This window comes from Pteronotus mesoamericanus, unplaced genomic scaffold, assembly GCF_021234165.1.
Source record: "Pteronotus mesoamericanus isolate MK-2021 breed Mesoamerican mustached bat unplaced genomic scaffold, CSHL_Meso_final contig_502, whole genome shotgun sequence".
Lineage (NCBI taxonomy): Eukaryota > Metazoa > Chordata > Mammalia > Chiroptera > Mormoopidae > Pteronotus > Pteronotus mesoamericanus.
This window is the reverse complement of record NW_026555187.1, coordinates 533,642-667,056: the sequence shown is the minus strand read 5'-3', so window position 1 is coordinate 667,056 and position 133,415 is coordinate 533,642. Positions and strand designations below refer to the sequence as shown.

At 49.2% G+C, this 133,415-nt stretch overlaps 6 protein-coding genes and 2 pseudogenes across 10 annotated transcripts; 1 reads left to right on the top strand and 7 right to left on the bottom strand.

Annotated features, from left to right (window-relative positions):
* Nucleotides 1-1,386: 1,386 nt before the first annotated feature.
* Nucleotides 1,387-7,120, bottom strand: HSH2D (hematopoietic SH2 domain containing). 2 transcript variants are annotated; one of them, XM_054578677.1, is made up of 5 exons: nt 6,996-7,120; nt 4,813-4,902; nt 3,673-3,838; nt 3,183-3,317; nt 1,387-1,959 (listed from the first exon to the last, which is right to left on the bottom strand). In XM_054578677.1, exons 1-5 carry the CDS (start codon nt 7,118-7,120, stop codon nt 1,387-1,389), a joined length of 1,089 nt encoding a protein of 362 aa, XP_054434652.1. The 2 variants fall into 2 exon arrangements, with proteins under 2 accessions (XP_054434652.1, XP_054434653.1); XM_054578678.1 differs by having other exon boundaries at nt 7,071-7,120.
* A 6,733-nt stretch (nt 7,121-13,853) lies between these two features.
* RAB8A (RAB8A, member RAS oncogene family) lies at nt 13,854-32,962 on the bottom strand. The gene is made up of 8 exons (XM_054578843.1): nt 32,799-32,962; nt 28,037-28,097; nt 26,077-26,137; nt 22,417-22,494; nt 20,870-20,959; nt 20,182-20,247; nt 18,650-18,700; nt 13,854-15,175 (listed from the first exon to the last, which is right to left on the bottom strand). The coding sequence occupies exons 1-8, from the start codon at nt 32,920-32,922 to the stop codon at nt 15,083-15,085; spliced, it is 624 nt and encodes a 207-aa protein (XP_054434818.1). The 5' UTR covers nt 32,923-32,962; the 3' UTR covers nt 13,854-15,082.
* Nucleotides 32,963-35,899: 2,937 nt separating this feature from the next.
* On the bottom strand, nt 35,900-57,506 carry TPM4 (tropomyosin 4). Of its 4 annotated transcripts, none has more exons than XM_054578839.1 (9): nt 57,339-57,506; nt 52,286-52,411; nt 47,841-47,974; nt 45,433-45,550; nt 44,796-44,866; nt 43,795-43,870; nt 41,663-41,725; nt 41,511-41,580; nt 35,900-37,198 (listed from the first exon to the last, which is right to left on the bottom strand). In XM_054578839.1, the coding sequence occupies exons 1-9, from the start codon at nt 57,450-57,452 to the stop codon at nt 37,116-37,118; spliced, it is 855 nt and encodes a 284-aa protein (XP_054434814.1). In that variant the 5' UTR covers nt 57,453-57,506; the 3' UTR covers nt 35,900-37,115. The 4 variants fall into 4 exon arrangements, with proteins under 4 accessions (XP_054434814.1, XP_054434815.1, XP_054434816.1 ...); XM_054578841.1 differs by lacking the exon at nt 35,900-37,198 and adding an exon at nt 40,392-40,505; XM_054578840.1 differs by lacking the exons at nt 52,286-52,411; nt 57,339-57,506 and adding an exon at nt 51,779-52,029 and having other exon boundaries at nt 35,904-37,198.
* Nucleotides 57,507-77,906: 20,400 nt separating this feature from the next.
* Nucleotides 77,907-79,027, bottom strand: LOC129074915 (olfactory receptor 2Z1-like; annotated as a pseudogene).
* An 18,277-nt stretch (nt 79,028-97,304) lies between these two features.
* On the top strand, nt 97,305-98,261 carry LOC129074809 (olfactory receptor 10H1-like). Its single transcript, XM_054578676.1, has one exon. The coding sequence runs from the start codon at nt 97,314-97,316 to the stop codon at nt 98,259-98,261; it is 948 nt and encodes a 315-aa protein (XP_054434651.1). The 5' UTR covers nt 97,305-97,313.
* Nucleotides 98,262-104,287: 6,026 nt separating this feature from the next.
* On the bottom strand, nt 104,288-105,235 carry LOC129074808 (olfactory receptor 10H1-like). The gene has a single exon (XM_054578674.1). The coding sequence runs from the start codon at nt 105,233-105,235 to the stop codon at nt 104,288-104,290; it is 948 nt and encodes a 315-aa protein (XP_054434649.1).
* A 6,163-nt stretch (nt 105,236-111,398) lies between these two features.
* Nucleotides 111,399-112,842, bottom strand: LOC129074807 (keratin, type II cytoskeletal 8-like; annotated as a pseudogene).
* A 5,304-nt stretch (nt 112,843-118,146) lies between these two features.
* Nucleotides 118,147-119,082, bottom strand: LOC129074806 (olfactory receptor 1361-like). Its single transcript, XM_054578673.1, has one exon. The coding sequence runs from the start codon at nt 119,080-119,082 to the stop codon at nt 118,147-118,149; it is 936 nt and encodes a 311-aa protein (XP_054434648.1).
* Between the last annotated feature and the right edge of the window lie 14,333 nt (nt 119,083-133,415).

Sequence of the window (133,415 nt, the reverse complement as noted above, 5' to 3'; positions counted from 1 at the left end):
CTGACCTCTAGGTCTCGCTGCACCGTGAGGGCTGGAAGTGCCTTGCTGTGTGCTTAGCTGAGCAGAGACGAGGTGGGCAGAGAGGCCCCTATGGCCCCACCCAGGGCCCCCCTGGAGCCGAACCCTATCCTAACTGCCTCAGTCCCCCTTTCCCTCAATGCCTGAATCCTCGAAGGGACTGACGGTTTAACTCCTCACTTACTTATTCGAGCTGCCAGGGGAGGCCTCTGAGGGCATGGCAGGAGCGTTGCTTACTGGGACAGGCACAGTACTTGGCAGTTCACGAAGCGCCTGCCCCTCCGCCATCGCGCTGCATGCCCGTGACACCCCAGCGGTGCTGGCCAAGGGCTAGTCGCACTTCATTCAGGGCGAACAGGGTGACTGGCCCGAGGCCACCCCTGCAGTCATCTGCAGAGGCAGACTTGACCCGAGGCCCAGCTCGCTCCAGATCCCAGGCCCCTACACTTTGTGGACTTGGGAGCCCTTCACCCACTCCACCTGTGGTCGCCCTGGGTGTCCCATCACGGCCCCAGTCAGTCCCGAGAGTAGTCATTTCGAAGGGGGCGACCGAGAACAGCTCCAAGGACCTTCTCAGACGCTCCCGCTGTGTAGCGTTTCTGGAGAGCCCACTCCCACGCTGCGCCCCCACCAAAAGCACCCACTGTGCACCAAAGCCCCAGCCTGTAAGCACATGCTACTGCCTCACCCTGAACAGGAGGGGATACTCTTCTCCCCATTTTCCAGGTGAGGAAACAGGCTCAGGGAGGTCCAGGGACTCACCAAAGGTAACACAGCCTTGCAACCCGCGCTCCCGGAGCCCACCCGAACCACAGCTCGGGGGCTGCCTCTCCCTTTTAAAGCAAAGGACAAAGTTGTTTCTCCTAAAGCTGACGTTGGTGTCCGGGGTGCTTCCTGAGCATTGAGCCCACCACAGGCCTCATCTCCTTCATTTGCATGAGAACCTGGGGGGCGTGGCTAGGACTTAGAGTTGGGGGTTGGGGTGGGGGAAAGGACTCCAAATCCTGTGACTTCCAATCCTGGCACTGCCGCTCACCTGTTGACTTTGGCCCTGCGTCGCCTCCTCTCTGAACCTCAGTTTCTTCCTGCAAACGCACAGAACGTGCCTACCTGATGGGCCTGCTCAGCAGCGTCAGAGAATGATGAACACTGAGGATCCGGTATGGGACTGGCACACAGTAGGTGACCCAGACCCTTGCTGTAACTGATTGTCAACCAGGTCACCTCATTGCTATTTGCAGGACCAGACCTAAGCAGCGTCTTTATTACATTTCTTGGGTTCTGGAGAGCTGGTGCGTAGAACGCAAGGGGTCCAGGTGTGAGCGGCCCCTGGCGGCAAGGGTCCCAGAGCCAAGGCGAGCCTCTTCCCTAGCAGTAGCCGGGGGCGAAGGGTGGCGGTGGGCGGTACTCCTCGGGGAGATGGTCCTCCTGGGGTCCGGCCAAGTCCCTCAGCTCCGATTTGGACGGCTGTGAGGACAGGGCCCTCACTATTTTTTGTTGCCAACCCCTGGTGCTTGGGGTCATATCGCTCCAGCTGGTTGACCTTGAGGCCCTCCTGGAGGACTTATCTTTGTCTCTTGGAGCCTGGGGCTGTGAGGGGCTGGTGAGTGACGGGGCCACAGAAGGGTCTCTGTAGGCGTTACTGTCCCAGACCGCAGCATCCGCCTCCGCCCCTGCGCTGTGAGTCATCTCCGCCTCCCGTCGCTTGGAGTCCAGGAACGATGACAAGCTCACCGCTGCCAGGTGGGATTTCAGCTGCTGCTGGACCCTCTTGCCTGTCTGAGGGAGGGTCTTAAGGTTCCCCCAGAGTTTCTGGCAGGCCTTCTCGAGAGGGGATCTTGGGGGGCAGAAGGAAGCAGCTTCCTCTGTCGGCGCTCTGTCCATCTCTGCCGACAGCTGCCTTTCCTCTCGCTGATGGAGCAGGACTGGCTTTCCGGAGACCTAAAACCAAGAGCAGGTGAGACCGGTGCCACCACACCTGCCAGGATCCGCGTCTGTCTCGGGGATTGGGGTCTGGGTTCCCCTGGATGCCCTGGGGCTGAGAAACAGCCCCACATGAGCCCCGGAACCTAACCTTGTGCCCATCCTTCCCGTTGCAGTAGACAGCTCCCCTCGCTTCCCCAGGGGTCGGCGCACCTTTTCTGTAAAGGATCAGGGAGCAAATATTGTCCCCTTTGCAGGCTGCACAGTCTGTCTCCTTACTCAGTTCCGCTGTTGTCAAGGGAGTGGTTCCAGTAAAACTTTGTGGACATGGAAACCTGAGTTTCATCTGATTTTCACAAGCCATGAAATAGTATTTTTCTCAGCCATTGAAAAAAGTAAATGCCATGCTTAGCTTGCAGGCCGCCCAGAAGCAGGCAATGAACCCGATGTGGCCCTCAGACCGTAGTTCACTGACCCCTGACCTGCCGTTGCTCAGGCCAAGTGTGCGGCCATTGTGGCAGATGCTGTCGATGGCCCACCATAGCCTCTTTGTCCCCAGCTCTACTCCCAAATGCAGGGATTCTGCCTGGGGGCCTTCTCTGGCCACTAGTGCCCGCTGTGTCCACATGGCACACCAGGAGCGCCAGAGAATCAAAATCTCCCAGGAACAGTGCGTGATCAATGACTAACGGAATTTGGAGGATAAATAAATACCCCAGCTCTCTCACCCCTAAGTGGTGATAACTGAGCAGGAAGGCAGACAGGAAACATGAAAACCCATAAAGAAACAAGACTTTTGAGGCGTCTCCTTGAAATTTCGAGGAGTGCTCAGTTGCAAATATATAGGATGATGTGATGGAGAAGGCGTTGGGTGAGGGGAGCACTTCAGGTCTGGAGATGGGAGGGAGACACCTGAAGAAGAACTGAGGGGAGGAGCCAGGCAGCAGGAATCTGGGGGCGGAGCTCACAGCGCAGCCTGTGCAAAGGCCCTGAGGTTAGCTTGATGTAGGATGGCGGGGGGGGGCTGAAGCTGGGCTGGTGATGGGCGGAAGGAGCAACTGAGGCCGCAGTCGGGATTTTAATCTTAGTGGGAAGTCACCAGAAGGTTTTAAACCTGGACCTGCAGGATCTAATCTTCATGCTAGAAAGTCTCCTCTGGCAGCTATTGGCCACCCCTGCTCTGGATGCCCCTCCACCCCCCGCCCCCGCCAAGTTGGAGGTGCCAGCTTTCTGTCACATACCTCCATGGGTGCAGCCACTGGATGGGAGGAAGGATTCTGATGGTCACTGGGGCCAGGGGAAGGGCTGGCATCTTCCTCAGCCAAAGCATTGTAGTAAAGGAAGAGATCCTCGTAATCCATGCTTGTTGGATCCTTCTGCAAGACAGAGGGGACCTGCAGCTCAGCCCCAAGGAAGGCCAGAATGGGGCTGAGGTCCCTGGACCCTGGTAGTTGGGGCTCAGGAGCTGCTCTCCCCACAAACCTCATAGTGACGCATGCCCCTCCCACGGCAGCTGCTGAGGCTTATCAGGAAACATGCTATTCCTTTGGATCAGCTAAAGTTACACCTGGCGCATGATCCCTTGTGCAAAATCAGTCTGGGGGGAAACTAGGACCAAAAGGAGTGTGGCCGTGGGGGGACGGGGACCATGAAAGGAAAGACTCACAAGAGGCTGATGGGGGCGTTGGCCCCTGGGAGAACAGCTATGCCCAACCGGATCCCAACCCTCACCTGCCCACAGGGCTGCTTCAGCAGCTCCCCATGTGGCCGGATCGGCTGCTGCTGGTGGAAGGTGACCAGGGCGTCCAGCGAGGCATGGGTCTTGTCCTCCCCAGGGATTAGAAAGCTCCCGTTGTCCAAGAGCTTCACCATAAAGTGGCGGTAGCAGCCTGGAGCTCTGTGGAGACACTGCTGGGGTTGAGGCCCCCCACTGCCTCATCCTGCCGCCCCGCCCCGCCCCTTAGCTGCCAGCACGGTGGCTGCAGCCCGACTGCCCAGGGTCCTGTGTGAGCTTCTCCATTCTCTAGCCACGTGACCCGTGGTAGGTGACTAGCAGCGCTGTGCCTCAGTTTCCCTATCTATACCATGGGGCTAGGAGTGTGAAACAAGCTACTGCAGGGAAAGCTTAGCTCGGCGCTTGGCCGGGGTAAATGGTCAACAGAAATGATAACGAAAATCGAGTCAGCCTTCGGCCCGGACCGGGAATCAAACCTCCAGCCAACTGAGCCACACCAGCCAGGGGAGTGCTTACGGTGTGTTTTCATCTTCCCATCCAGACAGCTAATTTTGGCATTTCTATGTTAGAGATGAGGACTTTGAGGGAGACACAGAAAGGCTGAGTAACTTGTCCAAGGTCATACAGTGTGTAAGGAGCAGAACCGAGCCTTGGGCCGTGCGACTCGGTCCCAAGGTTTTCCTACTGTGGGTAATTCTGTACTAAGCCATTGGATTTTTTTTTGGTATTCCTTTGGCCTGAATTCCTTTTGAAAAATAGTTTGTGCCACTGAATCCACTGGCTGGGATGCCTGATCAGGCTTTGAGGCCTCAAGTAGCTGGACTACTCTGGGCTGGAGTCCTGAGTGGAGTCAGTGTTGCCAAGCAGACGGTGGAAGGGAGGTGGATGGTTATGCAAAGGGCAGTAGTAGCCGCCCTGGGGCCCCCAGCAGCTCCTGTTCTCAGACACACAGTCCTAGTTACCACCAGACCCAAGCCTGCTGGTTACAGACAGACCTGCAGCTGCTCACCTTTCAGCCAGATCTGTCCAGAGCTTCATGCTGGTTCCTGAGACTTGTGGTATAAAACCCCCCCTGCCCCCTCCAAGGAAGCCTGGAGCCCTGCTGCCCCTGCCCTGTCCCCTGGCCCGAGCCTTACTTGTAGGAGAGCGTGTAGCCCACGTGACTGTGACTGACCCTGATGAGGAAGGATCCCAGTGGCTCTGACTCCAGCAAGCTCTCCGCGTCCCTGGAACGGCACACACAGGAAGGAGGCAGCTGAGGTCCAGCGCCCTGCGTGCTGCCCAGACCCCTGGTGCACCAGCCATCCCAGGACTGAACAAACAACCTGAAACTTTTTTTTTCCTTGGTTGTTTCAGAACTTGGGCTATTCATGGACAGGACATTCCCTCAGAGGTGCCAGAAGGCCCTGATGACTTTGACCCCAGGCTAGACCTCCCGTCTTCCACAGTCCCGGCCTGCCTTCCCAATGCCTGCGATCCCCCCAGGAAGGCACCTTTGGGTGGATCCAGGTATGACAGCTATCAAAGCAGGAGCTGTTCCCAGATGTGTTTGAGATCAAAACCCAAGTCTGCTGTTCATTCACTGCGTGCCCCTTGGTGAGGGGCAGTCTCTTTCTGACCTCAGCTTCCTGAAGGGGACAGAAAACCCTCACTCCCAGGGCCAATGTGAGGACAGACGAAATGCGTGCAATGTGAGAACTTCCACTTGGTACGTGCGTTCAAAATGTTCACTATTAGTACCGTTGACCCTGGAATAACACAGGTTGAACTGCTAAGTCCAAGTGGATTTTTTTCAGTAAATATACAAATCGGCCCTCTGTATAGTATTTTTGATCTGAAGCTGGGAATCCGTGGGTGTGGAGGGCCAACTCTAGGCATTGTCCTACACCACTTATAGAGGGGACTTGAGCATCTGCAGAGTTTGGCATCCATGGGGGGGTCCTGGAAACAATCCCCACAGATATTGTGGATTGACTGCAATTAAGCTTTCGAGAAGTTGTTATGTAAGGATTTAGAGTTGGCACCCTGAATTCCACATTGTTCAAGGGTCAACTATATTACTATCATTTACTATCATTATTACTACTATTTTCTGGGGTTCGCAGAGAGTAAGGTGACCTTCTATGGGGAGCCTTTGGACTCGTGTTTTCCAGCCACTGACCACCTGGGGGCTACTGAGCACTTAAAATGTGGCTGGTCTGAATCAAGACGTACTTTTAGCATACGATACACAGCACATTTTAAAGACTCAGTACACAGCATAGGAAATGCAGTCAACAGATTCCTAATAACTATGCACAGTGTCAGATGGACTAGTAGACTTAAGGAGTAATCCCTTTGTAAGTTATATAATTGTCTAATCACTATGTTGTGCATCTGAAACTAGTATAATATTGCATATCAACTGTAATTGAAAATTTTTTATTGTAAAAAATAAAAAAATAATTAAAAATAAAGACAGTACAAATAGAGGAATATATATACTGTCTGATGAATGATTTTTTTTTGTACTAATGACTTGTTGAAATGATAATATCATGAATACACTGGCTTAAATACTCCAATCTTTCAGTTATGGGGCGACGCCCCAACCAACTGAGCCATAGCAGCCAGGGAAAATAAAAGATGTGATTAAAATTAGTTCTACCTGTTTCTTTTTGCTTCTTTTAATATAGCTAGTAAAACGTTTTAAATTGCAATGTATGGCTCATATCATATTTTATTGGCACACCTAGGAACTCAGAAAGCATGTCCATTCTGCCTCTCTGTGGCTTTTGCAATGTTCTTTCAATTTCCTGAATACCAAGGGTGGCAATAACTGTTCTTTTCTCTATTTATTTAGAGCCACACCCTAGGGTGACTAAGTAGGTAAGTTTGTTCTTCTTGGAGCTCAGCCTGATATAGAAAGTGCGTATTAGCTATATGCCTGATGGACTGAGTGCAGCTGTTGGGGCGCTGCGTTAAGAAGGATTCTGAGGCTGTGTCCTGCCATCACTGGTTGGTGATGACTGGCCTGGGGAGGGGAGGGGAGGTCGCAGGGTGGGGGGGGGCTTTGCCAGGTCCCTGGCAGTTCTGGTCTGGTGGCCACTTGTACAGAGAAAACCATGGTCCAGAAAGGGAAAATAACTTGCCCAAGGGCACACGGCAAGTCCACAGAGGAGACAAGATTCAAGCCCAAAGCTCCAAAGCTCTTTTCATCCTCCTCTTAACTCACTTAGGTGAACTGAGCCCAGGGTTCCACAGTGAACACCTGCCCAGGGTGGGGGCAAACAAAGGAAGAGGGTGAAAGGCAGGGTGGAAGGTGTGGGTGTGTCCTCACTGTCTGGAGATGGCACCATGGAACCACGACGGGACTCCTTCTCGGGCCAGCTGGCCCACCTGTGTATGCACGAACCAGCCCATTCGCGGAGGCAGCGGCGGGGGCAGCTTTCTGGTCTCTGTCATGGCTTCCTTAGAGGGAAGGTGTCACCTGGGGGCAGGAAGGAGGAGAGAGAGTCAAGCCCGGTCCACCTCCCGTCTTCATCCAATTCTTGCAGCCATGGTGCCTCCTCTGTGAAGAAGCCCTCTAGGCTGGACAGAGCAACAGGCTTGAAACGGGCTTGTGTTTCCTGAGCACCTAGTATGTGCCAGCACTTTATGTACATTCACTTATCGGATCTTCGCATAAATCCTCCAAGGATAAGAAGAATAAAAGAATAAATGGAAATAATAAGAATAAAAAGGAAGTAACAATAATAAAAGAAGAGCCCTGACTGGTGTGGCTCAGTTGGTTGGGCATCATTCCGCAAAGCGAAAGGTCACTGGTTCGATTCCGGGTCAGGGCAGGTGCCTGGGTTGTGGGTTTGGTTTCTGGTCAGGGCCGTGGAAGAGGCAACCGCTCATTGTTTCTCTCTCGCATCGATGTTTCTCTCCCTCTCTTTCTCCCTCCCTCCTCCCCTCTCTAAAAATAAATAAATAAAATCTTTTAAAAAAAGAACAAAATCCTCAGATATTTTCTTTTCCTTTTATTCTTATTATTTCATTACTGCAAGTGTCGCAACGTTCTCTTCATAGATGTATGCATTTAAGTTTAAGAGCCGGATTGATAGTAACTACCTATGTCCCTGGAGGCACATGGGGACGGTGAAACGAGTGAGTGAATGAAATAGTGGGCGCTCGGTGGGCACCACAAAGGGCGGCCGCGGTGCATTAAACACCGCAGAGATGCGGCCCGGACGGCTGCTTCTGCCACCGGTGCCACCAGGCATGGTGGTCACGGAAAGCACACCCATAATGTGTCAGGTGCACAGTTTATTCACGCTCATTCTCAACCACTTTAAGCTCAGGTACCACTGGACTTTGTGAGTTAATGACACAGAGCTGGACAACAGAGAGAAAAAAAAACAGCACCAACTGGCAAAATGGTAATTTACGGAGTCAGTGTAATGCCCGCAAAAGGGTTGTGCGGGCTGGGTTGACCCCTCACACTCACCCTAATTCTGTCCCCAAACTGGCCCTGCCTTGCACACTGGCCAGGCCTAATTTTTCAGTATTGCAGGATTTCATTGTTACCAGGCTGTTTCCACAGACAGGAAACCGCTGACCGACCCAGCCAATATTGACTTTCTCCTACCAGAAGACAGATGGTAAGGACACCCCTCCAGGGAGCGGCCCAAAGAAATTCTGGGGCAAGTGAAATTAAATCTATTAAGAAATGTTTAGCCCTGGCTGGTGTGGCTCAGTTGTTTGGAGTGGCATCTCGGAAACTGAAATGTCACGGGTTCGAATCCCTGTTAGGGCACACACCCAGGTTGCATATTCGGTCCTGGATTGGGGCGCGTGCCAGAGGAAACTGATCAATGTTTCTCTCCCTCTCTCTCTCCCTATCTTCCCCCTCTCTGTAAAGTCAATAAGCATGTCTAAAAATGAAAAAAGAAAAAAGGAAGAAAAAAAAAGAAATGTTTAACAACGCAGAGTGACAAAGCTAGGAGCCTGGAATCAGAGCCTGGATTCAAACCCACTTAGCTGCTATGTGATCGTGGGCAAATCAGCTTAACCTCTCTGTGCCTGTTTTCAACTGCCATCTGGGGAGATGATGATGGTGTTTACCTGGCGTGGTGTAAGCCCTGACTGTGTGTGTGTTTTTTCTTTTCTGTAATGCAAGCGTCTGACTTAAGCTTTGATTGCTGGGGCATCCATTTCAAGGATGACAGTCTCCCATCAAGATTACCAGCCACACGACAAAAGAGCCAGGTGTCCTTCTCCCACTGAGGCTCCTTTGTCTCAGACATCTTGGTCGATTTCAATAATTACCGATTTGGGTTGCTTGCCCATGTGCACACTTGTTCTCTCTACCTTTGACCCTGGTCTCGTGTGTCGTCCCCAGTGTGTTGTGAACTTCCAGGTCCTTAACTAATAAATAAATCTTTTTTTTTTTTAAGTTTTCTGATGGTCATCGCTGAAGCGCATCTCAAAATCATAACAAGAACCACAAGGGCTGGTCCAGCCACAACACTGGTATTGATTGGTTGAGACCAGCACAAAACACGTGTGTGCATAATAAATATTCATGGGTCCAGTAGCGACCCAGCATGGGGGAATAGTTAACAGGCTTGTTCTTTCTTTTATCTGGGAGACCTCCTACTTATCCTACAAGACACAGTAAAAACACTCCCTCCTTCATGCTTTCCTGCCTCTTCCCCTAGACAAAACCCTGGTGTCCTTCTATGCCCCTTGCCTTCCCCTCAGTCCCTGCCTCTGGCCTCGCCTTGCCTCATGGAGCTGGAGTGTCTGTCTCTCCTCTGTCTCCCTCATAGTAGGGGCTCCCAGGGTCTGGGCCCAGGGCTAGTTTCTTTTGGATTTTTCTGGGTCCCCAGCATCACCTGGAGCTGGGTGGGCACAGAGGAGGGTACAGAGTGTGTGCTGATGATTAGATAGTTCAGTGATGGATGAAGTCATACTAAGTTTCAGGTTCCTGACTCCGGCATTGGGGCCTCTCCCACCTCCTAATCCCCCGTGCCAGCCCTAATAGCATCTTTGTTTTACCCCAAACTGATCAGGCTTTCTTTCCCCGCCACACCTTTGCCCAGGCGGTTCTTTGCCAGGAATGAATGCCCCTTCCCCAACCCCAGCTCCATTTTCCAGTGGTCGCCTCCAGGAAAGTCCTCACCCATCTCCAGTCCCCGCCAACCCCGCCCCTCCCTCTGGCCCACCTGGGCTGCATGCTCTCTCCTCTGGAGGCGCTCAGGGGCCCCAGCCTCACCCAGCATGGGGCAGGCATGGAGGTGCGCCTGTGGTTAAGGAGTCCCCATCCGAGGAACATACCTGGGAGGCCCCTGGGTGGCCGAGGCCCTCGTCTGGCTGTGCCGGTGCCCCCGCCTGCAGGAGCCTGGGTTTCGGTTCAGGACCAACACGTCAGCAAGGCTGGGCGGGGCCCCTGCCCGGGGTGGTTCCTGTTTCCTCAACCTGGTGAGCGGGACCAAGACAAACCCCCTTGCCCTCTGTCTGTGCTCCAACACAGCTGCCGGGCTGCAGGTGGAGGAGGGGTGCCCTTGTTCTACCCAGACCTGGGCAAGCTTTACTGAGCACCTGCTGTGTGCTAGACCCTCAGGGGACAGTGAGGAGGCCCCAAGAGAGGCCCAAGCCCCATCCTCCCTGTATCTGTAATCTAACAGGCAGTGAAGAAACCTAAGAAATTATTACTGTTGTTTCAAAGTAAACGGCAGGTCAGGAAACAGGTACAGAAGCTGCAAGAACCCCCAGAGGGAGCCTAACAAGTTTGGAGAAAGTGGCACCTGGGGGCAAGCTGGAGTCAGCTCCATCAGGTGGGGGTTGAAGAAAGAGGCCTTGGGTGGAGGGAAGCAGAGACCCAGGGCCGGAGGCAGGATGGAGCCTGCACAGGCCCGGCTGCACTGCGCACATGGGGCCACGTTATGAGTTCTGCTAAAAAAAAATTTTTAAATTATATTTTATGACTATTGGTGTCATTATTATATACTCGTTATAACTGTATTAATTTTTTTCTGATTTTGAAAAAACTAAACCATTTCCACGGCCCCTACACACATCGTGCGTGGGATCTGAGTGTGGGAAGCTGTGCCCAACGAATCAGCCAGCCCCAGATGTGTGCTGGCTGCCCCCCACTCCTCCTCCCAGGACACGGGCAAAACCACTTCCTCATCCTCTTTCAAGGGCCCAGATTCTCTTGGCTGAGCTGGAGGGGGCCTCCTGTGGGCCTATTGCCCTGACCCAGCTGGTGTAGAGCCTGATTGCAGGCTCAAGCTGGGTGCCCCACCACTTCCTGCTCCATAGCGGGCGGGGGATGCCCTGAGTCTGCAGGTCAACACCAAGCAAGAAACACAAGGAACTTGTTTCTCACTCACCCACTATGCGGCCTCGGGTGAGTTGCCCAACCTCTCTGGGCCTCAGTTTCCTCATCTCACACAATAGCAGTCCTCCTACGGTCACGTGATGGTAATAGTGACAGGAGAGACAAACTTGGGGTAGACAGCAGGGGACTCACTTAAGACTAATGATGTCAGGTCACCTCGCTGTGACTTATTCTGATGCCTTCGTGTCCAGCTGGGGGAGATGCGGGCTCGGGCTGCACACCTCCCAGGCTGGGCAGCGCTGGGCAGCTCACCTGCCTCTCTGGTCCTCCGCGTCCTCCGTAGCCCAAGAAGTCTGCACCTCGCCTCCAGGATGCGCCTCTGGGGAGGGGAGCAGAGGTGCCCGGCCAACCCTTGTCAGTTAGAAAGCCTGGCCATGGGCGTATTATTTGCATGGAGTTCAGCCTCCAGGAATAAGGGGCCTATCAGTCCACTCCTGGCTCAGCGCCCTGAGGCCCCACCACAGAGGGCTCCTCCCTGACTGCCCAGATCTGCTTGGCGGATGTGGTCTCTCACAAACTAACGGTCTCCCCTGAGAACGTCACTGTAGAAACCATTCCCCACCCCCACTCCTCTCGACAACAGCCCCAGAGAGAAGCTGATAATGGAGAGACGGTGCCTAGAGGAACTTCTGGAAGAGGACCAGCAGGGCGGTTGGGCGGGGCTGGGACTCCAAAGCCCCTCCCTCTCTGACACTGGAGCCTCAGCTGGTGATTGGGATTTCCACGGCCCCATGTGGGATGGATGGCCCTCGGGGTCAGTGACCACAGTGCCATTTTGCCATGGATGTCAGGGGTGGGGAAGTTGGGCTGGTGGAACCCCCATGCTGAGGGGAAGATGAGAGCTGTGAGAAGTGAGTCCTCATAGATGCTATGGTGATGAGGTGGGAGGAGATGGGGAAATGGGGGCTTCTCCACAGAGGCTGCCCTGCTTGGCTGTGACCTGATGCAGATTTTAGAGGACCACCAGACCAAGGGTGCAGCACATGCAAAGGCACTGGGGCAGCGATGAGCACGGGGTGTAACAGGAGTAAGGCAGTCAGGGGCTGGGGTGAGGTGAGCCGGGGAGAGTGGCAGAGAAAAGGGAAGCGGGCAGGGCCACAGCATGCGGGAGCCCGTGGCCCGTGGTGGGCGGTGAGTTGGGGGGGGTGACACCATTGGATTTCTTTTTTTAAAAACTGATTTTAGAGACAGAGAAACACCGACTTGTCGCACTTACTTATGCATTCATTGCTTGATTCTTGTACGTTCTCTGAGGGCGGATCAAACCCACAACCATGGCATATCAGGACAACACTCTACACCAACTCAGCGGACCAGCCAGGGCTGATTTCTATTTCTTGAGAATACTTAGAAAACAGACTAAAGGACAAAGGGAAGGCTGGGACAGAGGCCCAGAGTCTAATGGCTCCAAAGTGGAAGTGGGGGCGGTTACAGGGCACGATGGAGGATGGAGGCCGAAGTAAGTGTTCTTTCTTGGCTGTTACGTTTATGGTGATCAGACACGTGAACTGGAATAGAGAGCAGGCAGGCGAACACGGGGGTCTGGAGCTCAGGCGGGTTTGGGCTGATCTGTAGTGTAGAAGCCACGGGCAGGTCTGAAGACCTGCTGGCCAGGCTGGCCATTGGCCAGCACTCAGCAACTTGGCTGGTGAAGTTCCCTAGGCTGAAATAAGACCTTCCGTATGTGAGGAGTGGCTCGCAACTATGCCTAAATGTTCTGTACAAACGGGTGGTTTAGCGGAACACCTGCTTTCTTTCCAAGCTGCTGAAATTTTGGTACACGCCAGGCAGAGAGATGCCTACGTAACCAGCCCCAGTAAAACCCTGGGTGCTGGGCCCTGGCCGGGTAGCTCAATTGGTTAGTGTCGTCCTGATACACCAAGGCTGTGGGTTGATTGCTGGTCAGGGCACATACAAGAATCAACCAATGAATAAAGTGGAATAACAAATCAGTGTTTCTCTCGTCCCCTCCCTCTCTAAAATCAATAAAAAGAGAAGGGAAAAAGAAACCCCTAGGCAAACACGTCACGTTACTTGTCAAAGCTCGGTGGTGGCGGAATGAAGTGTGCCCCATGCGCCCAGGACTCCGGGCGGTTTCTGCCTGGTTTTCTCTGGACACGGCTCCACGCACTTCTTCCTGAGCCCACTTCCCTCCATGTCCCTCGGCTGTAATACGTCAGCTATGCGCTGAATTTCCGCGAACCAGAGCCGGGGGTGGCCTTAGAACCCTTACAAGTAGAAGAAACCAACTAGGGTGAGTCTGGAGAAGAGGCAGAAGACGGCCAGGCCATGTGCCACAAGCCAGAGGACGCAGGACCTCAGGGGTGGGGGAGGGCGGTGCTCCTGAGAGGTAAGGGGGGGTCTCAGGGCTGAATATGTAACGTGGCAAATGAATGCCAACAGAGACCGAGATGAGAGAATCTGGTGGCACCATGGGGTCTAATACTGACCAAGCGGGTTCAGCATGGGACGTGGTAAACCCAGATGGTGCTGAGAATAGGGCCCCTGTTTCCTTATGGGGTGGAGGCAGAGCCAGGTGGGGGTAGGAAGTTTAATTTTCCAAGTTGGTCTGTTGATAATGGTGTCATCCCCTCAGAGCCTGGGGTACGCAGAACCTCCACTTCGATCCTGTCCTGGGGCCTGGGCTGTTAGGCACCAGGCATTCTGTGACTTGCCTCCGCGTCTGTCTACCCGCAGGCTAACTGTGGATATAAAAACCTGTGAACTTGAAAATGAGCTTTAATTAACTGTTTTCCTTAAGTGCGTTTATTGATGTAAACAGAGCACGTTAAGAGATTCCAGGGAACAGCTGGTTCATCAGTTTTTAATTCAAAAAAGAAATTACGATGTCAATGGCTTAGGTGGACAGCAACTTGGGGTGGCGGGGGGGAAGGGTAAGAAAAAGAAATGTAAAGGCTCCCTAGTTGACATCCCTCGGACCTGGAGACCTGGTCTCTCTCAACTGCACCCTCTCTTTGGGAAGGCAGACCTGTCAAAACAGAACCACTGACACAGTTAAAAAAAACTAGCTCTGACAGCTCTGCGGTCAGCCTGTTGCCAGGAATGCGTCACGCTCTCAGCTACATCCAGCCACAGGTGCACACATGTCCCTGGTCACCTGGGTCTGCCACTGGAAATCAAAGGCGGAATCACTTCATGGCACTACGGATCTGGAAAAATAAAAATCTCAGCTAGAAAGGACATCTGATTTGGAGACCTTGGGAGGGGAAAGAGAAGTGGGGCTGTCAGGCTGGCACCCTAATTGTGGGTGAAGGGTGTGTAGCTGTGTCTTCAGGGGCACCCGTGGGATGCACGGCAGCCCCTCAGTGATCGGACAGGGACTGCCGAGAGGCCCGCTGCCGACGCCCGAGGCCTGGCGGGACCGCCGGCAGGGGCCGGCTGTGGGCAGGTCAGGTCCGCCACCCCTCCTTCCTTCTGTACGCTTTGCACAGGGTTTCCTTAATTTGTGCTTCCCTTTGGTTTGAGAGTCAAAAAGAGGGAGAGAGGAAAAGGAAACATAACAGTTTTTGTCACTTGTCCAAAACAGAGAAACGGTGAAAGTGGGCATCAGACATGTTGGCGGACGTTTCCCAGGCCTGGTGCAGGTCACCTCGCCGAGGGCGTGAGGTGCAGCACTCCTGGAACCATCCTGGCCTTTGGGGACCTCGCTTCTGCGCCGGGAGATGCAGACAGGCTGTGCGGTGGAATCTGAGCTGTGCCGCGGCCCCGAGGCGGAGGCCCGCCACGCTGGCCATCCTTGACGGCCGTGTCGTCTCCACTCTCCAGGTACACAATGCGTGGCCGGTTTGGCGGACGTCACAGGAAAAATAGCAAATTCTTAACTTATTTCATTTCCAAAGTTGAAAAAGATCAGACAGTTACTAAAATAAACAATTTCTCAATTGTGTTCTGGTGGCCCTGGGCCCGGTGGCCGCCACAGGGGCGTTGGAAGGGGAGGGCCCCAGCTGGGCGAGGGGCGCTCTCAGGACAGGCACAGTCAGCTCGGCTGAGCGGGGCTCAGAGTAAGGCGGCGTTCCTCACAGAAGAACACATCGGAAAAAGCTGGTCTTCTTCTGCTGGTCTGGTGTGATTTTGACTCCCTGGTTGCTCCCCTGGGGGCTGTTGCCTTCCTGAAGTCACAAGAGGTCTCATGAGGTAGTGGCTCAGCGTCAGCACTATGCCTCTAACCAACGAACCAGCCAACCATCCACCCACCTGCAAGTCGGCCTGTCTCCTCCCATCCATCCCCCATCCGTCACCTTCAACCAACCATCTATGAATCCACCCCCCTTCCCAGCACCCACATATCCATCTCGTGTCTTCCTTTCCCTTCAAACGAACCACCCACCTGTCTATTCCCTTCCTTCTATCCACCCATGCATTCGCTTCCTATCAACTCTACATCTGTCCATTCCCTTCCATCCATCTGTCCATCCAACCATCCCTTTCTGTCATCTGTCTATCCAACGGTTGCTTCCAAATGACAATTCATCTCTCACAAACCCAGGTATACTTTTTTTCCTTCTACCTACCACCCCTCTCAACCTATTCACCTTCCAATTGCTCACTCACGTACTCATCCTCCCCATGCCTTTCCACGTATTCACCTGCCTCCCTCTCTTCCTTCCTTCTCTCCACTCACCCACACTTCCCTCCCTTCTATCCCTACCAGTGAGGCAGCCAAGGGGCAGGAGACTCCGTCCCTTGGAATCTGGGGGCCCTGAATTCAAGGTCCCAATACCACTCACACCTCGATGGTCTCCGTGTCTCTGTGCTAAGGCTCTGGCTTACCACCCCCTCCCCTGGTCCACCTTCCACTCTGCTGTGGGCGATGCAAGTGGGAAACCCTGACTTTGTCCCCTCGAGCCTTACTGAATACACACCAGTGCCCCTGGTTTCAGAAAAACTGCCCCCAAACCCGTTGCCCAGCATTCAAAGCCTCTGCAATGCGACCCCTGGCAATCCTGGGACTGGAAATCCTGTCTTCTCCATGTCACCCCTTTTCCCCCAAAGGGGGAAACGTTCAGCCCCCCTTGGCCTATTTCCTTGTCATCTTTCAGCTCTTAGGCAAAAGCTGAAGTTACGTAACAGCAGCTCTTGAATGCCTATGCCGTGTCAGGCACTTCTGTGGGCACTGGGCACTCGGTGGCGAACAAGAGCCCCGCACCTTGGGAAGCTCACACCATATGGGGGAGACAGAAATTATGTGGGTAAACAAAAATGTTGACTTCCCACCATGGTGAGGAATGAGAGAAAGGGCAGGGCAAGGTGGGGGTGGGCTTTGCTGAAGATGTCAGAGACCTCATAGAGTGAGGAAGTGAGACATGGGAAGAGTCCACATGTGTGGTCAGCAAAGTAACAGCCCCCAAAGATGCCTGCACCCTAATCCCTGGAACCTGCGAGTATGGCACCTGATGTGGCAAGAGGGACTTTGCAGATGTAACTAAGGTGAGAGGGGGGAGAGCACGCTGGACCATCCAGGTGAGCCCCATCTAACCCCACGAATCCTCACACGCAGAGAAACCTCAGCTGTGGCCCAAGAAAGAGGTGAGAAGAGAGCAGGGTCAGAGAGATGCTGCGTGGCTGGCGCTGGAGACGGAGGAGGTGGCTCTAAGGCTTGGAATGCAGTGGCCCCTAGAAGGCAGTGGACAAGGAAAGGGCTTCTCCCCTGGAGCCCCCAGAAATGAAGCGAGCCCTGCTGACACTCTGCTCCGAGCCCACTGATACCCATTTCAGACTCCTGATCTCCAGGGCATGAAGGTAATGACGCATGTGATGTGAGCTGCGAAGTTCGTTATGGGAATTTGTTACAGCAGCCCTGGGAAACTAATGATGGGGGCGTACCCCGGGGGGAGGGAAGGAGAGCCCAAACAAACATGGGGTGCTCCAAGAACAAGGCCAGCATGGCTGGCACACAGGGGGCACCGGGGAAACGGGAGGGCGACAAGGTGCAGCGAGTGGCAGCAGCCAGAGCCCGAGGCCCGGTCTGGCCGTGTGTGGGGTCTGCTCTCAGTGCAGCGAGCAGCACAGGGGTGCGGAGGGGGAGAGCGCCCGAGGGCTGGGCATGGGGTGGGCACCGGCAGAGCCCGGCTGCCGTGACTCCTTCAGGAGGAAGACGTGGGTGGACAGGGCTGGCTGTATCAAGATAAAGATGAACTTGCAACTGGTAGATAAACAAGTCCTGGGGACTCTAATGAAGAACACTGTAATTAGAGTCAACAATATTATATTTTAAACTTCAGAGTTGCTAAGAAACTAGACCTTAATTGTTCTCAACACAAAAAGAAATAATAATTATGTGATGTGACAGAGGTGTAAACTAACACTACCATGATAATCAAATTGCAAAATATTAAAGTGTCAAGCTAACATCGTATACCTCAAACTTACACAACTTTGTATGCCAGACATAACAGATATAAAATGGCATGGAGCTGCAACACTTAATATAAACACAAAGGTGGCAGGAAATGGGCAGAAATTTAACTGGTGGTGATTTACAATTCCGTTAAGAAAAAGCAATCACAAGGATAATGGCTGTGTACCAGAGCTTCGAAATGTGCGCCCTACAGGGCGTGGCACATCCTGGAGGCAACCAAGAGGCCAGCGTCAGAAGCACGGGCAGCGTCACTGTCACACTTGGCCTCACTGCCGGTGGGCAAAAATGAGCCAGGAGGATCGTTAAGAATCAAAACTGTACCATTGTGCTCAAGAGAAAAGAAAATCACCGCTGTAAGAAAATTTCTGTAAGAAAAGTACATTGCTTTACGTGGGCTGTTTTCTGTTTTGGCCAAAGAGCTGCTATTAAATCCATCTTGTGCCTTATGACTCAATTCATGATATCTTAGAATTATGAAAATACATTCGTTTTAAGTCAGATATGACCTACTTGAATGGTATTTTGTGTTACAAGAGTATGTGTAGTCTCGTGTGCCGAGACCTGGATGAGCCACAAGTAGAGTGCCAGGGCGCATCACCTGACGGGGAGAGCGGCCACTGGACGAGGCTCGCAGGCAACACTCCCGAAGCACTGAGCACGGTGGCACTACACACGCCCGAAGTACAGTCGTGCTTTCAGACTCATCCAGGTCAGCACTAATTATGTTGACTGCTAAGGACTATGAAATGCTCATGGGGTAAGCAAAAAAGCCATAAATAAATGGAAGGGTGGATGGTAAGGATTCAGACAGGACCTCCTGAAGGTCTCGGAGCCCTGGGACCTACTAAAGGTTGTAGAACCATCACGACCTGAAGAATTTGGGGCTGGCGGGGGGATAAAGGCTATCAATCTACCAGACTTGTCAGGACGGAAAAGGCCTGCTAGCCGGTGCACTCAGCAGGCAGGGCCTTGTCTGCCTGGACACAGCCCGGAGCGGAGCAGCCCTGGGCCACAGGGGAAGAACAGAGTATGTGAGCACGTGCGGGAGCCGATGGCCCAACCCCGCCTGCTACCCCTGCCCCTACGCCCCTTCCTGGCCATGCCCTACTGGGTCCAGCTGGGCCCTGCAACGCTGGAGCTGCCCGGGGTTGAGCCGCACCGTGGGGGCTGAAAACGGCAGGCTCCAATAGGGAGCCATTCGGAGGTCAAAAGGACACGAACTCACCAATTTTTTGTCCATTTTTGCTTTGATGTCTCTGGCGAGAGTGAAGAATGCCTGAGGAATAAGCACGTTGTTAGTGCCCGTCGGCAGCAAGCAGCGGGGACTTGCTGGTTTCTGGGCACCACTGTGGAATGGCTGCGGTGGGACAGCGGGGAAGGTGTCTTACCTGTCCAGTCACATCTCCTACTGCCACCTGCCAAGCCCACCACCTCCCCCAAGCCAGCAACGCTGGGAGGTGGATCACCCTTAATTGGTCAGGGAGGAAACTGAGGCTTAGAGGACCAAGTGACTGGCCCCAGGGCATCCAGAGGGTAACAGACCAATCTGAGCGGATCCAGCAGGTTAACCTTCCGACTCCTGTGCTCTGCCTGCCTCCTTTGCCCCTTTTCTGATGGTCGGACAGAGCAGGAAGAAAGACAAGCAGCGCTTTGGCCAAACAAGCTTCCTTTGGGGTTCCTGTTGGACAGAGGCCTGGAAGGGCTGGGATGGGTGGAGGGGTTCCCAGGGATGGTGAAGGCTCGGGCTGGCCTGACCCCAGGCTGCTGCATCTGTCGCAGCCTCCTAACCCTTTCCCCCCTCCCTTGCCTGCTCTTCCGACAAATGCTCATATACCACACTCGAGCCCCTGGCCTTGTACAGGATGACCTGGCCTCAGCCCTTGCACTTGAGGGGCTCCTGGGTTGGTGGGGGGGAGGGCAGAGTCTCAGCAAACACCTATGTGACGTGGACGTTCAGTCGTGGAGGCGGGATAGGGGTGCTGGGGATCCAAAGTCGGGGGTGCAGGGGTCTGGGGATGGTGGAGGCTTCCCTGGGGAAGCATCACTTTGGCTAGGCCCTGATGGAAAAAGGGGTGCAAGGTATGGGACCATAACTGAAGGCCTGCAGTTGGCCTGGGGCGGACATGGAGCAGTGGGCGAGGCCTGATCTGCGGGCTGCACACATGGCCAAGGCCTGCAGGCCAGGCATAGGGAGGGGGCTGAGGCTGGGAGTGGTGGAGATGGCCCGTCTTCAGAAGACCACGGGCGATAGGATGAATGGGAAGGCAGGTCAGCTGCCAGGCTGGTGTTGTCTGTGGAGAGGAGAGGGTGGCTTGGGCCAAGGCTTGGCCAGGGCTCCCTACTCCATCTGGGCCTGTGACTAGGACCTGTCTGTGTGGGTGGTGTGGCCCAGAGCATTCACCCGAAACTGCGCCTGGGTACCAGCCAGCTGGGACTCTCTGAGCCTCAGTTTCACCATCTGCAAAGCCCTGTCTGCTTCCCAGGGCTCCCAAGGGCCAGTGAGATAATGTCCCAGGTGCCCAGCTGGGGCCTGCACCTGCTGACATCAGAACATGGTGGGAGGGGAAGGGGTAATACTCCAGGGCCAGCCGGGCATATCAAAGGGCCTGGCACATGGCCCTGTCCAGGAAGTGCCTCTTGGACAGATGGCCAACACGGCAGCCCGCAGCCTATGGCCAGACTCTGTGGTGGAGTCTCCCTGGAGGTTGTAGCCTGACCTCAGCCTCAAGGGGCTGGCGCTTTGGGCCTGGGACTCACGTTTTCCACGTTGATGTTGGCCTTCGCACTGGTCTCCATGAACTTGATTCCATAGTCCAGGGCCAGCTGTGAGGGAGACACACACACACACACACACACACACACACACACACACACAGGTCAGCTGCCAGGTGCCCCTGACCCCCAGGAAGCACTCTAAGGGGGGAAGAGCAACGGGGCGATGGGTTGGGGACTGTGGATGTGCTCCCTGGAGTCACCAGTGGATAGCAGGTGGGGACTGTCCCTGGCAGAGGGTAAGGGGAGCCTGGCTCAAACCAGAGCTCCGTCCTCCGCTCCCTGTGGCCTCAATAGGTTCCCATTATACACCATGCAGGGACATGCACAGCACAGTCTAGAAGCCCTCATGGCTCACAGTTGGTAGCCTGAAGCCTAGCTGGGCGTGTGCTTCCCACACTCTCTTCCCATGGCAAGTGCCCCAGTGGGGCGACCGACTTATCTTCTTTTGCCTGCCGAAGTCATGTGCCCTGGACCTCGCTCCCCCAATCTTAGACAAGCTAGCACAGTAGATTACCTTATGCTCGTCACTATTCTGAGGGGTTCAGGAAGAAATTGGGGAGCCTTGTGGAGCAAGAAGGGCTGGCCTCCATGCAGGAAATCCCAAAATCCCAAGGTCTCTCTGCCCTGAGGGGCCTGGCAGTGCCAGGCCCAAGCCGGCCACCATGCCCACCTTCTCTCCCCGTTCCTTGGACACTTGTCTCTTGTCGTTCACGTCGCACTTGTTCCCAAGTATCATCTTTTCAACATCTGCAGAGGCATGCTGGGGAAAAGACAGACAGAGGAGGCGAGGGGCACAGTTAGACTGGCCCACAGACCACCTTGAGGCCTGACCCCCAAAACAGAGTGCGGGGGGGTCAGAATGCTAGATGTGCTCTTATGCAGAGGACAAGCTGAAACTCAGAGAGGCTGATTGGCCTGTCCCGTGTTGCACGGCCAACGCCAGGGCCAAGGATCGGGTTCTGGCTTACTCTCTGACCAAGTGTATGCTTTCTGGCTGCCAAGGGTGGCTTCTCTATGGGCTGCACCCACCAGGCTCCTGGTGGCGTCTATGGAAGGCACCGCTGCTCACCTCCCTCTCCCTCCCAGGCTCCTCTGCCGGGAGCCCCAGCTGCTCTTCTAGGAGCCTCTGCCTTGTTCCAGCTCACTCTCTTTGGGCTCCGGACTGGGCCATGCCTGAGATGGTGGCAGCCCTGCGTGCTTTGCCATCATTTGGCATTCCCTTAACTCTGCCCTCACACCTGAAAACGGCACCTCTGTTCCATTTTCCGCCCCCCTCCTCAGTCCAGTGGCTCTGGTTCCCTGAAGGCCTGAGCACTGTACAGGACCTTCTTCTTGTTGCAGCTCAGACCTGATCTCATTCACATGCCCGGCGTGGCTCCCTGCCTAACTTCCTGCCAACTGGGAGGCCCTCTCGCCTGCTGGCCAGAATCAAAACTTCCACAAAGACCCCCATGAGCGCGGGCCGTTCTTCTCAGCCAGGCACAGCCTACTGATAGCAACTGCGAGTCAGCGGGGAGGCGGCCCAGTGCACCTGCCCATCACCCCAGGGCTGGCACTGAGTGACCTTCTGCTGTGGCTGCCCAGGAGGAGAAAGTCCTCGGGGCCACACCTCAGACCCACTCCCCGCCTGGTGAGTCATCAAAAGCTGCAAGCACCTTTGTCCAAGGCGGCTTTGGAGATAAGCTCTTTGGGGAGCAGGAAGGTGACGACACTGGCTTTGGGACGTGGAGTTGGGCTGGCCACCTTCCCCTCCCTTCATGGTCCAAGGTCTCCTTTCAAGCCAGCTGTGGTTCGAGAGCTGCTGACCTGAACACGGAGAGCTCACCCCAGCTCACACTCCACTCTGCTGTGACTCAAAGTACACCTGATATAGCGTCTCACCACACCCTCCACGGACAAGGGTAAGACCAATTCTAGAACCTTCCTTTTCTAGAAAGCACCAAATGCTCACTGTGACTAAGAGCCTGGGTATATCACTCCTCTCACGACGAGGCGCCATCAGACGGACAGCCCAGATGGGGAAATGGGCTCTCGAGACACTCTGTGACCAGGCCTAGGCCAGCGTGGTCTCCAGGGCCTGCTGCCTGGGCTATGGTTCCCTGTGGGTGTCTCTCTGCCTCAGTAGCCTCATCTGTAAGCCAGGAGGCTCCAGGGTGAGAACTGTGTGAGAGGATCAGTGGGCAGCTTCCATTTGTGGATAGGGCCCTCAAGCCTTACCTCCTCAATGTTCCGAATCCAGTTCCGGATGTTGTCAAAGGACTTCTCGTTGGTGATGTCATAGACCAGCATGATGCCCTGAGCAGGGGAGACAAGAGACATGCTCTGGACGAGCTGCAAGCCCTCTAAGGGGGAGGAGGGGCAGCAGGGACCTTGACATGACATCCCTCCTCACAACTCCCTCCTCTCTTCCTCTGTTAGGCTCCAGCACCAGCCTATCCCTGGTCTCCTGGACTCCAGTCTTGCCCTCTCAGCCACCCAGGTGACCCTTAACAGGGGTCACCTTAACCCCATAGACCAGACCCTACCATACCCATGCTCATGAACGACCTTGCTAACCCCTCACTGCAGGCAAGATAAGATGTCCTACAGCTCCCCACCCTACACAGTGTTCCACAGCTCTGGGCACACTGTGCCCGCCCCCCATGCCACCTTATGCTGTGCTTGTCTTCCTCCACATCCTCGCTCATCCGCCAGCCCTAGCCCGATTTGCCTCCCGGACTCAGGGAGTGCCGCCTTGTCTGGGTGCCCCAGCACTGCCCCGCATCTGGCTCCTCCTGCGGGCCAGGTGCTGCAGTGAAGGCTCCCTGAAGCCTCACAGGCCCGGGTCAGGTGGTCCCAACAGCCCCACTCTGCAGATGGGGAACCTCAGGCTGCGGGGTGATAGGGCTAGGTCCCTGTATCCGGTCCCACAAGAACGTAAAGGGTGCAACTGGGGTCTGAACCCTGGGTAGCCTGATCCTGACACTCTTGTGCCTTCTGACATCAGAGTGGGGGCCGGCTTCAAGCACGGGGCCGGCACCTCCGGGGCCCAGTGGTTCCACAGCCAATGCGTGCATGTCTGGGTAAGGGCCATGGGTCCTCAAAGAGCCGCAGAGACCCTGCCTCCACCTGGGCCCATGATCTCACCATCGCTGCCAGGGGCAAACATCCCCATTTGTTAGAGGGGGAACTTAGGTACAGAGAGAAATGACCTTTAAGATTCAAGCGGCTGATGATATCAGCTCCCATGAGGAACCTCGCCGGGTCCTCCTCAGGACCAAGCAACGCTTGGGGCCACCTGTGGTTGGTCCCCATGTTCCTCCAGAGATCTTGAGGGGTGCCCATGACACCCCCCCACCCCGCCCCCCGGCCGCTGTGCAGCTCAGCACCTGGCCTCTGGGACACACGGCTTCAGCGTTCCTGCCCAGGTCTGGCTTGCTCCACTCCCTCACACTACCCGCTCCCAGGGCCCAGTCCTGGGCCCAAAACCTCTGGTGTGGCCAAGACGTCATCTCTGAGGTCCCCTGAGTCTGCAGAGTAAGAACACGAGCCGAGTGCACTGGGCAGAGAACCTCGGGAGCAAGGGCGTGTGGCAGCACCAGAGACAGGGCAATTCCAAATCCCCACAGGGTCCTTAGGGACACGCACAGTGGCCTTACATCCCGCCACAGCCACAGCCCCTCAAAAACACCTTCTAGGGCCCTCATCCAGGGTCTCCTGGGGAACTGAACAGAGACCGCTGACGGGGAACCTCAGAGAAGGCTTCAGGGGACTTGCCGTCTGCTTCGCCCTGGCCAGCGCGCGCATGAGCAGAAGCCACTGGCGGGCAGGTCCGTGACTGAGCACAGTGCGGGTCTCGCCCAGCAGCTGCACTCTGGCCAACAGGGGCAAGAACGCCACAGGGCTGTGAGGCCTTTCCACCACTTTATCCAGGGACTGGCCCCCTGACGGCCTAGGATTCTCACTGCCGCCACTAAGTTGGCACATTGTGCTAAAATTCCAAGGTCCTGGATTTTTATCTCTAGGTCAGGGGTGGGTGGTGAAGAGAGCAGTGGAGAGAGCTCTCTCAGAAACCAGCAGGAGGACCTGGAAAACATGGTGTCACCCTATTCCAGGTCCTCCCTGAAACTCCGCTTGGAGCACCAGGTGACCATTTTCCTGGCCCCTCTCTGGTCACAGCTCCCCACAGCGGTTTGTAAGCTCAAAGTGGGACACCAGACATCCAATGCTTCCATTTTCGAGACCCCATGGTCTAGTACCACACAGACAGAGAGCGCGATGGGGCAGCAATGGTGGCAACGTTCTCTGCACTGTCCTAGGAGGTCGCTGCTGGCCACACACAGCTCTGGGGCACCTGAAATGGGGCCGGTGTGACTGTGGAGCTAAATTTCCTTTTTTAACAGGTCTAAATTCAAACAGCCACACATGGCTACTGGCTTCTGCATGGGTCAGTGCAGGTCTGGAGGACCACAAGTCACAAGTCTTAGTGCTGGACAGTCTTCTCACGGGTGGCTCAGTCCCTCCTGGGCAGGGGTGGGCTGCAGGTGTGGGTGCTGCACAGAGCCTGCTAGGACTGGCCCGGCCACGTGCTCTCCGCATGAACTTAAGCTGAACATGCTATGGCGCCAAGCCTCAGCCTTCCCATCTGTACAGTGGGGGTAACCATGGCACCAACACTCGAAGGAATCAGGGAATTATGACCGAGACCTTAGCCCAGTGCCGGGCACAGGGATGGGCTTTGTGAAGGGGGTGGGAGGGGGTACGCTTTCAGAGAAGGGCAGAGCCTACCTGAGGCCACACAGCAGAAGCTCCCCCAGGACCCCAGCGCATTAAGGCCCCCGCCTCACCAGAGTAAGGCAAGGTGAGGGGAAATGAGTAAACTAATTTTAATGAGGAACGCTAAGGTTGCAATCCCTGTGATTGAGTTTCTATTATGTTTCAGACACTGTGCGGGGCACTCTGTGAACACTGAATGCCTCCATTCATTTCCACAGCCCGCTGCATTCCCGAGCTCCCACCACATCCTCAGCCCAGTCCCAGGCGCAGGGCATTTGGCAGTGACGGAGACCCGGCCCTGCCCTCATGGAGCTTATGGCCAAATGGAGGACACAGGAGTCTATGCAGTTAAATGACGGGGCGCACCACGGAAAGGGCAGGGTGCAGTGGGATCTGAAAATGGGGAGATGGCCATCTATCCTCCCAGCTGCCTGGGACACAGCCTTGTTTCCGTTCCACTTTGCAAGTAAGGAGACGGAGCTCAGAGGGTGACCCAGGGCGCTGAGCCAGGTCCTGGGGGTCGGTCTATGTCTGTTTCCTCTGGCCCAAGGGTCCCACTTTGTACACACCTCACACATTCATGACCTGCGCAGGGCCCGCTTGGGCAGGACCCTGGCCCATTCCAAGTCCCCCTCTGCATGCAGCTCAAGCCTGGCCTAGAGAAGGCGCTCAGTAAAAATACTTGAGGGATGATGAACCAGCCTTCTGATCACATCACCCCACATCAGGCCCAGGCAATGTAACAGCCAACGGCCCAGAGCAAGTCAGCTTTTGGACCACCTTCAAGTTTCCGGTAGCAACTTCCATAGACTGATGCGGGCCAAGTGAACACTCCTAGGTGCTGGGGCGTGCCGTCTGATTTCACTGACCTCACCTGGAAGAACCGGCTTCCTGCCTCTTCCCTCATTCCCAAAGAACTAGGTTTCCTTACACCCTGCACTGTCTCTGAAGCAAGAAGGGGATATGTGTACACGGGGGAGGGGCACACAGCCGTTTCCTAAAACTAACCCAGGACCAAGGACCCCCAAGGAGCCAAAGCACAGGATTCCTCAGAAACGGCCAGATTTTGGTATCCAAGCAGTGACTTTCACTGACTCATAAACAGTAACCACCACTCCATACCATGGCGCCCCGGTAGTAGGCTGTTGTGATCGTCCGAAACCGTTCCTGGCCAGCTGTGTCCCTAAAGACAAAGAGAAGGGATATTAGTGGCGCTGTCACAGTGGGAATGAAAGGCATTTAGCAGGGATGGACGCCTGGCTTTCTCATGCGTCAAATGATTCACTGTCATGCTGCGGGCAGCACTCCCTACTCTCCCTGTTCTCACAGGGAAGGAAATTACGGCTTAGATGGGTTGGGAACCTGTTGCTGTCTCCAGCGGGGCGGCGGGGGGCGGGGTGGGGGCGGCGGGAAAGGATGGACACAGATGATGACAACTCAGCAGAGCCAACTCTTCTGCACCTCTGCTTCCTGATGATTCAACTCGGAGTTTCAGGGTCACAGACGAGCCGCGGTTGGACGTTATCACTTGTGAAAATCTGGGACCACAAATGTGAAAGGGGTTGGTCGTGTGGCACGGGAACCCAGCCACATGGGGGGCTGAGCTGCGAACCTCCACGGGAGCTCAGGAAGCACTCCCACACCACCTCGGTGGAGGCCAGGGAGAAAGTCCTCTCTTGTTGGTATGGAGGAGGTACCTGGGTAAGACAGGCCTGTGCCCAGCTTGGCTCCTGGCATGGAGGGCACTCAGTGCTAGGCTTAAAGGCGACTTAACGGATGGGTGGCAGAGCCAGAACAATGTCTTTTGTCTGTGGATGCAAGGCTCCTCCTGTGACTCTGCGCCCGCCGCCCCAGGAGGGCTCTGCAGGCCTAGACTCAGCCTCACATGGGGCCAAGCTGACTTTCTGACGCCAACAGCAGACGACATTTGTGGTGAATCATTTTGTTCTCAACCATGGCCCAGTCTAGCAGTTTTAAGAAAGTCACTAGTCCCACTGAGAATGCTAAGAGCAGAAGCAGGAAGATGGGAGGAAAGGAGAGCAAAACTCTGCCTGTTGGTGCAATGTCACTTTGGACTTGGGCACCAAGGCTGCTGGGAGCACAAGTTCTAAGGGGAGGAAACTTGCATGGCTTATAACCGACAAGGTGGCAAGAGCTGGCACACGATGGGCAAGGGTTTAGGACTCATCCTGGTTCTGCAATGAGACCCAGCGGTGAACACCGCTGACGTCGAGGGGGCTGTGAAGCAAGCTGGGGCGACGCTCGTGCTCTGAGGTTTGAGGATGAGGAAGATCAAGCTACAGCAGGCGGGGGGTAGCTCTGCAGCCCACCTCACGGCACCCCGTCCCACCCACAGGCACTCTCCTGGGCTGAACAAATGGTGCCGCCCTATTTAAAAAATGACTTCATTTTGCTCAGGGCTCGTGCTTCCCTGCCAATGACATGGCCGCATGGCAGGGTCCCCTACAGCTGACCCTCCGAGGTCAGCCCGAGCCCCCAGAGCTGCGGGCTGCAGACCCGCACCAGTGTCAGGGACTCACACTTCTCCAATTTTACGCGGCACCGAGGTCCGGTTCAGGTGAGTGGAAGGGAAACGAGTCTCACCACTGGGCGCAGCCTCAGCTTATTTTAGGCTCTGGGGTTTCAGATCTGCATGTTAGGAAGTGAGGTCTGGGCTGCCATGGGGGAGAAAAGAGGAAGTGACATAGGCCTTTCTCGAGCCGAGGGGCTCAGGAGGAAATGCTGGCCGGGGCACCTCACCCTCCTGGCAGCCTCCAGCGCCGCCAGGCACAGGGGCGCTCTCCACGCTCAAGGCGAGCAGCCCACTCTGAGACCCAGACCCACGCTGTGGCCACACTGAAATGCCAAGCCCACGGGCCTTGTGGCTACATCCCCAGGAGGTGCTGACACAGACTCTGGGCCCTAACAGCCAGCAGGGCACAGTTCATGAGGCTTCTGAGGAAAGTGTCTAGGCTGGGCACAGAGATGGAGGCTGTGGTCACAGGGGGTGGGAGGCGACACCAGGGGCTTCTGCTTGTAGCGTTCTCCAGGTGAAGGCACTGAAGACGGCAAGGGCTCTTACCATATCTGTAGTTTAATTCTCTTGCCATCGAGCTCTATGGTCCTAATTTTAAAGTCAATTCCTGAAAGAAAAAAGGAAAAAAGGCACATCACAGTCAGCCCATTCTCCAAGCTGCGTCTGAGGTGGGTACTGCCAACCTGTCAGGAATCAGCTGCCACGGCTAGCGCCGGGCACGGAAGATCACGAAATCCTCTCAACAAATCAGGAGGCACCTGGTGAACTTTCTCCTTGCAGGGAAGGGGAAGCAGAGGTTCAGAGGGTGGACAGGTGTTGCCCAGAGTGAATCTGGCAGCTGGCAGGGCTGGTGAGCAAAGCTAGTAGCTCAGATGCCAAAACCTCGCGTTCTTCCCTCCTCCAACAGGCAGGCTGAGGAGTGGGCCCAGCAGAGCCCTTGCAGGCCAGACACCCACACTTCCCGCCACGGCGCCCCGGCCCTTCAGGGACTCAGGGCAAGGGGCCCCAAGGTGCCACTGACATCAGTAGGCCTCAAGCTTTTGTGCATACGGTTCCTTCTCTGCAGTGATCCCCACCCTGCCTACCTCTCAGCCTGGCAAACTCTTCTCTCCTTTGAGAGCCCCTTTAAGGTCACCTCCCAAGAAGCCTTCCTGACCCTGCCCGCCTCTTCCCCACCTGTCCCTTTCCACAGGACCAGGGCGACCTCTCAGCCTCCTCGGCTGCTCTCCAGGCTCCCCCCGTTGCTCCCTCAGTCCCTTCCCCAGCTTCTGGAAACACAAACTCAACCGTATCACAAAGCGAACGCCTGCTCCAGACCCTCCAGTGGGCTTACCAGTGCATAAGTGGATAAACAAAATGTGGTCCCATCCACACAGTGGAAAATTACTCGGCCATGAAAAGGAATGAAGGACTGACAGAAGGGAGATTAGCAGTTGCCAGGGGCTGTGAGAGGAACGAGGAGATGGGCCCTGGGAGTTGGAGGGCAGGGTGTTGGTGTGACTAAGGGGTTGGGGTTTCTTTCTGGGATAATGAACTGTCCTAGAGTCAATGGTGCTGATGGTTGCACAACTCTGTAAGCAGAGTAAAAGCCACCAAACTGTACATTTTAAATGGGTGATTTGTATAGTTTATGAATTATATCTCAATAAAACTGTTACAAAACACCGCAACACCTTTCCAGCACTTCTCACCGTGCCCTCGGCACCAGAATAAAGTGAAAACAGTTCCCTGTCTAACCTGGTCCCCTCTCGGCACCCACAGCTCATGCCCCCTCTCCAGCCACATCTTGGCCACACTGCCCACGTGGCTGTTTCCTAACCATCCCAAGCACTCACGGGCCTCGGGCTTTTACACTTACTCTTCCCTCCCTTGGAATGGTCTTTCCTTCCATGCTCACCTGGCGTTCCCCCTCTCCCTTCTCAGATCCCCGTCAAGTCGCCTTCTCTGGGGAGCCTTCCTGACCCTCATTCTCTCTCCCCTACCTACTTTTTCTTCATCATGTACTTATCCCTGACACTGTGTGTTTGCTTATTTGCTCCATAAACATTAGGAGCAAAATCTGCCTTTTTGAATGGCCTGTGTGAAGGGAAACGGCCAAGCGCAGCCTCTGCCTCTGGCAGTGTGTTGTAAATCTCTGCCATGAGCCCTGGGGCTCAGGCCTACCTGACTTGAACCCTCAGAAGCCAGCAATGCTAATTCCATCCCTGCCTGCCTTAGGGTCTGTTCTGGGGACCACACAGAATATAAGCTTGCACTTGAATTGTGCCCACTGGACCATAAGCTCCAGGAAAGCAGACTCAAAATCTGTTTCCTATGGCTGTGAATCCAGGGGAAGTGTGGCAGGGGCTGAATAGGTACTTTCTAGAAGCCAACTGCCGAGCCCTGCACGCACACCTTGACTACAGGCCTGGCGACAGCTCTGCTTCCCTCAGATTTACCCGCGTCATCTCTCCAGCTGCCACACCGAGGCGGACACCTGGGATGCAGCAGGCGTCAGGGAAAGATGGCTCAATGAAAGAGTTAAGAGTAATGGCCCTGGCTGGTGTGGCTCAGTGGATTGAGCACCGGCCTGCGAGAGGCAACCACACACTGATGTTTCTCTCCCTCTCTCCCTCCCTTCCCCTCTCTTAAAAAATAAAATCCAAAAAAGAAAAAGAATGAAGAGTAATGGAACCTACGTGGTGCAGCACGGTTTACATAGCACCCTCCCTTATGCCACCCATCTCCCTGAGGAAGTGAATGAATGGGGTCCTGAGGAGGTGGGGGTGGGGGCTGAGCCAGGCCAGGGAGAACCAATTCCGGTAGCCACAGGGCTAAGTTCACACCACAATCGATGGAGCTACAAGAACAGGGTTTGGCAGAATGTAATCTAGGCTGAAAATGAACAGCCACTTAATCCCTGATCTATAAAGAAAACCCAGAGGTACACTCAGTGTCAATGGAGAATCCCTTTATACGTTAAGTCGCATCTCGAGACTAGGTGACCCAGTAACAACCCTTCCTACAACAGCCACTTCCCCATCACAGATGCATGAGGCCCTATGGAATCAAGAAGCACCACTCAGCCCTGGCTGGTGTGGCTCAGTGGATTGAGTGCCAGCCAGTGAACCAAAGGGTCACTGGTTCGATTCCCAGTCAGGGGACATGCCTATGTGGCAGGCAGGGTCTCCAGTTGGGGGCATGCAAGAGAATCGATGTTTCTCTCCCTCTCTTTCTCTTTCCCTTCCCCTCTAAAAATAAATAAGTAAAATCTTAAAAAAGAAGCACCACTCAATCGGCAGAGCCCCACATCACTCTGCCATATTCTCCTTCTGGGTTTTATTAACATACCAAATTTAATTAGGAAGCGCAAACTTTACAAGGCCTAAGAATTATGAGGCTGTAACTTCAAGGTCAGACTAAATTAAACTTTCCTGGAAAGCGAAAACAGAGTGGACGGGTAAGATCCTGGGTTCAAGCGCCACCTCTACCTTCCTAAGTAACCTTGACCAAGTCATGGCCTCTTCCATAAGTGGAGGACACCCCCTGAGAGCTCTGAAGTGCCAGCCTGGGTTTTGTGGTCAAGAATCAGAAACCAAACAAAAAACCCACCCCTGAATTGATCTTACTAGTGCTTGCACAGAACAGAAAGTTTCTGATACTGGGAAAGTGAGATCAGAGTTGAGTGACCCACTGCCTGCCTGTTAGGTGTTAACATCACTTCCTGATTGGTGGGAGCACAAGGGTTATCCCAAAGTTTGACCTTGGAGTTGGGAAGGGGAGGAAACAGAAACACCTGGGCCCTGGGGACAACTGCTTTTACTACTGTTCTGCTTCCCCTAGACCCCACCCCCGGCAGTGAAGACGACCTCCTACTCATTGTACAGTTCTGATCTTCAACCACTGAAGGCACAGAGCAAGGCAGAGAGCACCACCCCTAAACTGAAGAAACAGGCTCAGAAAGGTGAAGTGATTGTTCAAGAGTGAACAACAGCTGGACATCAAGCATGAACATTTCCTCTACTTGCCACCTGGCACCTAATTATTTTGTAAAGTGCAGCTCCTGAAGGAGAGCAATCAGCAGCCCACTGAGGGGTTCAGGTGATAACTTGATTGGATTCAAGTTACACAGGCCTAAGGCAGAGCCTGTCCCCTAGGTTTTCTCCATTCAGAAACCATTCCTGGGCTTGGCAACTGCTCTTCCATTTCCACACTGCAGGGCAAAGCTGCATAGATTGGTGTTATACCCAGGTCAAAACTTTTCATGTGGGCAACAGATTTTTCTGTGGCATGGGGAGAAGTGAGCTCCACTTTTGTGACTGTTGGAACTGAAAAGCAACAAGCCAATTCCTGTTCAGCTATAACGTGAGCTGGCCTTGCAGGAAACGCTGTCCTGCAAGTGACAACTGGTGTCCTGGGCTTAGCAATAGGGAAGTCTGGGCTGTCTGTAGCAGTGGCTGATTTTGGTTTCTCAGGGAAGCTTTTATCTAGCATCTCCTCGGGGATGACAGGTCCCAGGGAAGGCAGCTGTCACTTGCCATTGCTGTGACCAAGTGGGACAGAAGGCAGGGCAGGGAAAGGCTCTGGATTCCCTCTCACCATTCCTCCTGGAAGAAATTCACCCATGGGAGAGAAGAAGCTTAACTCCTGTATATTCCAGAGGAAAGAGCAGAAGAGATCTGGGTTAGAGTCCTGGCTCCAAGATGGATCAGCTGTGCCCATCTTGTGCTCCCACTCTCTCGGGTGGCTGAGCTTTGGGTTATGGGATCAGACACGTGGATTCAAATCCTGTCTCTGCCACCTGCAGACTATGACCTTGGTCAAGTCCCAAGCCTCCCTGAGCCTCAAATTCCTCATCTGCGAGATGGGCTCATAACAGACCTAACACAGAGGACTGGAAAGTGTGACAATGAACATATAGCGCCTGGCACACAGTAAATTCTTAATGTCAGACGTGACTAGCCAACTCCTCATGCCTCAGTTTCACTTCTGCAAGACAGAGATCCTGAAAGAACAGCTTCAAAAGCTGTTGTGAGCATCGAACGAGATGAGGGGCGCCAAGGCCCCAGCCCAGGACATACATTCCCTGAAGAGCGGTCTGAAAGTTGGCGCCTCAGTCTCTTCATCTGCAAAATGGGCATTTGGTTCCCCCACCATGGCCCATGAAGCCCCGAACGGCGGCCGAGGCCGCTGCTCTTCCCCACTCCAAACCTCTCGACCCTCTTAGATTCCTGGGTCCGTCCGGCCCGGCCGCTCCCGCAACCCCAGTCTCTCAAGGGCGCGCCCAGCCCAGCCTCCAGCGACCCCGGTCGCTCCCCAGCCCCGCTACCTATGGTGGAGATGAAAGTGGAGTTGAAGGCGTCCTCGGAGAAGCGGAACAGGACACAGGTCTTCCCCACCCCCGAGTCCCCGATCAGCAGCAGCTTGAACAGGTAATCGTAGGTCTTCGCCATATTACACTCTCTCCCCGACGGGAAGTGCGGCCAGTGCCTCGCCACTGGCCGCTGGCCCTGTCCATCAACGCCAAGTACGCTTCCCATTGGCTCCCAGCCCGCCGCGCGTCACCGCGACTGACGACCGCCCCCGCGCCCCGCCCGTCGCTGGGAGACGTGGGGAAGGGGCGAGCGGGGCGCGAAGCCGGAAGCGACCCGAGAGCGCCACTCATTGGCCGACGATCGGGACAGAGCGGGCTGCAATTGGCCAGCAGTGAGGAGTCGAGGGGCTTCAAATGATGACCAGAGCAAGGGGCGTGGCACCCCGTGTCCCCGCTTTCTTCCCCGGACTCTAGGGAGTCCCCGCCTCGCTCCCAGAGGGGAGGGGGCACGCTGGGAGCCTCGCCAACCGCTCCGCGCCCCCGTAGGTCGAGGGCGGTGCAATTTTGCGCACGCGCGACGGGGAAACCGTTAGACGCCAGCAGAGGGCGTAGGCGCGTGGGGCCTGTGGCTCCCGCCTTCTTGGTCTGCGCAGGCTCTGTAGGCGCCTAGGAGAGCGCGGGAAGGCGCCGTGGCTCGGGCAGTGCGGTTTGGAGGCGTGTGCGTCGGGACAGGAGAGTCTAAAGAGAGCTGGGGGCTCGTCACAGACGTAGCGAGGCCACCCCTGAGGCATTCTCCGGGATCTCGGCGCTGGTCGGACGACCTCCTTAAAGATCCCAGGCCTTTGCCGCCTGAGCGAACAGACACAATTCAGGACCGCCTCGGACCTTATAATATAGAGGTTTTCCAGGACACTGCCTCCAGTTTTTACCCTGGAGCTTCGCCCGCCCCAACCTAGTCAGCCGTCTGGGGCTCAAAACCTGCCCAATGGGTTAGGATAGTGAGAATTCCAGGTAGTATTTAGGAACGTTGGTTCTATGCCTTCCAGTGGTGGAAACAGTTATAAACCCCCCCCAAATGTTTAATTCCCCATCCTAACCCACTGAAGTAGGAACTACTGTTTAACAACCTTTTTATGGTGAGAAAACTGAGGCCAAAGGTGCTACGTGACTTTCCCAGGCCCCAAACTGGGCAAGTTGGGTTTTGAATTCAGACCTACAAACTTCTGAGGCCAAGGTCTTGATCACTAAGGTTTCCTGCTTCTCAGAGATGGACCAAATGTCCTGCTTGGCCTCACTGCTTCCTGTGTGAGGACGACCTTTCAGGCGATGGCCTTGGGCTCTCCTCCCCTGCACTTCAGCTCATCCTGTTAATCTTGTCTAGGAAAAGCTTCAACCAAAGCCATAGACCACATTGTAGGCTCCAGCCCCCCATGGTATTTGATGCTATTGACCACCTACTCCAGCAATTCTTTTTCTTGCCATTTTCCCCATTTTACATCCTGTTTCTTCATCTGCCACCTACACCTCTTCTCCGGGTGCTGCTTCCCAAATCCCCTTGCAGTCTTTAGGGTAGTTTCTACTTGTTCCCGAGACGTCCGTGTGTCTCATCGTTCTTACTCATTCATTTTCTGGGTGAGCTCACTCACCCCATGGCTGCTAGTACTGGTGATTCTCACCTCAAGACTCCATAGCCCAGTCATTTCTCCGTGTCCAACTGCTTTCTCAGCATCTGCCATTGGATTTGTCAAAGGTCCTTCCAATTCAGCATGTCCACAACTGACCTCATCACCTACTCACACTATCTTATCCTGAATTCCCTTCTGCCTGAAACCTAAATTGTCTTTAAGACTTTCCTTTCATCCCGCACACCCTGGCTCTCAGAGGTTCTAGGTAGCTCTTGAATCTTGCTCTGTTCCCACTGCCCTCAGATTGTCACACCTCCCATTGGTCTCCCCAGTCATCCTCTAATCCAGATTCGACCCTGCAGCGTACTCATTCTAAAACTTACCCAATATCCATCCACGGTTGGTGGGCAAGATCAAGTCCTCACAACCCGATCCTAACCCCACCCGGTGTTCCACTCACACTTCATGGGACTGGGAACTCCCCCAGAGCCGAGATGGGTGGGTTTAAGAAACATTGGACAATTGCGTGAAGTGCTCAAGCACAAGGATGACTAAAACAATATCCTGAGATTAGAACAGATCCCAAGGCAGTGGGACAAGGGAGACGGGACTTCAATCTAGTAGTGATAGGTATTTAGAGGAGGGGATTATATATTTTTGACACTCTCATCTACCATCTAACCAAGCTCAGTGTCAGCTAAATGTTGGACAGCAGGCAATGCTTTCAGTTGTACTTGATACATTGCTTGAAGAAACCAGGCAGTGCTTTCAGTTGTACAAGAAAACACTGCTTGCATACTGCATCCATGCTTTAAAGGTTTTCACTTCTTTTTGATTCCCTACCCCCTTTCCCCAAGTTCTGATCTTGAGGCAAATACCAAAGCCATTCAGGTAGGTCAACTGCAGTCACTTTGACACTTTCTTAAGTTCCCTGCCATCCAGTCAGCTAAATCTTAAGATTACATCCTTCGGATCACTTCTTTCTTCTTATTCCATGGCAAGCACTACAATTGAAACATCTTTCTAACTGGTCTTCCTGCCTCTAGTCTATCCCCTTTTCAGTCCTTTCTGGAAATGAACGCTACGTGGATTCGCCTCATGTCAGTGGCTCTCCACTCCTGACCAAATTTTAAGTTCAGGCTCTCAGCAAGGTGGACCCCGCCTACCCACCAGCTTCCCTTTCTTTCCTGTATATATGCAACATCCAGACAACCTTTCCCAGGCAGGCCTGCTCCTATCCCATCTCTTAAATCCTACTCACTCTTCACAGCCTGGCTCAGGAGGACTGAGGACAACACAGGACAGGAGCTTTTGAGTTACTGAAAGTGTTCACGCTCTAATAAAGGGATTATAATCCTTACATCATGAAGTTGTGGTATAAAGCCAATAAATAAAATTTGCTAAGTTCATAGCACAATGACCTCTCCATCCCCCTCACATTTGATGACCCAAAAGGCCTTCCTTACATCTCCCCACACATTCTTAAGTTCACACAAATTGTAGTTTATGTAAAAATTTATTTGACCAAAATGTAGAAAAAGTGATACTATTACATATGATACAGTCGCAAGAATCTAAATGAAAAGTGGGTTTTATTCAATTGCACAATTTGCTAGTGTATCTCCTGGGTAGTGTGATGCGCAATAAATAGGAGTGAGGGGCAGAGGAGTTGGGTAAGCTAGAAGCAGGGCGATTTTTAGTCAGAATTGTAAACTTGAGTTGCCCCCCACACTGCTGGGGAATATGGAATGTTTCAGCTGAGATGTTAACTGAAAAAGCAAAAATACAACAAAGCCAAACATGCAGCCCTGTCTATAAAATACTCCATATCCAGTTGAATCAGGAGTCTCCTGGTCTTTTATTAACTTGGTCCTGACTAAAGGCATTAAAGTCCTAGAGAAGTATATCTTTAAATTTACCACTCCCTAAAGTACAGAAGAGATGAAGTTGGGCCAGTTACTTATCTCTGCTGTGAGAGGCCCCTTCTGCCTAATATTTAATTAAAAAATGCACTTGCTCAATTATTGATGGCTAGCAGTCTTTTTTGACATGGCTTCCTGAACAGGACTGAATTCCACCATATTCATTCCTGCTGAGTGGATGGCCTCATAGCAGAGTAATTGTTATGGCTATTTCTCAAGCATTCTCATGCTGACTGTTCAGAGTTCTGCACGGAAGAGTGTGGAAAAGGAATGCTTAGGTTAATCTATCTCTGGCTTGTGGCTCCCCACAGCAGCCCAACCCCCCTATTTCTGCTCTAGATGGAAAACCTCCACCCATTTCAGTGCGATGGTCCCTGGCCTCCTGTCGTGTGTGCAATGGTGGCCCAGAGGTTCTGTTCTCCAACATTTTACACTGACCAGTGACTAGATGTTAGAATCTGTGCTTTTAAAATATGGGTTTGTCTAATCTCCCGGGAACCAAATGCCTTCAGTCTCAAAAGTCTAATGTTCAGTAAGAAATACCCTGCCCAGCTTAGAAATAAATGCAATTTAAGAATAAAAATAGAGCTGAAAAATCTGGTGCCATTTGGGAAGAAAAGGGAAGGGATTAGATTAAACTGGTGCTCAAAGCTTCTCTGATACAAAATATTTGGTCAGATATTCATAATTTGCGCAGATGCGGTAACAAAAGAAACTTCTTACAAGAGAAGAGAAAGACATGGAGGTCTGGAGCTTCTGTTGGAGCAAGACTCTTCTGGTTTTGGTTATATACAGTTAAGTTCATTTAGTGTCTGATCCAGTGTCTGATGTAAGCCCACGTTCTCTTCTTTGGCCTGGGCAAGTTTTTCTGGGGAGAAAAATAATTTAATAAGCATCTTTGTTAAAGGCAGGGGCGGGGGGAGAAGGTTTCTTAAAATCCATACACCAGAGCAGATGTCATAGCAGAGAAGGGACTGTGCCTTTTAATTTTAATAGAACACCATGGAATAACACTGCTGAAGTTCCAAATCTGGGAGTCAGGTCAGATTGCAGGATAAAATACGGGGTGTTCAGGTAAATCTTAATTTCGGGAAAACAAGTAAGTTTTTTAGTATACGTATATCCCAAATGTTGCATGAGATAAACTTTATGCCAAAAAATTATTCATTGCCTAACTGAAATTCAAACTTAACTGGGTGGTCTATATTTTAATCTACTGTATTTGGCAATCCTCAAGTCAGAACACTGGGATGCAAGCCCCAGCTGCACCAGTTACTCTTGCTAGGTCTCAGTCTCCCCATCCATCAAATGGGGATAACAACACCACTGCGAGTTACTATGAGAAATGAGAAGTGCTTCAGAACCTATGAAATGTTACACAGACATTAAGATTTTAGTCCTAGATATGGGTGACTTAATACACTTCTCCCGTAAAGGCCAGTTAATTAGTCCTTGAGCTTTTGGGAGAGAGATATAACCCTGTGACCCATCTTTCCTTTGGAGTCTCTGGGAATGGCTGTTGAACTTCCAGGCATTAATTGTGTTACCATATTTTGTGGCATATAATGTGCACCCACGTTTTTGGCCCAAACTTTCAGGAGAAAAAAATCTTTTAATTTTTTAATCCGTTTTTAATTTATTTATATTTAGATACCTGTTTTTTTGTAATATAAAGGAATTTTAGCATTCATTTTTTAACATTATGGTACAAGAAATTTTATGTAACAAATAATTACCAAACACAAGAACAAATACAAGGTATTTCAGGTACTACCCACTTATAAGGCACATCCTTATTTTCCCTCAAAAACTTGGGCAAAAAGCATGCATCATACACAGCAAAATACAGTATTGTGTCTCTGTGTCCACAGCAATGTAGTCAAACCCAGGGAAATGCAACGTGATTGAAATTTAAGCCAAGCTATGGGTATGTTATTAAGTGATTGAGCTGACGAAACACATTTTTCAAAAAAGGTAAGATGCCACTCAGAGCTATGCACGACCAAACACGAGGGAGAACTGGTTTGCCATGAGTGATGGCTGATAAGGGACTAGGCCAAGACTCATTAAAATACTGAAGGGAAGCAAAATGTCTCATAAAATGTGATAGGATCAGTGTGGAAATTTTCAGAAGAAAAAAAGTGCACAAGATGGCCGCCTTTCAAATACAACCCCAGAACTCTCATTCGAGGAGGCGCTTAAAGAAACAGCCACTCTGATCAGGGAGGATTCCCCGCAGAGAGGCAGCAGTGAGCCAGGCCTGTCCAGTCAGGAAGGACACTTGGGGATTGAAAGCCTACTGCTGTGTGAACCCACTTCTCCATGTTCTCACTTAATCCTCACAATAGCTAAGATACTCCCTTTATTTTGCAGAAAAGCGCAGTAGCGTGTTCAAGGCCACACAGATAATGTGGTAGAGCTAGACTCTAAACCCAGATACCCCAACGATAAATCCTGACCTCACCTCACCTTGTCACTGGATCCCTGGCATCTACTTTTGCTATTAGGCCTGAGATAAAGTAACTTTCCTTGAAAGTGTTACTGTAATTGCCCTTGAGAACCACGAAAGGCCCACAGGCTGTCAACAGGCAGTGGTCGGTCTCCACAGCCCAATCCCACCCATGAGGCTCCACTTGGGTGCTTGGCGAGGCAGAATGACTAGAGAAGCAGGGCTATGGCTGTTTCGAAGGGTGGAGGCTGGAAAGATCCCAGGAACAAATACACAGAGAGGGCGGAGAGAATACACCCGCCTCCACACAGGGGTGGATGTATGACAGGGCGCCACGGGAGTGGTTTGTGCCGGGGCTCCCGGCGGATGGCAGTTGGAAACAGGGAGATGCTGGGGATGGATGCGTATGGGTTGTTCATGGGAGATGTACTTTGGAGCAGTGACTATAAAGAAAAATCGGAACAGAGGTGCCAACATCAAACAGGATGAGGAATAGCAAACTATAGGGACCCAAAACTGAGGCTAATTGGAGATTTTCATGCCATTTTCAGGTTTGAGGGGCAGTCTGGAAGACACAGCTTAGATATCAATGTGTCAGAGTTACTGGGGCAGCAGGAGGTAGTGGTGGTGGAGGGGAGGGGAGGGCTGAACAGACTTCGAAATCTGGACTTTCTTGGAAAAATCTGTGAGTTTTCGGTCACTGTAAACATGACCTTTTAATACCCACAGGCTAACCAGTTCTTCTTCAACCAAAGCAAGGTTCCTGGTTCTAGTAACTCAAGTATGAGGGGAGGGAGATGTTAGCATCTCAGGTGACTTTGTCCGGAACTCAGGAAAGATCACCTGAGTTCCTTTTTCTGTCACGCCAGCAGCTTCCTCTCCCCTTCCCCAGTAATGGGATGCTCTTTCATTCCTTGTAGGGTAGTTTTCCAGGGCAAGGCGTAGAGGAGAGCCTCATGGGTGAACTTCCTCCCAGGACCAAGAGCTGGAGAGATGGCCCATGAGCCATGGACACATAGGGAAGCCCAGGCACCGCTCTCAGAGGGTAACAGAAACAAGCGCAAAATGGAATAGAGACCAAAATGTGTTGCCGCTGTTTGAATCCATACAGCCAACCCCATTCAAAGACAGCCTCTTTTCAAAGACAGAAGCCTGCTGGTTCCTGCAGGTCCTGCTGACTCTGTGAAGCTGCTTAAGAGGGTGGATGAATCTCCACTCTAAACAATTTCTGTTTAGGGAAAAACAGCTACTGGCACGCAGATACAGTTAGCTAACCCCACGTCTGCGAGCTCGTGCCAAACTGGCTTTTGTTTTCACGCCATCAGCAAAGAATCATGTGGGCACAATTTTCTTTCTGAAGTGAGCTCTTCATTTGAACTGCCCACTTTCTGTTGCAGCCACGGTCAAGGGCGTCACGGCAGCTACGGCTCAAAAGCGGCAAGTGGAGAAAATGAAAATAGGAGGGCATGCAGGTAAGGATCGCCTGTCTTTATTTCAGTCACAGACGCAGCAGAAGGCGGCTTGAGGGATCAAACCAGGAGGAGGAAATGGGGAGCTTCTAGAAGCTCATGGGAGCGCAGGCACCACAGTGAGAAGGCAGACGGCAGTGTGGCTAGGACAGGGGGCAGCCCCCCTGCTGCCTCTCAGAGAGAGGTCATGTCGTTGAGAGCATGGTCCAGCTCCTCGCTGATAGCCTTGTACTTGAGCTTCTGAGCGTACAGCTCGTCTAGAGGGTGGAGGTCCCCAGGGAGAGAGTTCAGAAGAGGTACAGGGGACAGAGCGCGAGGGTCGGAATGGTGTGCCACAGGTGAGCAATGAGAGGAAGGAAAAAGAGTGAGAAAACAAAGCATGAACTGAGAGGAAGTTGTGACGTATGGAAAACAAACAAGAAAGCAAAAGAGCGACAGAGGGACCTCTGAGTAGTTTGAGATTCTGCAGGGAATTAGAATGAACCATTGAAAAGAGAGGTGACCAGAAACTACAGAATTTCTCCTCACCCGTCTCCTACCTTGGGTGGTTCTGGACTTTCAACGATGTCACTCAGTTCAAAGGTCATACTTCGGAAGAGGAGCATTCGCTGTATATGGAAACCTCATTTCCCAAACCACACTCCTGACACACGGTATGAGAAATGAGCTTTGCATCCTTTCTGGGTGAAAGGCAGCTTGGGGATTCTGTCTGAACCCCAAGATCTGGACAGTCCTGAATTATCTCATGAAGAACAGAGTATTTTTTTAAATTGGAACTCTACAAGAAATTCTGGGATCTGTGGGCACCAGGCTTGCAGACTGGAGTCTTTATTTAGTCTCTACTTGTCTGTATTTCCGTTTTCTCACATAGTGATAAGCTCTGAGCTCTCTGGGAGAGAGAGCTTCTGCAAAAATGCAAGGCATCTAAAAAATGCAAGGCACCTCTCAGAAATGAGGAAATGGGAGAAAATTCTAAGGACTTCTTTTTTTTAAACATCGGCCATATTTGGGTCTTTGTACTCACATGTGGAGCTAATTACCAAGAGAGATTTTATTTCTTGAAAAATGGCAACCCACGCCTGAAGTTGATTTGCACTATAGATTCCAGTGCCCCAGACTTCCAGATGTGACATCGCTCTTCACTTTACTATCCTAAAGTGAACACGGCCCAGCTCAGCCCCTGCACAGACTTCCCCCAACTCTCTGTGGATGTGCCAGGGAGGGGGAGGCAGAGCAAATACAAGTAGGCGGTAATTTCATACCTTCCAGGTCATCAATTGTCTTTTCCAGTTTGGCAACTGTTCTCTCTGCAAATTCAGCACGGGTCTCGGCCTAAGGAAGAAGACCGGAGTTACTACGATGGCTTCAAGGCCAGCGCCGGGAGGAACTTGACCAGCTGGATGTGATCACTCACCTCTTTCAGTTTGTCAGACAGGAGTTTAATTTCTTCTTCATACTTATCCTCCTTTTCAGAATACTGTGGGAGAAACCAAAACACTGCTTTCAAAAGGAGAGTTAAAAAGGCATAAAAGCACACCAGTTCCCTACTCCTTGGGGTCAAATATGTGTTTTGCCTAAAACATGCCTAAGAAGCAGAGTAGAAGCAGACACCTTTCCAGACAGAAGAAATGTGTGCAAAACTCAGAGACCCTGTGGGAGACGGCTCAGGGACAGCACTGAGCTGACAGCTCGAGGTCAAGTGTGGCGAAGCTGGGGCGAAGGATCGGATGGAAACGCATGCTCTCACGGCCCTTCTTATCCGCATTTCCAACCTCATTTCCCACCAGCCTCCCCAAGGTGCGGTCTACTTCCTCAACAGATTTTGTGTGTTCTCTGGTCTCCCAGCTCTTTTCTACGATGGGGTCCCCAAGGATGGAATGTTCCTTTCCTCATTACCGTTTGTTAGAAATCACATGTCTTTCAAGACTCCACTCAGATTAATATTAGCTATTATTTATCAACTGCTTGCTATGTTGCTAGATATCCTCAATCCCATTTTACAGATGAGTAAAGAGGTAATTTGTCTAGGGTCACATAGCTAGCAAGTGACCAAGCCATGACTGGAACTTGACTCTGGAATTTGAGCTCCTGGCCATCAACATATTCTAAAGTCTTTTTTTTTTTTAATTTTTAAAAATTCTTGTTCAATTAAAGCTGTCCCCATTCCCCACCCCGCCCCCACTGCTCTCCCCTGGCCTGCCCACTGCCCCACACTCAATCCTCCCCACCGTTGTCCTTGTCCGTGGGTCCTTTATTCCTGTTCCCTCACTTGACCCTTCCCCTTCTTTCCCCTGGTATTGCCTTCCCCCCGGCGCCCCCGTCACTGTCAGCTTGTTATTTCCATGTCTCTGGTTCCATTTTGCTTGCTTGTTTGCTTTGGTTCCACTTATAGGTGAGATCATACAGTATTTATCTTTCACCTCCTGTCTACAGCCTTTTTAAAGGTCACTTCCTTGTGATACTTTTCCCAACTTTCCAAGGTCCCTCTGTTGAAGTCCCAAAGCACCTTGTTATCTTGTCAGTCTCTTAACTCGACTCTGAGCTGTCACAGAAGCAGAGGCCACACCGTCACTGTAACATCTATCCCTGTGGCTTCGGGCAGCATTTGGCATGTACACCTGGACTGTATTTATTCATCAAATATCCTGGTAGCAAATAAATGCCAAGCACAAGGCTAGGACTAATGATACAGCTCTAAAGAAGTCAGATACGGACCCTGTCTTTAAAGTTTACAACCTGGTAAGGAAGGCACGCAATTAATTGAGTAATCACGATAAATGAGATCAACCATTATGATAGGAAAAGACGTAGGTAGGGCCACCAAGCCAGGAAACACCTAACCTAGATAAGCGATCGGGGCAGGCTTCTCAGAAGAAGTGCTATTTAAGCAGAGGCCTGGAGGATGACTAGGAGGTTATCAAGCACAGAGAAAAGGAAAGGTCACCCCTGGTTGAATGGACAACAGGTTTAAAGAGCTGGAGGTGACGAGAGAACATGGGATGTTTGTGAAACGGAAGCTCAATGCTGCAGGAGGAGGGAGGGCGAGGAAGAGATGAGGATGCAGAATTCAGCGGGGTGAGCCGAGGGAGACTATACAGTGCAGGATGTGGTCCTATCCTGCAGTGGCCACTTGGATCCGGATACCGCTTCGACCTAAAAAGCCCAAGTGGCCTCTGATATCTGCTGCTCAGTCTTCAAGGAGGTATTTCTGGAAGAACCAAGGGATTCAAGTGGGGGCTCTATATTTATAGGATTATGCTCAGATCTCCCCATGAGGAGGCTGACCAGGCATTGATCTCACATCCTATCTCACATCCTATCTCCACCCCCTCAGAAGAAGAGAGAAGGTGCCAAGACCCCCAGAGGAGGGAAACGCAGTCACCAGATGCCTCTTTCTGTAGGGAAAACACCCCGCTGCTGGGGTCTAAAGCTGCCGCCAGCGAACGCAGATCAGATCCCTGACACCCTGGCATGCTCCCGGGGACCTCGGGGAAGAAAAGAAGCAAGTCCAGCCAATCACTCTCCTACTAAAAGCCAACCACCAACCTTTTCAGAGGCAGCCTCCAGCGACTTCAGGTTGTTAGTGACATTCTTGAGCTCTTCCTCCAGGTCGCCACATTTTCTGCGCAGATACAAGATGTTTGTGTCTTAATCTTCCCTTACAGCAGGCAATTCCCCTAAAAGCAGTTTTCCCAAGGAGGAATCCACACATGCCTGGAGCCTCCCCAAGGAATGCGGGGGAAAGGTTAATGGCCTTCCCTGAGCTGGAGCACTGTGTACTTATCGAAACCCTATCGTGCCCAGCGAAGGCGCGGCAGGCGGGCTGGGGAGTGTTGGGAAGGTCTGTGCAGCGCTCCTGGGCTCCTGCCAAGGCTGAGGCAACAGGGACTCGTGGAATCTATGATTGATGAGGCTGCCTCCGGAAGGTGTAAGAACAAGATGGAGAGCAGGAGGCTGGGGGACAGCACTTGGACAGCAATCAGAGTTTACACCGGACACTCCAGGAAGCAAGCCCAGAATGCATTTGTGAAACCAGACCCGCCTCAGTGCTGCGGGATGCTCTGTGGAGCCGGAGGGCCCAGGGGAGAGCATTTTTGGTTTTTTGGAGCTTTCAGGATTCTGATCAAGCTTCTCACGCCCCCAACTCCGCCCGCCCCGGAATGTGTCATGGCCAAATAATGACTTCAGAAGCAAAGCATTTCAACGCTGAGGCGGGGCGGGGGCTGCCTTCTATAGGTCAGCTTTCTGTTAAGAAAGCACTACCCAGTGAGACACTCTCTCTGGGAGAATGAGATTTCTGGGCTTCTCTGCTACCAGCTGTCTCACTCCTATTTCCCAGTACCTTTGTGGGAAGAGCCAAGACGTGGGCAGCAAGGACGAATGGTTGCCACCTCTCTTTGTCAGCCACAGAAGAGGAAGGACTGAGCAATGAGCCCCAGGTGCCCATCCACTTGAGCGGAGGCTCTGGTTGGTGTTAGCCAACTCCCTCTGGCTCAGGCCCAAAAGCTGAGCTGGCCCCTCTCCCCCAGCCCTGCCCTGCCACTCACAGTTCCGACACCTCCGCACGCTCCTCTGCCCTCTCCAGCTCGCCCTCCAGGATGACCAGCTTACGAGCTACCTGCAGAGACAGAAAAGATGGTAGGAAACTGACCCCAACCGCCACACTAGTAGGATGCCTCCCAGTGCACACGGCGAGGCCACGTCCAGACGATCTGCCACTATGGGGCTCTCTGCTGTTGCTTTAACTCAGTCCTGGGGGCCATCAACATTCTCTCCCTTGGGTCCCAGGAGAGAGGCGGATGGGAGGGGAAGGAAGAGCGGAGACCATGGAGGCAAGGAGAAGGGGGACTGAGCTTCTACTGTCTGAAGACCCACAGCTGGGGACCACGATCCCCAATTTTAGCCAAACTGTGCTCAAATAGCTAGCCAGCTGCAGGACAAAAAGTGACCTGGCCAGCTGGTCTCCCTACCAAGTCAGACAAGTGTCACAGAATTCCCTAGGACTTCTTGGCATCATGGAAGATGCAGTTCCCAGCCAAGTGTGTCTCTGGAAAAACAGATGTGGATACAGATGGACAGCTGACCTACCCAAGAGCTTCCTCTGGGTGGCCCCAGGGCCTCCCTATCACACGTCCATTTCCTCCCCACTTCCTGCCACCGCCGCCATCTGCCAGCCCCACGCACCTCCTCGTATTTGCGGTCGGCCTCCTCGGCGATGTGCTTGGCCTCCTTGAGCTGCAGCTCCTGGATCTCCATCTTCTCCTCGTCTTTCATGGCCCGGTTTTCTATCACCTTCATTCCTCTGCAAGGAGCAACCTGGTCATTGCTGCCGCACGTGGCGCCCCCTCATCGGGCCCCTCCCCGCGCCCCCTCATCTAAGTGCTTCTCAGACACCGGCCAAGACCTGGGCTCCAAAGAGGAAATCGTGGAGCTGCTCACACGCACTTTTTACTGTTACTGAACGCCGGGCACTGTTCTAAGTGCCTTAAACGTTAAAACCGCCCCATGAGGTAGTAGGCACGTTGTCCCCATTTCACAGAGGAAGAAACCAAGGCACAGAGAGGCTCAGTGACTTGCTTGAGGTTATATAGTAGTTAAGTGCAGAGCTGAGACCCCAACCTGGTGGTCTGACTCCAGAGCCTGTGTTCCCATTTTAAATCATCTCCACCTGGTAACAGGGTGCACTTCTACTCCAGCCGTTACTACAATGTGATTAGAGGCCTGGGCCAGCTTGGTCAAAGACGAATTCCGCAGCAGTGCGACAAGCGGTGTGCGTGTGTCATGGAGGATTTCCAGAAGAGAGACCGAGGGGAAAGGTATTCTTCAGTGAGGGCGCTGTACAAGAAAGCCCCAGAAAAACGACACGACACAGCAGAAGGTCAGGGAGGCCAGACTGCAGGTGGGGCACTTGAATGACTCGCCAAGGGTTTTATGCTGAGGGGACAGGAAACTGCCCAAAGTTCAAAAACAGGAGTGAGTGGAAATGAGAACAGTGAACGGATTGCAGTGGGAAGCCCAGGGAAGAGCTGATACCAACAAGGCGAGAGAGGAAGACAGCGGATCCCTCCTGGGCACTGCTGGAAGCCTCCCGTGACTCAAGTGGCTGACCATGAAATGAGCGCCCTCTGGCCTGCGCTGCTGGGACTGATCCAGGGAGGATCCGCGCCTCCCAAGAGGCTGCCCCAGGGCAGCATCGCAATTGTCGCGCCCACCGAGAGCAGGGGAGCACACACTTCTGCTGTCCAATAAACGCTTCCACTTGGGCTGCCACTAGCATTCTCTGCTGACTGTCACGGCACCCTGCACACTTGTACGAGGCCTCAAGATGAGAGGGGAGCAAGCTGGAGAGCCGCTGCGGTCCTGGGGAGATGGAATGATCCGCCCGCGGCCAAACAGCAAGTGCCGGCAGGACCTGAACCGAGATTCTCCAGCTCCTGAGTACAGAATTCCTTTTGCCAAAAACATCAGTCTCCAACAACGCCTGTCACCAAAGGCTTCTGGTGACGTGATCCAAGTGACGGGCAATTCCAGGCTTGCTGGCTTTGCCCTGGGGACATCTTGAAAAGGAGACATCCAGCCAGGCTGATCTGAGAGGGCACACGCAGCTGACCCAGGCCCCAGGCGCAGCCACGAGCACCCTGGGATGGGATCCTCACATTTCCCACAGCTGCCCCCTCCCTCCAAGTGGCTGAAGCAGAGCCTGCCCTGGGGCTTGAACCCTCGGCGTGGGCTGTTGCACCGCATGGGCAGACATTTCCTGCTTGGGCAACTCCCAGAGTGGATCTCCAAGATCCTAGTTGGCTCCCTGGCCCCCCCACCCCCATGGTTGGCTTTTAATCTCCGTTTTTGGTCACCTCAGCACAATCAGGAATGACCCCTTTGGAAGAGTTCATCCCGGAAAACCACGGCGGATGGGTTAAGCGAGAATTCTGGTGGAATTGTGTGCCGGGCGCACACCAGCCTTCAACTTGGCCCACACCGTCGCCACCCAGGGAACCCATTTACAGCATGCGAGGGTGGCTGCTTCTGTGAATCACACAATCTGCGAGCACTGCGCCAGAAAACTGTCGCGCCCCAGAAGACGGAGCACCCAGGAAGCCCAAATGCAGGGCTCATGCCACGAGGGTGAGAAGCATCGTCAGTTGCAAGTTTGTGCGTGTCCCCGACGTGCCGTTGTAGCCACCCAGTAGCCAAAGCCTGCCCAACAGCATTGTTCACAATCACCTATGCATGGGCCATTCCAAGTTTTTACCTGCCTCCTTCTCACGTCACCCTGGCAACTGATGTCTTGAAAACAGAGGAGATGCAGTGGCCCTCAGCCTCTGCACACTGATCCCTACGGCAGTCATACTTGCAGTTCTAGCTGCCCATCTTTTTTTCTCCCTTCCTCTGCTGGTGAGTTCTCTGTCACCATCCCGATGACAAACACCTCTATATACTGCGTGACGGTTTTCAAGGCGCGGTCACACACTGTACGTATCTATGTTTGTTCATGTCATGTGATTGCATGCACTCGCACCCCTGTTCTGTGAGGTCAGCCACCCATGTCCTGGGAGCCACCACCAGCGCCACGGGGTTCAAAGCATCCTTACCTCTCGCTCTCATCGGCAGCCTTTTCTGCTTCCTCCAGCTTCTGCAGGGCTGTGGCCAGTCGCTCTTGAGCCCTGTCCAACTCCTCCTCAACCAGCTGGATGCGTCGATTGAGAGCTGCCACATCCCCTTCAGCCTGGGGAGGTCAGAGGTGCAGCCAGGTTAGGAGGCAACAGGCCAGCGGGAGGAAGTCGCCACCCACACAGTGCTTTCCCTCAGCTAACGCCATTCCCCTCGCCAGAGCCCACCCAGGAATCCAGGCACTAAGGAACCCACACTCTTTTCTGGAGGTGAATTTTCTGTATGCCCTTTCCTGAAAACAGCAGGGAACACCCGCCACTCAGCGATGAAGGTGCGTGCCCCGTACAGGATGGGTGGTCAAATCAACACGGGAGAGAAACAAGTATGCCGCGTGCTGCGGGAGGACAGTGCTAGCCTCTCTGTGCGTGGGCGTCCTAGAGAAGAAGGCCACCGGCTCACCCTTGCACATAAGCAGGTCTGTTGCCAGTCACCTCATTGGCAAGATAAGGCAAGAGTACGGAGCCCTTAGTGAAATCCTGGCCATACGCTCGGGGGAGGACGGCAGCCCGGATGGAGCACCGCCCTTAAGTCGATCTGGCCAAGAGATGATGGGACAAAACATAGACCAAAGGCAAGAAACCTTGCTGACACACATGGAAGAGATGCCTGAACAGCGTTACAGGCTTTTCCAGGTGTTTTCCCCACAAGGAAGGAAAGGTGGTGGGGTGTGCCTAAAAGCAAGCGCTTCAGGATCAGAATGTCTTGGCCTGCTTTGCCAGCGTGCAGCCATGTGGCGTTAGGCTGGTTGCTCCATGGCTCTGAGCCTCCCTACCCTATTCCTTCCTGCCTTTGTCTGTCACACTGCTGTGAGGACTGTCACTGAGGGGCGAGGCACTGTACCGGGCATGTGGTGAGTCCCACTAAAGGGCACCTCTGGCAGCCATGATTTCACCTCATTCAATCCTCATGTAATTCACCCGTTTTACAGACGGGAAAACAGAGAGGCCCAGTGAGGTGAAGTCCTGCTGTTCAGTGTCACAAAATTGGTAAGGCATGGCCCCTTGTGCACCAGTTCGGGGCTCCGCCTTTGCTCGACCTGCACCCCGAACCTCCAAGTCCCACGGGGGCTTCGAGGCGAGCCACACCCTGGAAGGGGCGTCGGCAGTGGGTGAAAACGGGGCTCGCCCGAGAGGAGACGTGAAGGCCCAGGCAAAGCCACGCTGGCGTCGTGATACCAAGAAAAATAAGCCTCTGGATTGGGGTAGGCTATAAAAGTGAGTGGGAAACCGCTCCCTCCCCCGCTCCTTTAAACACTGAAAACATGGAGTGATACAGAGGCCGAGGCCGCTGCAGAACAGAAAACCAGGCAGCTCTTCTCAGCTCCAGGCTCCAGCAGCGAGGCAGGTGTTTCTGACGGCGGCCGCCTCCGGGACACCAGTGTGGGGAATCCACCAAAAACCAGTGAGGAGCTCTGTTAAGAAAGGTCTCCCACTCCTTCTAAGGAGTGCCTTTCATTCTTTTTAAATTATGTGAATCTTAACTCCTTCAGCAACTGGGGCAGGAATTGAATCCCGCCCCCTGCTATGTTTTTTTAGTACATTCATAAAATTGTGCAACCAACATGATTATCTAATTCCAGAACATTTTAGTCACTCCACCAAGAAATCCTATACCCATTGGCCATCAAGGAATTGATTTTTAAGATCAGACAGAGGTGTTGGACTTAGAAGTTGTCTTTGAAAAAAGAACTGAGTGGCTCCTTATGCCAGGGACTCTGAATCCTGAAAACCACGCTCTGGGCACGTTTTCAACTATCTGGAATCGAAGGAGTTGTGAGATGCATTCATCTATATGGACACACACATATATATGTATTTTTGAAAAACTGCTAGTCACTGCTAGTCATCTGGGGCTCCACCCCTTCCTGCAATCAAAGCTTCTACACTCTACAAAGGATTTCCCTTATAAGGTAAAAGAGGCTTGCTAGATACATGTGGCCAAGGAACAGGAAGATGTCGGTTAATCACACAAAAATCTAAATGAAACCAGCTGTTGGAGGCAGCCCCAGAAGTCTGCCACACGCCGGCTCTTGGCTTTATCTACAGGCGACTGCGAAAGGGCTTTTTCCCTGCTCCAGGCCCCATTCCTTTGCCCAGGAACCTTCAAGCTTTTCCCCCCCTGACCAAGAGCAGCACGCTTTGAAAAGCGAATGTTTTAAAGATATCTGCTACTTTCCAAAAACATCTTTCTTCCCAAGTGGACTGTCCCACTCCTGTCTTGGCTTGCGGCGGAGGGCCATTTTTAAGCAAAAGTAATTGTCCTCCAGTGAGATGACTTGGGATGAGATCAGAGGGAGGATTACGCCGGTTCCGTGTGCGAAAGAGGCCAAACCAGCTACTGTCGGGAGCCTTCCAGGATTAAAGGCTGCGACTCAGGCCAACCCGAAGCAGTAGGGGGCTCCTACCCAGGGCGATTCCACCTGGCCGGCATCTTCTCCGCTTCTAGGGTCCCGCCCTGAGTCCCAACATTCCAGCTTTCAGGGTCCCTCGGCTTCCACCCCCTCCCTCAACTTTTTTGCCTTTGAGTCTTTACACGACCAGGTGTCCTGTCCCGGAAAATTCTAATTTATTCTCTAAGACTCTGCTCAACCTCCATTTTGAAGCTCCACTGGATGGCTTCCTCCCTGCCACATGCCCAGAAGAGACCCCAAAATGCAAATCAGCCTTGTGTGTCTATCCTCCTTACCCCCATTAGGTGGTGAGCTCTTTTGGGGATAGAGGAAGGGGAGGGGGGGAAAAAACTCCCAGGAATCGTGCACCTACTATGTGCCAGATGCATGCAGGGTGGGTTTATTCCGGGGACCCTCCTAACTACCCTAGGGAGTCGCCATTACCATCACCCCTACTTTACAGATGGGGAGATTCTCTTCTAGGGGTTGTAAGTACCCAGTGGTTAGAGATGGAATAAGAATCCACATCTCTCCCCAGCCCCAGGGTTGCCACCATATATATGTCACATCCCGAGGGGCAGTCAGGGGATGGATACTGGGCGGCAAGGCCCTCTCCTCATTCAGCCCCATTATCTGCCTCGGGCCTTGCGACACGCAGCAGAGGTACAGAGATGGATCGCGGGTCTAGGGCCCCGTGCTAACATTCCAAGGGACTTCTGGAAAAGGCGGGGCCCCTCCCGCGGCCCTGGTACCCGCAGGGACCAGCTGGGCAACGAAAGGCCGACGGCTCAGGGCTGAACTTCCGCCCCTTGCGGGGAGCAGACACGTCGCTGCCGCGCCCCTGGGAACAGCTGGGAAAGTTCAGCGGGAGCCAGGAAGCCTCAGAAGAGGCGAGAAAGTGCGACCTAACCTCCCCCACCCCAGTCCAAGTCGGCCGGTCCAGCCTCAGACAATGGAAGCTCGTTTCCACTCTCACTTCCCGCTCCTAGGTGCAGCCGCGGGTTCCCCCACCCTCCGGACCCGGCGCCAGCTCGAGTCGGAGGGCTGCGTGGTGCCCCCACCCCACTCCGGGATCGCACAAGCACTAGGCCCCATCCCCCCATTTCCCGCTCGGCCGGCCCCTCCCGACCCGGCTGCGCGCTCCCTCCCCAGTCCCAGGCCCGGGGAGGAGGAGGGCGGCGGAGGAAGGGGTCCCAGCAGCCAGCCCCGAGCCGGGGTAAGAGGCGGGGGCGTTCGCGGGTCCGCGATCGGCAGCAGCCGGGCTCGAGGGCGCGAAGGCGGGCAAATCGAGGGTGGGGGAGGTGGACAGCCGCGGTGGTGGTGAGCCGGCGGGCGGGAGCGCGGGAAGCGGGAGGCGCCGGCAGAAGGGAAGAAAGGAGGGCGCGCGGGGCGAGCTGGGGCGCGCGGGGCCGGGGAGGACGCTGTGCTCGGGCGCGCGGCGCCGGAGCGGGGCCCGGGATGGGCTCTCACTTTCTCGCGCCGCTCGCGCTCGCCGTCCAGTTCCCGCTGCAGGCCCTGCGCGCGGTCCTCCGCCTCGTCCGCCTGCTGCTGCAGCGCCTGGATCTTGCGTTTCACCGCCTCCAGGGAGTTGAGGCCGGCCATGGCGCGGAGGCGCGGGGGCGCACGCAGCGGGCGCTCGGTTTGGCTGGACTCGGCTTCGGCGAAAGCTGCAGCAGCCGCGCCCCAGCCCCCGAGCCTTTGCTTGCGCGGGTGCCGCCCCCGCCCCTCCCCGCCCCTGGCCCGGCCGCCGTCGGGGCGATGAGGTCACCCGGCCCAGCCGCCGACGTCAGCACCGCTGGGGGAGGGCCTGACGTCGGCACCGCTGGCCGCAGCTGTTGGAAAGTGCCCCTTTTCGGGACTTATTTGGAGAAAGCACAGGGAGGCACCGCCTCCTCTTCCTCCTCCTCCTCTTCCTCCCCCCCTGCCCGAGGCTCCTGCCCGGCCCTGCCGCGGGCGGCCGCATTCCTGCGCACGTACGTCCGAGGCCTTCTTCTCCGTCAGCTCCAGCTTCTCTTGTGTGTCCTTCAGGTTCTCTGAGTATTTGTCCAGTTCGTCCTCCGTCCCCTTCAATTTCTTCTGGAGATGCGTCAGCTCGTCCTCCAGCTGGGGACAGAGGGGGTAACGTGTCAGTCTGGGGGCCACGTCCCGTGGCAGGGGCTTCCCCCACATTCACAAGAGTCCTCTGTCTCTCTGGGCCTGTTTCTTCATCTGTAAAACAGGGGATAACAATACTATGCACCACTCAATAAATGCTGCCTGTGAATATGATTTTCACATCTTTCCTTGTCCTGGGACCAGATGGGCTTCTCTTTTTGAGGGGCCCTCAGTATCCTTGGGGAATCCAGTACAGCTTTGGGGAAACTGACGCTTCTCCCAGATTCACACATTCAGTTTTGCATCTCAGTTTTAAGGGTGCAGCCTCCTGGTGATCTGGGTTCAACTGAAAGGGGGTCTCATACTTCAGGCCTGAACGGTCCCTATCTCTAGCTAATGCCCCTCTAGTTCTGCAGCCTCCCCCTGCCCCAGCCAGAGAACCTTTCTAGGTGTATGTCCTCCCCCTGCCTAGAACCTGTCATGGCTCCCCTTTACCCAAAAGAGCGGTTCTCACACTGTGTCACAAAAATACCCTGTAAAGGTTGAAGGGCTGAGACCACTCCTGGACTTTGGGGGCTTGAATAGGAGACAGCTACCTTGAAAGACCACTTACTTCTGAAGCTCAGTTTAAATCTTTTAAATTCTTGGGTATCTGGCTTGTGTTCAGTTTAATAACAATGTCCCCCACAGTTCCCAAATTTTGAGTCACCTTTGTTTATCCTGAGGGTCTCGGCCCCCTCCCTACACCCCAGTTTGAGAAGCTCAGGCCTATGGGACACAAACCACACAGTCCACCTCTCCATCCCTGTCGCCCCTCAGCCTCAGTCAGTGGGCAGCTCGGGAAAACTCCAATAACCCCAGGTTGCCTTTCCCCCGTCCTAATTCTGGGCTGGGTGGTTAGTCCAGCTCATGCTTTGATTGGACTTACGCCTTCTTCGGTAGTTGGACCCCTGATCCTGTCCTTGCTCCCAGGCTGCCCCCACGGCCACCCCACCCCCTTCCTCCTCCCGCTGCCTCTTCACAGCAGGAAGCCCACAGCATCAGAGTAACTTTCCCCAGGTCAAGCGGCACAGGAACTGAACCCACTTCTAAACAGGCCCTCGTGCTGGGCCTGCCTTCCTGCATCGCTCTCTGACTTCCTTCTCTTCCTTCCTGAAGAGGGTATGTTATAAAAGATGCTGTGCCTGCAGCTTTTAGACCAAGCTGGGAATCTGATCCGGGTTACGTGGTCATCCTCAAGACGTGCAAAGTGTGGGAATGTGTGTGCGCGTGGCGGGGTCAGATTCTTAAAAGGGCTCCTGTCCCAAGGTGATATCACCTAGCCTCCCATCCTGAGGCCTCTGGGTGTTGGATGCTGAGCTGGGGAATGGGGAGGGGGTTGAAGGGTCAGAGGGGTGGGGAGGCGGGCAGCAGCTCAGGCCTAAATCAAGGTCTATGGGCCTGACCTTGACCTCTAGGCCAGGAGCCCAGAAACCTGAGTCTACGCGTCAGCTGTAGGATCCTTGTCCTCTTTTCTAACCTCGGTTTCCTCTTTTGTAAAATGGAAGCCTTGACATGGTGGTACCTGAGTGCCTCAGAGAGCTACAAAGATGATTGGGGTTCTGAAGACCTTTTCCAGAAAAGTCTGGACAGTGGGTGGGGACTGGGATACAGTGGGCAGGAGGCTATGATGCATTAGGGATGTGCAAGGCCTGTTACTGGAGGCTCATATTATAGAGAGGTAAACTGAGGAAGTTTACCAAATGAGGAAGGAACTTGCTCCAGGTCATACAGATAGGGGATTTGAACCCTGGTCAGACTGACTCCAGGCTGGTTTGCTTGACCACTAGGCTATACTGTGCCCACTGCCCAGCACACCCTCCTCCTGCTGACTTCCCACACCCAGTGCCAAAGCTCCCTTTCCTGGGGGGTTTGTCCTGCTATTCTGGGCAGAGCCCTTGTCATCCCATTGGACCCTCCAGTCCCTGTCCCTCTGTGGCCCAGCCCTATCCTGGAGGCAGGGGGCATCCCTCTGTGTTTGGCTCCATCTCTTCCAGCCTGGGGCTCCTTGAGAGCCAGGCCTGGGACCGGGTCACTCTGGGCCTCTGTATGACCCAGCACGGGGCTGGGCACTCACCATGGAATCCTGGAGGAAGTTCTCAGAATGAAGCAATGACACAACCCCAAGCCCTTTTGTGGTTGGAGCCGGTATAAAAAATAAATAAGACTGACACTAAGCAGTTCCTTTCACTCAGAATTCCACACTCAAGGCAGGCAGACAGCCTCGCTGGGTGGGCAGAGCCTTGCCTTGGCTCTGGGAGGTCTCGGGCAGGTCACTTCCTTCTCTGGGCCTCTGTTTACCTGCCTGTGAAACAGCTGGGAGGGTCTTCAGGCAGGGCTGAGTCAGGATGTGGGGTCAAAGGCCAGCTGTGGCGGATGTTACTGCCCTGGGAGAGGAGCGGGCAGGAAGCAGGTGGGCTGGGCCTCTTGGTCCCATTCCCACATTCAACAGACAGGTGGGGGTGGGGGGTAAGGGGGCTTGGAATCGGGACTTTGCTGCAGGGACCCTGAGGGTCAGGCTGGTCCTGAGACCCACACTCTGGCTTCCTCTGAAGCGTAAGGCACTCTGGGTAAGTTGAATCCCTTGTCACATCCTGCCTCCGTTCCAAGGAAGGACTGCCATTGGCCCTGTGGGGCTCTCGCTTTTGGTTTGGACCTCTGGGGCCTTGGGTTTTATGCCCGGCCATTGAAAGCATCATTTGCCCCCATTTTTTAGGTGAGAACACTGAGGGCTCAGAGGAGAGCAGCAATGTGCCCTGAGTCACAAAGCTAGATGATCCAGCCTGGATTTGAGCACAAGGAGGCTTTGGGGATGGGGGTGTGGGGAGAGAGAATGAGAGTAGAATGAAAATGCAGCTAGAGGCCAGAGAACCTGTCCTTGCCCCCTTGGCCACAAGCTTCCTGGAGGCTTTGAGGAGCATTTCCTTTTGAACTTGAGTTTGCCTTGGCAAAGTATACTGTATCAGTCACTCACACCTTAGTGAAAATTAGAATCATCAAGTTGCTTTTGTTTGCTAAGCTGCCCTTGGTGAGGGCTGAATGATGGATGGAAGCGGGCAGCTCAGGGCCAGCACAGGATGGGCGTCTGTTTGTTAGGGAGGGGCACAGGGAGGGAGGAGGGACATTTGTGATGGGGAGGGCTGAGGTGGAGCAGACCAGTGTAGCTGTGTCACAGCCGCAGGATAAGGGTAGAGGGAGGAGCCCAAAGGGGAAGTAGGGAAGAGCAGGAAACAACCCTGCTTTTATCAAACACTTACTTTGTGCCAGGTGCCATGACAAGGGATCTACCTGCATAGTCACCACAAAGGAGGTACAACTGTCTCTACCCCATTTCACACAGGAAGCCACCAAGGCACAGAGAGAGGTAAAGACGTTTGCTCCAGGGTGCTCAGTGACCAAGCTGCGAACAGAGCCAGTCTGAGCTCAGCCTGTGCTTTTACCTGCCAAGCTGGCCTGGCTTCTGGGCTGGGGCAGGGCTGGGTAGTTGGTATCACTGTCCTGGGCAGCTTCTGGGGCTTATTGGAGACCCTGCCACTCCTGAGAGCTTGGCGATTGACTCTGGGATGTCAATGAGCCCTGTTGGGGGCAGGGCACTACGGAAGGGGCATGGCCCCCCTTCACTCCTCCCACTGGCTGCTCTGGCCACCTAGACCCTGACCACGACCACGACTGACTGACTTCAGCTCTGCCCCAATCCATGGCCTTGGGACTGCCCAGCCCAGACCTCTGCCATTGCCCCTCCTGTAAGGGTGCCTGATGTACCCTTATTGCCAGAGCCTCCTGGGATTCTTGTCCCCACAGCTCTGGGTCCAGGGCCCCCGTCTGCCGCAGACAGCCCTGCCTTGCCCTGCTGAGTTCGCACCAGGGCCAGCGAGGGCACCCCAGAGAAGCAGGGTCTCAACGGGATTCTCAAAGCTCCACTCACCCCGGATCCACACCTCCCCAACCACGGATGGGGAAATTGACCTCTGGGGACTTGGGTTCCATGCCCGGCCGTTAGGAGGCATCCCTTGCCTCCCCAGCTGCCCGTGCGGCCAGCCACAGCCAGCCCCGCCTCACACCCGCTCCTGGCCACCCTTCCTGGGCGGTCACCAAAATGGGCCCACAGGTTCACAGTCACACAGGCACAGGGTACCCTCCCCCCACCCCCGCAAGCTTTGCACTGCCGCCCTCACCTCCACAGGCGCACACATCCAACAGAAAGAGTAACTCCCGCCAAGCACACACGGGCCAAGCCCAACGCAGTCCCCTGGACACACTCACCCTGGCCTTCTCGCACATTCCATTAGTCATGCCAACTTTTGCGCACACACACACACGCACACACGCACACAGGCAGCCTCTCCCCCCGCACACGCAACCCCACACGGGCTGACAAACACACCCGCACTCCTTCACACCCGCTTTCCGACAGCCACATGCCCATACCTCTCTCTGCACGTTCTCATCTTCACAGCGATCACATTCCTCCACACTCCAGCCAAAACACGCACACACGACATGTAAACACATGGAAATGTTTGAACACACTCAAATACACTCACACACAATGTCCTACAACCACCCCATCCAGTACACATACACCCCCACGGACACAGTCACCCCAACACACCTACACACGCCCTCAACGTTTGCACACACGCACATCCCTTCTTACTTGGTTCCCACTGGTCCCGTTGGGTGTGTCCAGTCACCCCTCTCTCTCCCAGCCCAGGGACCCACCCCCTCCCAGGGAGGACAATGACAGCCTTACTCTTTCTTGGCTGGAGCATCACCACCTGTCCCCTTCCTAACCTCCTGGTACCAAGGTTTCGGAGAACCCAACCCTCAGCCCCAAGCTCCACCGGCTCAGAGAGGGCGCCGGGCAGCCTGGCGCCGCCCCGCAGCCGCCCCTCACCTGCTTGCACTTCTCCTCAGCAGCTTTCTTATCTGACTCGGCCTGCTCGGCTCGGTCAATGGCATTTTCCTTGTCCAGTTTGAGCATTTGCATCTTCTTCTTAATGGCCTCCATGGCTGGGTGGGAGAGGCGCGGTGGCGGGGTCTGTGTCGGGGTCTGAGGCTGGGGCCGAGTGAACAGCAGGGTGGAGTGGAGGCCCTTATAGCCTCCCCAGGGTGTGCCGCCCTGTTTGGGCGCGTCTTGGAGGAGGCCCAAACCCAGGCTGGCCGGGCCAGCCACCACTTGCTCTCTCAGGAGGACTTGGCCAGCTCACCAGCCGCCCGCAGCCCATACCTTATTTGGGCCTAGGATTTTCTCAAAGGAAAAAAAAAAAAAAGGCCCGACCTGTTTCCATTTTTAACCTGGTGACACAGGTCCCTTGTGAGCATGGGGGCACAATGCTGGCCCAGGAGGGTCCCAAGGGGCCTGCTGGTTGGCCTCAATTTCCCCATCTGTGGTTGGGAGGCTGAAGAGGGCTTGTGGGTGGGCGCAGAGTGGACTGGGGAGGCTCCTGCCCTCCCTTCTGCTCCCCTCTGGGGGCTGCGTCCAGGGATTGGGGTCCCCGCCATCCCGCCTCCTGCTGCTGCCCCAGGGTCCTCCCTGGGTCACTCCCCCCTCTCTCTGGAGGGTCTTGGTCTCACCATCTTCTCCCTCCATCTCTGTCTCTATCTCTCTTTTTGTCGCTTGCCTTTCTCCGTGTCTCTGTGTCTGTCTCCATTTCCTTCCCTCTGTGTCCCTCTTTCTTTGTCTCTCTGATTCTCTCTGTATCTCCTTGTCTCTCTCCCTCTATCTCTTCAGGTTCTTCTCTCCCCTGCTCTCTCTTCCTGCCTCCTCTGTGTGTCTCTCTCTGTCACCGCCCCTGCCCCCAGTGGATCCGGCCCTCCCGGGGGAGATTGGCCCAGGCTCTTTCTCGCAGAAGCTCTCAGAGGTCAGGCAGGCCCTGACCAGACCCTGATGCCCTCCTCCCAGCTCAGGATCCGCTGTGGCTCTGCAGCACCTGCAGGATCAGGGGGCCTTGGCCCCTCGGCCTCTCACTCAGGACTCCTGCCCAACCCCCACCCCTACCAACCCCCAACTGCCCCCCCCCCCAGATCAGAGCTCCCAGGGAGGGCTGCCATCTCCTACTTACAGGCCTTGGCACCTGAGGTCCCCTCTGCCCATTGTGCCTTCCTTCGCTCCTGCAGCAACTGGGGCAGGATTCGCTGCCTTTAGAAAGATTTGTGTGCTCATTCATTCGCTTGACAAACATAGAGAGCCTCTCACAGGTTGAGCCCCAGCAGCCCATGGTCAGAATGTGGGAGCTATTACTCCCATTGTTATTTGATCATCACTTTCAGGCTGAGCTGCTTTGGAGCAAGCCTGTGCCTTGGCCTTGCCTGTGGGCCCCTGAGTCCCCGACACCCAGAAGATCAGAAAATCCTTGTTAATTAAAATGAATAATCCCCTCTGTACACTCACACACTCTCTCTCACACACACAGTTCTTTAACTAGGAAATTTATGTTCATCCTTCAAAACCCAGATCATATGGCTCCTCCTCCAGGAAGCCTTCCTGTACAGAGCCCTGAACTCCCAGCCCAGCATCAAGACTTCTGTGTGGGATGGAGGCTTCTGTGTTTCCTGCCCAAGGCCGCAGAGGGAGTGGGATAAAGAGAGAGACTGACAGCAGCCAGCAGCACTGGGGCGCTCGGGGGTTGGGCCACGGTCCAGGGTTCTCAGCACCCTTTGCCCCATCCTAATTCCTTCATTGCCCCTTAAGTTAGTGTCCTTCTCTTTGTCATGGTTAGATCTCCTCCACCCAAAGGTACTGAGGACAAAATGGTAGCAAACAGAACGTTCTGGAACCTCTTTCATGCTCTGAGGACCTTGATTTCTCCCCATGTTGGAGAGCCAAGGAGGCCCAGCCCAGACCCTTCCCCAAGCCTGTTCTCCAACCCGCTCCCCACCTCCTGGCTGCGCAGAGTCCAGAGGCAAACCATGGAATACTGCTCCCTGAGTGCCCACCGTGTGCCGAGCGCGGTGCTCAGCAACTGACCCGCAGCATCTCACTTCAGTCTCCCTGAACCCTGTGGTGGGGGGCTGTTTTTATTCTCATTTTATAGAACAGGAAGCTGAGGTCCAGAGTGAGCCACCTAGGGTCACCCGGCTTGGGAGCGGCAGACCTGGAAGCTGCCCCAGCTGATTCTAGAGCAGAGCTGGAGAGAGGTCCTAACCGCTCCCCCCACCCCCACACACACAGCATTCCTGACTGTCTCAAGCTGAGTCATCAGAGGCCAGCTCCCTCCGCCCCTGCTGCACCTGGGAGACCCTGAGACTGGCCTCAGCGCAGGTGGGGTGGCTAATTCCAGGCCTGATACCACAGCTCGAAAAGGGATCGCTCCCCCAGGAGATGCCCGCTTGCTCCGTGGCCTTGTAGGGCAGGCTGTCGTCCTTGGACTGGCCTCTTGCTCAGGGAGCTCCCGGAGGTGGAATCTGATTCCTGGGAGGGGAGAGGGCGACTAGGAATGGCCTTAGAGCCCGGCCGTGCCACCCCACTCTCGCCCTGCAGTCTTGGGACTGGAGTTACGTCCTCTCCGTGTACCTGCCTCATGGACGCTCCAGGAGCCCTGGCCAGGCCTGAAGGGTCATCTGGGGTTCCAGGCCCCTGGGGGCCCTGGCCCAGCTGTCCAGGCTGAGTGGCCTGGGGCACCAGGCAGGTGGAGGCTGCTGTTTATAGCTTGGAAGGAGTAAGCTCCCCTCTTGCGCTATAACTCTCCAACTGGGAGCTTCTGGGGACTTGAGGTGGGGGGCAGAACTCCCCGTTTCCATCCTGGCCACCTCACAGCTAGGAGACTCGGGTCATTTTCTGAGTATCTACTACATGCTAGGTGCCGGGCGGGCTCTGAAGACACAAGGGTGGACATGACTCGGGCCCAGCAGACAACTGGGGGCTCCATTAGGGTAGGTAGGGCAAACTGCCGTCTGAGGTTGGGCTCCCTCAGAGGCAGACCCTGAGACAGGAATTCGGGGGCAAGAAATTTGGGAGGTAGCCAAGGAGACCCGGGTAGGGGGTGGGAGGTGAGACAGAAAGGAAGGCTCCTGAAACTGCAGTCATGATGCCGGTTGTTCCCACTCTCAACAACTAGGGCGCTGTTCCGCCAGGGCCTCTCGGGGGCAGCAGAGAGCACCCTCTTCTGAATCGTCAGAGCTGAGGGGTGTGGGAGCTGGAGTATTTATCCACCAATCCCCATCCTCGTTCCTTAAAGCCTGCTCCCTGGTTGGGTGGTGGGGGAGGGGGCTGTTGCTGATTTGCCGACCTGTCTGCACCGGCCACACCAGCTTCAGCAGATGGAGAAGGACCGCCATCCCACAACATGAAGTTGCTGGAACAGGAAGTTGCTGGAAGAAGGAATCCCTGGGTTGGAGTGGGGTGGGGTGGGGAACACTGTCGAATAAAAAGGTTAGTGGAATATCTAACCCAGAGACCTGATGAGCCTTGGGTGGATGTCAGGGAAGGCTTCCCGGAGGAGGCAGCAATTGAGAGGCGATCTGAAGGAGGACTGAAGGGTGATGGGGGTGGTGGAGATGGGTGTAACATATTTGAAGACCGCAGGTTGGGAGGGGCTGAGTGTACCCTTGGTGAGGGGACAAGGATCAGAAGGCAGAGGAGAGAGCTGCCCCTCCACCCCCTACGCCACGTCTCTCCTGGAGTTTGGGGCACGCAGAGAGCCGGTGGGGCCAGAGTGAATTCACAGAGTACTGCGGGGAAGGAGCAAAGAAATTATCAGCTTGCACCCTATGGAGTCTTGCTCATTGAATAATGATACGACGATGATAATCAAAATGACCCAGAGTGTGTGCTGAGCAGGTCACGGGGGCAGGCGGGGGTGGGGGGATGGGAGGGTTCCCTCTCCCTTCACTCAGACCCTTGTGCAGTTAAGTACTTGGAGGTCCCCAGCAGGGAAGTGGCTCGCTAAGCTCACAAAGCCGGCGTACGGCAAAGGCAGGACTTGAACCTGAGTCCATTTCAGGTTCCCTGCGACCTGAAACCACCACCACTCCAGCCCTGCAGCCCCATTTATGAAGTCAGTGTGGGAAGGAGGGAACAAAGCATCCTGGTGCGCTCCCCAGATTCTCTGACAGATTCCAAGGGAACTGTGTGGGTTACACAGCTTGCCCACAAATGTGGAAAAACAGGCGTGACCACAAGCTTGGCAGCATCGTCATGATAATTAATAGTCATTACAGTGAACACCGACATGACCCTCAATCTGCCTGTGCTGTCCTGAGTGCCTTGCATATATCAGTTCATATATTAATTTTCACAATAACCCTATGAGATAGGGGCTATTACTATTCTCATTTCACAGGAGAAGCTGGAGCAGAGAGGTCAAGTAACTTGCTCAAGATCACACGGTTATAACGTGGCAGAACCAGGACTTGAACCCAGGCTATCCGACTCTACAGTCTACACAGTAAACCACTACACCATACCCTGAACAGGCTCATGTGCTCGACTTCCAGCCGCTGCCCATTGGATGCCACTGTCAGGAGACAATTCTCCTTGAGCTGCTGGTATTTTCATATAACTCACAAGCAGAGGTGTGGACAGCTTTTTGCGCTGGCTATGTTTTCAAGAATGTTTGACTAGCAAACAGCTTTGGAAGGGAGAGAGAGTTCCTTCCTGTGGGGCAGAGGGCAGATTTGTTTGCTGGCCATATGACAAGAAGGCAAGCCTCCTCTGAGGTAAAGGAAGAGTGGGCCTGTTTGCAGTCTACTTGAAGAGACTGGGGTTTCTAAGCTCGGAGTTCCTCAGCTGTGATACAAATTCAGTGTCCATCCAGGGCCAAGCTGCGTTGGCCTGCATCCTCCCCGTGGGACTTGGGAGGAATGGACAAACCCAGAGTTCGTGCTGCCCACTGCGCTGTGCATAATTAAATCGTTTGTCTTTGATTCTGGAGTCTTGTCTCTTCTGCCAGCATCAGTGAAACCATGGCAGGGTAACTTATTAGCTTGAAAGCAGGGAAAGCACTCCCAGACGCTTTACAGTTCTTGGTGCCTCTTTGCTCTCTCTGTGATGCCACCTGTCACCAAGGTATGTCTCGGGATTCTGTTTAGGTCCCACCTTGGCTGCTGCCCCCCCGACCTGCTGTAGGTTGGGATGGTTAAGATGGCAATGCAGCTTGAAGAGCATATCATAGTTAGAAGGAATTGCTCTGGAAACCAGAGACATTGAGATTCAAGCCCCACTTTGGCGTAAGGTCCAGGTTGAGCTCCCTATAACAAAAGACCCAAAATGCAAAGGCTCAAAAGTCATATAATTTTGCAAAGTGAACTCATTATTTCTTTAGCAATATAGTTCCTTTGAAAAGCTTAGTAGGCATCTGGTGTAGGTACTTTTAGTTAGTTTCATTGTTAGGAACCATATCCAATTTTTTAAAAAAGATTTTATTTATTTTTAGAGAGAGAGAGAGAGAGAGAGACGGAGAGAAACATCAATGCGTGAGAGAGATGTTGATCTGTTGCCTATTGCATACACCCCAACTGGAGACCTGGCCTGCAATCCAGGCACAAGCCCTGGTGGGAATCAAACCAGCCACCTTCCAATTCACAGGCCGGCACTCAATCTGCTGAGCCACACCAGCCAGGGCAAATGTTCTTCTCTAGCCAGAGTTCTTGTGTTTATTTAATTTGCTGCATTTGCTTCCTTAATTTACCTCCATCTTTGCCACTCCTAGGTAATGAGCACCTGAAGCAATAGCCTTGAGCGAGAGGCAAGATCCCTATTTATACTGTTTTGGGAAACAGGAAGCTGTTGGCTCTTCCAGGCTCGTGATGTTTCTGACTCTGAAAAGTGGCCAGTTCTTGTCCAAGATCACCCCATTCTCACAATTCCTTGCAGCAAGCAGCAAGGAGGAGCCAGACTCGCAGTGACATTCTAGCTCTTTCCAATCACTTCCAGAAGCACAGGCTCCATAGACACATGATCTGCCTCTCAGGTTATCACAGGTGATGGTATCACCAAATGCCATTCTTTGGCATAACAAGGGGCACTGGCTTTCCAGCCTCCAATATTTGTGTCCTGCCATCAGGCCACTCAGCTGATGCAGTTAATTTTTCATTTTTGCGATGGCAGCACCCACTTCTGGTTCCAATCTCTGTAGTAGGATAAATAGCTTGCTTGCTGTATTGGTTTCCTAGGGCTTCTGTAACAAACCAACTAGGTGGCTTAAATGATGGCAGTTTATTTTCTCACAGTCCTGGAGACCAGAAGTCTGAAATCAAGGTGTCTGCAGGTTGGCTCCTGTTGAGACAGATCCTGTTTGTTTCCTGCTGTACCTTCAGCCCTTAAAAGAGTGCCTAAAATGTAATAAATGTACAGTAAGTGGCTGTTGGAGGGATGGAGTCATAAGCAAATGAACTAAGAACGATATGCAGGGAATATCTAAGATTGAGACCGGGCAGGGAAATTCAGGACAGATGGGCACTCTGTGTGGACTGACACAGATATCTCAATGCTGTGATCAATAAATAAAAACTGGCTTCCTGCTGACAAGGGCCCCCAAGGTGCCCTTCGTGTCACTATTGCGTCGGCTGTGGGTGAAAGGGTCAGGCATGGGAGCAACCACAGTGTAGATCACTGCAGCAGCCTTGTGGGAGGACATGGGGCTGAAATACACCCCAATGAGCGCCCCATAGGACAGTGACACCGCAGAGAGATGAGAGTCACAGGTGGAGGAAGCCTCTGCTTGCCGCTCGTCGATGGGGCCCTCAGGACAGTGGCAAAGGTGCTCGTGGAGGGGACCACGAGGCCCACCAAGCGGGTGACGATGGGCAGGGTGCCCACAGCATATCCTGCTACATCATGAGAAAGGTGCCGAGCAGGCCGGCTTCTTCAGAGCGCTGAGGTCACACAAGAAGTGGGAGAACTAACTGTGGGGGCAGAATGAGAGGTGGGTTAGTAATAGCATGTGGGTAACAGTATTGTCTGCATGCCAGGGAACATTTCTGAAGGCCGCAGTCCAGGACGCCCCCCCCAGGAGGCCACAGGGCTGCGCCGTTACAGATGGGGCATGGTACAGAGGGTAACAGACCGCGGCATAGCGGCCGGCTGTAGGACATGGCAGTCAGAAGGAAGCTGTCGATGCCAGCAAATCAGATGAAGAAGCACATTGGGGTCAGGCAACCAGAGTAAGGGATCCCTTTGTGCCCTGACACGTGATTGGCCATCATATTAGGGATGGTGGTGAGGGGAAGCGAGCATACACAAAGGCCAGGTTGGCCAGGAAGAAGTGCATAGGTGTGTGGGAAATGGCCAGGATCATGCGTAGGTTCCCCAGCCCAGTAGGAACAGCATGAAAAGCAGCTGCTGTTGCTCAGGGTCTTCTGAGAGGCCCAGGAGAAGGAAATCAGAGACCCCGGTGCAGTGTGCGCTTCCCACTGTCACCCTGGAGCAATCAGAGAGGAAACGGGGGAGCTGTCCGTGGTCCTGGCTAAGGTCAGCCCCCTCTTGTTAGTTCAGACATTTTTCAATTCTTCCCACACTCTCCTGCCACGGGACCCCCCACCCATCATTTCTGTCAGTGAACGCCCCACTCACGGCCCACAGCCCACCTGCAGGATGTCACCTGCAGCTTGGCACACAGCTCCCAGGTACACTGGTCATTTCTCACTGGCACAGCTTGTGTCCATGCCCCCAGGGGTTTACCTGGCCACAGGAGCAGGCTCAGCTCACACACGGGACAGCAAGAAAGTGCTGGGAGTTGACACCCTCAGGAATGGCCTTTGGACAGCGAGGAACAGGGCTTATTGGGTGACTCTCCTGGCCTCATCACTCCCGGGTGAGGCAGTTCTGGGCTGTGTTCTGCAATCGCTCAGAGATCCCTAGAAGCATTGCCCCTCTGCTGACCAGAGCAGGAACCTGCGTATTCTCACCTTTCTTTCCCAAAATGTTCATTAAGCCTCCTGGGATTATCACCTCCGTAAACTATTTGCATGCAAGTCCTTGACTCAGAACCTGCTTTGGGGAGAACCCAAACTAAGACACAGAATTCCAAAATTTCTTTCATCTGTGAAACAATCTCTTCTTTGTTCCAAACACCCCTCCAGTTACTGCCCGCTTGCTCTGCTCCATTGGACACTCCTCGAAACATTGCTTGTCCTTGCCTGTCAAGAGCAACCATGGCCTTCTATTGTTAATCCAAAGCCGGCATGCAGACAGTGTGCACCGGTACAATTGCTGCATTGCTAAAATCCAGAAATATTTGGCACCGGCTAGAAAATACCCTTATAGTCCTTCCAAAGAATAGTTAAATTAATAATAGAATTGTAATGTAATCTCAACATTTTAAGTTAACTGTTGTTGAATGTTGCAATAAGCTTTGATACATTGGGGACATCTGAGAAACATTTGCAAAACTTTTTGCCAACCCGCCTCTTGTCACTGTGAGCAGTGTGGACATGCGTGTATGAATTGCTCTGGCTTACAGGAGAGGTACCTGTTTGCCAGCATCCTCAAACTTCCAGCTTGGTTCTGGTTCTAAATAGTTCAGGTTCCCTTTGGTTTTTATTCTTTGGGCATGGCTATTTTTTGGTATGTAAGTTGCAAATGGGCAATGTTTTCAATTATAAAATCAAATGTTTATAATAAAACCCAGAATGCAAAGACAACAAAGCTCAGGTAAGCTTTTTAATGTTTGCATTAAATACCGTGAAGAGCTTTCTGCTGCATTTGTGGGAAAACAAAAAAGAAGTGATATTCACTGTGACTTGCAGCTGCGCCTCCAATGTCTGCAGAAGTCACAACAACCTGAAACGGTCTGGCCGCTGTGTAAGGCTCTGTAAAATGTAACAGCTCATTTATGTTGTGGAAATAAAAAAACAAAAATTTAAATATAAAAATATGGGTCGTTCAGGGTAAAAGGATATAGAGTGGTTGCAAATGCTGTTCATTAAAGTTGGAAAGGCTGATACTTAAGTATTTCATCTGAATAGCAGTCATGTTTTCTTCATTTTGGCTCAAATAGAGAAAATTTGTAATAGTCAATGAGGAAAAAGTGAAAAGGGCACCATTATTCAGTGTCACAACGCTAAAAGGCATTTGATTAATAAAAGGTTCTGGAAAAATGTGTTTTATGCCAAAGAATGTTGGAGCAGACAAAAAGCATTTAGAAAATACTATAAGACCTCTAAAACATTCTAATGTATGCTTTAAAGTAATTGAGACTTTTCAGATGTGAAATCATAGAACTTCAAAAATTGCAATATTGACACGGGCATGATGTTGCCATTCAGACCCACAGATCTGCTCATGGCAAAAGCTATTGACTGAAAAGATTACACAGATCTTGGGAAAACCATGTAAGTCAGTAAAAATTTCAACCAGGACCAAGGAAGCTTCAACAATGTCACTAAAATTGTTTCCATAATTTATTTAAAAAGTAAAATTCAAGGCTTCGAAGGCAGTTTAAGATTTGTGGTTAATCACATGAGGCTGTGGTTTACTTCAGAACAACATCGGAAATAAAATCTGGAAAGAGGAAAAAAATAGAATTAAGTTTATTGAATTTAAAACTTGATCAAATGACATCTGTGATGTTCTGGTGGTGGTTTAGAAATGTCAGTTCAGTGAAAAAAATATTTACATGAAGACTTTCTTGGATGTTGCACGAATATCATGTAGTTCTAAGTTTCAGGCAAAATTTACAAAACACTCTGATGTTTTAATTTGGTATCATTCAAATTTCTTTGTTAGGTTATCTCCAGATGATTAAAAAAGATGTAATTCAAATGAAACACTTTAAACATTTTCTCAAAACCTTATATGTGCCATTATGTGTCTAATAAACAGGATCTCAAAGAGATGCCTGCACCCCACATTCACCGCTCTGTCACCCCAATAGCCAGGACGCGGGGACAACCTGGGTGCCCGCTGGTGGAAGAATGGATCAAGAAGATGATTTATGCCATTAGAAAGAAGGGCATCCTGCCATTTGCAAAAACATGAATGGGACTTGAAGGCCTTATGCTAAGTGAGACAAGTCAGGCAGAGAAAGACAAATGGTATCACATATATGTAGAATATTTTTTTTAAAAAGCAGAAAAAAAACTTCCAAATCTTGCTAAGTCTAGTCCCTGCTCCTCTCCTCAGTCTCCACCCTCACATCACTGCCCCCAGCCACGCAGATCTCCTGGTCCAAGATTGGTCCTTCCTGTGGGCCTTCGCACCTGATGTTCCCTCTGCCTCTCACGCTCTTCCCTTAGGACTTCTCTTCAGCTTTCAAGACCCACCTCAAACCCTTCCCTCCCCTATAGCTCTGCCCCTATTGGCCACTCAATCCCCTGTCCTCCCAGGACTGTGCTGTCTGGACTTGGAGGGGAACCTGCCCGGGGGCCTGTCTGCCTGCTGCCCTGTGGCTCTCCTCTGCCCAGGAGTCTACACCCCCAGGCTCACCGTTTATGGAGCCTCTTTACTGATACACTCCCCAAGATGAGGGTAGGGAACCTGGCACGATGCCAGAGACAGGGTCCCTCCCCTGACCCAGCAATTCCACGGCAGAGGGCCTCTCCCGAAGGTGCACGTGCGAGGACGTTTGGAGAAGTGCCACGGTACGGGCGCACCCATCAAACGTCATCCTGGCACTCGTGGGCGTTTCCATAGTCAGAGAAATGGAGGATACATGGACCCGCTCACACCAGCCTGGCTGAATCTTAAAAGTGTTATGCTGGGCAGAGTGAAAACAACCATAGAAGACGGTGCACAGAATAATGGCACTTCCATACATTTTAAAAACATGCAATACAGTTTTGTATATTGTTTGTGGATACATCCCATGTAGAAAGGTAAACAGTGCGCATGGGAGTGATGAACACTTGATGTAGAGTGTTGGTTGTCCCAAGGAGAGGAAGGGAGCAGGGGAGAGGCCGAGGAATAGCAAGAGGGAGGAGAGAGACAGGAGGGGGAGGACAGGAGGTAGATGGAGACAGGAAAATGGCAGTGTGGGAGGAGGGAGATATGCGTGGGTGTTTCACTTCTTCAGCTGGGTGATGAATACAAGCTGTGCTCCAGCTTAATTATGTTCTATGCACGCGCCTGCGCACATACACCGCGATTCCCGCCTACCTTCAAGGAACTCCCTGGGAGAGGGCCAGATGGAGGAGCATGGAAGTGATGGCTCCCACACCTATTTTCCGGTGGAGGTCATTGTGTGCCTTGAGCTCTCATTCTGAAGGTCCAGCCATCCCTCCTGGGTGCCCTACCTTTGCTGAAATTTCCAAGCCCCCACAGACCCTGGGTCCAACCCATTTCAGCGTCCACCGCACTCCCGCCCTTCCAGTGTGCCCGAGCTCAGAGCCGGCCCTGCTGACTGCCCAGCCACGGGGGCCAGAGACCCGGGCGGCAGCCAGGTCTCCTGCCCCACTCGCTGCATCCTGACGGACAGTTTCCCCAGCATCTGTCTTCTTTCTGACCCCTTGTCTCTTTCCCAGGATTCCCATCTTGTCGCTCTTAGACTTCATACCTGTCCTGTCTCTAGTCTCTCTGACCCCAATTTGCTCTTTTAGTTCAGACTCCACGATGGCCACTGCCCAGGTGGTGAAATGACCTGCCTCCCCACGGCCTAAGATCCTGCACTGGCTCCCTATTGCCTCGCTACTAATAGTGAACATTTCTTACCTGCTTCCTGTGCACCTGCCACCATGACAAGGAGTTTGACATGCTTCATTACTCAACCGTCAAAGGCAAACACTCTTCTATTTATAGGATGAAGAGGAGAGAACAGTCAACTCCCAGTATCTCACTGTCTTTCTTATTCCAAAGATTTTAAAGCTCTTTGATGAAAGACCCAGAAGCTGGAACCTCCTAGCAGGGCTTACACAAACAGAGGTTTCCCGTTTTATTTTGTTTTCATTGTGCAAGTAAACTGAGGCCCAGAGAGGCAAAGCCACTTCCCTGTGGTCACACAGCAAGCCCCCAGCGTGCTGATGTTGTTCCCTGCCCCCCTCTGTCGCCGCTCGCCGGTGGGAGGCGCCCCTCTGGCTGTGGGGCTGTCTGGCAGGAAATGAGCTGGCTCCTGCTGGGGGAGCATGCGCCCAGTGCAACAGGAGGCAGGGCTGGGACCCTCAGCAGGGAGCCGAGGACCTGGCAGGGCCCAGTTTACCCTCCAACCTTGCAGCTCAGATTCCATCCCTCCTGTCCTGGCAGGGTGCCTGCTAATTGTCTACTCCACGCTCTGTCCTGTTGGGCCTGCATCTTTAGGGAGGAGGCGACCACAGCTTACTCTGGGCTCTTCCCTCTACTCCTGAGCCTGGGGTTGTGGGGGCTCCCCCGCGTGGGGCCTGAACCCAGAGGAATTCCCCAGCTCTGCTGGACCTGCAGGCCGCTGGCTGTGTCCATGGCTCCTCACTGCTGGAACTATAGCTTGCTAACATTCATTTTTTAAAAAATTGAGGTGAGATTCACACAACAGAAATGAACCATTTTCAAGTGAGCAATTCGGTGGCATTTAGTACATTTACAACGATGTGCGACCATGACCTCTATCTAGTTCCAAAACATTTTCATCACCCCAAAATAAAACTCCGTCCGCATTATCAGTCACTCCCCATTTCCCCTCTTCGCCCAACCCCTGGAAGATATCAGTCAGCTTTCTGGCCCTAGGGATTGGCCTGTTCTGGACATTTCGTGTAAATGGAGACATACACTGTGTGACCTTTTGTGTCTGGCTTCTTTCACTCCATGGAGTGTTTGCCAGGTTTACCACCCTGTGGCCTGTGCCAGAGCCTCACTCCTTGTCATGGCTGAGCGCTATTCCATCGCATGGGTGGGCCACATTTTATTTAGCCATTCACTCCTCAATGGACACCTGGGCTGTTTCCACCTTTGGGTGGTCGTGAATAGTGTTGCTATGAACATTGGCGTACGAGTTTCTGTTTGAGTCCCAGCTCTCAGTTCTTTTGGGGGCACCCCTAGCCGCAGAATGGCTGGGTCACGTAGCAGCCCAATGTTTAGCGTTTTGAGGAACTGCCAAACTGTTTCCCTTAGTTTGTAAACTGTGTATTCCCACAGAATGCACAGTGGCTGTACCACTTTACATTCCCACCAGCAATACGCAAGGGTTTCAATTTCTACACATCCTCATCAACACTTGTAATTGTTTATCTTCGAGTGTGAGGTGGTAGCTCAAAGTGTGTTTTTTTCATATTTAAAAATGTGTTAAAATACATATACCATGACATTGACCCTCTTAACCATTTCTAAGTGCACAGTTCAGTGGCATCGAGCACATTCACATTGTTGTGCGAACGTCACTGCCACCCGTCTGCAGAGCTGGCTGCACCTTGCAGAACTGGAACCCTGTCCCCATTAAACACTAATTCCCTGTTATCCCTCCCCGGTCCCTGGCAACCTCCATTTTACTCTCTGTCTTTATGACTTTGACAACTCTAAGTGCCTGATATAAGTGAAATCATATAGCGTTTGTCCTTTGTGTCTGGCCTATTTCACTCAGTGTAACGTCCTCGGAGTTCATGCACGTTGTAGCATGTGTCAGAATTTCCTTCCCTTTTAAGGTTGAATCATATCCATCATATGTGTACACTATGTTTTGCTTATTTATTCACAAGCACTTGGGTTGTTATTGTAAATTATGCTGTTATGAACATGGGTATACAAATATCTCTTCAAGATCCTGCTTTCAATTCTTTTGGGATCTATCCAGAAGTGAAATTGCTGGGTTATATGGTCATTCTACTTTTAATTTTTGTAGGAGCCTGAACACTATTTTCCACCATGGCTGTATCAATTTACGTTCCTACCGATAGTACACAAGCATTTCAATTTCTCCACATCCTCACTAACACTTGCTTTCTGATTCCCTATAGTAGCCAACCTGATGGATGTGAAATGTTATCTCGTGTTTTGATTTGCATTTCCCTGATGATTAATGATGTTGAGCATCATTTTCTGTTCCAAATATTTTGACCTGGCATATCTACTGGTAAAATGTATTTGAGCACATACTCCTGCTACACGTACATTTATTTTACAAGTAAACATTGAACTGTTGTTGTAACGGTGTGATAAATCGTTATAAAATGCCTCCCACATTGAAATTAAAAAGGGATGAAATGTGCTCTTGGAAATATACTACTAGGATGAAATAAACTCTTGGTGGTTTCAAACTACTCTAACAATAACACTAATACTTGGAGGTACCTTGGGGCAAATTTCCGGGTTAAGGGTCATGGACAAAAATGCTTATCACAAATAGGCTTTTGACAACTGAACAATGCTTGGTTAATTCTCATCACAGATCTTTCCTCTGTCATTGCTTTCTTTCCTCTTGATGCAGCTGGCAGAGTCCGTTTTAGAGGCAGAAGTGTCTACACCAGCACTCTCTCATTGGCATTTGTGGTCATCCTGTGGTTTTTTTTATGTCACAGGTTTATTTTTGATGATGGGTTGAGAAAAAAATGGATAATACAATCAGTAAATCCACTCATCGTGGCACATGGAAATTGTGTTATCCACATCGAAATAGGCTGAAAGCCAAAAAGGCAACCTAGTGAAATAGAAAAAGTTAGTAAAGTACACGTTACTATTTTATTACTTTTTAATTCATTTTTATTTTAAAAAACAATTAGTTTTGAAACAATTTTAGACCCACATAGACATTGCAAACATAGTACAGAGAGGCCCCATGAATCCTTCACTCAGCCTCCACCAATAAAAACATCTTACAATTACATAAAAGATATATAATTATATGTTACATAATATATCTATATAATTATATATTTTATGTTTATATATTATTATTATTATATATAATTATATATTTATAGTATAATTATTAAAAAACAGCACCTTGACCTTGGCATAATCCTATTAATGAAAAAACTTATTTGGGATTCACTGACTTTTACGTGTGCTCAACTGCTTTGAGATGCTCTATGAAATTGTGTCACTTGTATAGATCCATATAGTCATCACCACAATCAGGAAAGAGAACTGTTCCGTGACCCCGGAGGAACTCCCCTCCGCTGCCCCTTCAGAGTCACCCCTTCCCGAACCGTTGGCAACCTTAATCCGATCAGCATAACCGCCCTGGTCCTGTCATCTGGAGAACGTTCTGTAAATCATATCCCACGGTAGACTGCCTTTTGAGATCAGCTTCTTATACTCAGCACAGTACTCCTGAGAGCCATCCAGGTTGTCTGTGTCAGCAGTTCATTCCTTTCCACTGCTGAGTATTATTCCATTGTATGGATGAACTGCTGTTTGTTTGTTTGTTTATTTGTTTGTTTTCCAGACATTTTGTAGTGAAGGAATTTAGGTTGTCTCCAGGTTTTGGCTGGAAACATGTTTCCGTTCCCCAGGGTAAATACCCAGGAATGAGACTGCTGGTTTATAGGAAGTGTAAGTTTAACTTATAAAAAACTGTCAAACTGTATTCCAGAGTGACCATACAATTTTTTATCCCCACCACTAGCATATGAGACTCCTGCTTGCACTTGGTATTGCCAGAGTTTTAATTTTAGCCATTCTGATAAGTGTGTCATGAAATCAAATCATGGCTTTAATCTGCACTTCCTTAATGGCTAATGATGTCGAACATCTTTTCATTTGCCTCTTCATCATCTCTATGTCCTTTTTGGTGAGGTGTTCATATGTTCAAGTCTTTTCTCCGTTCTCTAATTATTATTACTTTAAAAGTCTTTGGAAGATGAACATGAACATGAAGGTAAGTTTTTCAGTTTTCTCCTTACATGAAGTGCCACTATGTGGTATAATTCCTCTGTGTGTGTGTGTGTGTGTGTGTGTGTGTGTGTAAACACTCTTCTCATTGCAGTCCGTGTGAATGGCGCCCCCCTGAGGTTAGTGCCATGCATTACTTCCTCCATGTTTTCCTAGCAGCCCTGTCTGATTTTCTCTGGAACAAGTTGCCTGCCCTGCCTGCCCTACTTCGACAATAGCTGATGCTGGTCCATCCTCTTGGTGTGGGATGTACTCTAACCTCACCTGCTTGGCACCAAGGTCATTTACAGCATGGCTTCAGTTGACCTTGCCAGTTGTCAGTCCCCTCTACAGTTAGTTCCCATATACTCGATCCTAAAATGGTTAGTTTCTATACCCTCTCTATCCTGAAATCATGCTTTCTCAAGCCCCAGGACCTTTGAATATGCAGTTCCTCTGCTAGCAGTGCTCTCATCCCTCCAGACTGGTGATTCCTCACACTCTGCTCTCCAGGCCAGGCCCAAGACTCTTCTTTTCTCCAAGACATTTTGTCCTTCTCTGCTCACACTCCCCAGGACTCGCGTTTTAGCCCATCCCTAAACATTTGGGCTAGTAGTATCTGTGCCCAGCTCTGTGCTTCCACTCCAGCTGGAACCTCTCCAGGGCAGAGTCTTGAACGGAGCTTTCTCTGCTTTCCCAGTACTACTCAGCATGGGGTTGGGCACAGCAGGCTGGCAGGAGGCTAGGCCCAGTTCTCAAAACAATAACCAGGAGTTTCCAAGAGCACCATGTGAGCCAGTATTCACATTTTTATAATGGGATCATATTAATTTTGAATTGGGTGGAAAGACTGTACAAGAACAGACCTACATGTTCATGAGCCTGTTCATTCACTCACTGATTTATTCATTCATCGTTATTGAGCATCTACTACGTGCCAAGCCCTGGGCAAGGTGAAGAAAGCATCTCGCCCCTCACCCAGCTCACACTTGAGTGGAGCAGACAAGCAGAAATCCATACGGGCACAACTCATAAATTTATGGTTATAATGTGACGTGGGCTCTGAAGCATGTGATGCTAAGAGAGAGGGTCACAGGGGCCCAATCTGTGGTCAGAGAAGGCTTCACTGAAGAGGCGACACTGAGATGGACATGAAAAATGAGAGGGAGTTTAGTTGGCCCAGGTAGGAAGGGCAGTGATTCAGGCCAAAGGCGAAGCACTTGTGCAGGCAGGAGGCCGGGCGGGGCAGCCCCCAGGCACCTGCTCCCTTGGGGGTCCAGCCGTGCCTCGTGGCAAACATTAGAAAGCACCAACACTTACATCTGTGTCTTCCACTGCTTAAAACAGTCAAAAGAATGCTTATATTTTTTCTTTTGGAATTACTTAGGTGCCATGAAAACCTCATTTACTTATTGTGCACCTCCAGGAATTCTTCCAGATGGTGAATGTCTAATGCACAGATAACTTTTCAACATAATGACATTTTGGGAAAATGTTAAAGCCAACAGTGAATGAAGTCGACATCATGTTAGCTTAAGAAGAAATTTCATTTGAAAGTTTTGTTTTTTTTTGTTTTTTTGAAGAGTGAAAGTTTTAATTTTGACTTAACAGACTTGTTTTTATATTTTCAGACCTCAGACTGTGGTTTTACATTTTTTTGTGTGTATGGTCTTGAACAATTTCAGAGACCGTTGGAAAACCTACCGGTGCGGCAATATACCGGCGTCCTGCAGAGTCCAACCTGAGAAACGCACCCTGCAAGGCTGTCGCTCAAAGCCAACTTGGGGCTGTGGAAAAATCAGCTTAAAGCCATCGATGGCCTCCCAACTCCCCCTCCTCTTCTCTGGCAGTAGTCCCCTCCCCAGGAAACCCAAACTCCGACTAGGAAGACATGGCCTCCTCCCCTGACACAACATCCCTGTCACACACTTCTCTGCCTTTGTACCCAAAGTTCTCTCTTCATTCTTTTATTTATTTTGCCATTACTCTTATTCTTTAGAGGAAGACTTTGAGGTACAGGGAAGTCCAATTGCTTAGGCCTTCTTGCTTCCAAAGGCCACGCCTATTAAACATTACAATATTGGAGCCAGTATGGCTTACATATATGAAGATTTTCTGGTCCCATTTATACAATAGGAAGACAGATTAGTCAGGACTCAGAGAGGCAAAGTCAAGTGTCCAAGGTTACACTGCTGGTTTGGTTGACTCCAGAACCCTTGCTCTTACCTTCTGCTTTCATGAGCTTACCTCTCTCCCCACTTATCTGGCCGGTGAGCTCTGATGATGGCACTAAGACCAAGGTGGCCTATATAGCTCTGCTTTCTGGATCTGGATATATCTGTTGAGTGGTGAACTGGGTTGCGTGGAGACTGGGGCTGAGGCTTTGAGTGATAGGAAGGGAGGTCTGCAGTCTGTCAGGAATGAACTTGAATGCTCATATGCCAATCCCTGCGCCCTGGGCTGAGCCCTGAGTGCCTTGTTAGAGATCCAGAGGCCAAATAATTGTCTGCCCTAGATGGAACCACTGCTCGATGTGACCTCTTGAGGAAAGCAAGCAGCACTCATCAGTTCTTTCTTTTTCCTTTTCCTCCACTGTCTCCTGATCCCAGGGTGGTGAGAGATGTGGATCTCTTAGGCACTTATCATGGGGAGAGATTTCCTCAAGAGCCCTAGAAAAGGCAGCATTCCCCGTGGCAAAATACACCTCTGGAGAATCTTGGGACTCTACTTGATTTTGAAATGCTAGCACCCCCTAGTTATCGGTTTGGAATATATTCAGGGAACAGTTAGGGATTAATGTGAAGGGAATTGAGGAATGATTTCATCTACAACATTTATATATATAGATCTTCTTGATGAATTGACATTTTTATCATTATGAAATATTCTTGTTTATCTCTGATAATTACCCTTACTTTCGAGTGTGCTGTCTGATATTAATACAATAGTTCCCTTTATCCACAGTTTCCCTTTCTGTTCTAGTCGCCCTTTGGCAACTGCAGTCCAAAAATATTAAATGGAAATTGCAGAAATAAACAATTCCTGTGTTTTAAATTATGCACCATTCTGAGTAGCAATGGTGATGGAATCTTGCACCATTCTGCTCCATCCCTCTCAGAATGTGAAGCATTCCTTGTCCAACATATCTACACTGTGTATGCTACACACTAACTTTTTTTATTTCTTATTTTAATCCTCACCTGAGGACATTCTTATTGATTTTTATAGAAGGAGAAGGGATAGAGAGAGAGAAACATCCATCGGTTGCCCCTTTTGCACACATCCCAACTGGGGACCCAACCAGCAACCTAGGCGTGTGCCCTGGCCAAGAATCAAACCCACGACCTTTCAGTTTACAGGATGATGCTCCAACCAACTGAGCTACATAAGCCAGGGCATACCAGCTTTCTTATGATTAGTGTTTTCATGATTTGCTCTCCATATTTTTACAAGAAATCCATAGTCAAGGAAATTTGAATGTCCCATAAACATATGAAAAGATGTGTGTCCTCACTAAAAATCAGGGATATTGAAAGTAATACAACCAAGATGTATAATTTTCCTCCAGGAAACTGGCAAAAATGTGAAGTTTTATCATTCAAAATGTTGGTGACATACCTGAAGAAGTGAACACTTATCCATGCGTGGTGATCTTTGAAGGGTAATTTGGGACTATCTATTAAAACTAAAAATGTGTACCCTTTAAGATGAAGCAGTTCATCTTTTAGAGATCTCAACAGTGCATGAGAAGGAAGGAGAAGAGGGGCAAAGAGGTGAGTAACCCAGTCCTTCTGACAGGTCCGTGGTGCAGCTGAAGGAAGAGAGGAGCGGGAACCAGGCTCTTCATTTTCCCCACTGAACATGGCTCAAAGTCTTTTACTCTTTCTGCAATGTTCGTGAAATGTCTAAAAAATAAAACCAGCTGGCTCTGGCTGGTGTGGCTCAGTTGGCTAGTGCATCATCTCATACCAAAAGGTTTTGGGTTTGATTCCTGGTCAGGACACATACCTAGGTTGCAGGATCGGTCTCCCATCTGGGCGTATGTAATCCCTGGTCCAGGTTAAATGAGAGGCAATCAATCGATATTTCTCTCTATCACTGCTGTTTCTCTCATCCTTCCTCTCTCTCTAAAAGCAATTAAAAAAGGTCTTTGGGTGAAGGTTAAAAAAATGCTTTGGATGAACTGAGCCTTTGTATGCATAGAAATGGCTGTGATTCTTAATCCAAAGATACAATTGATAAGTATCTCTGCAAAGATAAAGGACAGGGATATATCATTCCCCTGGAAATCATTAACTGAGTAATCTTAACTCTTGTTCCTATTGAGGATAGCAGCAGAAGTTTATAAATGGCAACATCTAATCATACATCACCCTGACATCCATTCAAGAATAAGATTTACCATCTTACACCTCTGCTCTGCGGTAACTGAGAGAACAAAAGTAACACATGCTTGGGCTGTCTAATCAGGGTCATCTTGGGTAACAGTCTCCTACTCCTGTAAAACCTAAATGTGACTCAGACAAGGACACTGCTAAGAACCAACACAGGCAGGGACTGTCTGAGCATCACTGCCAGAGCACCGGCCCCTGAATCCCCCTTCTTGCTTGGATCTTAAGGATTGGATTGCAAACCTTTCACCCACTGTGCAGAAATGTATAAGAATGAGTGTGAGGCCAGACACAACTAGGTGGTCAAAATATCCATGAGCTGGGGTCCATCTCTGATGTTTGATTGTCCTTCTTATAGTAAAAATTTCCTTCTACTTAAGAATAAATAACCCAGCCCCTCCTCTTCTCTAAGGGATTGAGATCACTATGTTTGTTTCTTACAAATCCACAGAGAAAAGGTGAGTCTCAGAGGAGGAAGGTAGCTGACCGCAGAATGCCTTTCACCACATGGACTGCCAATGAAAGAAAGGCCTTAGTGTAAAGGAGGCCCCCCTGGGCAATTCAGCACCCGCCCTAAGGTCTTCTCTTTGATCTGAAACCAGTTCTGCCAAGGACCCTGACCAAAGCCACTCGAACTTCTTGGTTCCTCAGGCTATAGATGAGGGGGTTGAGTGTGGGTGTGACAAGACTGTAGAAGAGGGAGACCATGTTGTCCTGCTGTGGGCTGTGGTATGTTCCTGGCACCATGTACATGAACACAGCTGCCCCATAAAAAAGCCCCACCACAGTGATGTGCGAGGAGCAGGTGGTGAAGGCCTTGCGTCGGGCCTCAGCTGAGCGCATGTGGAGAACGGCTCCCAGCACCTTGCTATAAGAGGTGGCGATGAGGGACAAAGGCAGCAGCAAGATCAGCACCCCCGAGATGGACAGCGCCAACTCGTAGGCAGAGGTGTCTGCGCAGGAGAGCTTCAGCAGAGCGGGCAGCTCGCAGAAGAAGTGGTCCACAGCACGGGAGGCACAGTAGGGGAAGTGCAGGGTGATGGAGGTCTGGATGGAGGCCACAAGCACACCTGACAGCCAGGAGGTACCTACCATGAGCAGGCACACCTGGCGTCTCATGAGCACAGGATAATGCAGGGGGTGGCACACGGCCACATAACGGTCGTAAGACATAAGGGACAGCAGGACGCCCTCAGAGACACCCAGCAGCATCAGGAAGAACATCTGAGATGCACAACCCCCAAAGGAGATGGAACTCTCTCCCTGGAGGAAGTCCGCCGCCATCTTGGGGATGGTGACGAGTGGGAAGCCAACATCCAACAGGGAGAGTTGGCTGAGCAGAAAGTACATGGGTGTGTGGAGCCGAGAGTTTGTCTGGATCAGGAAGAGCAGGATGGCATTGCCCAGAAGGCCCATGGTGAACATGGCGACCACGAGGGAGAACAGGGCCAGGTGTGGCCCTGAGTGGCTGAAGAGCCCCATGAGAGTGAAGTCTGAGGTCATTGATCGATTTGATTCCTTCATCCTCTGGGAGGCATCGTGCATCTGCAGAAAGAACTGAATATTGGGCAAGGAGTCTCGGGGGAGGGGGGTAGTTTCGCCTTACATGCTAACTGCAGTTGTTTGACAGTGGCTGCTGGAGTCTCCTGAGAAGGATGATGAGTACATTCATTCTCAGCAGGAAAAAAATACCATGACTGATTAATTATTCCCAATATAGTCAGGGATGGAAAACAGCAAAATTATGCCCTGTTCTTGCCTTTTTTTTTTTTTTTTTTTTTGCAAAACTCTTGCCATCACCCTCCAGGCAAGTACTATTCATTAGAACTTGCAGTTAAACTGCATGTTCCCAAGCTACAGAGTGTAAATCAGTCCCAGTGGAATATTGGAATATGCCTCATTCCACATACCCTGGGGACAAAGCAGAGGTAGGATTCTGATTAGACTAGACTATGAAGTAGGGAGACATTGTCAAATGATAAGGGGTGATGAAGATGGATCAAATATTAAAACCATGAGGAAATTCTCATTTCCAAGTTCACTGGGAGTGTCAATGTCTGGAAAGAGTTATAGGTGGGATAATATTTAGAATGTGGACCCAAGGCATTTATACCGTAAGGTGACATATGGGTGACAGAGTTTGGAACCAAAAGGTCTGAAGTGGTGGGTGACAAGTTGTCCAGAATATCAGACATCATTTTGAGGCTTAATCTCATAGGGTAGGAGTGGAGAATATTATGCTTGTGTATTAAGTACTCAATAAAAATCTGCTGACTGAATGCAGTGGACAAAGAAGATGAAAGATTAGGAGGGACTGCCTCCACCTAACCAAGAATACTTAAATGTGACCTTATTACCTTCAACATCACCTTGCAGATAGCCCTGGAATATTATTCACATACATCATCTTCAACACTGATAATATCGGGCCCAAGTGTTGTCTGCTGTCATCATCAATGGAGAAGAACAGAGATGTGTATAGATAAGTATAGAGAAGCCAATATTTTAAGACGAGGAGGATTCAACCTTGCATAAGACCTTGTAGAGGTCTGCTTGACCAGATGTCCAAAGGAGGTGGGCTGCTTAGAGACCAGGGAGGGTCATTGTTGGGTAGGTGTCTGCTCAATACCTGCCCTGGATGGTGTGGCTTAGTTTATTGGCGCATCATCCCATAACCAAAGTGTTGCCGGTTTGATCCCTGTCCAGGCTTGTATAATTCCAGGTCCAGGCGCATACAGGAGGCAACTAATCACACATCTCTCTTGCACTGATGTTTCTCTTTCCCTTTTTTACTTTCTAAAAACAATGAAAAAATGTCCTCGGGTAAGGTTAAAAAAAAGAAAAAGACCCTCTGGTGCCCAAATCATTGATTTTACTTACCTTGGATATCTTTCATCTTTTCTGACTTGGTTTCTTCTAATCATGAAACTTGGTCACGGGCCTTTCCCTTGCCTAACTGCTGACTGTCCCCTTCGCTCCGTCTCTACCTCTCTGTTTCACCGATATTGATGCCACACTAAAGCTAACGTGTGAGCCCTTCTTAAATCACTGCCCATTCTAATTTTTGATCCCACAAAGGCCCTTTATTATCCTGTCCCCAACCACTCATTCATTCACTCAATGAAAATTAATTCAGCTCCTCCTCAGGACCAATCACGGAAGGAGCCATAAGTTACACAGGGGTGGGAAAGATGGAAGAAAGCCCCTGCTCTCATGAGAGACACAAGAAACAAAGAAACGAGTAAGTCATATACTCCTTAAATAGAAAGAAATATAAAAAATACAAGCAGAGTGATCTTTAAAGAACTTACTAGAGAAAATATCTTTGGATGATGTGGTTGAGGGCGGCTGCTCTGGACAGGAGAAAGCTGCCCTCAAAATCTAACTGTTATAAGGAGGGAGAAGATCCTTTCTACCCCTTTCTACCTGTGGGTGGAAACCAGACAGGCCACTTATGGTTGAATGGAGAGCTTTATGAGGTAGTGTCTGTCTTATTCAATCTGTGACGTATGAACTGGAGATACAAAGACCTCTTAGCACTGCCCTCAAAGAACTTAGAATTTGACAGGAGGTGTAAGTAAGTAAGCAAGCCACTTGAGAACAGCACAAAAACCAATCCAACAAAGACATACATATTATGCTGGGGTTTCCAGGGGTCTCATGCTCAACTCTGCCTGGAGGGTGTCAGAAAATGCTTTGTAGAAGGGGGGACTTTTGTGGTGAGTTTTGAAAATCAGGTAGGGTTATTTTCTAGGCAGATAGAGAAAGGAAGGTCATTCCAAGGAGAAGGAATGTGGTGTGTGTGGATTGTATGGCATATCATTAAGAGAATATGCTCTAGGTTTTAGAGTAAGATTTGAATGCCAATTTAACTTCGTTGTAGCTTTGTGACTTTGTGACCTTTAGCAAGTTATGTATTTAACCTTTCTGTCTATGAGGATGAATGAGACCTTCTTCCTAGCATATAATTGTATGGAGGAAGAAGTCCATAGAAGCAAAAGTGCCCCTGACCCATTCAAGAACCTCTGCAACTCTGCCTTTCCCTCTCTTGACTAGTTGGTAATCAAATGTGTGACCTGAGAGACCATTTCACACAGCACTTTTCCTTTTATTGTCTATTCCACCTTCACTCCCAGCCACATAGCAGGCACTCCATAAGCATTTTCTGAATGAATAATATCTGAATGAATAAAATACTGGCTTCTCTATACTTATCTATACACATCTCTGTTCTTCTCCATTGATGATGACAGCAGACAACACTTGGGCCCAGATATTATCAGCGTTGAAGATGATGTATGTGAATAATATTCCAGGGCTATCTGCAAGATGATGTTGAAGGTAATAAGGTCACATGTGCAGGCACACCGAGCACATAGCAGGCACTCCATAAGCATTTTCTGAATGAATAAAATCTATGAGAAAAATACTTAGCATGATGACATGTCTAAGGTGATAAAGGGATTGACTGACAGAGCTGGGAGCTGCACCCATTCTGACCAGTTCCAAGTCACGTGTTCTCCCTCCTCTGATGGTCCCACGGAGGCTTAGTGCTTTCTGCTCTGGCCCTCCAAGCTCACTCTGAGCTGCTTCAGGGTGGCAGTGTTTTAGACCATCCCTGGAAGGCAGCTGAAGGCATCTCTGGGCTGCGCCAGGGAGCATGTCCTAAGTCCAGTCTCTCAGCAATGATCAAGTGCTATGGGTCTGCCCAGCTCGGCAGCTTCTAGGCAAGTTCAAGTCTGGTTTTTCACACAGATGACCTCCCCTGGCATGCTCAGGTTCATGGCAGTGCTGATGGGCTGAGATAAAACAAATGCTCAGATGCCCACCTGCAAGCTGGGTAAGATTAAGAACAATGTACAACTGTTCTCCCTCCAGATGCCTGCATATAGTCAAACTCAGTGTATTTATGAAAATGAATTTGAAAACCATCAGTTCCTGGGGCTTCTTAGCCACCAATATCTCCCCTCTAATCACACCCAGAACCCAGACAGCCTCACAAGCAGAGAGGGTCCCGACTCTCACCTCCATTTGGCGGTGTCTGGGAGAACCAGCCCCCAGCACCTGCACACACCTCAGTTCTTGTCCTGGGACATCTTCTTGGTAAAGCCTGCCTGAAAACCAGCACCTTCAGAGAATGAATCTTGCCTTGGTCTATGGGGTGAATGACAAAATTGCCTGAGGATAGAGGCCCTGGGGGGCAGTGTTGCATCAGAAAGCTCCTTTTTATCCCCTCCCCTTTATTTTTTGTCAGACAGAAAATGAACAACCATGGGAGCTAGGACCCTTGAGATTGGAATTATCCCGGGAGATACAGTTTTCAACTCTCAGTTCCAGGAAAGTGGGAACCATTGTGGTAGATAATTGAACTTTCCAGAGAATCTAAATTCAAACAATTGTGTCAGGTAATTCGAAAGTCCTTCTTTCACCCTGGCAGAGTGGGTCAGCTGGTTGGAGCTTCGTCCTGTACACCAAAAGGTTGTGGGTGTGATCCCCATTCTGGGCACATCTGGGAGGAAACCAATGGATGTTTCTCTCTCACATCAATGTTTCCATGTTTCTCTCTCTCTCCCCCCACCAACTTCCCCTCTCTCTAAAATCAATGAATATATCCTCAGGTGAGGATTTTTTAAAAAACTTTTTATCCTCCTGTGGGGAAAGGGGATGTGTTTTTTTTTAGCATGGACACACATGCATACACAAACACACACACACACACACACACACACACAAAATAATATTACTGATCTTCAGAGAATCTCTTCTGAATGAAAAATAGCCAAAAATAGCCCAGCTTCCTTAGCCTACCTATTTGCAGTCATTGCCTTCTCAAGCCCATATTCTCTGAGGGTGTTCACAGAACTCACTGTGCAAGAGAAACCAGTAAAGCACTGAAGGCATTGGTGCCCACGAGGACCTTGACAAGGTCACTGAAGGGTCTCAGTGTGTCTCTAGATGGCATATCATCAAACAAAATGGCGGGGGAGAAAGCCCAGGCCCCTGGCACTGAAGGGTGCCAGCCACAGCCCTGCCCAACATGATTTTCTGCCCCAGGTTGTGGACACACACCTACCCCCTAGACTGCTTCCAGCACACATGGTGCATCTAGGCACTGATCAGCTCAGCCTTTGATTTGTAAGAAAAAGTATCCCGATAAAACAGGATGCCTGTATATGTAAGGGTCAATATTACCCGTGGCTTCAGGCATCTGCTGGGGTTCTTGGAACATATCCCCCCTGGATAAGGGGGAGTGGTTGTATTTGTTTTTATGGTTCCATGAATCTGCCCACGCCTCATGGGCCAGAACACCAAGTCAGGGAAAGAGACAAAGAAAGTTGCCCATCTAGAGATTTTGGTCCCTGTGTTGAACAAGGAAGAAAGAGAGATGTAGGAAGTTTGAAAGGGGAAGTTTTCTTTCCAGGGCCGAGGGAGAATAACTGTGCTCAGTGAAGGCAGCTCAGAGCTGAGCTAGCTGCTGCCTGGTCTGAAAGCAGGTCCGTGGCTGGAGGACTGCGCAGAAGGTCAAGGTCCTCGGGCCCAAACCGGCACCCAGACTGCAGGAAGCAGGTGAGACAAGGGGTTAGGCAAGGAGGACTTTTAATACACCTCACAGGCTGGAGTCTGGCCTGATGCTCTGACCACAGGAGTAGGGGGATCTGCTCCTCCAACCCCACTAGCTTCCATGTCCAACAACAAAGAAACCTCACTAAGCTTGTACAGTATATTTAAATTCTGAACATAAATCATGTTTCAACCTAGAATCCCACTGGAGTCCAGTTGTGGTCGATGGTTCTCTCCTGTAATCTGTCAAGGAGAGATCCAGCATCAGACAATCGAACTCTGTGGGAAACTGAATTTAATCTAACCTTACTGAGGAATGTTGCAAGATGTGACTACATGCACTGCCAGGGGCAACTTTAGGAGGTTCTGATAAAGAATAATGAACAGGATGTATGAGTGAGCTGTTTTTTTTTTCTTTTTCCTTAAAGATTTATTTATTTATTTATTTTTAGAGAGACTGGAAAGGAGGGAGAAAAAGAGGGAGAGAAACATCGATGTGTAAGAGAAACATCGACCTGTTGCCTCTCACACATCCCCAACCAGGGACCTGGCCTGCAACCCAGGCACGTGCCCTGACCAGGAACCAAACCAGCAACATTTCAGTTTGCAGGCCAACACTCAATCCACTGAGCCACACCAGCCAGGGCTGAATGAGTGAGTTTAATGTAAATATGTTTTAAGTGTACCTGGGACTTTTTTCATTGAGGTATAGCTGACATGTAACATTATATTAGTTTCAAGCATACAACATGATTCAATATTTGTATATATTGTGAAAAACAATCACCACAGTTAAATCTAGTTAACATAGGTCACTACATATAGTCACAGAATTTTTTCTGTACGTTACATCCTATGAGTTGTTTATTTTATGACTGCACCTGGACTTATTTTAATCATGTATGCAAAGCCCACAGACCTGAAAATGACTGTTACCAAGAAAGGTTTTACCCTAGACACAGCAGGCGAGGCATGCCCTGCAGGCCACACAGGGAAGCACCTGGGTTGGGCTGGAGGCAGAGAGAGAGGGAGGAAGGAATGGGCGAGGCAGGCTGAGCAAGCTTTGGGCTTGTTAATTTCAGTCATTTTGGCAGGCTCTGGGGCAACTGTCCCTAGTTGTGTACAATCTGGTCCTGGGGCGATTCAGGCAGGTGGATAGTGGCCTGAAGAGTAAGGGCCCATAAGAGCGGTGGTTGGAGGTATGGGCTACTTTGCATATGAAAGGCATGCTCCTGGGTGAGTTGTTGGCTTTCCTCTAGAAACCAGTTAGCCTCTCCCGGATCCTCAACAGATGCCAAAACATCAAGAAATAAAGGACGTAAGAAATCATGAGTAATACAAAATACAAGCGCAAATTCAGTAATCGCTGAATGTTTGCTAAAAGGAGGAGGACATATATCAACTGTAGTATAAATGTTGTATAAATAAAGCTGAAAATCTACCATTGATTTGTACCCACTTGCAGGTTACATGTATGCATTCTGGATATTTTCTTTGTTTGATAATAAATTAAGCTAGTTCTATATTTGTCAATTGGCATGTTCTTTAGATCTTGGTTTTTATTTCCCCAACTCTTCCAAATGGCCAGAGAGTGAGGCTCGGTATGTGGAGGGTTTCTCTCCACTTTTGACCTTCCTCAAATAACTTCTCCCCAGGACAGTGGAAACACAATTTATGGGAATTGGAAGACCATATTACCCGATATCAGACAGACAAAGGTTCTGAACTGGTAGTTATATAAAAGCCAACGGTGCTGTGTAAAAATAAAATGACATTATTGTTATGCTGGCCTCAAAACTAGGTCCCCATAAAAATGCTGTTTTATTGATAGATCTCAAGCAGGCAATCCAAACAGAAAAGTTAATTTGCTTTTACATTTGATCAGAAAAAGGAAAAGAGGGTAATAAAAACCCCTTATCCCATTAATATGTATACTAATGTGTATATATCTATATCCAAATTATCCATATATTTTATATACATTATGCTTAGTAGTTATGTAGCAGTTTAACTTTGCAAATAACTTTTTGTCGCCCTTACAACATTCTTTGTCTTCTATTGTGAAATAAGATGTACATGCAAAAATACATAAACTTACATGTTTATGGATAACTCATATAAATATAATAATGGGGGAAAATCAAGATGGCAGAGGAGTGAATGGAAGTCACACTGATCTCCTCCCAGGACCAATCTGGAATTACAACTAAATTGAGGAGAAAGCACCTGGAAAAAACAACTGAACAATAGCGAAAGAGTAGCCTTATAACTTTGGACAGACAAAAGAATCAGCTTCAGCACAACCTGACTGGTAAGGAGTGTGGTAGAGACTCAAGAAGGCAAGTGGGGCACCCACGGGCAGCAGCACCAGAAGTATATTGAAATGGCCAGTTGGATTCCCCTGAGAAGAGCGGGGTCTAAACCATAAGTGGGGATCTTCAGCCTACAGCACCAGAGCCCAAAAAGTACACAGATAACAACCAGCTGCAAAAAGCAGCCGAGTTGCTCTCTGCCAGAGACAGGCGGCTGGAGATGCAACAAGCCTTTTAAAGAGCCAACACATAAATTTTTATTTGCAGCCACTTACCTTGGTCTCTAGCAAAGGCTGGGGCAGAGTGGGCTAGAGATGCCTGAGGAAGGAGGCTTTGGGGAGAGAACTGAGAGAGTAGCCAAGGGGATCCCAGTGCTGACTCATCCCCCATACGGCAGCAGCCATCTTGCTCAGGCAGACCACTCCCCTGAGTGGCAGCAGCATGAGAGGACCCAATAACCCCATCCCTAGGAGGGACTCTGCCCAGCCCTGTGGTGTCTAAGCCTGACTGCTGAGTGCCTAGTGACTAGATTAACAACTGAAGGAGACAGCCACAGATAGTAGATTCCTGGAATTCTCGAACAGACTGCCTAAGGTCAGACAGGGTCAACCTCTGACATCATCAGAGGCAGATACAGAAAGAAAAAACAGTGGTCTCCTACCATAGAAGTTCACACCACAAAGTAAGGAAATCAAGAGAGATCAATTTAAGAAGCAGAAGCAAAAAATAAGAGTCTCACATATAATGGGAAAACAAAGAAACACCCCCCAGTCGAAGGGAAAGGAGGAATCCCCAGAAAGAGAACTAAATGAAAGAGAGGCAGGAAACTATCAGATATTGAATTCCCAATAACGGTTCTAAGGAAACTCAATGAGCTCAGTGAGCTCAGAGAGAATTACAAAGAACTACAGGAAAACTACGAGGAACTTACTGCAAACTATCTCAGCATGAAAAAGGACATAGGAACTGTCAATAAGGATAAGAGGAAATGAAGAATACAATTTCTGAACTGCAGAACACAGTAGAAGGAACCAAAAGCAGGCGAGATGAAGCAGAGTACCAAATCCGTGAGCTGGAGGACAAGGTAGATAAAAGCTCCCAGAAAGAGCAAGAAAATGAAAAAAAGACTCAAAAAAGAATAAAGAGGCACTGAGGGAAATGCAGAACAACCTGAAATGTAACAATATCTGTACAATAGGGATACCAGAAGGAGAAGAAGAGAAGGAAGGATAGAGAACCTGTTTGAGAAAGTAATGATGGAAAACTTCCCTAATTTGAGGAGAGAAAAAGTCACACAGGTCCAGGAAGCACAGAGCGTCCCATTCAAGAGGAACCCAAAGAGGCCCACTCCAAGATACATCATCATTAAAATAGTAAACATCAAAGACAAACAGAGAATCCTAAAGGCAGCCAAGGAGGAAGAGGCAGTAACATATAAGGGAGCCCTGGCACAGCTAGCAGGTGACTTCTCAACAGAAACATTACAAGCCCAAAGGGAATGGCAAGAAATATTCCAAGTCATGAAAAGCGAAGGCCTGCAAGCAAGGCTGCTCTGCCCAGCAAAGCTCTCAATTAAAATGAAAGGCAAAAAAAGGAGTTTCCCAGACAAAAGAAGGCTAGAAGAATACACCTTCACCAAACCAGCATTGCAAAATATGCTAAAGGGACTGCTTTAAGAAGATGAATAAAGAGAGCCTATGATTACCCAGTTCCTTTCACAGTCACCAGTCCTTGATATTACCAATATTTTTAATATGTATTAATTTGATTATGACAATGATGCATTATTTTAGTTTTTACTTGATTATTTGTTGAAACTAAAACTGTTTTTGTATATTTCTTGCCTATTTATATTATTTTTAAAAAGCTTTAAATGACTTTTTGGTATTCTTTATCCATTTTCTGATTAAATGTATGAAGAATTTTTTCCCTAAAAAAAACTATTAACCCTTTTTTAAATGTGTTGCAAATACTTTTCTATTCTATTACTTGTCCTTTAACTTTTTTTTATGTATAATACTCTATAGTCAAATGTTTAATATAGTCATATTGTCAATATTTTACATTATAGCTTCTGGGTTTGAATATGTTACTTCAATGTAAGAAAAATATTATTTTGTACTTTCTCCTAAAACTCCTTAGATTTTACATATTGATTTTTAACTCTCCTGAATATTGTTTATATAATGTGTGAAATAGGGCTCTATATTTGTTTTATTTCAAGTAATAGTGGTCCATGCACCTTATTTGTTGAGTAAGCCTTGTTTTCCCCATTGATTTGAAATATCAATTTAATCATATATTATGTTGTTAGACAGATATATACATTTGTTTCTTGAATGCTCATTATATTTCACTGATCTGCTTGATTATTTCTGTGTTGGTGTCATGTTGTTTTAATTGCTGAGACTTTATAATGGATTTAAATTTTTTAATATTTTATAATTGATTTTGACATTTAAAATAAATAAGTAAATAAATAAAATCTGCATTTAAAAAAAAGAGAAAGAAAGAAGGAACTCCTACCTTTTACGACAACATTGATGGAACTGGAGAATATTATACTAAGTGAAATAAGCCAATTGGAGAAAGACGAATACCATATGATCTCAGTTATAAGTGGAATCTATTTAAACAAATAAACTAAGGAACAAAATAAACCACAGACATGGAAACGTGGAGCAGACTGAGAGTGACCAGAGGGGATAGGGAAGGAAGACAATGGTAGAGAGAAGAAGAGACTAGACAAAGAACATGCATGAGTGACCCATGGACATGGACAACAGAGTGGGAATTGACTATGGGAGAGGGGGGTGGGGCAGGATGGGTGGAGGAGGGCAAAGGGGGGAAAATTGAGACAACTGTAATACAATAAACATGATTTTTAAATAAAAATTAAAAAATAATATAATAATGGATGATTACATAATGAATTGCACCTACAGCCCAGGCCCAACAAGAGGTGTCTTCAGACCCAGGAGCCCCCGTGTGTCTCTCTCATCACATGGGCCAGTTCTCTGGAGTTACCTATCAGCCTGGGGTCCTGAGGACCACTCCCATGCTCTCGCTGGGGGCGCCATCCTCCCTTCATCTCAACGTATTCACCAGCCCAGAAGCTCTCGAAACTTTGTTATTTAGGGAGTTTTATGCAGGTTGCATTCCCTATGCTTGATTAAATCGTCAGCCAATCATTGGTCATTAACCACATCGTCAACCCCTTTCCCCTCCCCAGAGGTCATGGGAGTGCGGCTGAAAGTTCCAGCTCTGATCACGCCTGGGTCCTTCTGATGCCAGTGCCATCCTGAAGTTTCTTCGGGGCCCCCAGCCACCAGTCACCTGCCCCGCATGCTGAAACACTCATCCTCCGGAGAGACTAAGGATTTTAGGAGTTGAGGGTCAAGAACCAGGGACCCAATGAGACAGCATCTCACACCTGTCAGAATGGCTGATATCGAAACAAGAAACAACAAATGATGGTAAGGATGTAGAGTAAAGGGAACCATTGAGCACTATTGGGGTTATAAATTGGTGCAGTTACTATGGAAAACAGTATGCAGGTTCCTCAAAGAATTAAAAGAACTACCATATGATTCAGCAATTCCACTTCTGGATATTTGTCCAAAGAAAAGAAAAACACTAATTTGAAAAAAATACCTTCATTGCAACATTATTTACAATAGCTAAGATACAGAAACCAACTAAATGGTCATCAATGGGTGAGTGAATAAAGAAGATATGGTACATTTATACAATATTACTTAAATAAGAAGAATAAAATTTACCATTTGCAACAACAGAGGTGGACCTTGAGGGTATTATGCTAAGTGAAACAAGTCAGTCAGAGAAAGATGAATACCTTATGATTTTTTTTATATGCAGAATCTAAACACAACAAAACATAACACAACACAAAATGAATGAACAAACCAAACCAAACCAAACTCATAGCTACAGAGAACAGACTAGTGTTGCCAGAGGGGAGGGGAGTGGAAGGGTGGATGAGGTGGGTGAAGGAGATCAAGAAGCACACTCTTTCAGATATAAAAATAAATAAGTCATGGGGATGTAAGGTAAAATTTGGTGACTACGATTAATAACAATATATTTCAAATTTGAAAGTTAATCTTAAAAGTTCTCTACACAAGAAAAAAATGTATGTAATTTTGAGTATGGACAGATCATAACTAGAATTATCACAATCGTTTTGCAATGTATATACATGTTGAATCGCTATGTTGTACATGTGAAACTGATACAATGTTGCATGTCTATTACATTTCAATTAAAAGAAGAACCAGGAAAAAAGACCAAAGAGCAAATATTTATGTTTTATTATATCACAGGAAAGAATACGCTAATGTCAGACTGTCCTGGATCACCAGGACAATGGGGATAGAGTAGAACCCCATTCGACTGTAGTGAGTGGTTGAGAAGTGGGACTCTCCAGTTTGGCCAAAAGACTCTGGACACTTCTGCTGTCCAAGAGGAACCACTCTGTAAGACCCACTGTAGTTTGCCCTTTTTCTGAGAAGCCTCCAGCTGCCCTCACCCTAAGCCACATCCCTGGATTCCCACTCTGGACTCCTTCAGCCCCTGCCTCGCTCTGACCTTCCCTTGACCCCAAGGGGTTGAGGGCATCTGTATCCTGCCCTTGGAGGGTTTTAGTCAGGGGAGCGGAGGTTGGCATTGCCTCAGATGGGAAGGGAATAGGCAGGATGGGGAGACTAAGACACAGCCCAAGGAGAAAGTGCCTTCCCAAGCTCAGCCTCAGTATCCCTGCCGGGAAGGTGGTCCACCTTCCCTCTGTGGGTCTCCTGTGGCCTTGTTCTGATCACAAGGGGGTGGGGCATCTATACCCAGCTCTTCCTCTCCCAAGTCTGAGGGCTCCTTCAGTGCTGGGTGATGGCAGAGCTCTCTTTGGGGCCTCAGATCCAGACCAAGTTCCTTAGGCAGTGCTCAATGAAGATGGGATGGATGGATGAAGGAAGGAGGGAGGGAGGAAAGGGGAGTGGAAGGAAGGAGGAAAGGAGGAAAGGAAAGAGGGATGGAGGGAAGGGAGCGAGGGAAGGAAATAAAGAAGAAAGAATGAAGGAAGGAAGGGAGGGAGGGAGGGAGGGAGGGAGAGGACGTTCTAAGGACCCTGCTGCTCTCCTTGGATTTAGAGGACCTCACATCCCACATGACCAGGCTCCTTGGAGAGGCCTGCGGGAACCCACCCCGGGGAAGACACCCACAGAATTAAAACTGCCACCCCGCCTCCACTGCTGGTCTGGCCGCATGAACGGTGGCCCCCCAGGCTGCAGGCAGGTGTCCCCCAGAGAGCAACGGTCCTCCGGGGCCGTTTAGCAGGGGCAGGTGACAAGAGCTACGGGAGCTGGAAGGGAGAGGACATTTGGATCACGGAGAACCGGGGCAGAGAGAGACCCTGGCTGAGGGAAAGACGCAGGACGCAGGGGTAAGGGGGGCGGAGAGGGGAGTCTGAAGCCCCAGCATCCAGCCCCAGGCTGGGTGAGCAGCCTGGGCCCCTGGGCCCACAATGAGTCCCACACTGAGTCCGTCTGCAGCTGTCTCCTTCCCCCACAGCAGCGCCAGTCGCCTAGGTCCGTTCCGGGCAGGGAGGGGTCTTTGTATCGAGTCAGAGGAAAGGTCGGTTTTGAGCCAGGAGGGTCACACCGGGTGTGTCACATGCATGTGTGCTCCTGTGCGCATCACCCGTGTGTGCTTCCGAGTGCACCGAGGGTGTTTGGGTATGTGTATTGCGTGTGCCTGCAGTTGTTTCTTGCCGCTGCTGTAGCAAAGCACCACAAACCAGGTGGCTTAAAACCCCAGAAATGTATTCCCTCCCCTCCAAAGTGTCAGCAGGGCCGCGCTGCCTCTGAAGGTTCTAGGGGAGGATCCTTCCTTGCTTCTTCCAGCTGCTGGTGGCCCTTGGCGTTCCTTGGTGTGCCACGGCGGTGCATTATACTGTGTTGGAGGTTGTTTTCCTAATTTTTTAACCCAGTGCTATGTTTGTAGGAACCATCCACATTGCTATGTGATGTTTGCTCTTTTTCTGCCAACTGTTGTTTCTGGCTCCAGGGTGCACCCCCACCACACTTTAATTCTCTACTCTCACAGATAGTGGGGGGAGGGTCCTCTCAGACTGTCCCCAGCTCTCCGCCAACACAGACAGTGCTGACATGAACGTTCTTGACTGCATCCCCTCACTGACCTGTGTGAAGGTTTCATTCAGGTGGAGGCGCAGGAGCAGTGTTTGCAGGACTGGGGGTACGTGTCCCCTTCATCTGGCCATGGCGCACCGGCTAGAAGGATGAATGTTCACTCATCGTCACATCTGGGCCAACCCACCGCAACACCCAGCTTCCTAACTGTTGCTACTCTAACAGGTGCTACTCGAACAGGTGGTGCCACATTGCTCTTTTAAATTGCATTTGTCTAAGTGCTCATGAGCAGCAGCCTGTCTTCATTTCCTCTTCGCCTGTTGTGTTTCCCTTCCGCACATCGCCTGAGCCTATCCTTTGCCCACTTCCTATCCTAGTTCCAGTCTTTTCTCCCTTTGGTTTGTAGACATTCCTTGTAGAGTCTAGATATTAGTTTCCTGTCAGGGTTTTTCTAGTTTTGTTGAAGCATACATGATAAACAAAAACCTGCACATCTTTAAGGCGTACCTTTTGACGAGCTTGGACGTACGCCTACATCTGCGACACCCTCGCCACAATCAAGGTAATGGGCTCATCCTCACCTCCGAAGGTTTCTTGGGTTCCTCTATTTATTTATGTGGTAACAATACTTAACATAAGACCTACCTTCTTAACAAGTCCTTTTTTTTAGTTGAAGTATATTTGACATATAACCATGCAAATTTAAAGTACACATTTTACTTTAGTGTATTTATATATTGTAATGTGATTATCATTGTAGTGATCGCCCCTTTGTCATGTCATAATTACCATTTCTTTTATGTGGTGGAAATAATGAAAATCGAGTCTCTATTACAATATAGCATTGTTGTCTATATTCTGAACAAGCTTTTAAGTGCACGTTAACATATTGTTAACTACAGCCTCTATGGTGTGCAGCAGATCTCTAGGATTTATTTAACATTGCAAATATATTCTTGCTCTCTGTCATCTGTTAACTTTGTCCATGATGCTCTTTGTTAATATGATTTATATTTTTTAAATTTTTTCACTTTTATGTTTTAATCTTCATCCAAGGGTATATTTATTGATTTTAGAGAAAGAGGAAGAGAGAGAGACAGATAAACATCAATCTGAGAGACATTGATCGTTTGCCTCCTGTATGTGCCCTGAGTGAGGATCAAATTTTGGTGCTTGGGATGATGCTACAACAGAGCCATTTGGCCAGGGCAAGGTTTACAATTTTGGTGTGATGGAATTAATTTTTTTATACTTTGTGTTTTTTTCTTTTTAAAGAAGTCATTTCTTGTTCCTAAATCACAAAGATCCCACTATACTTTCTTTTATTAGCTATGTTTTCATCTTTTAATTAAGTTATTAATCCATCTTGATCCTCTCTAATTAAATATCCAATTTTGTTGAGAGAGAGAGAGAGAGAGTTCTCTACAGCATTTCTGAACAATCTGTCATTTTCTAATTTATCTGTGGTGTGGCCTTAGCCATGTGTGAATGGCTTCATATCTGCTGCGCCCGCTGGCCTGCCTGCCCTTGCAGTCACGCTGAGCTGCGTTATTCCCACGCGCCTGTGAAATTCTCGGACTCTGAGAAGGTGGTTTCCCCACCTCCTCCCACCCTTCATTTCAAGGTTGACTTAGTTCTTCATGGCTCATTATCTTTTCATAGAAATTTTAGAATATGTTTATTATTCATCTCAAAATTGGATTTTTTGAGAATATTGCATTGAATGTATAGATATTGTCTTTCCATTTCATCCACTTATTTGTATCATATGCCATGTTTTCTATTAATTAGAGGTTTAATTGTTCTTTGTGGAGATCTTATGTGTACTTATTTAAATTAATTGTAGATACTTGATAGATTTTATGCTACTTTGGGTGGTACCTTGTTTTTTTAAAACTTTTTCTTTTTTAACCAATTATAAACTTAAAAAACTTGCAAAACCAACACCGAAAATCTCTGTGCTCCCTTCACTCAACGTCCTCAAATGTGAGCATCTGATAGGACACCAGGACAAAGATCAGAACCAGGAAATTAACGTGGGCATAATACTACATAGCAAACTACGGCTCTTACTAGAATTTCTCCAGTTTTTCCACTAATACCCTTTTTCTATTCCAAATTTCTTAATTTTGCCCAAAGTTTAGCGAGTCATGTGTTACTCTGCCACTGTCAAATAGTTCAACCTAATATTTGTGTTCCAAGTATACGGGAGCTTCCAGCTCTCCTTTTCTTATTAATTTCCAGCTTTAGTGCGGCAGGGTCAGATAACCCGGGTCTTTGCAATATTGGCACTTGGGAATTTACTTAGGCTTCCTCTATGGCCTCACACAGGCCCTTTTTGGTGACAGTTCCATGTTCTTTCTGGGTTTTTGTCTATTTATTTTGTTTTTTAGTGTGCGTATTTGGTTTAGTGAATGGGAGTATGTGCATATTTTTGTGTTTGTATATGTTAAATATACATGTATATGTTAGCTATTTTCATTAATATATATTTACATATAGCTCAAGTATTAAATAAAATGATGGAATTAAGTCCAAAACAACAGTACCAGTAATTACCAAAAAGATAAATGTATTAAATGCACCAGTCAGAAGAAAGATACAATCACAGATTGCTACATTTTAAAAGAATCCCCTTCTGGTCACTTACGTCTGTCCTCAATCTTAACTTCTATTGTGTATTGCAGGTGCTGTGAAAATCACCTTACATGTTTATCTTATTTAATCCTCATAACAACCTTGTCCACTAAGGGTTATTAGGACCAACTTCCTTTCAGGAATGAGAAAACTAAGTTGAAAAAGATTAAGAAACCAACCCAATGTTGTTGCTGAAACACTGTTTTAAAATATAATTTTTTCAAGAGGTTTTTTTTTAATTTTTAATTTTTGACTTTAGAGAAAGGATAAGTGAGGGAGAAAGAGAGGGAAACATCAATGTGAGAAACATCGGTTGGCTGCTTCTGTAGGGCATGCTCGACTGGGACAGAACCTGCAACCCAGGCCTGTGCCCTGATGGGGAATCCAACCGGCAACCTTTGGGTTTCCGAGATGACGCCCAGCCAACTGAGCCACACTGGCTGGGGCTCAAAAATGTTTAGCTCATGTGGATAACATGTAGGGCTTTGTATGAGAAGAAAATAGCTACCACTTAATGCGTACTAAGCCTTGCAGACGGCTCAGAGTTTAGGCGTATTTGAGCATAGTGATCATGGGATTTGCATTATCCTTTCAAAGGCAAACTCTAACCAGCACCAGATTTTTCAATTCAAAAAATTTTATTGAAGATCCCTTTGTATGGTGCGGCCACCATGGAAAACAGTATGGAGGTTCCTCAAAAAATTAAAAATGAAACTACTTTATGACCCAGTGATTCCACTTCTGGGTATATATCTAAAGAAACCCAAAACATTAATTTGAAAGAACATATGCACCCCTATGTTCACTGCAATGTTATTTACAATAGCCAAGATTTGGAAGCTGCCCAAGTGCCCATCAGTAGACAAGTGGATAAAAAATCTCTGGTACATAATATTACTCAAACATTAAAAAAAAATGGATGGACCTAGAGAGTATTATGCTAAGTGAAATAAGTCAATTAGAGAGACAAATATTGTATGATTTCACTTATATGTGGAGTCTAAAGAACAATATAAACAAACAAACAGAACAGAAACAGACTCACAGATACAGAGAACCGACTGATGGTTGCCAGAGTGGAGGGCATAGTGGGGACTGGGTGACAAAGGCGAAGGCATTGAGAAGTACAGATCAGTAGTTACAGAATAGCCATGGGGATGTAAAGTGCAGCGTAGGAAATATAGTCAATAACACTGTAATAACTAAGTGCGGTGCCAGGTGGTTTCTGGAAATAGCAGGGGGAGCACTTTGTCAAGTATATGACTGTCTAACTAATACAAGATAATATTAGATGTAATTGAAAAAAATAACTGTAAAAATAATTAATTAAAAAAATAAAAGATCTGACCATAATCTTTTTTTTAAAAAGACTGAATTGTTGCTTTCTTTTAAAATTTCCATTCCTATTTAGAAATATGACTGGAAGCAATGAAAAATTCTAAAGTGAGGACACTGTAACCACAGAACCAGCTCAAACTGGCCCTATCCTGTTTCTAACAAGATCCCCGGACCAAAGTTTCAACTTTGGATACAGCACTCAGCGTAACCCTTGTGAACCCTCTGCTGCTCCCCCCACAGAAACGAAGGGCGGGACCCTGATGGAAGCTGACCACTGGGCCTCTTCCACAGCGGATGGGTCTGCTGTCCAGAAAGATCTGGTGCTGAAGGCCCTCGAATCTTGCCCCTGACCCAGGATCCGGGAAACAGATCTGAGCCTTGCCTCCTGTCTCCTTGCCGGCTGAACGCACACAAAAGCTCTTTCTTTTCCCATGAGCCGGTGCCATAGTCCTGGCTTCTATGCGTGTGGACAGTGGCCCTTGATCATTAACAACTCCACCCAGGTGTGGCTGAATAGAGACCTTGAGTCCCTACTTCTGGGATGTGAAAATAGAGGTAATAATAATTATTATTATTTATTCATTGAATTCTTACTATGTGTCAGGACTTGTGATAAGCATTTTAAATGCATGATTGTATTTAAACCTTAGTGGCTCCATGAAGCATAGCCCATTATTACGAATGTCATTTGCAGATAAACTCACCATGACTTGGAGAGGTGAAGGAACCCCTCAAGGAAGTCCTCCCAGGATGGGCTCACCAGAGACCTCGAGTTTCTACCCACTGAGGTCTTCCCTCTCTTCTACGCCAGGTGTGACCGCCATGCTGGGGCTAAACCACTCCTTTGTGTCTGAATTCATCTTCATCGGCTTCTCCACCTTCCCACACCTTCAGCTGATGTTCTTCCTGCTGTTCCTGCTGATGTACCTGTTCACGCTGCTGGGCAACCTGCTCATCATGACCACCATCTGGGCCGAGCGTGGCCTCCACACGCCCATGTACCTCTTCCTGTGCGCCCTCTCCATCTCCGAGATCCTCTACACCTTCGCCATCATCCCGCGCATGCTGGCCGACCTGCTCTCCGCCCACCGCTCCATCGCCTTTGCGGCCTGTGCCAGCCAGATGTTCTTCTCCTTCACGTTTGGCTTCACCCACTCCTTCCTGCTCACGGTCATGGGCTATGACCGCTACGTGGCCATCTGCCATCCCCTGCACTACAACGTGCTCATGAGTCCCCGTGGCTGTGCCTGCTTGGTGGCCTGGTCTTGGGCCGGTGGCTTAGTCATGGGACTGGTGGTGACAACCGCCATTTTCCACCTCGCCTTCTGTGGACCCAATGAGATCCACCATTTTTTCTGCCATGTGCCACCTCTCCTGAAATTGGCCTGTGGAACTAATGTACCAGCTGTGGCCAAGGGCGTGGGCCTGGTGTGCATCACGGCCCTGCTGGGCTGCTGTCTCCTCATCCTCCTCTCCTACGCCGCCATCGTGGCTGCCATCTTGAGGATCCCCTCAGCTGAGGGCCGGCACAGGGCCTTCTCCACGTGCGCGTCCCACCTCACTGTGGTGGTCGTGCACTATGGCTTCGCCTCTGTGATCTACCTCAAGTCCAAGGGTCCCCAGTCTCTGGAAGGAGACACCCTGATGGACGTCGCCTACACAGTCCTCACCCCCTTCCTCAGCCCCATTATCTTCAGCCTCAGGAACAAGGAGTTGAAGAACACCATGAAGAAGACCTTCCTCAGCAGGCTCTTTCTGCAGAGCTCCTGAAGTGGCTGGTTTCACGGCAGCAGATGTGGGGGGTGAAGACACTTCAGTCTTCCATCTGTCAAATCTGTACAGTTATGCTCCACCAGTGACGGTTCCTACACGCGAACTCCTCCTACCTCCACCCTCAGCAAGTGCTCTCTAAGCTCTCCCCTTCCCCCCAAGTCTGTCTGACCGTATTCCTCCTTCACTCCCTGGGCTCATGGCCTCCCCAATATTGACCTTGTGTGACAATATTCCTGTTTCCTGTGCCTGGGAGAGGCCTGGAGGAGGCGATGCCTGCAGCACAGTGTTGGGGGATTTGTGTTCATGGCTTATCTTGAGCAAGCAAATGAGGGATGCTTGCTCGGCCCAAAACAAGTGACATAAACAGTGACAGTGATTTGGCACCTGTTGTGTGCCAAGCATCATCCTCTGGGCTTCAGACACATCACTCCCTCTCACTCTATTGTCCTGAGAAAAGGAAAGCACTTTTGATGGTGAAATGGTTTTTCATTTTAGTTCTTCACATTTTTGCGGGAAGGGTGTTTCCTTCCATGACGGGCCTCTGTTGACTAGGCTGAATGACAGGTTTTTTCTGAGAGGAAGTGGGGGGTGGGTCTGAATGTCTCCTCCGGAGAAAAAAAATGTGTAGAGGGAGGAGCTGAAGGCGTGGGAGAGGAGTGAGGAAGTAGGGGCTGGGTTAAGGGAACGGGAAAGGACAGGAAGAAAAACCCTAATCCTAGCAATTGACCCAGACCCAGCAGCTGGTGAAGACATTTGAGGAAAAAGTAAGGACATGAATGAGCATTTTATAAGGTTGCCCATAGCATGTCTAATACAGATCTCCTTCCCCAACTCCCTTGAAATCCTTAATAAAATGTCATTTCTCTTTCATGTGTTGGGAAGTCGGGTGTGTCGGGCAGGTGCCCCTGCAGGCTGGGCCCTGCCTCGGGGAGGTGCGCAGGCCCCCCCCAGCCCTCCCCAGCTCTCCAGCCCCCCCGGCTCCCTGGCTGTGCCTGCAACAGGCCACGTGCACTCTGACCTCAGGAATTTTGTCCGCGCTGCTGTGTCTACCTGGGACTCCCTTTCCTTACTCCTGCACATCCTTAGGCCTGACCTTAAAAGGCACCTCCTCAGGAAAGCCTTCCCTAATTCCCAGTTCTCTTTAGCTGATCACAGATCTAGAGGCGCCTTGAAATATATCGGTTGCCCTGGAAAATAGGTAAGAATCAGACAGTGTGAATTTGAAAGAACCAACAGGAAAGCTGGCGTCTGGACTGTATCCAGGAGGCGTCAGTGTGGTTCCCCGCAGTCATCAGGGAGCAAGCCGGCTTGTAGTTTAGTTGACCAATGTCAGTGCATTCTGAGGTTTAGGTAAACCTTAGTTTTGCCCCTTTGCTTTAGTTTGTATATGTTGTTTTGTAAATTTAAAACAATCTAAGGAGTTGAACTTAGTGAACAGCTGTCAGAGCGAAATGGGCGAGGCAAGGTTATGAAAGTGCACTGTTATATCCTGTCTTTATTTAAAACGATATGTTGTTCATCATGAAATTTTTGCATTATTTTGATTTTTAAAAACATTGCATTAAATACGATTTATCTTGATTGCTTACTTTAGATTTGGTAGTCAAGGCGCGTGCCTCTTTTGCCTGACTTTAGGTTCCTTCACTCTCCCCGCCCCGCAAAAAACCCTTGCATTTCTTTCTCTCAAAAGACCAAACACAGTACCCATCTTTAACCAATCTGGTGATGGAAAATAGGGATAAATGCCCAAATGTCAGTGCAAACAACCAGAGTTTGGGCGCTGCCTGTCCCCACCGCGGCTCAGCCCCCTGCCCTCTAGTGTCAGCCAGGCACCCTCCCAGCCTCCAGAGACCCTGTGCTCCCCTCCCCTCTGCTATCTAGCTCCTACTTTCTGAAGTTCCCCCACCCCCTGCATTCCTGGCTACTTGTCATTCCTGGCTATTTGTCCCCTCTGTGCCACCTTCTTTGGTGTCCCCAAGGCAGGGCCAGAGCCCAGAGAAGTGATTAAAGGGCCTGGAGAACAGAGAATGGCTGTTGATGGGGAGATCTCCAGGCTTTAGGGGGCCACTCCTGGTGCTAATTGGAACACCCCCCGACCCAGTGTTTTGGTGCTGATTGTCGGAGGCAAAGGCCAGCTTGAGGGACAGTTTGCTGCCTTCACCTCTCTTGCTCTGCTCTTCTGAAATGTTGACCCCGTGCCCTTGTTTGTGGATGGAAATGAGGTCCCTTCCTCAGGGATGTTTCTTTTCTCCTCTGCCTGCCCTCCACCCAGCTGTCCCTGTCCAGCCGTCAGAGGGATCTTTGTGAAGGGAAAATATGAAAGGTCGCCCGTCTGCTTAGAGCCTTAGGACACAGTACAAACCTTGGGGTGGTCATGCTACGGCTTCATCTCCAGCTCCATCCCCAGCCTCTCCAGCTGTCCGGCCCCGTTAGTTCCCCAGCTGTTCCTGCAATACGCAAGCATGCTTGGGCCTCAGGGACTTTGTACGTGCTGCTGCTTCCTCCTGAAACACCTACTCCCACACATCCATAGGTCTGACCTTAAATTGTCACCTCCTCAGGAAAACCTTCCCTGACATGCCCATACCGAGCCATCACCTCTGTTATAAACTCTAATGGCAACTCCTTTCTTTTTCTTGTAGCTTTTATAACAATTTACCTTTTACTCATTAATGTGATTATTTGTTTAATATCCACATGCTCCCCTCTAGCATGCAAGCCCTGGGATCAGTGGTCATGTCTAATTAGTTCAACATTGTATCCCCAGTGGTGTCTAAAAAAGTGCTTGGAACAGAGGAGGTGTTCAATAAATGTTTCCTGAGTGCATGCATTGTCATCCTTGAACCCTTGAAATTTGGGGTTGGCACATTCTTTGTGGTACAGTCTGTTCTTTGCATTGTAAGATGTTGGACAACACCCCTGGCCTTGACCCACTAGATAGTCTAGCACATTTCTCTCTCCTGCAGTTCTAACAACCAAAAATGTCGACAGAAACCTCCAAGTGTCCTCCAGGCAAGGGAGAACACTGGTGAGACCCACTGGATACAGGGACGAGGGAAGCCTGGCTGAGGCGCCCCCAGCTACTGCAGCCACGCCCCTTTTGGTGGCTCTTAGCACTTGGTCTGCAGCCGGGTGAGAGCGTTGATATGTCTGTGCGTATCATTCCGCCCAGCACCCTGGAAACTTTTCAGAGACAGGGAATAGCAGCAAACCCGTCTCTGTACTCCCAGGACTAGCACAGGATTTGAGACACAGAAGGCCATAGATAATTATTAACTAGATCTTGAAAGGCTGGCATTTATCAAGTGCTTATTGTGTACCAATCACTGCCAATTGTTCCACAGAGATGATATTATTTAATTCTCAGAACTATCGTAAGAAATGGAGACATCATTATTATATCCATTTTAGTAATTGGAAACTGAAGCTAAGAGGTGAGTGTGACTTAAACAAGGTCACTTTGCTTTGTCACGTAACCACTGCGCACCCTTATCTGCAATTCAAAGCATCTTTCTTTAACTCATCAGAGAGCAAGTTCTCTTTCACCATTCTTTGCCATCCTGCTATTGCCATGGTGATGAGCCATGGGGGGCCATTCTTCGAGGCTAGGAGCATTAGAGAGGAGGCTATTCCTGGAGAAGGCCTTTCTGGGAGAAGGAAGGCAGATGAGGCACCTCAGTTGGACAAGCAGTTCTCCCTGTGGCGCCCTCTGCTGGACGACAACACTCTCCGCGAGGTCCCACTTTCCTTCTTGCACTGATAACCCAAAATAGGTGGCTCCAGTTGGTCATTTCTTCAACTTACTCCTCTCCCTCTGATCCTAAGCTCATCAAGCAAAACATGAAGTTATAATATCACCCTAAGTACTGTTCAAATTACCTGTGGACTGAAAGGCCCTGAGGATGCTGGAGTGTTTTATTTGAAACAGACTAGCCCTCCTTGGACAGAGGACACACAAACCCCACCGTGGGAAGACAGTGTGTGAAGTATTGGCATCAGAAAAGACTCACCTTGGAAACCTGGCCCTACAAAGTTGCATGATCTTGGATAAACCATGCAGCTGTTTTGAGCCTCTGTGTCCTCTCTGTCAAATGAAGTGGATGTGAGTTTATCTGCCCTGATCCTCCATTGTGAGGCTCTAATGAGATAATATACTGAGGGGTAAAGGGAAACATGCAGTATGTTCTGCAAAGAAAGATGCTTTTGGGTTCCCGAGTGTTGACTGAAATTGTTTTCCAAATCCTCCCACTTCATGTTAACATGGGATGTTTTTACTGCTCGAGTTATGGAGAAAGACTAAATTCAACTTTAAAACAAATGATGCCCAGTTGACTATTCAATTTAAACAAGAATACAGATATTTTTTCTTTTTTTCCCTAACTTTGGCTAACTTGATTAATTTATTGCTTGTGCATTTTAATTACACTTTGTTGCATACAATAGCATCACCATAAACTCATGTCCATTAAGTATTATAAAGTCCTATTTTATTTTAATTTATTTAAAGATTTTATTTATTTCTTTTCAGACAGAGGGGAAAGGAGGGAAAAAGGAAGGGAGAGAAACATGAATGTGTGGTTGCCTCTCACACACACCCTCCCCCCAAACACACTGGGGACCTGGCTCACACCCCAGGCATGTGCCCTGACTGGGAATCAAACCAGTGACCCCCTGGTTCTCAGGCCGGTAATCAATCCACTGAGCCACACCAGTCAGGGTTGTAAATTTCTATTTTAAAGCAAATTGTATAAATTCATATTCAGAAACAATTTAAGTTTTCAAGGCAACCTTTTAAAAATTGCTATTATAGTTGATACTTAAGATGTAAGTTGAAGGTATACAATATATTGATTTGGTACATTTATGTATTGCAGTATGGTTACCACTATAGTGTAAGCTAACACCTTTATTGCATCACATTATTATTTCTTTGTGCTTGCGTGTGTGTTGGGAACAATTAAGGTCTAATCGCTTAGAAAGTTTGAAGTCTATAATACAGCCTTGCTCTAAGCACTATATTGTGTATTAGACCTCCAGGACTTATTTACATAGTGGTTACAAACTTGTACCCTTAAACACCTCCCCATTTCCCACATCCATCAACCCCTGGTAAGCACTATTTTATTATGCTTTTATGAGTTCAGCTTGTTTTATGTTCCACATATAAGTGATATCACATGTATTTGTCATTCTCTTAAATACACATATTTTCAACAAATTATAAATACTATGTAGTACAGTCGGCCTGAAAGTTCCCCTCATGCCCACGGGGGAGCAATAAGCCAGCGTGACAATGGATACACTCCATCCCAGGCTCTGCACCCATCATGGCTCACCACAGAGCTCCCCCACCGGCCCAGGGGCCACGTGACTCTCTAACACAGCAGGTGACTTCTCGTGGAGGGACTTTTCCCCTTGAACTGACTGCAGAGACTTTTCTGTCCCCTTGCAGCTGCGCAAGCTTCACACTTAAAATGCAGAGGTTCCCTTGATTTCTTCTGTAAGCCTGTTTATTACCGTTTCTAACTGCTACTGCACCGATCTGGGCAATGCTGGAATGTAGGCTGCTTTGGTCTCCTTTGTTGAGATCTGGTTTTGTCCTTTGCAGCCTTACAAAACCAATGCTGCAGCCACCTGTTGCTACCTAACGGAGGGTGGGGGTCTGACATACTCCACTGCTCTCTGCAATATAGGTTGACGGTGGTGGGAGTAATGAGACCACCCTGGTTTCCAGCAGGAGGAAAACAGATTCCTGGTTTAATGCTACATGACAAAGCGTCCTGCAAAAAATAGAAATCATTGAATCTGGTTTTCTCTGTTACCATCGCATACATTCTTTCTGCCTGAATACATCCTTGATGTTACTTAACCATGGTGTGTACATTTGAATGTTGCCTGCAAAGATCCTTGCAAACTTTAAATCATCAGACAAATTAAGATTATTACATGTTTATGGCATGTCATTTCTAATGGTAGCATTGGGTAACCCAACTCACCTATTCCAGGGAATCCCTCCCAGATTGTCATATTTTTTCTGGGTAGAGCCTGCTGAGGAAGGTCTTCTTCATGGTGTTCCTCAACTCCTTGTTCCTGAGGCTGAAGATAATGGGGCTGAGGAAGGGGGTGAGGACTGTGTAGGCGACGTCCATCAGGGTGTCTCCTTCCAGAGACTGGGGACCCTTGGACTTGAGGTAGATCACAGAGGCGAAGCCATAGTGCACGACCACCACGGTGAGGTGGGACGCGCACGTGGAGAAGGCCCTGTGCCCGCCCTCAGCTGAGGGGATCCTCAAGATGGCAGCCACGATGGCGGCGTAGGAGAGGAGGATGAGGAGACAGCAGCCCAGCAGGGCCGTGATGCACACCAGGCCCACGCCCTTGGCCACAGCTGGTACATTAGTTCCACAGGCCAATTTCAGGAGAGGTGGCATGTGACAAGCAAAATGGTGGATCTCATTGGGTCCACAGAAGGTGAGGTGGAAAATGGCGGTTGTCACCACCAGTCCCATGACTAAGCCACCGGCCCAAGACCAGGCCACCAAGCAGGCACAGCCACGGGGACTCATGAGCACGTTGTAGTGCAGGGGATGGCAGATGGCCACGTAGCGGTCATAGCCCATGACCGTGAGCAGGAAGGAGTGGGTGAAGCCAAACGTGAAGGAGAAGAACATCTGGCTGGCACAGGCCGCAAAGGCGATGGAGCGGTGGGCGGAGAGCAGGTCGGCCAGCATGCGCGGGATGATGGCGAAGGTGTAGAGGATCTCGGAGATGGAGAGGGCGCACAGGAAGAGGTACATGGGCGTGTGGAGGCCACGCTCGGCCCAGATGGTGGTCATGATGAGCAGGTTGCCCAGCAGCGTGAACAGGTACATCAGCAGGAACAGCAGGAAGAACATCAGCTGAAGGTGTGGGAAGGTGGAGAAGCCGATGAAGATGAATTCGGACACTGCTGAGAGGTTGGTTCTCAGCATGGAGGCTGTGCCTGGGTAGGGTGTGACAGGGAGCCGTTAGCTATGGTGGAGAAAGTTGCTGTCTTCCATCTGGAACCACCTAAGGGGCTTCTGATAAATGACAGCTAGCATTGGTGGAGTTCTTGCTCCCTGTCTCCAATGATTTAATCCTCTCCTCAACCTAGTAAGGAAGATGCTATTTTCATCACTGCCATTTTGAGTACCTTGAGCATACTCATTGAGAATATTGGAGTGCACAGGGTCTAACTAATTTGTTCAAGATGAAGCTGTTAAAATGGCAAAGCCAAGATTTTTAACCCGTGGCTGGCTGCCTCCAAAGACTATGCCTCTAGGTTTCCTCCTAAAATGAAATGCTCCTTCAGAGAAACCATTTCTGTCCTGCTCTTCTACTCCCTTCTGATAAATCCTGTTCTTCCCATAGCTTCAGATCCCAAGAGACATCCCTACCCCATGTCTACAATCCCTTGGACCAGTGTGCATCTCTCACTTCATATGAATCAATCATATTCTTTCTTCCTCTGGAGTTTTCCATGCCAACAATCAGAAGAAGGAGACTGTGTGGAATTAATGTTCTGGTTTTCCCCAGCTCCTGTGAAGCAGGTAAGTACATCTGAGGCAATGCTACATAGCCCTAAGACAAAAGGACGTGGGAGTCTGCCAACACGATTTAGATCCCAGCTCTGCCTATTGTGTAAACTTGAGAGCGTTTCTTCACCTCTCTGTACCTCCATTTCCCCTTACCTACCTCAAATGGCTGTTGTTAGAAATAAATGAACTGTTCTTGGAATGTGACCTGGCACACAGTAGGTGCTACCTATGCTAATTAAATCAGTACACTGTGCAAGTGAGCAAATGTATATAGTCTATGCTCAGTAAATAACATCAATTTAATGAGATCAATGTTTCTTGATGAATAACTGGACTATTTTTAAGTAATCTTGTTTTTATTAGCCAATGTAAAGTTTAAAGGCAGCAAACCACTGACCTCCTTTCTGTCTCTATGGATTTGCCAGTTCTAGACATTTGCTATAAAGGAGATCACATGCTATGCGCTTTTTTGTGCCTGGCTTCTTTCACTCGGCATGTTTTTAAGTTTCATCCATGTTGTAGCGTGGGTTGGTTCGTCATTCCTTTTCATGACCAAACAACATTCTGTTGTGTGGATGGACCACATTTTATCTGTTCATTTGTTGATGGATATATCCACTTTTTCATTATTGTGAATAGTGCTGCCACAAACGTTCACGTAACAGTTTAAAGTGCATCAGTGATTGGCAAGGGCTGGGAGAGTGACTGCTAATGGGTGTGGGATTTCCTTTTGGGGTGATAAGAAAGTTCTGGAACTCGACATCAGTGGTGGTTGCACAACATCATGAATATTTAATGTCATTGAATGGTACTATAAAATGGACGAAATGGTCAATTTTATGTTATATGTCTTTCATCACAATTTTAAATAAAAACAGAAAAAAACTAATAAATACCTCTGTAAATGGGCTGAGGTCCCTGATCAAGCCCTGGCAGGTGGATAACGAGACTGGAAGGAGCGACCGTTTCGGTGATGGCAGACTGCGTCCCCCAGACATCACTACTCTCCAGGACTTCTTGGCTTCCTTCTTCTAAAATCACTTGCTTCTTTTCTCTACTTCTGAGCAAGCACCTGCCCATAGGGCCCCAGGATGGTGGCCCCAACAGCCCCACTCAGTCCTGTCACTCTGAGATCTTACAGGGCTGAGTCAAAGTCAATGACCTGGAAACAAGAGTCTTTAAGAAGAGGCTGAGTGGGTGATACTGGGGCCGATGGCTTGTGCTCAAGGCCTTTGGGCCCTCCTGTGCTTAGTGCAAGGTTTCTCAGCTTGCAACTCTTGATATGTGGAGCCAGGCCATTCTTTGTTATGGGGGGGCGGGGCCATCCCGTGCGCTGTAAGCTGCTTAGCAGCATCCCTGACTTCTATCTGCTAGATGCAGTAGCCTCTGCTCAGTCATGACAACCAAAAATGTCTCCAGACACTGCCAATGTCCCCATGGGGGGCCAAGTCTCCCCGAGTTGACTGAAGATCTAAAAGTGCAGTTGCAACCCTTTGGTATGCTCCCTCTGCCTAGAACCTGGTTTCTTCCTTTCTCTACCTGCCAGTCCCTGTTTATTTTGCATATTCACCCCCTTTGTGCAGCCCTCCTGGACATTCTCTTCACAAAGCAGATTTAGCCCCTCATTCCTGGGTGCTTCCAAAACAACGATCCTTGAGTGACTTTAAAAAGCCTTGTTCCATCAACAATAAAATGAAAAGAGACTAGTAAAAATATATACAGCAAATGTAATAATGCCTTAATTCTGTTAAATGTAAATAGTTCCTGAAAAATCCTTGCTCCTCACTTTGCCATAACCCTCATCATAATGAGTCCTGTTTGAGATGTGACCGTCTCTGGCACTGGACTTGGAGTTCTTGATGAGACCAGATACCCACTATTGGATGTGCCCCGTTGTCACTGCGGAACCAGTTCAAACTGGTCCTATCCTGTTTCTCACAAAAGCCGGGACCAATGTTGAGGAGCAACACTCGTGAACCCTTACCTGCTCCCCCCCAGAAACAAAGGACCCGAACGCGACTGTGACCTGTGACCAGACCGCCGGAGCCCTTTCAGAAGTGAAGGGTCTGCTATTCAGGAAGATCTGGTTCTGTCTACGGCCATACCACCCTGAACGCGCCCGATCCCGTCAGGAAGATCTGGTGCCGAAATTCCTTAAACCTTGCCCCAAACCCTGGATTAGGGAGTCAGATTTGAGTCTTGCCTCCCGTCTCCTTGCCAGCCAAACTCACAAACAAAAGCTCGCTCTTTTCTCAAAAGCCTGTGTTGTAGCATTGACTCCTATGCGCGTCAGGCAGCGAGCCCTGGCTTGGTAGCACTGGGAACCAGGTACCTGTGCACATGCCTTTCTTAATTTTCTTATTGCTTATTGAATGTTCATTGAAACATTATGAAGCACGTGCTAGTAAATGTTTATTGAAACATGTGAAGCATGTGCTATTACCCCCGTTTTACAGATGTGGCAGCCGAAGCCCACAGAAGACACATCACCTGCCCAGGGACCACAGCTCCAGGTCTGAACATACATGGTATTGACCCCAAAGCCTATCCTTCGCTAACCTCTCTGTTACACTCACCCCTTGCTGGTGGCGGTTAATGTCAGAGGCCGCTGCCAGGACCGGAGAGATGTTGCCTTCGCCGTGCCATTCCGCTCACACACTCCCTCCATCAGCTAAGACCACAAACCCCCACAGCCATGAAGAAAGAAAGGGAGGGAACTGAGAAGACAAGAGCGCGCCATGGCCTGGGGAGGTGGCCCAGGGCTGCATGTACCACCCCATGAAATGAAGGGGGCGCAGAGTGCAGCCAAAAGGGCTGCTCATTCCTTCTGGAAAAGGCAAAATTAGGCACATAGTGAAAACATCAGTGGTTACCAGGGCTCTGCTCTTGGCTCAATTTTCTGTAAACCTAAATCTGCTCTAAAATGCAAAGTCTATTCATTTAAAAAAAATACATGGAACCATGCTGGGTGTGGGTCCAGGACATCAGAGAGGGCCGCTAAAGGCCTCCTAGCATTGATCCACCAGAGTACCTAGTGGCTTCCTCTGTCAGTAAACTGAGCAGAGCAAGAGAGAGTGAGGGGACCCAGCTCTCTGTAACTTAGAAGAACCTATAGCACACTCCCCACCCAGAGACTTGGGGACACACACTCATGGGCAGTTCCTGACCACATATACCCCTAGGTCACGGTGTGTGGGAGGGCATACACCCTGTAAGATCTCAGAGGCTGGCTTTCCAGGTGTCTCCTGGTCGGGTGAAAGGGAGGGAAGGTGACTTACCTGGGGTCCTGCACCTGCTCTGCCTCACCCCAGCAGGGGGCCTAGCGTGGGATTTCCCTGACAGAGGAGGGTTGGGCAGCAAGGTAAGGAGCCTGCTGCCCTGAGCGTGCCAGCCGGGAGGGGGTTTGTTTGAGCACCGCCTTCCTTATTTATTTCACCTCCGTTCCCTGCCCTCTACCTTCCCTCAGTGTGGTCCTATTGCCTCTGCTTCTGCTACTGGGATGCTGGGACCCTGGGGATCCCGCAGGGGAGAAGACAACCTCAGGGAGACTGTGTCCTCCCTGCCCTGCCCTCCCTGCCTGCCAGGGGTGAGTCAATTGACTGAGTGCCTTAGGGGCTGGAGCAGTGCCTAGTGCTGTGCAAATCTGGGATCCATTCAGCGTGGGTTGTTCCCGCCTTTTGGTGAGGGTAGATCATGCTGCTGTGAATATTTGTGTACAAGGATTTGTTTGAATTTTTTTTCAGTTCTTTGGGGTATATACCTAGGAGTGAAATTCTTGGGTCATATGGTAATTCTATGTTTAATTTTTCTTTTTGGTTTATCAGAGCTTTTTAAATTTTTCATCTTTATTGTTTATTCAATTACAGTTGCCCTAATTTTTCCCCCTTTGCCCCCCTCCACCCAGCCCACCCCTCTAGCTCACAGCCAGTCCCCTCTCCGCCGTCCGTGTCCGTGAGTCAGTCATGCAAGTTCTTCGACTAGTCACGTCCCCTGCCTTCCACCAGCACCGCCCCCGCCGCCTCCTCCTCTCCTACAGCTGGGAGTCTCTTCTGTGTTTCCATGTCTCTGGTTCTGTTTTTCTCATTAATTTATTTTGTTCATTAGGTTCCAGTTATAAGTGAGGTCCTATGGTATTTGTCTTTTGCCAAGTGGCTTATTTCACTTAACAAAATAGTCTCCAGTTCCGTCCCTGCTGTCTCAAAAGGTAGGACTTCTTTCTTTCTGCTGCGCAGTATTCCATTGTGTTAACGTGTCACAGCTTCTTAATCCATTCATCTACTGATGGGCACTTGGGCTGTTTCCAACACTTAGCTATTGTAAACTAAACCTGATTTTTTGATGAACCGACCAAACTGTTTCCCATACTGTGTGTTTTAACATAGATATCATTGACTCTATAACTGGGCTTTTTCACTCAGCATCTTGGAATAATATCCATATTGGTTTACATAAACCACGCTTTCTCAACCTGGGCTCTGTTGACCTTTGGGACTGGATCATCCTTGTGGTGGGTGCCATTCTGTGCACTGCAGGACATTTAACAGCATCCTTGGTCTCTACCCACTAGATGACAGGAGCCTCCCCATCGCAGCCATGACAAAGATGTCTCCGTGTCCCCGGAGACAGTCAGAGTGAAGTGGTGGGAGGCTCCCCGAGTGGTCGTGGGGGAGGTTCTTGAGCGGTGCCAAAAGCTAGAAAGATGAATGGATAGGGCCCCGAGTGCACCAAAGCTGGCAAGATAATTGGATAGAAAAAAGGCCCTCCCTCCGTAGCCCTATAAGAACTGCGGGCTCGAGCAGGAAGATGAGATGGCCTTTGAGATGGGAGTCCACCACTCTCCCAGATTGCGTGGCACCTGAATAAAACCTTTTTCCTTTTGTGCCAGCCTTGCAACTTCGACTTCATTGTGGCAGGCAGCCAGGACTCCGTTCTGGTCGGTTTCACCCAGATATTGCCCCCAAATGTCCCCTCAGGAAGCGAAATCTCCTCTAGGTGAGAACCATTGCTATAGAACCGCCTCACTTTTATAAAATTGGTTTAATAGTCAATGTTATGAATATATGCAGTATATATTTAACTGATAGATACCCTGGTTGCTTCCAATTTTTTCACCATTATTAGGAGTAATGCAATACCTATCCTTGTATGTCTTTCATTGTATAGGACACTATCAGATTCAAATAAAAATTAAGTAATGAGGTGATCAGGTCATAGAAAATATGATTCTTAAATTTAAGAGTTGCCAAACTAAGCTCCTAAATGGCTGTGCTGATTTATACCCCCAGCACCTATGTGTCAGAGGACATATTTCCCACACCCTTACTAATGCATAATAATGTGAAACTAATATTTTTTTTTGGCAGAACCAGCTGAGACTTTATTTTGGGAGAAAACACTTTATTTGGCTTTTAGCTGGGGGCATGGATAAGAGATATCCCTCAGGCAGTAAACTCCCCGACCCCAAGGGTGAGCTGAGCACCAGGGCTGAGCCTCGCGTGGCCCTCCTGTGTCCTCTGCTGCCCTGCACAGCTCCATTCCCGTTGGCTCAGAGGACAGGAAGGACCACAGTAGTCATTCACTTGGGCAGGACATCAGGTGACTCAGACACCAGCTTCCCATCGCGGGTCTGTCTTCTCCACAACCACCATCTTGGAGGAGCTGGTGCTGGTGTGGCTGAAGGAGCCAAGGCCCCCGCCAGAGCCCAAGCTGGTGTGGAACCCCAGGCCTTAGTTGAGATTCCCGGGAGCCTGGCTCAGCCCACTTGAGTAGCTGCTGGTGGTCTTGGTATGGATACTCATGTTCTGCATCCCAGGCTCCAGCAGGTTCTCCTCGCCCTCCAGCAGGTTATGGTAGATGGCAATCTCCACATCCAGGGCCAGCTTGACATGCATGAGCTTCTAGTCCTCATGCAGCTGTTGGGCTGCATCCTACTAGGCGGTTCTCAGAGCTGCTGCTTCCAGCTCAGCCACCTTGGCCTGAGTATCCTTGATGGCCAGCTCCCCACGCTGCTCGGCATCAGGAATGGCGGCCTTCAGGGAAGCCCTCTGGCCTTTGAGGCCATCGACCTCAGCCTGGATTCTTCTGATGCTCCGGTTCATTTCAGATCTCTGTCTTCATGCAATGCAGGTCATCCCCGTGCTTCCCAGCCAAAGTCTGCAGCTCCTCATACTTGACCTGGCACCTGGTCCCAGCCCCGGCACAGCTGCGGTTGGTGATCTCCTTGTTCTGGGCCTCAACATTGGTGATGATGCTGTCCAGGTCCAGGGAGCGGCTGTTGTCCGTGCACAGCACCACGGTCGTGAAAGAGATCTGGGACTGCAGCTCACGAATCTCCTCTTTGAACAGCTGCCTGTAGAAGTAGATCTCATCAGTCAGCCCTTCTAGGAAGGACTCCAACTCTACCTTGTTCATATAAGCTTCATCCACATCCTCCTTGAGGAGGACAAATTCATTCGCCATCTCTGTGCGCTTGTAGATCTTGTCCTCGTACTTATTCCTCAAGTCCTCCACCAGCCTCCACATGTTGCCAAACTCCCCCTCCAGTCTCTGTTTCTCCTGGGCCAGCGTTTCCAGTTGCTGCCAAAGGCTGCTGATGCGGCTCTTAAATGTATCGTCCATGTTATTGCGAGTCATCTTTTCCTGCTGCAAGAGAGTCCACTTGGTCTCCAGAATCTTGCTCTGCTGTTCCAGGCTCCGCACCTTCCTGTCAATGAAGGAAGCAAACTTGTCGAGGCTCTTGATCTGCTCCTTCTCCTGGTTGCGCACAGCCTGGATGTTGGGGTCCACCTCCAGCTCTGGTTCACTTGGACAGCTTTCATGGTCCCCATACTCCCGGCTCTGCTGAAACCCCCGGCCAGATTCATGTGGGCGCCCAGGCCAACCCTGTAGCCGTTGCCCACCCGGGAAAAGGCCGAGGAGTTGATGCTGGGCCCACTTAAGTACGAGCAGCTGCTGAAGGTCTTAGAAGACACCTTGCAGGTCTTCCGGGTCATCCCTGTGGACATGGTGGACGCTGGTGGTGAGGAGGCCGAACCAGGAAGAGATTCGAGAAGGAGCCAAAAAGCTGCTTCTGAAACTTAATTTTGCCAATACGATTGTCAAGTGGGCTCCCATGGTCACTTTTATTTCTATTTCCCTAATTAGTAGTGGGATTGAAAATCTCCATCGTTTACAAGCCATATGCGTTTTCTCTTTTTGACATGTCTGTTCAAAGCCCTTTCTTATTTTTCCATTAGATTGTCTTGGTCTAATTGATTTGCAGGCATTTTAAAAAGATTTTATAATAGATTCCAGCCCTGGTCACGTGCCTCAGTTGGTTGGAGCTCTGTCCCGTACCCCGAAAGGTTGCAAGTCCGGTCTCCCGTTGGGGGTGTCCATGGGAGGCAACCGATGGCTCTGTCTCTCTCACACTGATGTTCCTCTCTCTCACTCTCTCTCTAAAATCAATAAACATATCCTCAGGTGAGGATTTAACAAAAAGAAATTCTAAATACTAATTTTGTCTAGCAGTCTTTTTCTTTTGCCTTCTTTTTTTTGTGCCTTAATCCTGCTCCTGTCAGAAACATTCTCCATGGTTTCTTCTAATGCTTTTTATAATGTAGGTTTAGGGGTGAAACACTACAGCACGTGAGTCTGCTGCCTGTTTTTATAAAGTTTTATTGGAACCCAGCCATGTCTCTCCATCGGCATCATGGTTGTTTTTGTGCTTCAATGGCACAGCTGAGTAGTTGTGACAGAGATAGTGGCCTGTAACGTCAAAAATATTGACTGGCCATATATTTTAAAAAAGTTTACCAAGTCTTTAAACTTTCACCTACTAAAAAACATTGTGCAAACATTTCAGGTTAAGTTTTAACTTTTTTTTAAGACTTTATTTTCTTTAGAGCAGTTTTATGTTCACAGCAAAATTGAGAGAAAAACAGAGATTTCCTACATACTCCCGCCCCCACCATGTGCACAGCCTCTCTCATTATCAACATCTCCCACCCCCCAGCTGGTAAATCTGTTACCAATGAAGAATCTATATTGACACATCATCGTCAACCGAAGTCCATAGTTCACATCGTGATCCACTTTTGGTGCGGTGCATTTTATGGGTTTTAACAAATATATAATGAAATGTATCCATCATTATAGTTTCACTCATTATAGGGCAGAGTTTTTCCACTGCCCTAAAAATCCTCTGTGCTTCACCTATTTATCCCTTCCACTTCCCTAACCCCTGGCAACCATTGATCTTTTTATTGTCTCCATAGTTTTGGCTTTTCTAGAGTGCCATATAGTTGAAATCATACAGTAGGTAGACTTTTTCAGATGGGCTTCTTTCACTTATTAATAGCATCTAAGTTTCCTCAATGTCTTTTTTGGCTTGACAGCTCATTTCTTCTTAGCAGTGAATAATATTCCATTGTGTAGATGTACTACACTTTATCCATTCATCTATTGAAGGACATCCTGGTTACTCTACATTTTGGTAATTATGAATAAAGTTGCTATAAACATCCATGCACAGGTTTTTGTGTGGACCTAAGTTTTTAACTATTTTGGGTAAATACCAAGGAGTATGATTGCTGGATCATATGATAACAGTATGTTTAATTTTGTAAAATACCACCAGGCTGTCTTCCAAGGTGGCTGTACTGTTTTGCATCCCTACCAGCAATGAATCAAAGTTTCCGTTGCTCTGCATCCTCACCAGCACATGGCATTGTCGGTGTTCTGGATTGTACCCATTGTAATAGATGTGTAGTGGTCAAACTTATTTTTCAACATCTAATTAATTGTTCCAACATGATTTAATAAATAGGCTGCTGATTCGAAATGTCACCTTTTATGGGATATATTTATTTATACATGGATGTGAGAGAGACTTGGGAATAGAAAGAAGGAAAATTGTTATCCTGGAAGGATCTAGAAGATAAGTGGGGCAGAATTTCATCACCAAAGTTCAACTCTGGCAAACTGTTTGTTTTCCAAAGTCCAGTAAGAAGATAAAAACAAAATACCAGCAGATGAAGTTGAGCTTGTTGAAAGGACTACCTCAAAAATAAAAATAGTTTCCTGTAGCAACAATTATATTCAGTGATTTGGGGCTCTCTTCATTATTTTTTCTCTAAGCCCTCTCTTTAAAAATAAACATTATATCCCAGCTTGGCACAAAGGTGGGCATTCATCCTCAGAAGCACCGTAAGACTTTTGTTTTTTCAATATTGATGTTCTCTTCTGCCCCAAATCCTGCTGCTTCCAGCGAATTGACAAAACCTCAAATTCTGGGGTTCTTTTTTTTTCCAGTGCCTTGTCGCTTAATTTTTTAAGAAAGAGTTGAAAACATTTTCCCTTTATTTTTATTGTTGACACTAATACAAATATCCCCATTTCCACTTCTTTGCCTGCCTCCACCCATCCTCCACCTCCACGTCCCTCTGGCCGGCACTGCACTGTTGTTCGTATCTGTGAGTTACGCAGGCATATTCTTTGGCTAATCCCGTCACATCATCTCATCCAGTCCCCCTGCCTCCCACCCTATGACAGCCATCATTCTGTCCCATGTGTCCATGCCTCTGTTTCTATTTAGTCTGTCATTTTATTTTATTCATTAGATTCCACACATAAGTAAGATCATATGGTATTTGTCTTTCTCTGACTGGTTTATTTCACTTAGCACAATAACCTCCAGGTCCATCCATGCTGTCACAAAAGTGAAGTTTTCCTTTTTATGGCCGCGTAGTATTCCATTGTGTAAATGTACCACAGCTTTTTTAGCCAAGATTTGAGAATATTTAAAAATCAGTTTGACAAAAAATTTTGCAATTCTTGTTTGAAAATAAAAGACTGTCAAGGACAGCCAAACATATTTCATTAAAAGTAGATATTTAGTTTCTTGAACTTGTGGTGCCTATCTTTTTAGAGTCACAGAAGTCTGATTTGTCCAGTGTTCCCTATGTTCTGAGTCATTTGATAACTAATTTACATTGTTTTTTACATAATTCTCACACCTCCACCCAGGGAGATTGGGACCATTACTAACTCCATTTAGTAACTGAGAAAACAGCATCACTGAGATATGAAGTTAACTGATGAAACAACAGTGGGGAAGAAAAGGTTAAATAGCCCCTACTTTGTGTGAATTCCCACTCAAAGAGAAAGTGAGGATAAGAGGCAGCCTATTCACAGGCAAAAGGAGAATTTGTACCCAAGTCTGTCCGAAATAAAAGCCAGTGCCCCAAACCATCCTGAAAGTTCAGTCCTTTTGCTCTTGACTCAGGGTGGACAATCTCCCTGATCCAGCAGCCCCATTCCACAGGCTGCATCGGAGCCCCGCAGTGCCGCCATTTACTCAGCAACATTCTTTCAACAGAATGTCTTTAAACCTGTGAAGTTTTTCATTAGAAATGAAGAGATCACTGATGTATGTAGAAAACAAACACCACTTGATAAGTGTGCCAGTCAGAGCATGTTTTCCATTTTCTCACCAGAATCCCAACTGTTGCAGAAGAGTAAAAAGAGAACAGCAAGAAAACGAGAGAAAGTTGTTTAAATTCTCACCTGCTGAAACCTCTGAGCCCCAGACCCTCCTCATTTTCTAAAGGGGGGCCACGCAACAAGTGTTGAAGTAATAGTAGCACTGAACCAAAATGTTCTCAGGGTGTAATCAGAAGGACAGAAGGAACTGAAAAGGGAATACCTTTTGTAAATTATTTAATGTGTCCATGGGCCAAGCAAAACCACACTGAAAAGCTTTAAGTGTCAACTAATATTCAACAAGGGATCCAAAAACACCCAAGGGGAAAAGACAGTCTCTTCAACAAATGGTTTTGGGAACGCTGAATAAATACATGCAGAACAGCGAGACGGGACCCCTTTCTCACACCACTCACCAACATTAACTCAAAGTGGATCAAAGACTTCCAATATAAAACCAGGTACCATAAACCTTCTAGAAGAAAACACAGGGAAGAAGCTTCTTGATATTGGTCTGGACAATAATTTTTTGGACATGACACCAAAGCCACAAACAACAAAAACAAAAATCAACAAATGGAACCACATCAAATTCAAAAGCTTCTGCACAGCAAAAGAAATAATAAAATGAAAAGACAACCTACAGAATGTGAGAAAAATTTTGCAAGCCATACATTGGGTAAGGGGTTAGTACCCAAAATATATAAAGAACTTACACAACTTAATAACAAAAAACCTAAGGAATTTAATTAAAAATCAGCAAAACTAGATAGAAAATTTTCCAAAGAGGACACCAAAATGGGCTACAGGCACATGAAATGGTGGTCGACATCCCTAATCATCAGAGAAATGCAGATCAAAACCACGGTGAGATATCACCTCACACCTTTAGAATTACTATCATCAAGAAGATAAAAGAAAACAGGTGTTTCCAAGGATATGGTAAAAAGAGAATCCTTATATATTGTTGATGGAAATGTAAATCGGTGTAACCGCTATGGGAAACAATATGGAATTTCCTCAGAAAAAATAAAAATAGATCTACCATATAATCCAGCAATTCCATTTCTGAATATATACCCAAAGGAAATGAAAACAGGATTTTGAAGAGATATATACACTCCTATGTTTATTGTAACATTATTCACAATAGCCAAGATGTGGAAACAACTTAAATGTCCATCAATGAACGAATGGATAAAAAAAGAAGTGGTATATACTTGTATATTTAAATGGAATATTATTTGGCCATGAGAAAGGAGGATATCCTGCCATTTGCAATAACATGGATGGACCTTGAGCACGTTGAGCACATTATGCTAAGTGAGATAAGTCAGAGAAAGACAAGTAGTGTGTGATATCACTCACATGTGTAATCTAAAAAAATAAAACTCATGGAAAAACAGAGAATGGTGGTTGCCAGGAGATGGGGGTTGGGAGGACAAGGTTGACGTTTAGGGACACAAACTTTCAATGAGTAGGAAATAAGCCATAGAAATCTAATGCACAGTATAATGAATATAGACAACAATATGGCTCTACAGTCATCAGACTTGCTAAGAGGATAGAACTTCACTATTTCAACCACAAAAAGAAAAGACAATTATGTGATGCGACAAGTACTAAATATCACAACAGCAGTCATACTACAATATCTCAGTGTATCAAAATAACATGTTATATACCTTAAATTTACACCATGTTATGTCAAATATTCAAAATATATTAAAAATAAGGTACTTACATGAATAATAATTTTGTTTCCACCTTTAAAAAAGAAAAATAAGAAAGAAAAGTGACTGTGAGCTCTAACATTGGGAAGCATTAGTTTATTTGAAAGGCAATTGGGTTAAGAAAAGTCTTCAAAGAGGCTTAGCAAAGTGATTCTTGCTGAGAAGTTTCCCGAGGGCCCTCTTCAGATCTCGGTTCCGCAGGCTATAGATGAAGGGGTTCAGCATGGGGGTCACCATGGTGTATATTATGGTGGCTGCCATGTCCCTCTGTGTGGTGTGTGTGGATGTGGGATTGAAGTAGACCCCAATGATAGTCCCGTAGAAGAGACAGACGACACAAAGGTGAGACCCACAGGTGGAGAACGCTTTCCACTTCCCCCAGGCAGAGGGCACCTTCCACACGGCCACAGCGATGGGTGTGTAAGAGGCCATGATGCACACAAAAGGGACTAGAATGACCAAGCTCCCAAGCACCAACACCAGCATCTCGTTGACTTGTGTGTCTGAGCAGGAGAGCTTGATTAAGGTGTTCAGGTCACAGAAGAAGTGTGGGATCCTATTAGTACAAAAGGACAATCGGGTCATCAGAATAGTGTGAACCATGGAAATGAGGTTGGCCAAGACCCAGGGTACCGCCACAAGCAAGGCACACCGAAGGACGCTCATGATTGTCATGTAGTGCAGCGGGTAGCAGACGGCCAGGTAGCGGTCATAAGCCATGGCCGAGAGAAGGATGCTGTCGGCGCCCCCAAAGGCAATGAAGAAATACATCTGGACCAGGCAAGCAACGGAGGAGATGGTGGTGTTCCCACAAAGGTGGTTCAGCAGCATCTTAGGAACGGTCGTGGAGGTAAAGCAAATGTCAAGAAGAGACAAGTTGCTGAGGAAGAAGTACATGGGGCTGTGGAGGCAAGGGTCCGAGAGGATGGCCAGGATGGTGAGCAGGTTCCCCAGGCACCCAACCAGATACAGGCTGCAGGACAGCCCGAAGAGCGCCTGCTGCTGGAGGGGCTGCTCAGAAAGGCCGAGGAGGATGAACGCAGAGACTTGGGTCTGGTTGTCCATGTCCAGGCCGCTCTAAAGCCAGAAGCAAGGCATCAACCGTGGGTGGACTCCTGGGGAGGAAACGAGTCACCTCATTGTTGTCCTTCCCATTACTCTTTCCAGATGCATCTCGACTCCTCTGAGCCTCAGTTTCCTCATTTGTTACATGGGATTAATAATCTTTCCTGTTAGGATTGTTATAAAGATTAAGTAAGAATAACATGTCTAAGAGGCTTATATTCCCACCTGACATATTACACGGACAATTGTTTTTATTAGCGGGAGCTCTCAGTGATGCTATCAAAATAGTGACGTCAATTAGCTTGACTGTGGCAGTGATTTTACAGTGTATCAACACATCAAGGTTTGTACCTAATCGTATATAATTATTTATTTATTTGTTTTTAGAGAGAGGGAAAGGGTGGGAGAAAGAGAAGGGGAGAAAGAGAGGGAGAGGAACATCGATGTGGAGAAACATTGATCAGTTCTCGCTCCTACACACCCTGACCTGGGACCCAACTCACAATCCAAGAATTGGACTGGCAACGTTGCAGTATGACAATCAACTGAGCTACACTGGTAAGGGCTAATCATATAGAATATTAATCAGTCGATTATACCTCAATAAAGATGGGAAAAAAGAAGTAAAAATATAATGAACAACATAAATGTTTCCGGGATTTAAAAAAATAAAAATAGAGTTATAATGGTATCAACTACACAGCCAAACAGCCTGAGTTCAAATCCCAGCTCTGCAACTTACTAGCTGTGTGATATTAGACAAGTTACTTAACCTCTCTGTGCCTTAGTTTTCCCATTTGTAAAATGAGAATAATAACAGTATCTCCCCATAGAGTTCTTGTGAAGATGTGATGGGTTAATATGTAAAATGTTGAGCCTTATGTGTTTTTCTGAGCATTAAGATCTCTTAGAACAGACTGGTGATTACCAGAGGCAGGTGTGTGTGTGGCGGGGGTGGGGGTGGGGGAGGGGGTTGAGTGAAACGGATAAAAAGAGTCAAAAAGTACAGATTTCCATTTTAAAGTAAATAAGTCCTGGGGACGTGTTGTATGTCATGACAACCATAGTTAACAATATTGTATCATATATTTGAAAGTTGTTAAGAGAGTACATCTTAAAAATATCTGTAACTGTGTGGTGATGGATATTAATAAAATTTGCTGTGGGGACCATTTTTGCGATGTATGCAAATACGTTGTACACCCGAAACTAATACAATGTTGTATATCATTACACCTCAATTTTTTAAATCTCTTAGTGTTTGAGAGCAAGGGCTCTGGGTCCAGGTGCACCCTGTTTGAATGCCATTCCTGACACTTACTAGCTCTATGAGCCAGTGACAGACAAGCCCAAAGCCTCAGTTTCCTGAGAGAATTAAGTGAAACAATGAGTGTGGAGCTCTGTAACATGCTGTTTTGAAAAGGCGCCGCTCCGAAATGCCCCAGTGACGCATCTGTCACACCACTGACGTCTCTCTCCTCCTTGCGCTGTGAGAGCATGTACAGATTCATTGTGTCCCGGGGCAGGTTTTTCCAAAGGGAGCCAATTTTGCTCATTATGTGTTTCTTAACACCAATCTTAGAGACAGAGGATCTTAATTTGCCCACAAATTCTGGCCCCTTGTACCAGGTAAGACTTGCCTAACCCTGCGCCTGGCCTCCCCTGGACAGCCCATTGGCTCTGTATCAGTCAGTTTAGGCTAAATTATGCTGCAGTAACATACATGCCCCGGTCTCAGTGGCTGACAGCAGTGAAGGCTTCTTACTCAGGCTACATGTGCATCACAGGGGGCTATGGCCGTGCTCCTCTGTGATGAATTCCCTCCAGGGCTCAGGCAGGTGGACAAACCTTTATCTGCCGGTTGTGGCAGCAGAGGGAAAGTGAGTTGAATGCCGGCTCCTACGTGCTTCTGCCAGGAAACACCCTGCTCTCACCTTCACTCGCATGTCTATGGCCAAGCCTGGTGTCAGGGGTGGAGAAATTTCTCCTAGGAAACAGCAGCAAGTATATGTGAAAAATAATAGACTCTCCAAAGCTTTGCAGTGACCGTCCTACTCTACTGCAGGCAGAGGAGAGAAGGGCATGCATTTCCCTGTGAGACAACATGTCCGGCCTTCGAATCTCTGGAGTGCTATGCCCAGAATCCAGCAGTGCTGTTTACCCTTCAGCCCACACACGGGAAGCCGCGTTGGGCTCAAGGCTCACCTGAGGCATGAAAATATTTATAATACAGGCGGCAGATGTCTTGACACAGAGGACTCTGTCATCTTCCACACTCCCTTACACGTTTCATTCAGTGACTGAATTGCCAGCTACTGATTATCCTGTTGTTTCCCGAACATCACTCCCAGACACCTCCTTGCCCAGGCACTCCAGTCTCGTGAGGCCCAAAGCGGGAGCTCCCCTGCCGGAGCCGCTGAGGCCGGCCCTGGGGGGCGTGCGCTGCACAGTTCCTCAGGGCGCGCCTGCGGCACCGCCCTGGCCAGCGCAACCAGCTCCTCCCTCGCCGCTCACACCCTGTCGATTCCCAATTTGCAGACTTAAAGCATCATCTTCATCTCTCGCACAGAAGTAGAAAACTTATTCCCAGAGTGAGCACCCAGGGTGAGCACCCCGGTCCAGGCCACCATCCTCTCCCACCTGGGGGACCCTTCATGGAGTGGCTCTCCATGGCGACTCTCGCCCCCCTCGGTCCTTTTCCTTACTGCAGCCAACGTGACAGTGAAAGGTAGATGGCGGCCTTACCCCGCATCGCCCTGCTGTGGCTCACCACGGCTCCTCTCACTCCGACATCTTCAGTTTCCAACTTCCTGGCTTTGTCTCCTGCCTTAGAGCCTTTGCACCTGCTGCTTCACCTCCCCTGCGCTGTCTTCACTTCTGCTCGCCTGATCCCCCTCCTTTGAGTGGAGCCCAGGGGTTCTCAGCCCGGACACTACTGACATTTGGCGTCGGATCCTTTGTTTGTAGTGGGGACTGCCCCGTATATTATTGTAGGACGTTGATCTCTGGTCTCAACCCACTGGGTGCCAGGAGCACCCCTTCTCATTCTACTTGCAACAAGCAAAAATGCCTTGAGGTCGCTTTGGGAGGGCTCAAAATCCCCACCCCCACCTGGAGGATCATTGATCTAGATTAAAGTCCCATGAACGCTCTCCCCCTGCAGCGCCTGCACAGGCTTTGAGCAGGACAGTGGCATTTATTGGATGTGGTCCACCTTTGAGCTAATAACCACTTGGCACATATCATTCCACTGAGCTCTCCACCGCCCCACGAGGCAGCCACACTTAACTCCTGCTTGGAACTAGGATCCCGTCCAGGCTCCGGTTCTGGCGTCTGCCCTCTTGACCAGCTCCCAGTAATGCTGCCCGCACACAAGGCTCTGTGCGGAGCACCTGGGGTCCTGGTGGGTGAAACTGAGCAGAGAGCACCTCAGTCTCTGAGGGGAAGTTCCACGGCAAGTAAGACCACTTCCCTGCTACTCGTTTATCTCACAGACTTACTTGACCAACGGCTGTGTGCCTCTATCAGATGCTGGGGCTTCTTAGCCCTCAGGTGTTGTGATTCCAGGGCGGTGGGACTGCTGCTGCCTCCAATTTGTCTTGTGGCTCTGGAGGAGGAACCTGCTTTCTCTGGGAGCACACAGAAGAACCACTGCATCAGGTTTATACCAGAGTCTCTAGCCCCCGGGGCACAAGGCCCAGAGAACCTTGTTAGAATGAATACAATGAACTCATCGTCCCTTCAGGGGCCTTTGGGCCTAGCACCCTGGTGGGAAAGAATTTTGTCTCAAGAGCATCCTCTTTCTTCAGACCTGTCTGTCCTGGTTGACAGAGAATAGGATGCACCCAATTTTTCCTAGGAAGAGGTTTTAAAATATATTAGGACTAATAATGGTTACAGTATGTTAAGTATTTGTTATGTGGTTGGAGCTGTGGTAAGCCTACAATGCCCCATAACTCTCACAAAAGCCCAATGAGGAAAGGAATGAGAATCTCACTTGCTCATCATCACACAGCTTGACGTGGCAGATCTGGGGTTTGATTTAGGCAGTCCGGCTCCAGGACTAATGAACTAATGAACATAAGTGGCCCTGAGCACACACATAAAAAGATTTCGATTCCTTTGTATGGCTGAGTAATATTGCATCGCATGTATGTAATCCAAAGGTTTCTAGTGCAACTACCACTATAATCAATTTTAGGATATTTTCACCAAAAAGCAGCTCTGTACTTTTAGCGCTCACCCCCATTTTCCACTTCTCCTCCAGGTCCAGGTGATCGCTGATCTTCCTTCTGTCTCCATAGATTTGTCTATTATGGGAAGTTCAGATACATGGAATTATACAGACTTTTGGTCTGGTTTCTTTCATTCATTATAATGTTTTCAGATGTATCCATGTTGTAGCATCTATCAATAATTCAATTTTTAAATTGTTGAATAATATTCCATTACCACATAATATCACAGTTTGTTTATCCTGTCGCTTGTTAATGGACATTTGGGTTGTTTTTGCCTTTTGGCTGTTATAAATAGTGCCTCTGTAAACATTTGCATACAGGGTTTGTTTGAGGGTGTGTTTTCAACTCTTTTGGGTATATATCCAGGAGTAGAATTGCTGGGTCATATAGTAAATCTATATTTTACTTTTGAGGAAATGCCTAACTGTTTTTCATAATGGCTGCGCCATTTTACATTCTTACCAGCAGGAGATAATGGTTATGATTTCTTCACATACCTGTGAACACTTACTGTTTTCTGGTTTTGTTTGTTTGTTTGTTTTTAATGTAATATGTGATTGAATTGATATTTCAAATCAATGGGGAAAATAAGGCTTATTCAACAAATAAGGTGCATGGACCTCTATTACTTGAAATAAAACAAATATAGAGCCCTATTTCACACATTATACAAAAAATATTCAGGTGAGTTAAAAACCAATATGTAAAATCTAAGGAGTTTTAGGAGAAAATACAAAATAATATTTTTCTTACCCTGAAGTAAAATATTCAAACCCAGAAGCTATAAAGTAAAATATTGACAATATGACTGAACATTTAAGACTATATAGTAATATACATATAAAAAAAGTTAAAGGACAAATAATAGAATAGAAAAGTATTTGCAACACATTTAAAAAAGGGTTAATAGGATTTTTTTAAGGGGGGAAATTCTACACATATTTAATCAAAAAATGGAAAAGGATACCAACAACTCATTTAAAGCTTTTTTAAAATAATAGAAATAGGCAAGAAATATACAAAAACAGCTTTAGTTTTAACAAATAATAAAGTAACAATTAAAATAGCACATCATTGTCACAATCAGATTAATAAGTATTAAAAATATTGGTAATATCAAATATTGGTGACTGTGAAAGGAACTGGGTAATCATAGGCTCTTTTTCTTCATCTTTTTAAAGCAGTCCCTTTTCTTATTTTGCACTGCTGGTTTGGTGTAGGTGTATTCTTTTAGCCTTCTTTTGTCTGGGAAACTCCTTCTTTTGCCTTCCATTTTAATTGAGAACCTTGCTGTGTAGAGCAGTCTTGCTTGCACGCCTTTGCTTTTCATGACTTGGAATATTTCTTGCCATTCCTTTCGGGCTTGTAATGTTTCTGTTGAGAAGTCAGCTGCTAGCCTTACCGGGGCTCCCTTATATGTTACTACCTCTTTCTCCCTGGCTGCCTTTAGGATTCTCTGTTTGTCTTTGATATTTGCCATTTTAATTATGATGCATCTTGGAGCGGGCCTCTTTGGGTTCCTCTTGAATGGGACGCTCTGTGCTTCCTGGACCTGCGTGACTTTTCTCCCCTCCAGTGAGGGAAGTTTTCCATCATTACTTTTTTAAACAGGCTCTCTATCCCTTCCTCCTCCTCTTCTCCTTCTGGTATCCCTATTACATGGATATTATTATGTTTCAGGTTGTCCTGCATTTCCCTCAATGCCTCTTCATTCTTTTTGTCTTTTTTCATTTTCTTGTTCTTTCTGGGAGCTTTTTTCTACCTTATCCTCCTGTTCGCTGGTTCATTCCTCTGCTTCATTTCGATTCCTTCTACTGTGTTCTTCAATTCAGAAATTGTATTCTTCTTTTCCTCTTAGTTTCTGTGTCCTTTTTCATGCTGATACAGTTTGCAGTAAGTTCCTCGTAGTTTTCCTGTAGTTCTTTGTAATTCTCTCTGAGCTCACTGAGCTCATTGAGCTTCCTTAGAACTGTTGTTTTGAACTCAATATCTGATAGTTTCTGTGCCTCTATTTCATTTAGTTCTCTTTCTGGGGATTCCTTCTTTCCCTTCAACTGGAGGAGTGTCTCTTTGTCTTCCCATTATTTGTAAGACTCTCCTTTTTTGCTTCTGCTTCTTAAATTGATCTCTCTTGATTTCCTGACTTTGTGGTGTGAACTTCTATGGTAGGAGACCACTGTTCTTTCTTTCTGTACCTGCCTCTGATGATGTTAGATGTTGACTCTGTCTGACCTTAAGCAGTCTGTTCGAGACTTCCAGGAATCTATTGTCTGTGGCTATCTCCTTCAGCTGTTAATCTAGTCACTCTGCACTCAACAGGCTGGCTTAGACACCACAGGGCTGGGCAGAGTCCCTCCTAGGGATGGGGTTATTGGGTCCTCTCATCAGCTGCCATTCAGGGGAGTGGTCTGCTTGAGCCAGATGGCTGTTGCCATATGAGGGAGGAGTCAGCATCAGCATCTGGCCAGCTACTCTCTCCATTCTTTCTCTGAAGCCTCTGTTTCCAATCTCTCCCCAAGTGTCTGTAGACCACTCTGTGTGCCCTTTAGCCAGGGATCTACTATCTGTGACTGCCACTCTGTACTCAGCAGTCAGGCTTTAGCACTACTGGGTCAGGGTCCAGTCCCTCCTGGAGACAGGGCTATTGTGTCCTCTTACACTGCTGCTGCTCAGAGGAGTGGTCTGCCTGAGCAAGATGGGTGCTGCCCTGATGTATGGGGGATGAGTCAGCACTGGGTTCCCACCGGCCACTCTCCCAGTTCTCTCCCCAAAGCCTCCTTCCCCAGTCTCTCTCCTCAGGTATCTCTAGCCCACTCTGCCCTATTTGCTGGAGACCAGAGTAAGTGGCTACAAATGAAAATTTATGCGTTGATGCTTTAAAAGTCTCTCTGCATCTCCAGCCACCTGTCTCTGGCAGATGCAATTCTGCTGCTTTTCGCAGCTGGCTGTTATCTGTGTACTTTCTGGGCTCTGGTGCTGTGGGCTAGAGATTCCTGCTTATGGTTTAGACACCGCTTTTCTCAGGGGGATCCAACTGGCCATTTCAGTATCCTTCTGGTGCTGCTGCCCATGGGTGCCCTGCCTGCCTTCTCGAGTCTCTACCGCACTCCTTACCACTTAATTTGTCCTAAAGCTGATTCTTCTGTCTGTCCAAGGCTATAAGGCTCTCACTATTGTTCAGTTACTTGTTCCAGGTGATTTCTCCACAATTGTAATTCCAGATTGGTCCTGGGAGGAGGGAAGTGTGACTTCCATTCACTCCTCCACCATCTTAATTTTCCTGTTTGTTTTTTAACATACTAATTCTAATAGGAGTGAAATGGTATCTCATTGTGGCATTGGTTTGCCTTTCACTAATAACCTTGAGCATTTTTTCTTTAATGCAAAACTATAGAGCTCACCAACTCATAGGATTGTGGAGAGGCCTCTCAGCTTTGCTCTGTTACAGTGGAGAAAGGAACTGATGCAGCTTCTGAAGCTCCAAGGAGGTGTGTGGCTGCAGATGTAGCTTGTTTTCCTGGAAACCGCCATGATCATCGCCATGAAGTCATTTCTTCAGACCTGTTGGGACATCAATCAGATTCCTCAGTCAGTGGCATAATATCACCAACCATCATTCTGGCCTTCTACCCTCCTTTTTAAATAACATATTACACAAATTACATATATACAGAAAAATACAGAATCTTAATTGTACAGCTCAATGACTTCCAACACTATACACTGGTTTTGCCCATTTTTAAAAAAGATTTTATTTATTTGTTTCTAGAGAGAGGGCACCGGAGGAAGAAAGAGAGGGAAAGAAATATCAATGTGTGGTTGCCTCTTGCATGCCTCCTACCAGGGACCTGGCCCATAGCCCAGGCATGGGCTCTGACCAGGAATCGAACTGGCAACCCTTTGATTCACAGGCTGGTGCTTACTCCACTGAGCCACACCAGCCAAGGCTAGTTTTGCCCATTTTTGAATTTGATATCAATGAAACCATGCAATATGTGCTCTTCTGTTGTTGGCTTCTTTTGTCAACATTACATTGGTGAGGTTTATTCATATTCTTCTATATAATTGCAGTCCGTTCATCTTTATTACTGTATAGTATTCCATTGTGTGAATACACCATTATTTATTTTTCCATCCTACCATTGATAGATTTTTGGACAGTTACCAGTTTAGGCCTATAATAAACAGTGTTGCTAAAAAAAACTCATGTGTGTGTGTAAACAAACATACTTCTCTTTGGTATATGCAGTCTGTCCAGAGGGTATCCAGCTATGTGGATATGAAAAATAGAGACATTTATTGAAGAAGATACAAGGTACAACAAACATTGTACATAGGACAATGATGCCTCAGTCCCCTTCAAATTAGGCACTTTGGGACCTCACACAGTTCTCCTAATTGCCATCATTTATATTTTTCTAGGAATATATTTCGCCTAAGTTTATAAATGTATTGGTGTAAAGCATCATTCTTGTATTATCTTTTTATTATGAGATATATTATACATGTACAAGGATGTATAAGACATTTGTATACATTTTAAATAATAACAAAGCAACACTTTGTAATGACCATGCAGATTAAGAAATAAAACACTACCAAAAAAAATAAAGAGAAACTATAGATTTATTAGTATCATACGTGAAAGTCTAATGATTACATTTTAGCATCCTTTCATGTACTGACACATGCTACGAGGTGTATAAACCTCAAAAGCATCATGGTAAGTGAAAAAAGCCAGACACAAAAGGTAACATATTATATGATCCCATGTACATGAAATGTGTGGAACAGGCAAATCCACAGAGACGGGAAGTAGATTAGTGGTTCCCAGGGACTGGAGGGAAGAGAGAATAGAGAATGAGTGTTTTATGAGGGTGGGGTCTCCTATCTGGGGTGAAGAAAGTGCTCTGGAACTACAATAGATAGAGAGGATGGTTGCACAACACTGTGAATGCCTTAAATGCCACTGAACTGGTCACTTTACCAGTTAATTTTATGTTAAGTGAACTTTACCTCAATACTAAAATAGTTCAATTCCCCTCATGGTTTAAGAAATTCCAACAAAAAAAATGAAATGTAACTTTGGCCTGGCAGACTTGTGGAAATGCACAACATGCATAACACTCAGTATCGACAGGGATATAGGGAAATGAGTATTTAAATTAGCACAACCCTTTGAGGAAGGCAGTTGATGGGTGGAGTTTGTCTCGTTGAAGAACCATATTCCTGGGATCCTGGATACCTCAATTATAGCTTCTTTTGAAGTCCAGTGAAGCACAGAAGACTCAGAGTGTCCAACAAGACCTGGCCAAGCTTCTGAGATGGATTTGCAGATGGCACCCTCTACCCACTGTGTGTTTGCTCAGCCTTTCAAGAAGTAGATGCCAAGACAGGATGAGGCAGAGGAGGGTCCGCTAGGGAGGGCTCCTGTGAGGGAAAATGAGAAGGTCTTGGAAGAGGCTGGGAGAGCTGTAGAGCCCTGGGTAGTCCTGACCCCTGTGGAGAAGAGAAAGAAGAAATTAAGATTGAGTAGAATTATCTTTGGCCACAGTGCCGTTGTAAGGAAGTTTTGGTAGAGCTTATGGGGAGTGCTGGAGCCTAAGCCCTTGTCCTAGGAGACCCCTTTTATGTCCTCAGAGCCACCTGGGTAATTTGATGACTCTTGTCCATTTGGTCTCAGCAGTTGGAACGCATGGGTTTCTAAGTTGGAAAATGATCAGACTGAGTTCAAGTGGGCCTCCATGACAGGGAAGAATTGTCTCAATTTTTTCATTCCCCTTAGGTGCCCATCACCTGTCACAGACAGCGCTTGTCCCCATTTCTCCCTTTTGGGGTACTCTTAGTCCTCAAGCCCACATAACGCCCCAAATAACTCTAAGATTTGTATCTAAGCCTTGGTGGCATGAAATTTCTTTTATAGCTACTTCTGGGTTATGACAGCCCAATGGTGGTGATGCACGGATTTGGGGGCACATTTGCTATGGACCTGGGATGAGTTCAGGGGTCTGGGATATGGATAGGTCAGCATCACCCTGGCGGCTGAGTTGGGCATTGTCCTGTGCATGTGCCCTTGTGTGTTCACTTCATGATGTGGTCTCCAGTCCTCAGTTTCCACATGGGGCCAGGATGATGGCAGAAGTCTTGCCCCTGCGCATTTTCTGCTGCTGGTCCCCAGTGTGGTCCCCGCAGGTCGGCTACAGGCTCTGCACCGCATGTCCAGCCACCCACGATGATGTGCACATCCTTGTCCTCTAAAGGTTTTGAACATTTTCTCTAGTTCTTTTCAATCAATGTTCTCTTTATAGTCCAGGTGTGGTCCCCACCTCCATTGTTAACATCCCATTTGATCTCAGAAAAAAAATTTGTCAGAATGGATCTGACAGTTGGTCGTGTTCATGTGAACACACTAAGCATGCTTACTATGCCCACAAAAGCACTGCATCTCTGAGTTTTATTACAGGGCATTCAACACCAGGCTTGAGATATTGGACTCTGGGCAACAGACGAGGCTCTGCCATTGAACTCCACATGAGGCATAGATGGTCACTGACTTATAATTCAGCTTATAGTGTTTTCACTTTACAATGGTGCAAAAGCTATCGGTCAACACCACGCTTCTAGCACATGCAGTCCTGTACTCTCCCATGACCTGGACGGAGGAGTGCATTCCCGGCAGCCATGCAGTCACGAGGGTAAACAACAGATACTCAAAAGTGTATTCATAGTGTTAGATGATTCTGCCCCATTGTAGGCTAATGGCAGTGTTCTGAGCACAGTTAGGGTGAGCAAGGCTAAGCTATGACATTTGGTAAGTTAGGAGTGAGTATAAATGCATTATCAGCTTACTACCATTTCAGTTTACGATGGGTTTATCAGGATGTCCCGATGGTAAGTCAAGAAGCATCTTATACTGAGTTTCAGCTGCATTCCCAGCACTGTTACAGGCCCTGGGAACACAGAGGTACATCATGTCTGGTCCCAGATGCACGATCCACCAGCCTCTGCAGGCCCGTAAGGGAGGTACCGGGTGGTGGCTATGGGGGGACGTGGAGGAAGGAGTGTTTTCTCTGGGACTTACAGGATGAATGCACATTCTCTTGGCTGATAGCAGCGGAAAAGCAATTCCTGCCACAGGGACTGAAACCGGTGAAAGCGTAGAGTAGGAAACTGCCTGGTTGTTTCATGTCCGCATGCTGGGGCGCTAGGGGGAGACTAACTGTGGACGAAGGGCTGGGTTTGGAGTGGATCCTGTAGCGGCAGGGACATGGCCGTGCACTGTCTTGGGAGGGGCCCCAAAGGTCCCCCTTGTCCTCTCCACCTCGGTTTAACTGTTGAGAGTGGCTAGGTGAGCACCCTCCTGTGCAAAGGATCTTTGGCCTGATTCCAGAAGAGTTGCCTGTGGAGAAGTAGTAACAGGAGCCTGTGGAGGACAGTGAAGGCTGATGTCAAAAGCCAGGGTAAGCACTTGGCAAAGCCATGCTCGACCGCTTGTTATCTGCAAGGCAGAGCAAGCTGGCAACTGGCGACAGCCCGAGCCCAAGGGCGTTGAGAAGGGAATAGATAACTGCAAGCTTCCGCTGAAGATGACTGCAGCCTTTGCAGAAGAAAGTTTTATCACGTAGATACCTGGGGAACAGAACAATCCATGCCCAGAGCATTCCCCTAAGTCTGCAAAACTCCCTTGAGCTTTATCTAACCAACCCCTATAAAATAAACACGGAGACTATGCTCATTGTCATTGTCTCTCCATCAGAGGACAATGTCCCACCTGGCCCCTGCTTTTCTCTAAATTGCCTTGTGTTGTCCTTTCTCAATCTCCCGTTGCTCCCACTCAGGGACCACCACTCCACGTGGGTCATGGCAGAAGCCCCCAAACACCTGCCAGGCATTCGGCTGGACTCATGGGAGGATTCCAGGGGAAGAGGCAGGCAGTCCTAGGACTGAAAATTGGACATGTCTCCTCCAATTCCAACACCCTCTCCCCAACTTAGTATCTCTGGGCTAAAATGAGACAGAAGCATTTCAGTTTCTTGAATGTGCCAGCCTCTCTTTTTCACCCCAGATCCCGCCATATCCTTCATACCTCACTCTCATCTGCCTAAATCAATCAGTCTCAGATCACATGTCACCGCCTCCAGGAAGTCTACCATGCTTCCCATACCCCTGACTGGGTCAGGTGCCTCTCTGACTCCTAGATTCTCCTGAAATCCCCCATAACACAGTCTTGTCATCATTTGCTTATGTATCTGTGTCACCCACTAGATTCTTATGGACCTCCTGAGGACAGAGGTGGCATCTCACTGGTTACTGCTGTTTTCCCAGCACCTTGAATGGTAAATACTAAATAGGACAGTATATATTCAATAAATATATATGTTGAAGAAAATAATGAATAAAGGACCTGTATGGTACCATGAGACCCTGTAGTGCAAGCATTGGAATGGGGGGGGGCATGCCATCTGAGCTGAACTTTGAAGGAGGGACAACAGTCCCCAGCACACATCGTCAGGAAGGGAATTATAAGCAAAGAAACGAGCGTGAGCAAGGCACGGAGAAGTGCCTAGAATGAGGGCAAGGGGCTGGGAAGTCAGACTGGAGCCAAACGTGAAGGGCCTTGAAGGGACCTTGAAAACATCACTCTAGAACCCAGGGGAAGGGTGGGCTGGAAGGAGAATCCGGGAAGGGGCTGGGGCAGCCAGCTTGGCAAGGACAGATGCCAGCCTGGACTGGAAAAAGGGCCATCCAACATTGTCCTCTAAGCTCTACCATACTGGGACAGCAAGCAACCCAGGTTGTAAGGGAAATTTGGGGGGATTCCCTGGCATAACTCAAATAGGGGAAGGATATCAGAGAGACAGATGTTCAACCAAGAAGTGCGTCCAGGACAAGGAGAAAGCTCCTCAGTGCTGCTCCTGGACGTCCAGAGAGGTCAGTCAGTGTGCCAGGCTGAGGTCACAGAGCAGGTCAGTACTAAACCAGGGTCGGAGTGGAGGAGACCAAGGTCGCAGTTCCGTTGCATTTTACTGCCTGCCTGGAGGAGACGCTGTGACCTTGGAAGAGTGACTTGGCCTCTCTGGGCCTTGCTTTCTCTTTAAAAATGGGGCTGAATTACACAGAACAAGAAGCATGATATGTGTAAAGGGCTTGGCAGAGAGTAGGTGCCCGGTCAAGGTGAACTCCCCTCCCTTAAACCCCATTTCACATTTTTTCTTCAACTATGGATGCTATGCTTTTTATTTACCTCAGAGGTTTTGAGTGCCTACTGTGTGGCCACTTGAGAAACAGTGATGAGTAATAACCAAAACCTCTTTGAACTTTATAGCTTTGCTCAACTTTTCTCCCAGTGCAGGAGCCATGCACTTCCAGATCTCTCCACTGAATTTTACCTAGGGGATAACCAATAAGTCTTGATCAAGCTGTTTCACTCCCCAGATGTCCCTCAGCCCCTGCTGTGCGCCAGAAGCCATGCAGATGAAGCGGTGGGTCAGGCCTCGTCTCTCCCTTAAGAGTCATGTTCTCCTGCTACTTCCCTCTATGGCCGTGCTCTTGACTTGGGAGTGTAGGGCGATTTCCCATGTGTCCTCAGTCTGATCCCAAATATATGAGTCTGGCAGATACTCTTTAGTGTTTACTGTGAATTGCTTGTCAACAGATTTCCTCTCTGGATTTTGTTTTTTTTTTTTTTTTTTTTTTTTTTACCTCAATGGATTAAAGGAGCAATAATCTCAGGAGTATGTCACCTCTTCATGGCATGTATTGCCCATCTCCTGCGCTTGTCCAGAAGCTCTTAGAAGTGAGATTGAGGTTCTCATCATCTTTCATCTCTAGCACAAACTAGGTACACCATCAATATTTATTGGACAGAGTTCCCACTGAAGATTGGGCAGTTAAGTCGAGCTGGAAGAGCTCTTCAAGTCCTCGGTCAACGTTTTGCTCAAGAGGCCTCCTGTTCTCTCAGACAAGTGGCTGTCTGATGGTAAATGGAGAAATGATAGCTCATGTTTGAGCTACTCTTTGACAACTGGGTAAAGTCAGAACTGGCCATGCTAGCTGGTTAGTTTGATAAGCATGACCAGCCTCAATACCTAAAGA

Excerpts from the sequence above, each read along its gene's own strand:
- HSH2D (XM_054578677.1), bottom strand. The coding sequence starts at position 7,120 with ATGACAGAGACCAGAAAGCTGCCCCCGCCGCTGCCTCCGCGAATGGGC. Across the intron at positions 4,903-6,995 it reads CATGGTGCCATCTCCAGACA|GGACGCGGAGAGCTTGCTGG; the intron begins GTGAGGACACAC and ends GTGCCGTTCCAG. Across the intron at positions 3,839-4,812 it reads GGCTACACGCTCTCCTACAA|AGCTCCAGGCTGCTACCGCC; the intron begins GTAAGGCTCGGG and ends GTGTCTCCACAG.
- RAB8A (XM_054578843.1), bottom strand. The coding sequence starts at position 32,922 with ATGGCGAAGACCTACGATTACCTGTTCAAGCTGCTGCTGATCGGGGAC. Across the intron at positions 28,098-32,798 it reads CACTTTCATCTCCACCATAG|GAATTGACTTTAAAATTAGG; the intron begins GTAGCGGGGCTG and ends TTTTTCTTTCAG. Across the intron at positions 20,960-22,416 it reads GGATTCGGAACATTGAGGAG|CATGCCTCTGCAGATGTTGA; the intron begins GTAAGGCTTGAG and ends TCTTTTCCCCAG.
- TPM4 (XM_054578839.1), bottom strand. The coding sequence starts at position 57,452 with ATGGAGGCCATTAAGAAGAAGATGCAAATGCTCAAACTGGACAAGGAA. Across the intron at positions 45,551-47,840 it reads GCTGCCGATGAGAGCGAGAG|AGGAATGAAGGTGATAGAAA; the intron begins GTAAGGATGCTT and ends TGCTCCTTGCAG. Across the intron at positions 37,199-41,510 it reads GACAATTGATGACCTGGAAG|AAAAACTTGCCCAGGCCAAA; the intron begins GTATGAAATTAC and ends TTTTCTCCCCAG.
- LOC129074809 (XM_054578676.1), top strand. The coding sequence starts at position 97,314 with ATGCTGGGGCTAAACCACTCCTTTGTGTCTGAATTCATCTTCATCGGC.
- LOC129074808 (XM_054578674.1), bottom strand. The coding sequence starts at position 105,235 with ATGCTGAGAACCAACCTCTCAGCAGTGTCCGAATTCATCTTCATCGGC.
- LOC129074806 (XM_054578673.1), bottom strand. The coding sequence starts at position 119,082 with ATGGACAACCAGACCCAAGTCTCTGCGTTCATCCTCCTCGGCCTTTCT.